At 56.5% G+C, this 141097-nt stretch overlaps 1 protein-coding gene and 5 long non-coding RNA genes across 7 annotated transcripts in view; 2 read left to right on the forward strand and 4 right to left on the reverse strand.

The window, feature by feature from the left end:
- Positions 1-1915: 1915 nt before the first annotated feature.
- LOC127040277 (uncharacterized) lies at positions 1916-3340 on the reverse strand. Its single transcript, XR_007771412.1, has 2 exons — positions 2984-3340; positions 1916-2686 (listed from the first exon to the last, which is right to left on the reverse strand). It is a non-coding gene; the product is annotated as an uncharacterized LOC127040277 (long non-coding RNA).
- Positions 3341-4219: 879 nt separating this feature from the next.
- SEMA6B (semaphorin 6B) lies at positions 4220-95452 on the reverse strand. Of its 2 annotated transcripts, XM_050934180.1 has the most exons (17): positions 94977-95452; positions 37800-37936; positions 37034-37163; positions 31249-31309; positions 30683-30745; positions 26609-26710; positions 24465-24555; positions 23518-23637; positions 23110-23198; positions 21629-21846; positions 18277-18408; positions 17229-17378; positions 13834-14028; positions 11130-11270; positions 9096-9173; positions 6846-6904; positions 4220-6577 (listed from the first exon to the last, which is right to left on the reverse strand). In XM_050934180.1, exons 2-17 carry the CDS (start codon positions 37903-37905, stop codon positions 5577-5579), a joined length of 2736 nt encoding a protein of 911 aa, XP_050790137.1. In that variant the 5' UTR covers positions 37906-37936; positions 94977-95452; the 3' UTR covers positions 4220-5576. The 2 variants fall into 2 exon arrangements, with proteins under 2 accessions (XP_050790137.1, XP_050790138.1); XM_050934181.1 differs by lacking the exons at positions 31249-31309; positions 37034-37163; positions 37800-37936; positions 94977-95452 and having other exon boundaries at positions 26609-26771.
- LOC127040280 (uncharacterized) lies at positions 18422-19625 on the forward strand. The gene is made up of 3 exons (XR_007771415.1): positions 18422-18912; positions 19067-19129; positions 19513-19625. It is a non-coding gene; the product is annotated as an uncharacterized LOC127040280 (long non-coding RNA).
- LOC127040279 (uncharacterized) lies at positions 25381-26602 on the reverse strand. Its single transcript, XR_007771414.1, has 2 exons — positions 25711-26602; positions 25381-25671 (listed from the first exon to the last, which is right to left on the reverse strand). It is a non-coding gene; the product is annotated as an uncharacterized LOC127040279 (long non-coding RNA).
- A 6237-nt stretch (positions 95453-101689) lies between the features above and the next one.
- Positions 101690-115441, forward strand: LOC127040281 (uncharacterized). Its single transcript, XR_007771416.1, has 3 exons — positions 101690-101843; positions 113268-113355; positions 114642-115441. It is a non-coding gene; the product is annotated as an uncharacterized LOC127040281 (long non-coding RNA).
- A 25570-nt stretch (positions 115442-141011) lies between these two features.
- The window catches only part of LOC127040278 (uncharacterized), a 7395-nt gene continuing 7309 nt past the window's right edge, over positions 141012-141097 (reverse strand). The window contains exon 2 of the long non-coding RNA XR_007771413.1: positions 141012-141097. This exon is cut by the window's right edge and continues 227 nt beyond it. This is a non-coding gene — a long non-coding RNA (uncharacterized LOC127040278).

Genomic DNA, 141097 nt, shown 5'->3' on the forward strand with positions numbered 1-141097 from the left:
GTCAATGGCAGGGTCAGGCACAGGTGACACGGCTCCCAGCCCGGTGCTCTCTCCACTAGACCTCACTACCTCCTAGAGGCACTGTGTAAGTGACTGCCCAGCCAGAGTGCATCACTGTGCTTATAACATGGGCCAGCTCTTTTTCATATTAAAGGTTTCACCTGGAAGGGCGAAATAATCAAGCCGCAGCCAGGCCCTATAAAAACGGGCTGTCCTGTCATTTGTGTGCAGGGCTTGCCTGAAAAATAGCAGCCCCTAACTCCACACTAGCCCTCTCCTCTACTGGAGCCTTTGCATTGGCAGACTCTTTGAAAAGGCTGGCTTACCTGAGCTGCTGGCATTGCCAAAACCACCCGGGTGTCACCAAAACAGCATTCTAACCAACCTGCCAAACGTGGTAGCTCTGGGCTGAACGCAGGGCTCACCAAGGAAGGGGCTCTGGCCTGTGCTATGCAGCAGGGCCGCCCAGAGGATTCAGGGGGCCTGGGGCAAAGCAATTTCGGGGCCTCCTTCCATAAAAAAAAGTTGCAATACTATAGAATACTATATTCTCGTGGGGGCCCCTGTGGAACCCGGGGCAAATTGCCCCACTTGCCCCCCCCCCCCCCCGGGCGGCCCTGCTGTGCAGGGGATCAGGTGGGACGCTCGTCATGGTCCCTCTGGGCCTAACCACACTGACAGTAGTTGGCAGACTTTGGTGCTTGCAGCCTTGGTTCCTTAGCCTTTGGCTTTACCTGCTGCACTTGTCTCCTGCCGCGCTTACCCACGGCACCAGGTGGGAGCACACGGGGTCTCTAGTCACACAGCACCATGAGCTGGGCTGGGCTCGTCCAGGCAGCCTGAGGGCGTTAGGCACCCGGCTCCCACTGAGCTCAGTAAAGCAGGAGTCTTTATGTCTGGAGACTGAGCACCCCTCAGGAGGCTGGTGAGCAGACCCACACAGAGCCTGGGGAACTCCATGGGGCTGGGAACATTGCAGCGAGCGAGGGTTGCAGGAGCTAGGCCTTTGTTTTCAAGCTGGCTCCGCTGGTGTGATCCAGGCCATTCTGCCCCTAGGGGAGATGATTATGGTCATTCCTGTCACTCAGCTCCGACCCAAACACTAGCCAGCCAGCCAGCGCCAAGCCCTTGCGAGAGTCTCTATCCCTCTTTCACAGGCTCAGGGCCGGGATGGCCCAGATTCCCAAAGGACTTTCGCTGCGTAACTTCCTTTGGAGTTCTGGGCAGAAGTGACTTGACCAAGGACCCACAGCTGGTATGTGGCAGAGGCAGGCCTGAAAGCCATATCCTTCCCCTGGGCTGTTTGCTGGTGAACCTATCTGGAGCCAGGGTTAAGTGCGCAGGGCTGGGTGTGGCACTTCAGGTTGCTGGCTTGCACCCCCTCTGGGCTAACAGCAAGCAACCAGCCATCCAATACTGGCGTCGCTCTGGGGCTCACAGGGACTGAGCCAGCTGCCCTGAGTCCAGCTGGTTGGGAGCCTGTCCACCAGCATGACTGGCTGCCCATTGAGAAGCGGAAGCGAGGGAGACACGCTGGCCCTAGTGAAGGTGGTAGGGGAAAGCTGGCCCTTGCTCTGTGGGTGGGATCTGCCATCTGGATGGGGCACCATGGGGCGGTGGGGTGAATCTTCCCCCGGCCCTTCGTTCAGTCCTTCAATTGCTGCTCTCAGCTACTGCGCTGCAAACTGCCTTTAAGTCACAGCAGATCTCAGCCCACTGGCCATGGCAGTCAAGCTGGCACTGGTGCCAGGGACTGGCACAGGCTGGGTGCCAGGGGCATTTCTCACCGGGTAAGTCCCAGAGCTGGATATGCCACAGCCTGGTTCTTTGTGGATTCCCATCCTCCCACCCTTGGGGACGCCCTGGGGCAAACGAAAGCGAGAAAAGACAGCAATGCTGGGAGGGGCGGGGGGTGTCCAGTCTTGTAAACAGAACTTTATTGGCAGGGGGAACTCCAGAGTTATACAGAGAAGGTTACTGCTGTAGCATGCATGGCCTGCACAGGTTAAGAGGAGGAAGGTCACAGGGGGGCACAGGTCACAAGAGAACTTGCATCGTACTGGCCCACTCGCTTTGCAGTGGGTCGGCTCCTTGAGGGCTGCATGCCTCGCACACCGTATTTACAGTGGTGGGGAGCGGGCGACCTGCAGGCCCGGCTCCCCCCGGGGGCAGTTAGAGACGCTCACCCCTTCCCACGGAGCCCATCACAGCTGTCCTGTCCCCCTCCACGTCACCACGGTCCCCTCCCCTCTTCCCCCAGGCCTGGCTCTGCTCCCTTGTCAAACTCCCCAAGGCGGGGACCTGGCCCCCCAGCCACCCTTGGGAAAGCAGGGGCCTGGCTGGCGGGGCCCAGGCTCCGCAGCGGACAGGGCAGGAGCCCTGCTGAGCAGTCACCATCTTCCCAGAGCTTTGGCTGCCATTTTAAGCTGGCCTGGGCAGCGCGTGGGCAGGATCCGTCCAAGTGCAGGCTAACCGGGCCAGCAGCCTGGGCATGGTATATGCTTCACCCACGGGGCCGCAGCCTGTGCGTGGTATATGCTTCACCCACAGGGCCATAGCCTGGGCGTGGTATATACTTCACCCACGGAGCTGCGGCCTGGGCGTGGTGTACGCTGCACCCACGGGACCGCGGCCTGGGCGTGGTATACGCCACCCCCATGGGACCGCGGCCTGGGCGTGGTATACGCTGCACCATGGGGCCGGCAGCCTGGGCGTGGTGTACATCACACCCATGGGGCTGTGGCCTGGGCGTGGTGTACGATGCACCATGCGGCCGGCAGCCTGGGTGTGGTGTACGCCACCCCCACGGGACCGCAGCCTGGGCGTGGTATACACTGCACCGTGGGGCCGGCAGCCTGGGCGTGGTGTACGTCACACCCATGGGGCTGTGGCCTGGGCGTGGTGTACGATGCACCATGGGGCCGGCAGCCTGGGTGTGGTGTACGCCACCCCCACGGGAGCGCAGCCTGGACATGGTATACACTGCACCGTGGGGCCGGCAGCCTGGGTGTGGTGTACGTCGCACCCACGGGGCCGCGGCCTGGGCGTGGTGTAGGCCACACCCATGGGGGTGCAGGCCTTGTTGGCCTGATTGTCACAAGAGCTCAGCTCCCATTCAGGCCCCTAACGGAAGTGGTTGGATTCACCCAGCCCTCAGCACCCCCCATTCACCTGGAGCTCCAGCGCCAAGCTGGTGCCAGGCGAGAGCTGTGCTGGGGGCAGGCTGCAGGCTAGCTCGAGGAAGGGGGACAGCTGCTTCCAGATTACCTCTCCCAGCCCAGCAAGCACATCCTGCTGCCTGCCTCCACTGTCCATCCAGCACCGAGGCGCTCCCACCCTCAGCCAGACCCTGTGGCCCCAAGGGGGTTGGGGACCTCGTTCCAGTGGCTTTTGTGCTTGTGGTGGGACGTGCCGAAATGCCGCAGGGGAAGCCGTCCCTGTCAGCTCTGTGGTCTGAGTGGAGTCCAGGGTACCTGGGGAGCAAGTGAATCCCTGCACCCCACTGGTGACTTTGCACCCTCAGCAAGACTGGGAGAAGCAGCTGAGCATTGGGGTGACCGTCTGAACCAGCCCCATCCCTTGCAATCTTCACTGGTCCCCACCACCCAGGGAGCTGCTCCACTGGCTTAGCCGCCACCAGGAGCAAGTGTAGACGAGAGCCAGCCCCAACACCTCGGGGAAGATGAGAGCTGGAGGCACCCCGGCAAATTGCAGCTCAGGCCCGGAAAGGCTGGCTGGGTGCCCGCAGGGAGCAGCGCCAGACGCGCACACAGACACGCCAACGCGTGCCCGTGTTATCGCGCGCTCCCTGTGCCCGGGATCGGTGCCAGCAGCTAGGCTCCAATCTGTGCTTTAGTGAGAGGGGGGCAGGAGCCAGACTTCCCAGAGAGCCCCTTCCCCGCCTGGCTGCGGGTGGGTAGAGGTGGGGGACCCTGGGCGGAGATCTGCTGGCAACACCCCACCCACTGCCCTGCCACAGCCGGAAACGCTCCTGACCCCTGGCCCGAGAGACGCCTCCGCGTTGGAGGGATTGTGCAATTCATGACAGAGGAAAGGAAAGAAAAAGAAAGGCCGCCCCGCCCCCCAATAAAATAAAAATACAAACAGGCCAAGATCCGATCCTGGAAGCCCCCAAGGAATCCGCACCTCCCCAGAGCAAGCTGCACACCCGGAGCCCCTTCCCGCCTCACGGGCGGTAAAAAATCAGCCCCCAAACAGGTTTAAAACAAGGACAAAAAGATTGTGCTTCCTATTGTTCCAGAGACAGACACCTTTGCTTCCTGTCTCCCCGGGAGAATCCACAGTCCCCAAGGCTATGGTTGTGCCAATCCTTTGCTCCCCCCTCCGCAGTCAGCTCCTGCTGGAATCGGGTGCCATGTGACCGACTGCATCAAGGCACGGGGGCAATGGAGCCGGCAGCGGCACCGCGCGGCTGTGGGGAGGCAGCTGGGAACCGTTTCACCAGCCAGTTCAGAGGCGCCTCCTTAGGGTTGCGGAGGGGCCGGTGGGGGGGGGGGGCAGTATCAGGAAATGCCGAAGGGAAGGAGGATGGGTGGTTTTGGGGAGCGTAGCGGCACCCTTGCTGCAGTGTCAGCCCAATGCCATCCGTTGGCATCTGCCCGGCAGGGGTGACGGGTAAAGTGCTGGTCTGTCTGCAGAGAGGCAACCGGACGGGCCATTGGGGAGCCGGGACAGATCGGCCCCAGCCAGGCAGGAAAAAAACACCCCAGTGGTCCTCCCCCCTCTTTGCTGGTCCACCAGTGGAGCGGCCACTGCCACCACGTCAAATCCTAGTGCTAGCCAAGCTGGCGGGGAGCCAACCGGCTGGATTCCCTGGAGGTCGCGGCCCGAAGCCCTGTCCTGGGATAGACAGAGGGGGTCTTGCCCCAACAGAGCAGGGCAGAAGGGGTGCTGCCCACCGCAAGTGGAGGAACGGGCCCAACCCTTGCCAGGGGTACCCAGGCCCTGTGCCCTCCCAGCAAGAGGCAGAAGGAGATTTTGGGCACTGGCTGTGTCAGGTGGGGGGAACAGAGGAGAGCTGTGGCTTTGGCCCCTCCCAAAGGAAAGAGAACTCTGAGATCCTAGGGAGGCTGCTCTGCACCGGGGGTGTCAAGGAGCAAGAAGACCTCAACACCCCCACCATTTACAGTACAAAAACGAGGAGGCGACAAGCCGGGCGGGGTGGGGGGCCCAGGTTCACCGGGGCCTTGTCCAGCCAGCTGCCCTCCACCCCCTCGCGCTGCTTTGTTATATCTATGGTGATGACGAAATCCTGCTTGGAGGGGCCCCAATCCTGCCTAGGTCCCACCAAAAAGAAGGCGCGAGTGGGGCAGGTTCATGGAGAAGAGTCCAGTGCGGAAGCACCAGCTGCCAGACGAAACGCAGAGACACTCCCCCCTCCCGCCCACAACCGGCTCCTCTCCGGCGCCCCCTACAGTCATTCGCTGGAGACACCTGGGTCTGGGGCGTGTCTCCCTGGACGGGAGTGAGGCTCCCTAGGCTCCGCCCCCTCTGCTGAAACCCCGCCCCAAAGAGGAGGCTATAAAACCAAACCACACCCCCTCCCCGGCCGGCTCCTATTTGACCGAGGGAGTCCGCTCGATGCCGTACTTGAGGAGCTGGCTGAGGTCCGTGAGGGTGTGCTGGCTGCCCAGCGTGGGGGCCTGCGGGGGCCCGGCATGCCGGCTGTACACCCCCGGGTTCTCCGCGCTGTTGAACGTGTGGTTCCTCTTGAGGTGGGCGGCTGCCTGCCTGGCGGCGTTGTTGCTGTTGAAATTCAGCTTGTCAGGGTTCCAGTGGCTGCTGTCCCCGGCCTCCCCGCTTGGCGCCGACACCACCCGGCGCCGGTCCGGGCTGTCGTGCGGCGTGACGGGGAACTCGCCGCAGGAGCTCCTGCCCAAGCCGGGCCGGTGGGAAGGGGGCGGCTGCTGCTGGCCCCTCGGCCCCTCGCCCCGCTCCCGCGCCCCGCTCACCGGCAGGTAGTGCATGTCCACGGAGGAGTCGCTCGCCTCGTCCTCCAGCTCTTGGTCCATGAGCATGGAGTGGCAGATGGGGATGACGCGCCCGGCCCGGAGGTGGTGGGGCATCTGGGCGTGGCTGGAGTGCAGCAGGATGACGGAGGAGCCCGCGCAGGGCGGCTCGCGGATGGAGGCGTTGATGAGATTGTGGCTCTGCTCCCAGCTGCAGTTCTTGAGGTTGCTGGGGCAGCGCTTCTGCTGGAGGGGGGTCTGCTCGGGGGTGGGCAGCACCCCCGAGTCCAGGTCGTGCTGGCTCACCTTGATGAGCCCCTTGGGCCAGCCGTTCTGCATCAGCGGGGCCAGGAGGTTCTCGGGCTGGCCCCCACGGGCGCGGCGCTCGCCCAGCCGGCTGACGCTCACCACCGACTCGCTGTGTGCCAGGATGTTCTCTTTGTCCTTGCGGCGCGCCAGCTCCTTGCGGTCCCGGTGCCCGATGAACCAGCACACGCTGAAGCCGGAGATCACCGCCCCGATGACGAAGGCAGCCACGGAGGAGATCACCAGCAGATTCACGGAGACCAGCCCGTCTGGCTCCTCCACGAAGCTCTCCGTCACCAGCCCTGGGGGAAAGGAGGAGCGGGTGAGCGCACGGGGAGCGGGCACAGCCACAGCCAGGCTGTCTGGCATGTTGGCACCGTGCGTTCACCCCGTGTGCCCGGCAATCAGAGAGTCCGAAGGGCAGAGCACGGCTCAGACCAGGACCACAGTGCCAGCTGGGATCTGGCAGCGTGAGCTTCCCCACAGCAGTGCCCTGCCCAGACCAGCTGCTTGTCCTACCCCGTGAGTCGTCCCCCTCCCCCAGCCGCCAGCGAGCATGGGAGCTCTTACCCTCACACTCCCCGAGGTGCGAGGTGCTGCCTCCGGCGATGTCCTGTTCGAACACAGCCCTGCGGGATGGCCACAAGGAAAGAAGAGATCAGTCAGAGGGAGGAAACGGGCCAAGCCTGTGGTGCTACCTAGGACTTGAGCATGGCTGCTGCCTGGAGGAGGGTGGGCGGGGGGATGCCAGCTCAGAGAGGCCAGCTGTCAGCTCATTGCTGGCTCTGTGCTTCCTGTGCCGGGAACCAAACAGAGCCCAGCTGGGTCAGCACCCGGGTGGGAGACAGTAAACCCAGAGCACTAAGGGACAGGCACTCTCCCATCTGAGCCAATGCAGGGCACAGTGTTGGGGGCTGGGAATGGGAGGGGGGCTGACTTCACCCCTGCAATCAGGGCAGACCCCAGTGTAGTGCTAGGGGGCGCTGTGCCGCAGGGGCCCCTGCAGTTGGTGGTGTTAGGGGCCCTGGGCTGGGCTGCTGGGGGGCCCCGTGGCAGCTGACACGTGGAACCGAGTCTGGTCATTACAGATCCCGGGATAGGAGACAGTCCCAGTGCCCTGGCCCGATTCCTGCAGAGGAGGGAATTCCATCCTCCACCCCCCCCCCCACCACCACCTGCCCCAGTGATGCCAAATGGAAATGACATGCCCCGGGGTGGGGGGGTGCTCAGCTCGGGCTGGGCCGGGAATGCAGCAGCAGAAGGTTGGATGGAAGCAAAGAGCTCAGTGCTCCCAGAGGATGAGAGATGCTCAGTGGATGGTCCCCCAGCAGTGCTCCGGGTCTCTGTATGTAGCAGTAGGATTTTATGTTCGTATTTTACATAATTTAGAATGAAGGCATGTATTCAATGTAGGGGTGTATGATTTGATCATAGCCTGCCAGCCAGCCTTTTTCAATCGCAGAACGGAATGGCCTAATGGGCCACAGAATTTGTGTCTGTGCTGATTTCAGGGCAGTGACAGACCTTTGAGGGTCATCCATTTGTTGTAGGTTTAGGCTGTAAAATAAGTCAAAGAACGCCATGCTTGGTTTCTTTTGCGTTGCAACCTGATGTTTCTGTTCCAAATGTTCTGCGTAAATTAATTGTTTTGCGTGTGAATAAAAAGTGTGTGTTAAAAGAGAAGTGTGAAGGCCATCGGTGAACCAGACCATCTGGGGAGGAACCAGAGACAGACGCAAGGGTGCCAAGATGCTGCAACACGCCCTATTGAAATGTCAGAGGAGGGCAGATTGACGACTCTAAAGATGAGACAGGCACCTATCAGTGGCTGTGCTAAAGAACGAGAAGGACAATTTAAGAAAACAAGCGCTCGTTAAACAAGAATTGAGGACAGCAGGAAGGTGCAAAACTCGTTGGTCCCAATGAAGGAAAATCACGATCTAAACAGGGCGCCTTGCCATGAAACTTTGGGTTCGTCCTGCCAAGATTTCCCCGGAGCAGCATGTCATGAATGAACTGGCGCGCGCGTGTGTGTGTGTGTGTGTGTGTGTGTGTGTGTGTGTGTGTGTGTGTGTGTGTGTGTGTGTGTGTGTGTACACATATGCTAATTGTTGTATCTTCAATGAACACGGCGTATTGCCTTTTCCCCTGAAAAAGATCCCGTGTGCTTCTTATAAGCATAACAAATACGCCCCACTGGCAAATCCCTCCCCTCTCCGTAATCTGGGGCTTGGTCCAGCCCTATGTCCGTGGAGCACCCCAGGATGGAGCTACTCCCCAGTACACCCCAAGGGGTTGCTGGCCTCTGAGCATCTCTCCTTTATCCCCAGATGCCTAGCAAGGGGCAGGGACATGGGGAAAGGGCTGAGATGCTGCATGAGAAAGAAGACCCCAGGATCCTTTCAGCAGCAGAATTCCGGGCAAAACCTCTTACCTGGGCACCGAATTCCTGCCCTGCCTGGTGGGGACCACACGCCGTTACCATCTGAGGGGGCTTGGGTTTGAGATGAGTTTGCTGGTTCTCAGCCCAGCTGTTAGTAGGGTCGCAGCATAAACCCCACCTGTGCAATCAGCGGTGCCCCAGGCTGGCTGGCTCAGCAGAGAGGCTGAAGACGCAGGGAGGTGGCCCCTCCAGATCAGGGTGGAGGCAGAGTATCAGGACAGAGAGGTGGAGGCTCATCCCACAGCCTGGGCTGCCCCAGCTCCACACAGTTCCCCGGGCTCTAAGGCTGTTCACCCAGCATCACCTGCAGCAGCCAACTCTCACCAAGGTGGCTCCCCATCCCCAGCCCTGGAGGGGTCCTCGCTGGCCAGCATTACCTGGTGCTGGTTTCCAGGAAGATGCAGGAGCCCTCGGGGGTCCAGCCGCAGTAGGGGTCCCGGCTCCCGAGGCAGTTCCTGAAACCCGGCAGGAAAGAGGGGCTGGTTAGAGAAGTCCGCGTCCTGGCATGGTGGATCGTGGGTGCCTGGTCCGCAGTCGAGGTGGGACAGTTCATAGGACGGGGGATTTCACACCTACTGGGCCAAATCTATCCCTGGTGTAGGCCCCTTGGAGGCAGCGAGGTCACATGGCAAAGATACTGGTTCACAGGCTCTTTGTAAACCTGGGTGTGACTCGTGAGAAGGCTGCATCCAGGGCGCTGACTATTAATAACGAAGGAATCCGGGCTGGCATGTATACAGGCAGCGTGGGCTGGCCAGGATCTCAGGACACCTGGGTTCTCGTCCCAGCTCTGCTATTGGGGGACGTGGGGCAAGTCACTTCCTCTGTTTCCCTTCCCACCGGTTGTGTTGTCCGTGAGCCCGTACGAGCAGGGACTGTCTCTCGCTCTGCGTGCAGCGCCTGGCACAGCGGGGCCCTGATCTCTGGTGAGGGCTCCAGATGCAGCCGCATACAAAGAATTACCTCCGAAAAGCTCCATTACACAGCCCAGGCCTCCCAAGGTAGAAGGCGGCAGCATTAATGCCCGTGTTACCTCAATCCAGGGTAGAGGAGGCTCTAGGCATTTCGCCGCCCCAAGCACGGCAGGCAGGCTGCGTTCGGTGGCTTGCCTGCGGGAGGTCCGCTGGTCCTGCGGCTTCGGTGGACCTCCCGCAGCCGTGCCTGTGGGAGGTCCAGAAGCCGCGGGACCAGCGGACCCTCCACAGGCAAGCCACCGAAGGCAGCCTGCCTGCCGCCCCCACGGAGCCGAAAGAGCGCACCCCATGGCCTGCCACCCCAAGCACGTGCTTGACGTGCTGGGGCCTGGAGCTGCCCCTGATCCAAAGCCCTAGTGCATCTGCTTTAGGGTCCCGTCTTTAAGGACCACACGCTATTTTTAACATGGAGTCCCCTGCTTCATTCAGCTCTTGGTCGACTGTCAGCTTCAGGGGATGGAGGCCACGTCTGCTCAGGTGGGCAGCTGGCCATCGACCGAGCTGGAGCTGATAGCAGGGAAGGAGCCCAGAATACCACGGAGGCCCCCTCTTGCCTACCCCATGCAGCAGAGCCCGGGAGCTGATGGACAAAGGCTGCAGCTGGAGGGCGGGAGAAATCCTCCCCCCACACATCTGGTTGATCCTTCAGTGGTGGTTGTCCTGGAAAAATCCCACACTGCCCTGGGCTCAGCCCCTTCCCGGCAGCCAGAGCTTTTACTTGCCAGGAGCTTCCCTAAGGGGGCAGGTATTAAGCCGAGACGTTCTGAATAATTGCATCTCGGGCTCTGATAATGAGGCAGGGGAATGTGGTGGGCGAGGACGCGGGCACTGGCCCTCGGGCCCCACCACGTGTGATGGGTGGCATTTCTTGGGGGGCAGCTTGGCTCCTACTCCCCCCCGAACCACAGTCCTGGGACAGCAGGGACCAGAGCTGGGGAAAAGGCTCTGGGGCAGAGCCAGGGTGATTCCACGTTGCGGGAGGGTGGGTTTGAACCCCTCCTGCCCCCGCTGTTATGTTCATGCCCCCACCCCAAAGAGAAGGGTATAGCCAGACTGAACCCCCGAACAAGTGATGTCGCCACCTTCTCAGGGCTTTCAATGCAAAACCAGGGAGAAGTTTGCTGTTGTGGGGGAGGTGTACTTGACAGAAACCCCGCCCACCCACAACCCAAACCCCGCCCACTCACAACCCCAAACCCCGCCCACTCACAACCCCAGACCCCACCCACAGCCCCAAACCCCACACACCCACAACCCCTAACCCCGCCCGCTCACAACCCCAAATCCCACCCGCTCACAACCCCTAACCCCACCCACTCACAACCCCAGACCCCACCCACAGCCCCAAACCCCACCCACTCACAACCCCTAACCCCGCCCGCTCACAACCCCATGCCACTGAACTGTGGTGACAAGAGCCGAGAACGAGAAACTCACTTCATGCAGCCCGAGTGCTGCTGGCATCGGGCAGTGGGCACCCTCACCACGCACGGGGGGAAGGCCAGCAGTAAGGACCCCGTAGCTTTGTCCAGCTCCATGCCCAAGAGCTTCCTTTCGTCCTCGTTGTCTCGGCCACACCTGCGGACAGACCCGGGGGAAATCTCAGTCACCCCACGTCCCGGAGAAGAGCCCGCCAGCCCTGGCCCTGGGCTGCCACTGTGGGGGGTGGCCAGCGTGCGACTGGGACAGGTCCCCAGGAGGGCACGGGGCGGAGGGACCTTTGGCATCCTTCCCAACGGACAGAGAACAGAACCAAAACCCCAGGCTCCTCCCCGCACCTGAGAAAGTGCCAAGTCAGGCAAGGAAACCGAGGTCCTTTTGTGCTGCAGGAGATGGGGGCCGGGATTCACTCTGCGTCGCTGTCAGGGAGGCTTGAGACCCGAGGACCAATCGCACCCTGCACTGGGTGGACATGGAGGGGAAGGGGCACGAAACGTGAACGTAGGGTGACCAGATGTCCCGATTTTATAGGGACAGTCCCAATTTCTGGGGCTCTGTCTTATACAGGCTCCGATTACCCGCCACCTCCTGTCCCTATTTTTCACACTTGCTGTCTGGTCACCCTAGGTGAACTCGGAGTGCATGTGGGAGCCACTAGGAATCGGACCCCCTCGGAATCCAGCTTCTGCACCAGGGCCTGAGAATGACGTGTGAGACCGTGACAGAGACCTGCCCAGGCAGATCTAGTACCAGCGTCGCACCTTCAGCTCACTCGTTCACCACAGGCGTGCGCGGTCTCTGCCGTAAGCTAAGAACTTGCCGCCCGTCGTGGTCAGGGTGAGATGTTGGGAGAGGATGTCGTGGGAGAGAGATGTAACAGGGAGGAGATTAGCTTTGAAGTGAAGCTTGTCTGACTGAATCAGCTGCCCTGAGTTTTGTGTCTCAGCTGCAGGCCTGAGGATTTACAAGGACTCAAGTACCCCAAGAAAAGTCTCGGACTCGGGGACCCCCCGGGGCAAGAGACAAGAGTCTGTAACTGCAGGAGAAGAGAAGGCACAAGGATGGGTAGCAGGTTTGTGGAAATTGTGGTGGTGCCCAGAACCCACCCCCTCAAACTCTGTCCCACACCTGCCTAAGGCTCTGAGAGGGAGTTTGGGTGGGGGGAGGAGGTCTGGGGTGCAGGCCCTGGGCTGGGGATTGGGGTGCAGGCTCTGGAATGGAGTTTGGGTGGGGGAGGGGGCCTGGGGTGTAGGCTCTGGGAGGGAGTTTGGGTGCTGGGTGCAGGCTCTGGGCTGGGGCAGGGGGTGGGGGTGCAGGAGAAGCTGAGGGGTACAGGCTCCAGGAGGGAGTTTGGGTGTAGGCTCTGGGCTGGGGGTGGGGGCATAGGAGGAGGTGAGGGGTACAGGCTCTGGGAGGGAGTATGGGGGTGGGAGGGGGTGCAGGCTCTGGGAGGGAGTTTGGGGGCAGGAGGGGGTGTGTGGGAAGGGGGAGTATGTGCATGCTCTGGGAGGGAGTTTGGGGGCAGGAGGGGTGCAGGGGCGAGGGCTGTGGGGCTGAGGATGAGGGGTTTGGGGTGTGGGAGGGGGCTCAGGGCTAGGGCAGAGGGTTGGGGTGTGGGGTGAGGGCTGTGGGGCTGGGGATGAGGGGTTCATGATGCAGGAGCGGGCTCAGGGCTGGGGCAGAGGATTAGGGTGCGGGGGAATGAGGGTTCTGGCTGGGGCTGGGGTTGAGGAGTTTGGGGTGTTGGAGAGGCTCAGGGCTAGGGTGGAAGGGCAGGGTAAGGGCAGCCTACCCTGCCAATAGTGGATGGGGGGCATGAGGACCCTGCAGCAGCAGACAGCAGTTGATGCCGGGAGCTGGCAGAGCAGAGTCAGCGTGAGCTGCAGGCTCCAGGGCCCAGGGGAGGTGAGCAGGGGCAGCAAGTGGGGCCGGGGGACACTGGAGGAGGCAGGTGGGGCCGGGGGAGAGACCCAGCCCCAAACATTGGTGGAGCCAAGCCCTCGGGCCCTGAATATTGCTGGAGCCCAGGCACCACGAGTGTATAAAACTCGCCGCCCATGGGCACAAGATTTTATCCATTTCTGGGCTGGACAAGTGCTGCACGGACTGACTGTTTGGGTGAGAAATACCCTGCTAGACAGGAAAGCTGCTTGTTACTAAGCATAGATTGTAGACTGGGATTTTTGGTTTTTCTTACATTTCCAAATCCTTGTACTTGCTGCTATTTGAGCCTATGTCACAAGCTCTGTGCAATACACTTCACTTTGGGATTGCTACAGACACGTCTACACGCCTTGCGCTGGGGAGAGGGCAGAACCAAGATGAAACCAGGACCCTGGGGTGTGCTGCGGGTGCCCAGACGCAAGGGACCGGGCGCTCAAGTGCACACGAGTAGGAGCTGGGGAGTGTAACACCAGGTAGTTGGGGAGAGTTTCCCCAGGTGGGCACAGACAAGACTCCCTGCTGCTGTGAGAATGCCATAGTGACTCACCTTAGCATCACAGGGACTCGGATCCATCTGTCCAGGTGCCTACCCCATGCCCATTCCCATGGGATTTCCCGCTCTCTGATTGGCACCTCTGGGTCCCCAAAGCCCACTGCATGTTCCCCAACCCCCTCCATCCTATGTCACTTCATTCCCAGCCCCTGGGTGCCACTGTTCCGAGAGCGCTCGCCGAGCCTAGGCAGTGTCCGTGCCTACCTGCCGGGGTGGTAGGTCTCGAACTCCTCCAGGAGCAGGCTCTGGCTCCCGGCGCTGACGGCTGCGGGGCTGGCACTGCTGTTGGGCTTGATCAGGAACTTGAGGACGGTGCCGGTGTTGGAGCCCAGGAAGACCACGGTGCAGTTGCCCCAGGGCCCCGCTGCACTGTCCACCACGATTTTACGGAGCTGATACCTGCAGAGCAGGGGGTGGAAGTGGGGTCGCTCGTTATTGTTCATGACGGCTGAGGTCCAGGAGAAGCCCCAGAGAAGTGGTGATGCCATCAGATGTGGGGGAGCAAGGCAGGGGAGATGGGATAGTGTCCTGGGGTTAACACACCTAGCGTGGATTGGACTCGCTGTACCTATTGGGTTTCTGGGAAACTGGGCAGGCAGAAGCCTGCCCACTGCTAAAGGATCCCCCCCAGCCTGAGGGGAGGATCTACAGGACCTCAACAACCCAACTGATTTCAGGGGACAACTAATAAAAGAACAGGGACAGGAGTGCGGTCAAAGGGTCATAATAAGGGAGCCTGACGGGGACACCGAGCAGAGAACCCCAGACAGCGCCCACTGCTCCTCGAAGGCGTCAAGGGAGCCAGTGGACGCTGCCCAGAGGAACTCTGCCCGGATGCGTGAACGGACAAACGATCGGAAACAAGCCCCACAGTCACAGGAGTCTCCACTGGCCAACCTCCTCTCCCTGGTTGTGTAGATAGCCGTTTTAGCCAGGGTGAGGAGGAGGTAGACCAGGAGGTTCTGCGACTTAAAAGACCTGCTGAGTTACCACTTACTGCCCTCCTGCTAGTGCGTATGGGAAATCTACATCCCCACCCAAACCCAACCCACATCACAACCAGAATCCACCCAGATCCTCATGAGACCCCAACCCAGATCCTCATGAGACCCCAACCCAGATCCTCATGAGAACACAACCAGATCCCAAACGGAACCTGAAGGAACGACAATCCAAGAAGGTGTACACACATCTACACGCCCACCCACACCTACACACACGCACACCCCAGGTATCCATGCACATGCCAGAAGCCCATGCACCACACACTCAGAGCAGAAATGCACCGATCCTACATGCATTCTGGACACAATCCCTCTCCACACACAGGGACATCCCTGCTTCCACACATTTACACACTTGCACATCAGGTGTGGGCACAGACACCCCTGCACCGCTCCAACGGCTTCCTTGCTATGCGACATACATCCACGCAGCTCCAGGCCCAGACAGACAGACCCCGGAGGCCGAGCTAAGGCCCGGCAGAGGAGAGGAAGAGATTTCGGTGGGTATCACAGCCTCTGCAGAAAGCTGCAGCTAAACAAGAGGCTCTTTGTTCCCCCCCCCCGCCCCAAGGGTCAATTAGAATAAGTTTTCTGTTGTCTCATTATAGCTGTAATTATCAGCACCAACGGGCTCTGGCTGCTTTGCATTTTCACAGCACTGGTACCATGGGGTGAGGATTGGGAAGAACTCTGCTCCCCACCCCCTCCTGCTCCCTCCTGTCGGCGCGCCATCGGGGCCTGGCTGGCGACCGCATACCCGCCGGCACGTGCACTCGTCCCCATCCCCCCCGCCGCCTGCATATGTACCCCCAGACGTGCGGTGCAAGCTCCCCACCACACCCCGCTGCACTTCCCCTTTCAACACCTCGAATCCCAGCGAGTGATGCATCTGCCCACCAGCACGAACCCGCAGAGCCTCTGGTTGGGAGCTTTTGGCTTGAGAGCCAGGGAGTGACGCTTGATTAATGCCACATAAAACAGCAATTAAGGCAGATTTAATTAGAATGAGGCAATCTCGGCAGCAAAGTTTAGAAGATTTATCAACCCTCCTGGTGCACTCAATCCTCACACACACACGCACACACACACACAATATCACACAATCACAAATGCACATTTACACACTGGTACATACATTTGCAAGAGCATGCATACACACACAAGTGCATGTGTACACCCATGGGCATACAAGTCCACAACTCCACGTGTCCACACACTCACGGCTGCACACACGTACATGAGTGGACATGTACACACATACACACACACAACGTGTGCATGTACACACACAAGTATAACTGTATGTGTGTACACACACTTAAATGCACATGTACACGCACAACTGTAGACATACACTCACAAGTGCACATGCACACACAGAAGTGTAGACACGCATTCACAAGTTCGTATGTATGCACATATGTCTACACTCACAAGTGCACACATACACAGGCATGCACCCACTCACAAGGCACATGTGTACATACAGAAGTGTACATGTACACACGTTCCCGTACACACTCAATTGCATGCATTCACACACATGTGCACACACCCTTCATATCATTTATCTCCCTCTAAGGGAAATCATAGAATCATAGACTAGCAGGGTTGGAAGGGATCTCAGGAGGTATCCAGTCCAACCCCCTGCTCAAAGCAGGACCAATCCCCAACTAAATCATCCCAGCCAGGGCTTTGTCAAGCCAGGCCTTAAAAACCTCTAAGGAAGGAGATTCCACCACCTCCCTAGGTAACCCATTCCATTGCTTCTCCATTCTCCTAGTGAAATAGTGTTTCCTAATATCCAACCTAGACCTCCCGCACTGCAACTTGAGACCATTGCTCCTTGTTCTGTCATCTGCCACCACTGAGAACAGCCGAGCGCCATCCTTTTTTGGAAGTCATGTGACCCAGCCCCCTAATCATTTTTGTTGCCCTGCGCTGGACAGTCTCCAATTGTCCACATCTCTTCTGTAGCGGAGGGCCCAAAACTGGATGCAATACTCCAGATGTGGCCTCACCAGTGCCGAATACAGGAGAATAATCACTTCCTTCGATCTGCTGGCAGTGCTCCTACTAAGGCAGCCCAATATGCCATTAGCCTTCTTGGTAACAAGGACACACTGCTGATTCATATCCAGCTTCTCGTCCACTGCAATCCCCAGGTCCTTTTCTGCAGAACTGCCGCTTAGCCAGTCGGTCCCCAGCCTGTAGCGGTGCCTGGGATTCTTCCGTCCGAAGGGCAGGACTCTGTACTTGTCCTTGTTGAACCTCATCAGATTTTTTTTGGCCCAATCCTCCAATTTGTCTAGGTCACTCTGGACCCTATCCCTACCCTCCAGCGTATCTACCTCTCCCCTCAGCTTAGCATCATCTGCGAACCTGCTGAGGGTACAACCCATCCCACCATCCAGATCATTAATGAAGATATTGAACACAACCGGCCCCAGGACCGACCCAGCCGCTCCAGGCAGCTGAGACAGGGGAACGAAGGGGGAATCCAGTCCCACCTAACACTCAATCCGCCCTCCCTAATCACCAGCCCAGCCATGCTTGTTGGCTTTCTGCTCTGGGCTGAGTGGGTGGGTTTCTCACCGAGTCATGCTGCGGATGATCCACGGGGCGTGGCCAAGGGAGGGCACTGACTCGTCCATCAGGGGATGCGTCTTCACGAAGTTGAGGATCTCGTCCGGGAAGGAGCTGGAGGAATTATAGCGCATGCCGGGGGCTGCGCAGCACCCGGGCCTGGGGGCAAAGGGGAAGGCAAGGGCTGAGTGGCACGTGTCTCCCCATCTCCCGCCCGCCAACCTCGACCCCTCCCACCCCTGTGTGTCCCTCTCGGAGGGTGCAGCTGCCAGCAGTGCCCCGGGGGAGCAGGAAGCAGGGGTAGGGAGGTGACCCCGCCTGAACAGGGGTGTGACCAACGGATCACGAACGGATCGTTCCCGCTGTCGCCCCCCTAAGCCCTGCGCAGGGGCAGGTCCCGAACCCTTGGCCTGACCGAATGGGCCACATGTGACTCTTGTGGAGTCAGAGCTGGAGGTGGGGGCGGTGGGGGGGAGGCCATGGGGGAGGGGGTGATACTCTAAGACACAGGGCCTCCGGTGGGGGATGGGGTGGTAAGCCAGAACTTGGGTGGGGAGGGGTGACATCTCAGGACCCAAGATGGACACCCCAGGACATGGGGACCAGGGTGGGGGAAGGACACTGCAGGAGAGAGGATGGGGAAGGGGAAGGACCCCCCAGGACACAGGGCCAGGGTGGGGGAGTGGAAGGACCCCCAAGACAGGAGAGGGACCCCCAAGGACACAGGGCCAGGGTGGGGGAGTGGAAGGACCCCCAGGGCCCGGAGTAGGGGAATGGAAGGACCCCCAGGACCCAGGGTAGGGGAGGGACCCCCCAGGACACAGGGCCAGGGTGGGGGAATGGAAGGACCCCCAGGACCCAGGGCAGGGACCCCCCAGAACACAGGGCCCAGGGTTGGGGAATGGAAGGACCCCCGGGACCCAGGCCCAGGCTGGGGGAGGATTGATAACTGGCCATTCTCTCTGTTCTGGCGGTGCTCCTGATCTAGCCCCCCCAAAGCTGCGGGGTCCTGGCGATACCCACGGGTCGTTGCCCAGGGCGCGTGCCGTACACTCACCGCGGCTTCGGCACCATCTCCTCCGGCACGGGAGTCCAGATGGACTCGGGGGATTTCTGCTCCCGGAAGCGCCCCTCAAAGACAGACGCCACCTGTGCCATGTCGAAGGCGCAGACCGCTGAGCCGGGGATGCTGCAGAGACACAGGGGCCATAAGAGCCATGTAGCTGGCCCAGCCTCCCAGCACCCACTCCTACCCTCCTCCCGCCCGGCCGGGACCCCCCGCGAAGGTCACAGAGGACATTATGGGCCTGGGCTGAGCAGCTCACTAAGGACTTGGGTGAATTTTTTTTAGTGTCCCAACGGTTCTTCTCTGGGTCCGGGGCTGAATTCTGCTTTGACTCTGCGCTGATCCTTTGTTGGGTTCTGTTTGGCATCTGGTACTGCGTGGGATCTGGTTTGGTGTCTAGGCCCAGCTCTGTTTGGGATCCATTTGGGGTGGGGATCTCTTTGGGATCTAGTTTGGTGTCTGGGCTTGATTCCGTTCAGATTTGGTTTGGTTTCTGAGTCTGGTTTTGCTTGAGATCTGATTAGGGATCTGAGCCAGGTTCTGTTTGGGAGCCAGTTTAGGTTGAGTTCTGGTTGGGATTTGTCTGGATATAGATTTGTTTGGAATCCTGTTTGGAAACTGGGCCGGGTTCTATCTGGGATCCAGTCTGGAGCCTGGGCCTGGTTCTGTCTGGAATCCAGCCTGGGCCAGGTCCTGTCTGGGATCCAGTCTGGAGCCTAGGTCTGGTTCTGTCTGGGATCCAGTCTGGGCCGGGTTCTGTGTGAGATCCAGCCTGGGCCAGGTCCTGTCTGGGATCCAATCTGGAGCCTGGGCCAGATTCTGTTTGGGATCCAGCCTGGGCCAGGTCCTGTCTGGGATCCAGTCTGGAGCCTGGGCTGGGTTCTGTCTTGGATCCAGTGGGGCCGGGTTCTGTCTGGGATCCAGTCTGGAGCCTGGGCTGGGTCCTGTCTGGGATCCAGTCTGGAGCCTGGGCCAGGTTCTGTTTGAGATCTAGCCTGGGCCAGGTTCTGTCTGGGATCCAGTTTGGAGCCTGGGCTGGGTTCTGTCTGGGATCCAGTCTGGAGTCTGGGCCTGGTTCTGCTTGGGATCCAGCCTGGGCCGGTCCTGTCTGGGATCCAGTCTGGAGCCTGGGCTGGGTTCTGTCCGGGATCCAGTCTGGGCTGGGTCCTGTCTGGGATCCAGTCTGGAGCCTGGGCTGGGTTCTGTTTGGGATCCAGCCTGGGCCAGGTTCTGTATGAGATCCAGTCTGAGCCTGGGCCGGGTCCTGTCTGGGATCCAGTTTGGAGCCTGGGCCGGGTTCTCTACACAGCTACTTAGCTGCTCCCAGTCACACAAAGCAGCATCCTGTCCCCATCCCTGGCTGGCACCTACACCAATGTGGCGGCAGGAGCTGGGGAGGTCTCTGCAGCCGGCATGGCTCAGGGCGCTAACGCACACAGCTGTGTTCCCATCTGAGCCCAGGGGGCTGACAGGCGGGGGCTGCGTGTATGCAGCTGCTTTCCCAGGTAGACGTGGCTGCTGGTGATCCAGGAAGCTGGATCCAGGTGCCCTGCAGTGACGTCACCGGCCCTGGGAAGGGAGGTGGGATGAGCAGTGACTGAAAGGGACAAGCCAGAGGTGCCCAAATCCTGGAGGGGGCCAAGCTGCCTGCCCCTCTTGGTGGCTACTGCTAAGGCTCGGGGGCGGGTGGGGCAGGGAGGGCTGGACTGCGTGGCTCAGACAGCAGGAGCAGGGGAGGGAAGCCTTCAGAGCAGCCAAAAGGCAGAGAAAAACCCATTTGCTGCCCACTGCCCACCCTGGGTGGCTCTTGCCATGGTAGATTTGTTACCAAAGTTACCGCCAGACCCGAAGAGCTGGGACCCCCCACTGCACAATCAGCCCTCGCCCCCTAGCCCTGGACTCAACGGGCAGTGAATACCAATCGCCCACAGCCGCCAGGGCTGTTCCCGGGCCTGTGACGGGAGATGCCCTGGCCTCCTCGGAGAAGGCGGGGGGCACGTCTGGATTTTTCTCCCTGCCGCCCCTGTGAGTTTGCACATAATCCCAGCCATGGAATTTATCCCCTGTGGGTGAAACTGATGTTCCTGTGGGTTCCCGTGGTGCCACGCAGCAGGAGACTCCCAGTGGGCTTGGCTAGGGAGTGGATAGGATTTCTATCCAGAGGTGGTAGCCAGAGGCGCTGACTCTGTGGGTGCTCCGGGGCTGGCACACCCATGGGGAAAAAATGGTGGGTGTCAAGCATCCACTGGCAGCTCCCAATCAGCTTCATCCCTGCCCCCCCAGCGCCTCCTGCCAGCCAGCGGGCCCTGCTGATCAACGCCTCCCCCTCCCTCCGCAATCAGCTGTTTCACCGTGCAGGAGGCTCTGGGTGGGAGCGGGGAGGAGCGAGGGTGGAGTGCACTGGGGGCAGGGGGTGGAATTGGGCAGGAAGAGGCAAGGTTGGGGTGGAGCGGGGGCGGGAAGAGGTGGAGGGGCCTTGGGGGAAGGGGTGGAGTGGGGGCGGAGCCTGGGACAGAGCCAGGAGTCGAGCACCCCCCCGGCACGTTGGAAAGTTTTGAACTGGGTCAGGAATTCAAGGGTGCAAGATCGGACCTGAGAGGAGCTTCAACCTCCCACCCGGCCTGGTGTGAAATATGCACGGTGACCCCCTAAATCACCTAAAGCCCATTGCACGGCTGGTGGATGGGAGGGACAGTCTGAGCCCAAGCCTGCCTGGGCTAGCGCCAGGAGCAACTCATGATGGGCCTGATCCAGTGGCCGTGCAAGGCAACGGGAGTCTTTGAGCTCTGGATCAGGCCCAAAGCCGGGTGCGCAGGCGTTTTCCCTGAGCCGCAGCGGCCTCTCAGCGAGGCTGCATGGAAAATCTGCCTCAGTGGGGGCGGTAGGGTGGTGGTGTTTGTTGCAGCCCTGATCCCAAGCCGAATGGAACGAAATGCAAAGATTCCCACTGACGTCAACGGCCTTGGATCTGGCCCTCAGGGCTTGTGCAGGGTGTGTGCACAAGTACACGTGCGAGGATGTGCACGTTGTGCACGTGAAGAGACTGCGAGTGGAATTCCAGAAGGGAGGACGAACTGATCTGTGCCCGATTTGGTCCAGACATCGGGGTTCTCTGCAGATGTCTCGTGGGAGCCACCGGCCCAGCGCTGAGCTCCACTAGCCTGTGGGAGCCTTGCCTGGGCAGACTGCAGGATCGGGTCCCCAAGCTGGCCGGGGCAGAGGCCTGCTCCTTTGGGAAGGCGGCGCTAACGTCAGCTGGGGGCAAAATGAGCAGCAGAGAGAGACTCCCAGCTGGACACGGTGCCCAGGGCCCCTCCCTTCCCCGTGGCTGAGGAGGACCGACCTGTTGGAGGGTGTGGAGAAGACAGCCAGCACCACGGGCCGCCCGTCCAGGTACAGGATGTCTGTCACCGACTGGATGACGTTGAAGTAGAAGTGCGAGTCTCCCGGCACGGAGCAGTTCAGCCGGGCCTTGAGGAAGGACGTCCACTGTTTCTCCAGCACGCGCTGCGAGCCGCCCTTGTCGTTCTTACACACCCGCGCCACCCGGGACACCACCACCTGCAGCCAGGATGGGGGTGTCACGGGGAGAAGGCACCTGCCCCCGCCGCCCTCCCAGCCCAGCCAATGAGCTGCCTTCCGTCCCCGCCTGCCCACGCCGGAGCTGCTCTGCCGCCTGCCCCCCGGCTAGTCAGTGGCCCAGGATCGTGGAGGGAGGAAGGGAGCAATTGAGCTTTGGGGGGCGGAGTGTGGCTAACTCCCATGCAGCGGTCTCTGTGCCCCACCCGTTACAGCCTGGCCTGAAGATGCTCCTGTGGGTGGATCTTCTGTCCGACCCACCCCCAAGTCCCAGGCCAGTCTTTAAGGCCTGGCACGGGGATGGCAGTTTCCCTTCTCTGGTAGCTCATGGATGCCAGCACCCAGGATCAGCAGAGTTGCGGGTAGACGGGGGAACTGCCCCTCCAGTCTGGCCTGCAAATGGGAAGCCAGAATGGTGCCAGCGCCCTTTCGCTTGTGGCTCAGGGTCCACAGCCCCCCTGACTCCAGCTCCAACAGACCCACTGGAGATCAGGGCCCTTGCCGGGTCTCCCCACACACCCGGCAGCCTCATTCCCTGAGGGCGCCCCGGACATTCCCTGCCTGGCTCTGCTTTGCTACAGGTCTCCCCACCTGTCTGGAACAGCCCCAGGGTGAACGCCCCACCCTCCCAGGTTGCGACCTCTCCTCCACATCTGTCCAGAACCTGCCTTTGCAGACATGCGCTGGGGCCCCGTTGGAGAGACAGCAGGGCGGAGCAGGGCACGGGACTGGGACTTAGGAGACTTGGGATCTATTCCCTGCTGTGCCACTGACCAGCTGGGTGATCGTGGGCAAGTCACTTCCCCTCTCTGTGCCTCTCCCTCCCCTGCCCTTGTCTGGCTTGCCTGCTTAGACAATATGTGCTTTGGGACAGGGACTGTCTCATGTGTGTCTGTGCAGCGCCTTGCTCAGCGGGGCCCTGATCTCAGCTGGGGCAGGGACTTTCTCTCCCTGTGTGTCTGTGCAGTGCCTTGCACAATAGGACCCTGAGCCCAGCTGCTGCCTCCGCGTGCTGCTTTGAAATGAAGGCAATCCTCCCAGTGCTTTGCCCTGTAAATTCATATCCACGGGTCAGAAGGATCCACTGCCCACAGAACCATCGGTCGTGCATGTGGTCCCCGAGGCCTGTGATTGCCATTCTTCACCCCAGCCTGTCCCCAAGGCTTCACTCAGGGAAGCGAAGAAGCAGAGCCCCTGGAAAGCGCTGGCTGCATCTGGGCCATGCAGCCCGGGAAGGCGCCTCACCTTTTCCAGGTAGTTAAACTCCATGGCGATCTCCCGGAAGAAGAAATAGACGTGACTCTTCCACTCCACAGCGTGGACAAAGTAGGGCTCTGGCGGGAGAAGGGCAAACGCAAGAGAGTCAGGGCCTAGCCATGGGAAGCGGGGAGGGGGACGGGGGGAATCCAATGAGAGTCAGCAGGGCATGTTCCCTGCGGGGCACCATCGCCCTGAGACAGGGCCTGGCGGGAGTGGCCCGGGAGCAGTGTAGGGGTAGCTGCCACAGGAGCCTCCAAGATGAGCAACTTTCTAAGGCAGCAGGTAACTCAGCCCCCACATCAGATCCAGCTTGGTCCCTAGGAGAGAACGTTCTCCCCCTCCCCCTACCCCACTAGGAATGGCCTCTGGGCCTCTGCGGGGATGGGAAACCACCTTTGAACCACTTGGAGTCATGCTTGACGGTGCGCAGAGTGGGGCCGTCCCCCAGGCTCCGGTAGATCACCGTGTCGATTGCCAGGAAATCCGTCACCGTGGCTGTGAACAGCATCCCGCCTGCCAAGGAGAGAGAGAAAATAGATAGATAGATAGATACTGGGGTGATAGATAGATATTGGGGTGTGTATGGAGACAGATAGATAGATAGATAGATAGATATTGGGGTATGCATGGGGATAGATAGATAGATATTGGGGAACGTATGGGGATAGATAGATATTGGGGTATGTATGAGGAGAGAGAGAGAGAGAGATATTGGGGTATGTATGGGAATAAATAGATATTGGGGTGTGTATGGAGATAGATATTGGGGTATGTATGGGGATAGATAGATAGACAGACAGATAGAGAGATAGATATTGGCGTATGTATGGGGAGAAAGAGAGAGAGAGAGAGAGATAATGAGAGAGAAAAGGTGGGCGACGTGATATCTTTTATTGGACCAACGTCTGTTGGTGCAAGAGAAGCTGCCGAGCGACAGCGAGCTGAAGACGAGCTCCGTGTAGCTCCAAAGCTCGTCTCTTTCACGAACAGACGTTGGTCCAGTAACAGATATGACCTCACCCACCTTGTCTCTCTCATATCCTGGGACCAACACGGCTACAACAACACTGCAAGACAGACAGATAAATGGGTATTTATTGGAGTTGATGGACAAAGTGACAAAAGGAAGGTAAGTAAAGCGAAACAAAACATGAACAAAAGAAAGAAAGAAGGAAGAAAATCAAAAAGACAACAAAGCTGCGAATTTGGCACGTTGTCCCGCAGGCCAGGCGGGCTCACTGCGGGGAGCTCAGCACTCAGTCCAAGCAGAGACGCTCCCCTCCGCCCCCCACCCGCCCCCCACCCGCCCAAGAGCAGGGAGCAGGCTGGGTGGTACTGACCTGTGAAGAGGGCGACATTGGCATGTTTGGGATCGTAGGGGCACCGGGCCATGCCGCTGATGCTGTCTCCAATGGGCTCCAAGGTGTCCATCTAAGGAGAGGGAGAGAGGTGGTAAGTTCGCACCGGGGCCTGACAGCTCCCAGCCTCCCCGCACTCGCCCATGAACAGCAAACTCAGCAGGTGACTAAAGCCAGGCCCCTAAATCCACAACCAGGCAACTCATAAAGTGACTGGCCTGTCGGGGTGCCGAATGCTGCCACTATGCTGGGTGCTGGGCACACACACAGACCCAGCCTCAAAGACCTTACAGTCTAAATGGGCAAAGAAGGGGAAACTGAGGCACGGCGAGGGGAAATGACTTGCCCACGGTCACACCCCAGAGATGGCCATAGAACCTGTCTCTCCTGAGCCCCAGGCTGGGCCAGGCTGCCTCTCATACAGCCTGCACCCCCATCCCCTCTTGGCTTCAGGGGGTTCTCCAGGCTCCTGCCCCATCAGCCCAGTGCCGTCAGATCCTTGCCTGAGCAGGGGCAACTCTCTAGTTTAGGTGCCACCCGCTTAGGAGTCCCACCACGGACACCTCCTTGGCTTCTCCCTGGAACATGCTGCTCCCTGGCGTGTCTTGTCCTGCTCTGCTGTGGCAGGGGACGACAGCAGCACGGGTCAGTGTCATCTGTTCCCATCAATATTGGATACACTGTGACTCTTTGCCTTGCTCCCTGCTTCACCGCTCCCTCCCGGGCTCTTCGTTGCCCGGCCTCCTTCGCGCTGGGTCGGGACCTTCCTGCAGCCCGGCCTCCTTCGCGCTAGGCCAGGGCCTTCCTGCAGCCCGGCCTCCTTCGCGCTAGGCCAGGGCCTTCCTGCAGCCCAGCCTTCTTTGCACTGGGCCGGGACCTTTGCCATAGTCTGGCCTCCTTCGCGCCAGGCCGGGCCCTTCGCCACAGCCCGGGCTCCTTCGCGCCGGGCCAGGCCCTTCACCGCAGCCCGGGCTCCTTCGCGCCGGGCCAGGCCCTTTGCCATAGCCTGGCCTCCTTCGCACCGGTTCGGGTCCTTCACCGCAGCCCGGCCTTCTTCGCGCCGGGCTGGGCCCTTTGCCATAGCCTGGCCTCCTTCGCACCGGGCCAGGCCCTTCACCACAGCCTGGCCTTCTTCGCGCCAGGCTGGGCCCTTTGCCATAGCCTGGCCTCCTTCGCGCCGGGCCGGGCCCTTCGCCACAGCCCGGACTCCTTCACGCCGGGCCGGTACCTTCACCGTAGCCCGGCCTCCTTCGCACTGGGCCAGGACCTTTGCAGAGCTGGTGCTTATCAGCTCTGCGCTCTGTCTGTCCTCAGGGGCCTGGCTCGGAGGTGACTGGGGTTCAGCATAGGGAGCAGGGACAGCCCCCGTGGGGAGATGCAGAGATCTGGGCCTGATGAGGGAATGTCCCCAGTGCACTGTGTTGCCCCATTGACACCCTCCCCACAGCTTTGCTCCATCCCACAAGCTTGCCCAAAGCACCACGGGCAGTTCCCCTGGGGCTGGACTGCTGCCACTGCTCTTTGCTCCCCAGGGCGAGGGGGATGCACTGGGTGCTCATGCCCTGCACTTTGCCCGACCCCACTGCCCGCAGTGAGGAGCATAAGGAAAGCAGCCCCAGGAGGAACAGGGCACCGTGTGCCCAGAGGGGAGAGTCCCCAGGCAGGGCAGGGGGGTCAGGGAAATACACTTGTACAGTCAGTGATTAAATGACACAGAGACCCACAAATGCTACACAGGGGCCTATGCTACACATGTGGGACCCTGCACATGCGAACATGCTATATATATATGTTACATGCCCAAACGATGCCTGCATGCTACACACGGACCCGCACGACATACACACCACACGTGCAGGACACACGCCACCCGCCGGAGCATGTACATGGGACACACACGCTCCACTCCACGCTAAACACATGAGCACGTGCCACATACACATGCTCGCGACACACATGGGACACCCCCCCCCACGTGCGTGAGTGCCGAACACGGGCAGATGCTGTGCACAGAGAGGTGCCCCCGGCCCCTTGCCCCTGACACACACAAGTGTGTCCCGCCCCGTGGGTAGACCCTCAAAGGCCGCGTTCTCCGTCCCTGGCTGGGTGGGGCGGGGGTGACTCACGCTGTAGTTGGCGCAGATGGGGTTGAAGGCATTGGTCCCACACACGAAGAGCGTGCTCTCGTTTCTCACCAGCAGTACCTTGATGAAGTTGCGGCACTCTGCCTGGAGAGGAGAGGGAAGGGGGGTCAGAGCCAGCGGCCCCGCCCAGCGTGCTGTGATTACGCTGCAGGGGAAGGAGTTGGGAAATGTTGCTTTGGGCCAACTTGAGAGGACGGGCCTGTTCCTGCTCATAGAACTCCTGGGCGTGGGGTGGGAGCCTGGTAACGGGGAGCAGAATTTGGCTTCATGCACCCAGTTGGCCAAACTGTGGGCTGGTCCGGCCACCTTGATGCCTGCTGGGCCCAGCACCGGGCCATGGGGTGAGGACTGCACTAGGCAGCCATCTCAGTACATCAGGGAAAGTGCAACCTTCAAAGGACATGGTCAGGGAGCCTTGCCCCACGTACGGTAAAGGTAAAGAAATACATCTCTCTCAGTCACCATGCACCCCCGTATACATCCATCCTATCTACCCAGCCACCCATCTAATCTATCCATCCATCCACCCCCATTCATCCCTACCCATCCACCCATCTAATCTATCCACCCATCACCATCCATCCCTACCGACCCACCCATCTATCCACCCCATGTATCTATCCATTCTATCTACCCAGCCACCCATCTAATCTATCCATCCATCCACCTCCATTCATTCCTACCCATCCACGCATCTATCCACCCCCTGTATCTACCCATCCTATCTATCCACCCACCCATCTAATCTATCCATCCATCCATCCCCATTCATCTCTATCCATCCACCCATCTATCCACTCCCTGTATTTACCCATCGTATCTACCCATCCAATCTATCCATCTATCCACCCCCATTCATCCCTACCCATCCACCCATCTATCCACCCCCTGTATCTACCCATCCTATCTATCCACCCACCTATCTAATCTATCCATCCATCCATCCTCATTCATCCCTATCCATCCACCCACCCACCCATCTAATCTATCCATCCATCCTTATCCATCCACCCATATATCCATCCCATGAATCCCCCTGTATCCATCTATCCTATCTACCCCGCCACTCACCTAATCTATTTATCCATCCACCCATGCCCATTCATCTCTATCCATCCACCCATATATCCACCCCATATATCCATCCATCCTATCTACTCAGCCACCCATCTAATCTATCTATCCATCCATCCCCATTCATCAGTAGCTATTTAGCCATCCACCCATCTATCCACCCCATGCATCCCCCTACATTCACCCCCATGCATTCCTACCTAGCTAGTTACCCATTTCGGTGGTATGGAATACCTCTATGAATCCTCTATCAATCTCTTTATCTATCTATCTCTCCCTTCATTTGCATCCCCATCTATCCATCTCCATGCACACCCTCTATAAACTCCATCTATCTCTAAGCAAACCCCTCTATCTATCTACTCATCTAGCTAGAAATGTCTCCCTGTTGCTTTTGTTTTTAAATGTAGGTTAGAACAGTTTTCTGTTTCTATTTAAAACACTCTGGAGGGTTTGCACTGAGAACACTGCAGCGTGACTGGGCTAGTGCCTGGGAACCCAGACATCCCACTAGTTAAAGGCTTCGCTTAGCTTCATTGTCCAATTGGAGGAAAATGCCAAAAGGGGAAAATATGCATGCACAGAGGCAACAAAGAGTTGTTAAAAATCCATCCAGCCTTAGTCATCTGTGATGCCGTTGGCTGCCCAGGTGAGGGAATGATTTTGCATGCCGGATTCGTAACCTGACAGTGGCCCTTTTAACCTTGCACAGAGGCATCACTGGCTAGATGCAGATGGGCTCCTCCCGCCAGCTCCAGGTGCCACTCCAGATGGCAGGGTGGACACTAACAGACGGGCGGCAAGTTTAGGGGCAGATGGCCACCTGCACCCCCCCCAGTTGGCCCTCGTGAACCAAAGCCCCAGGAATGAGGCCTTCAAAAATGTGCAGTGGGGAAAAAAAAAAAAGAATCCAACCAAGCACCTTAAAGCGCCATTTTTCCAGGCCTGCTAGGAAACCATGGAAACACGCATTCATGTGCTTTGATTGGGAAACAAAGAGAGGCCGAAAACCTGTGAAGCTGCCTGGGCAGAGAGACAAGACGTGAGCAAGGGCAGGGGTGGATGGAAACCGCTGAAAATGCTTCTGCGAAGCTCAGAGGTGCGGGAGAGGCTGGGGGGGCCGGGTGTGTGCACGTGCGAGGCTCAGGAACCTGCCAGGGGTTCCAGGTTGCTGTTGATGAGCGTTCCCGCATTTGCAAGGAATAAAAACTGGTCCTGGTTTGGGGATGGGGTGGGGGATGGGGAGGGCAACAGTCATTTAAACCCTCACTAGCGCCCCACGTCAGGCTCAAAAATTTAAAAAAACCTCAGATCAACAGAAAGGGGTAATTAACCAAAAAAACCTCCACCGGCAACTGTTAAAAAAATTAAGAAGTAAAAATTCCCCAGCAGCCTCAGAGCCCCAATCCCAGCCGCCTTGTAACCGGGACTGGAGAAGCTGAAAATGAAACTGACTAGGGAGAGCCGTGAAACTGACGAGCCTGTTTTCCTTCTTCCCAGGAGCCAGCCTGGTTGTTCAAACCCTCTGTGTGTGTTCGGAGCTGGGGTGTTATTTGTCACATGGAGAAGACGAGGAGGGAGTTTATCAAAGGCAGAAAGGGAAGGGAAGGTGCCCATCCCCCCCCGAAAGTCTAGGGGAGTTGGGTGCTTAGGTCCAATTTCTGCCTTTTGAAAAGCCTTCCCCCAAGACAGGCACAATGTCCACACCTGGGTGCCTATGGTTAGGCACTTGACGTTGGATTTTCAAACGGGACTGGGACCCTGAGATAACCATGTAAATAGCTGGATTCTCACATGCGCCCATTGGATTGAGTTAGGGAGGGAGGCTTGAGTGAAGGGTGATACAGAGACTGGGAAGAGGGTGTTGAAAGAGAACACACTGTAGGGAGAGGAGTGGGAAAGAACGGGAATGGGGGGGGGGTGTGCTGCTGATCAGCCAAAACTTCCACTGCACGGATGCTGCAGGTAGTCCGTATCACCGAAATTGAGGCCAGTTGTACTGAGGTGTCTAGGTATGGACTCGTGGCTACGGGCTAATGGAACTGGGAACTCAAATGCCACGAGAATTCAGTGGGAACCGGGTGCCCAATTCCATTAGGTTCTCTTGAAAATCCCACTCTCAGACACCAAAGTCTGAAAACGTTGACCTCCGATGTTTTAGGAAGATTGTGGGTCAGATTCTCCCATCCCTTACACTGGGTGTCGATCTGGAGCAATTCTTTGGGTGTGAATAGATTCACTCCCAGTTCAAACTGGTATAAGCAGGCTCAGAGTCTGGCCCTCAGATGTTTAACGAGATAGCGCCCCATTCAGCTAATGCTGATTTATTCCACTTCCTGGCTGTAATTGTGAGCCAGAGCTCCCGCTGGCCCAGGTTCGGATCCAGTGGGGCACCAGGCCGCCACTCCCTGGGGAGCCTGGTGCTCTGCCGTTTTCAGCCTGAGGAGGCATTAATGGAATCTGGAAATTGGATTTCTCACCGATTATGAGATGTGTCTGTTCTGATCACCAGACCAGAAATAATTAATTACAAAGCCAATTATACTAGCATCTAATAAATCACATTTGACACAAATGTTTGCAGAGAGTTAAAAGGCAGAGAGTATGACAAACACAGCTCACGGTGGGGCCCACGCCGACCACCTCACAGCGAGCGGAAAGACAAAGGGGGGAGCTGGCCAGAGAGCTGGAGCACCAAACAAGGCCAGTGTGCTCGGTGAATAGTTGTGGGAGTGGGCGTATTGGCAGCAGTGAGCTGGGGTGTGGATCCCGGCGCATGCCCACGATGGGAGCGTGAATCCTGGCACCAGTGTGCACAGCGTGGCGCCACTATTTTGAGTGATGGTGAGCAACTTGGAGTTCTAGCCTGAGAGGAGTGGGGGGCAGAGAGCTGGGGCAATGTGCAGGGGATACCTCACTTCCCCTCCAGCCCCCCCACCCTCCGCCCCTGCAGGCCAGGCAGGGGGCAGGCCGCATCCTTACCTCATGCTTCCCCTTCATCCGGCAGATGCTGATGTCGTGCGGGTTCGACCCCCACGTCAATTTCTGGGTATAAAAGCAACAAGGAACTCAGGTCAAACTCAGGTGAGCGAAAGGTCCAGATTTCCTCCAGCCGTAGCTGCAGCTGCTCCCCCTGCACCGAGTTAGCCTCACCCTGCCATAGCCATCAGCGAGATGAGTTGGCTGGGTCTCAGCTCCCTGCATTGGGCACATTGCTGGAAGCTGCCTGAGCATCTCTATGCACAGAGGGAAGAGACCAGCCCAGGCATGCTGCCCCCTGCATGCCAGTGGTGACCTCAGGGGCTGGGCTGACGTCTGTGCCTTGGACACCTGCTCAGGGCTTCTAATTGCTAGGAGCCCCCGGGGCTGTGTGACCTGCTCCTGGAACTGCCTGGAGAGATCCTGCGCTCAGGCTCCCACTCCAAGGCAGCGGCTTCGCTCTGAGCCCATGAATAAGTGAGGCCGGTCCCTGGCAGAGGCATGGGGGGCCAGCCCCCGGGGCCTGGGACAGACCTGCAGTGCTGCCAAAGCCAAGGCCCGGCACTTACCCGCTGGTAGCGCATCTCGCTGGCTGTGGCAGGCTCCAGGCTCACCCGGTACAGGTTATCTCTGGTGGAAGAGAAGGTGGGCAGGTGCCTGAGAGAGTGCTAGGCCATGGAGGTGAATGTTATACACAGCCCTACACAACCCACACGCACACAAAACACTCCCCAACCCACACTGCCAGCCCCCATCACACATCCTCCAAAACATCTCCAACCTCTCCCTACCAACCTACCCACTCATAACACACATCCCTGAGTCACCCCCCCAAAACCTCCCCCGTATGCACCCCAATTCATTCCCAACCCCCCCACAAACCTAACCACTCATAACACACAAACAAGTCACCAGCAGTCACCCACTCATAACCCACCTCTCAAACACCAATACCACCCCCCAACACATGACAATCTCTAGGATTGTCCTACCACACACACACACACACACACACACATTCCTAAACAACTCCAAGTCCCCAAACAAAAATGCTCCCCAAACACCACCCTTTCCTCCCCCATTCCATGGCACACCCCCACACTAGTGTAAGAGCCGGGCCTGGTGGGTGGGGCAGGCTGTTCCCTGGCCAGTTGAGGGCATTTTCCCAGTTTGACATGGGAAGCACTCCACTGGCCGCTCTGACTGTGGGGCACATGGTGTCCGTGACGGGAAAGGGGCAGCGGGATCTGGGGGAGCACAGGGCCCGTGCCGCCAGCCCCAGAAGGCCCTGTGTCCCAGACTCATCCCAGGGCAGCAGGCAGGGATGCCCACAGCTCCCAGGGCGGGCTGGCCATGTGCCCCACGCAGGCTCCAGGTGGTCGGCAGCAGAGCTGGGCACTAGCACAGGGCACTGTATGCCCAAGCAAAGCCGTGTCCCCACAGCTAGCGCTGTCCTTGCAGAGGGCACGGAGAGGCAGGGGGGACCCAAGGCTGGGCGCACGAGGCTGGGCACTGCCAGCAGCGGGTGAGAGGAAGGTTAGCAGAGCAGGGCGGAGGGATGGGTGCTAACTTCCGCGCTGCCAGAGCACCGGACGCCTGAGGCTCCCCTGCCTCCCCCGCCACCCGCCAGTGTGTTTGGACTGACACGCGTCTGCCATCGGCGTGGGAGACGCTACACCCATCCATCACCGTGACAATCCCGCCCCCCCCCAAACCCCTCTCCCACAGCCTGTTCTGCGCAGCTGGGGGGTGGCCAAAGCTCCTCTCCAGGGACAGGAGGGGGGATCCCCATGGGGAGCAGGGGTCTTCACCAGGGAAGGGGGAGGGGTCCCAGTGGGGTGGGGAGAGGGGGAGCCCTGCGCTCCAAGCCTCCTCCCTGGAGCTAAGGATCACATCCGAAGGCTATTTCAAAGAGATGCCTTCCTAGGACCTTTCCCCCCAGCTCCCTCCCCATTTCCACCACTGGCTACTATATACTTCCCAAATACCCCCACCCTGCCACTGGTCCCTGCCCCCTTTCCTGCCCTCTGGCCCCTTCCCAGCCCTGCATACCCACCCCTTCCAGCAACCAGCTGGTCCCTGTGCCCCTTCCACTCCTCCACATCCCCCCCACAGCTGGTTCACGGTGCCCCCCGCTTACCCCACCTGACTGGCTCCTGCATCAATTACAAATGATGGTGCATTAATGAACCTCCGGAAAACTTCCCCCTAATTGCTGTCTCCCGGGGCTCTGGCAAACGAGCAGAGCCGCATCCTCATTAGAGGTAGAGGCCTGCAAGCCGGGGGGGAGAAGAGATGCCCCCGGGTCACTCTTCTCAGCCCCATCAGGGATGTGGAGCTGCTGGCCGAAAATTCCTTCTCTAAGGAAGCTGCATCATCCCCTGCTCATCCAGCTGCTGCCGAACTGCCCCCCCCCCTCCCCCAGTGCCAGGCAAGGAGTTTGCGGAGAGAACAGGGGCGAGTCGCACACACCTGCTGGGGCCTCCTAGGAGATGGGGTCTGGGTGACAAATCAGGGCATGGCCATTTAATGGTGGGCTAGGGTGGGGGGTGATTATAGCACCTATTGAATCACTGGGGATGGGCAGAAGCCCGCCCACATCTAATAGCCCCGCCCCCACAGCCTAAGGGGAGGAGCCACCAGAACCAGTAATCAAATCATTCCAGGGGACATGACATGAAACATCAGGGCCGGGAGTGAAAGTGACAGGGACAGACGCAGGGATCCAGAGTGGGACACTAGTCAGAGAATCCCGGACAGCGCCCACTGCTCCTCAGGCAGCCAGGAGATACGGCCCAGAGGAACTCCACCCAGAGATGTGCCTTGAGGGGGGATCAGAAATAGGCTCTGCTGTCGCAGAATCCCCGCTCCCCCCAGTCCAACTTCCTCCTCCTGGTAGCGTGGATGGCCACCTTGAGCAGCGTCAGGAGGAGGCTGACGAGGCGGTCTCGCGACTTCGTGGGGACACGGACGGGGTGTGCATAAATCAGGAGTTGCAGGGAAAAGTGCAGCAGGACTGGAGGAGGAGGAGGTTCTGGAGGAGCCAGAAAAGGAGCTGCAACCTGGTGCACTCGATGTAAATGCCTGCCAGGGTCTCCCTCTTGCTGTGAAAGGGGCAGGTGTCGGGGGAGGTGGTACGCATCCGTGCTCACAGCTCTGCGAAGGAGCCACCAACTAACATCCCCAGCGGGCTGTGGGACCAGGGTGGAGCACGGGCTGGCCCACCGGGGCTCCCCACCCTACGTGGGGGGAAGTGGGTCCTGCCACTTGGTGTCAGGGTGGGACACAAGGGTGAAGAAATGAAGGGTGTGGAGTGACTTATGAGGAGAGGCTGAGAGAACTGGATTTAGTTTGCGGAAGAGACGAATGAGGGGGGATTTGATAGCTGCTTTCAGCTACCTGAAAGGGGGTTCCAAAGAGGATGGATCTAGGCTGTTCTCAGTGGTGGCAGGTGACAGAACAAGGAGCAATGGTCTCAAGTTGCAGTGAGGGAGGTTTAGGTTGGATATTAGGAAACACTATTTCACTAGGAGGGTGGTGAAGCACTGGAATGGGTTCCCTAGGGAGGTGGTGGAATCTCCTTCCTTACAGGGTTTTTAAGGCCCAGCTTGACAAAGCCCTGGCTGGGATGATTTAGTTGGGGATTGGTCCTGCTTTGAGCAGGGGGTTGGACTAGATACCTCCTGAGGTCCCTTCCAACCCTGAGATTCTATGATTCTATGATGGGATGAAGTGAATGATTCTTGGGCCCTGCATCCACAGTATCCCAAGCACATGGCAGCTCCATTGCTCCAGCCCTGCCTGACCCGGCTCTGGGGGAAATCACGCGGCTCTCGCTGGCAATTTGTTTCTCAATCTGGCTTTTTATGCTGATTTATGGGGCTGGTTTCCACCATAATCGGTGCAGTTAAGTGGCAGCCTTGGATGTGAAAAGTTCGCTGCCTAAGTGCTGCTGCTGGCGTGTAAGTGCTGAGGCAAAATTATGATTCATGGAGCCGATCTGGGAGTGGGTAATTTATGCTCTGAGTGGCCAGATCTGTTTTTATTCATCTCAATTAAACTGGGATGGCAAAAACCGATACATTTGGGCTAATGAATGGACAAGTTAAATACGCATTTATATTCATTTGTGTTCTAATGCTCATGGGCTGGCGTGCCCGGCACGAAGCCCCCAGACAACAGTGCCAGGAAAACGTTCCCTTCTCGGCACCCGCCAGCAGGGGGGCACAGACGTTGCCCAGCCAAGGGCTATGCTGGGAATACGCTGGGCAGGGGCCCAGGGCTGCCTGCTTTGGTGGAGCATGATGTACCCCTCCTTTTTTAACACTGATGCAGCCTACAGAAACTACAGTTCCCAGCATGCATTGCTCAAGCTGAGCAGAAAGCCACTCAGAGCTAGATGGAGCACTGCATGCTGGGACCTGTAGTCTTCTACAGCCCACATCCCCTCCACAAGGAGAGGCAGAGTATTGCATGCTGGGCCCTGTAGACTTTGGGGTTCACACCTCCTCTCAGGTCTAGGTGGAGCATTGCATGCTGGTATCCAGAGCAGGTGCAGCCTGGGCAACAGCAGGGCAAGAGTCCTCTCAACTAACTGCCTGGCCAATGTGCCACAACCCTGCCCTGGAGACATCAGCCTCCAGGGCCCAGTCAGTCCCAGACTCCACTGCCGACCAAGCTGACGGCTGCAGCGGCAGTTGTATGAGGCAGCCGATCAGGACTCAGACTGGGCTGGGCTAGAAATGACACTGGCCGCCATGGCTCTGCAAGGCTGAAGGTTGAGCCTGGCTAGCGAAGGCCAGCCTTGAAACCAAGGCGGTGGGTCAATGGCAGTCCGTGGAGATGATCTCTCTTCCAACAGTGGCCAATCCAGGTGCCCCAGAGGAAATTAACAGAACAGGGAATCACCAAGTGATCCATCCCCTGTCACCCATTCCCAGCTCCTGGCACACACAGGCTAGGGACACCATCCCTGCCCATAGCCATTGATGGACCTATCCTCCATGAACTTATCTAGTTCTTTTTTGAACCCTGTTATAGTCTTGGCCTTCACAACATCCTCTGGCAAAGAGTTCCACAGGTTGACTGTGCATTGGGTGATGAAATATTTCCTTTTGTTTGTTTTAAACCGGCTGCCTATTAATGTCATTTGGTGACCCCTCGTTCTTGTGTTATGAGAAGGAGTAAATAACACTTCCTTATCTACTTTCTCCGCACCCGTCATGATTTTATAGGCCTCTATCATATCCCGCTTTAGTCATGGTGAGGCATGATTTCCCTTTACAGAAACCATGTTGACTCTTCCCCAACAAATTGTGTTCATCTAGCCAACGCACAAAGCCCAGAATTGCAGATCTGCCGCTGTGTTTACAAATGATAGTTGCGTGTTTCATTAACCAGCCACTGAGATGGAAAGCCTAGTTCAAAGTCATATCAAGTTATACGCTCAGAACTGGCTTTCAGCCTTTACAAGGGAGGGGTCACAGAGCTGTGAGCCACGTATTGCGGTCCCCCTGTGAGGGGAGGAGTCACAGAGCTGTGAGACACATATGGGGTCCCCATGTGAAGGGCAGGGTCACAGATCTGTGAGACTCATAGGGAGGGCTCCATGTGAGGGGAGGGGAGTCACGTGGTGGGGTGTGTGAGATGCAGGTTTTGGGGTCCTCTCTGTGGGGGGAGAAGACAGAGGATAGCAGGTCAGAACCAACAATCGGGGCACCCGTTGTTGGAGGGCCAGACAGCAGAGGCCCATTAATGACTCACAGGGGGGCGCATTGGCATCAATGGAGCACTGAACCCCCATCTCCATTATCACATGGGGGGCTGGACCCCATCTCTGGGGGACCTCAGCCCGTCCTCCACTCTCACCAGCGTCCTCTCTCCCCCTCCCTCCCTGTAGGCTACAGGTTGCTATGGCGCACCTGGGCGCACCTCCCCAGGTTCTGCCTGTTTGGGATTCAGGCTGCGGAATGCACCCCCCACACACCTCTCCTGTCCCCTCCCCTGGCCTGGCCTCCTGGTCCTCTGGGTCTTCCCCTGCCCCTCCACCATGCCAGCCTGCAGGAAAGGAGGAAGAGGAAGCGGAAAGGACAGCTGGGAGCACTGAGATCTCCTGCCCACACTTCTCCCCCCCAGTCCCTGAATCCCCTCCTGCTCCCCTGACCCCCCCAATCCCCTTTCACCCCCCACACCCCAGATCCCTCTCCTCCTTCCCCCATTTCTTGCCCTGGCTCCCCGGGACTCTTCTCTTCTCTGCATTCCGTGTCTTGTATCTTGGGGAGGGGGCACCCAGAGATCTCTGGGGCATGGGGCCCCATTAGAGAGGGATGCCCAGCCCTGCGCATGGGGCGTTACCTGTCACCGATGTACAGAGTCCTGTTGACCTTCAACATGCGCTGGATGTTGAGTCTCTCTGCCCCGCTGCCGTCCAGGCTGGAGAAGTGGCTCAGCCCGCTGCCCACGAAGACCGAGTAGTGCTTCACATCTGCCAGGGGAGAGCAGCACCCGCTAGCTCCCGCTCTTCAACAGCACCCCTGCTCTGCCCTCCCCCAGCCCCCGGCCCCGCTGCTCTGGTCCCGCCCAGGCCACAGGCGAGCTGAGTTTTGCAGCCCCAGCTGAGCCGGGGGTTCTCGCCCATCAAATCGGTTTGATTGGTCAGGAGCGAGGCTCTGCCCCCGGCCTCAGTGATGCCCCTCAATCCTGACCTGTAGACACTCCCATCTTTGGCTTGGAAAAGCCTCCCACCGCCCCTAGCTCTGCCAATGTCCCACCCCTCCAGTACCAACCCAGCCTCCACACGTCAGGGCACCTGCTCAACCTGATGCATCCGGCCTGTCCTCCCTGCAGCCGCCCCCTGCGTCCCAAAGCAGCTGCCACCTGCACCCCGATGCAGCCCCCTGTTCTGTCAGCGTCCTGCCCCTGTGCTCCCCTGCCTCTGCCCCAAGATGGGACCCAATGTTCAACGTGAAACCGGTGTTGGGGGGATTGGCGAGCGAACGTCCCCCTTTCGTCCCCGCAGGAACCCGCACTGTAAAGTTGGCTGAGGGCCCCTCTGAGCCAGACTGTGCCCCCCCAGCTCTTCCTTGCCTGGCCCCCCTCACTTCCACAGTCCCTCACTTACAGTCTCCGGGGGCCACGCTAATGGGCCCGGGCTCTTCAGGGAACGCGGCGTCGGCCGCCCCCTCCAGCAGCAGCAGCAGGATGAGCAGAGCACAAGGCGGAGTCATGGTCTCCGGAAGGGACGGGCGCCCTTCACACCTGCGGGGGCACAGAGAGACAGGGGGTGCAGTGGTGGTCAGCAGCCAGCAGGGGGCAGGCAGAGAAAACCAGCCCCCCACCCCCTACACACACACACATACCCACACCCCTGCCCCCAAAAGGCGAGAAGGGGACGGAGAGGGAATGTCCGGCCGTTCCAGTTTCAAAGGCGCTAATGAAAGCAGCTGTTTGGCACCATCACGGCCCGCAATGGGGGGTGGGGAGGGGGCACGGCTCGGGTTTCCCCCTGCCCGGGGGGCCAGTGAGGAGGGGGCTAGGGGGAGTCAGACAGACGCTCCCCACCCCCACTCGGCTCCATTACTGTTGGAGGGCCCCTTCCGCACCGAGCTCTCGGCTCCTGCCTGTGTGGCCAGGATAGGGGAAGGCTGTGTGGGACTGGGGACCTGGGGTTTTAGCCCCAACTCTGGCAGGGGAATGATCCCGTGGTTAGAGCAAGGGGCTCTTGGGAGCCGGGGCTCTTGGGAGCCAGGACTCCCGGGTTCTGTTGCCGGTTCTGCCACTGACTCATGGTGCGACCCCAGGCAAGTCCCACCCCCTCTGTGCAATGCTGCTGTGCCAAACTGGTGGTGACTGGGAACTGTTGTCCCAGCGCTGAAACTGCCCATGGTTGTTCCCAGAGGCAGCAGGGAAAGAACCCGGACTCCTGTGTTCCCAAAGCACCGGCCCCGCCGCCGGGCACCCCTCTTGGCAGCAGCTGAGCAGCGTCCCATCCCTGCGGGAGCCCAGCGCTGCCTGAGGCCGGCTGCCAACCCTCCTCACAGAGGGTGGGACACAGGGAGGCCCTGCTGGGAAACTCACTGCTCTTTCCAGGGGCCCTTGATCCCAGACCAGGGCACAGGCTGCCTGGAACACCGCTTGGGTAGAGGGGGCTTGGGGCAGAGGCTACTGGGCGGGGGGCCAAGAGCTGCTGTCTTTTGCCTCTGGAGGAGGCCCTGGGTGGGAGGGGATTGTTTCTTTGAAAGGTGAAGAAAGTGGGTCATTCCCAGACGAAAGAATCCCAAATATGCTGGGAAAAGCTGTTTTTTCCACGTCCTGCTCAGCCCCCTCTGTCCATCCCCCATCTCTCGCTCTCCTTCCCTCTCCTCCACTTCCCCCTTCCCTCTCTCCCCCGCTCCTCTGTCATCCAACCCACTGCTCTGCCCCCAGCCCTCTCCTCCGGTCTCCCCAGCCCTCTCTCTCTGGCTCCAAGGAGGGCCATAGAAAGCAGGAGAATTTGATTTTGCAGAGACAGCATGGACCGGACTGCCCCGGGGGCCTTCCCTCCTGCCCCCCATATCCCTGATCATGAAGCACAGGCCGCTAGCTCCTCCAGGTCTGGGCTCTCAGCCCCGTGGCACATCAGTGCCTCCTCCCCTGGGCACCAGGCACCCCCATGGGCATGATGTGTCCCCCAGCCCCAAGGACTGGATCAGAACCGAGCACAAGGAGACTGGAGTGACGGGTCAGCCAGCACCAGGGAATGTAAAACCTGGGCAGGTGGCTCGAAAGAGCTGCCCCAGCCTCCTCCCTCCCTGTGCTCCCCAGTGTCGCGGGAGGGTCTCGCTGGGTTTGGGGGTTCAGGGAGCTGCTCTGGCTGGGTCCCCGTGTTTTCCCACCCCGGTACTGAGCAGGGGGCATTTTAGATTTTGCTCAACACTTCAGTGGCATAAAATTGACATGTAGGTGAGTGACAGAGATGGGGAGCTCACGGGGACAGCCACGCACCCCCCCGCCCCCACAACACAACCCTCGGCCCAGACCCCAGCACAATCCCTCCCACGACACAACCCTCGGCCCAGACCCCAGCACAACCCCTCCCATGACACAACCCTCGGCCCAGACCCCATCACAACCCCTCCCGTGACACAACCCTTGGCCCAGACCCCAGCACAACCCCCACCACACAACCCACTGCCCAGACCCCAGCATACACATCCCGGAAACAACCGACTGTTAGACCCCAGCACAACCCCTCCAACACAACCCACTGCCCAGACCCCAGCACAACCCCTCCCCCAACACAACCCTCTACCCAGACCCCAGCACAACCGCCCCTCGCCCCTGACACAACCCAGTTCTCAGATCCCAGCACAACCCCCCCGGAAACAACCCACTGTTAGACCCCAGCACAACACCCCCTAGACACAACCCATTGCACAGACCTCAGCACAACTACCCCCCCCCGATAAAACTCAGTGCTCAGACCCCAGCACAACCCACCTGACAACCCACTGCCTAGACCTCAGCACAACCCCCCCCCCCCCGACACAACCCACTGCCCAGACTCCAGGACAACACATCTGACAACCCACTGCTCAGACCCCAGCAAAACACAACCCACTGCAGAGAGCCCAGCACAACTCCCCTGGCACAACCCACTCTCCAGACCCCAGCACACACACCCCGGAAACAACTGACATTGAGACCTCAGCACAACACCCCTGACACAACCCACTGCCCAGACCCCAGCACAACCCCCCTGCCACGACCCACTGCCCAGACCCCAGCACAACTCCCCTGACACAACCCACTGCCCAGATCCCAGCACAACCCCCCCGACACAACCCACTGCCCTGACCCCAGGACAACACATCTGACAACCCACTGCTCAGACCCCAGCAAAACACAACCAACTGCATAGAGCCCAGCACAACCCCCCTGACACAACCCACTGCCCCAATCTCAGCACAACCCCCCTGCCACGACCCACTGCCAAGACCCCAGCACAACACCCTATACACAACCCACTGCCCAGACCCCAGCACAACCCTCCCGGACACAACCCACTGCCCAGACTCCAGCACAACACCCCCGACACAACCCACTGCCTAGACCCCAACACAACCCACTGCATAGAGCCCAGCACAACATGAACACTACACCACAGACACAACCCACTGCGGAGACACAACACCTTGCACCGCCAGCAGCACACACCACACAAGACACCCCAAACGCACAAAACACCTCCTGCTGTGTAGACACACAAGCCCTACCCCCATCTCCTTTCTCAGTCACTGTGGCCCAAGCTGCCATCCTGCCGGTCACTCAGGCCCGTAACCGGCGTGTCATCTTGGATCCAGTCCTCCCTCTAGGGCCTCCCACCCAGGCTGCTTGTCTTCAACTCCAAGGCTCTTCACCACCTGGCCCCACCGACCCGTCAGCCCTTATTCAGTGTTGAGATGTTGACTCCTGCCTCTGACTGGCCCACTCGTTCCATCTCCAGACAAGCCCCTTTGTGCTTTCGCCCCTGCCGCCCCTCACGCTGGGCAGACGCTCCCCGTAAACATCCACAACATCCTTTCAATCCCGCCACCAAACCTTCCTTTGCCCCGAGGCCTACACAAAACTAGACAGGGGTTCGGCAGCTGGGACACCCGTTCGTCTTGCTGACCCATATTGTATCATGTCCGTGCGTTTGCCCATCTGTCTGTCTGTCCCTGTTGTCTCTTGGCTGAGACTGGGGCAGGAGCTGTCTTTCAGTTGTGTGTCTGTACAGCGCTGAGCACCGTGGGAAAATACATAATAACTCGCAGCAGTCAAACGGAAGATAGAGATGCCCCCTCGTCACCCCCCAGCAGAAAGCGACAGGCATTGCACAGACAGAACAACACTCACCACCACCCCCACAAAGATACACACCGACACTGCCCCCCACAGCCACACCACCAACCCACAAGACAGGCACTGCATAAACACAACCCCTGCACGGTCCACTCCCGTACACACACAGCAGACCACAGACCAGATAGGTATGTAAGAGCACGCGTGTGCGCACACACGCACACACACTGCTACCACCAGGCAGATGCACTCCTCCACAGGGACATCTTAGTCTGGGGCCGCATCCTTGCTGAGCGTAACTCCCCAGAGCTGCCTAGCCCGGGCGGCATGCGGGTTACGGTACAGACGACGGCCCTGCCAAGGCACGGCCTAGTGTGGGCATCAGGAGCTCGGCTCTTGCTCCAGGGAGCCAGAGGAAAGGCGAGCAGCACAGGCAGACAGAGAGACAGAGGCAGCTGCAGAGGAAGAGGCTCTTGGGCATCCACGGGGCTGTGGATGGGATGGCGCCTGTCCCAGTGCTCTGACAACTACGGGGAGAGAAACCGGCTAGGTGCCAGACCTGACCTTGCAAAGACCAGGCCATGCCACTGGCTTCGCAGTCACCAGGCCTCCTGGGTCCCGCTGAGCGGGTGGCGCCCTGAGGGAGAGGTGGCAGTTCGAGTTGCTGCTTCCCCAGGAGTGCAGGGGATGGGAGGCTGAGAGATGAAGTGGGTGATGGAGGGAGAGGGAATGGAAGGGTCTGAGGGTCCCATCAGCGCAGCATCCAGGTGGTGAAGCAGAGCGTGGGTTTGCCCCATGGCACGTAAGTGGGGTGGGGTGGGGTGGTGGAAAAGTGAAATCTATACACCCACTCTGCCCCTACACCTGCCCTCACTGACACACATGCACCCCAGCCCCTCCATGTCCACACACATGGCCCACCACACACAAACATACACCCGGCCCACTGGCTACTCACACAGAGACACGTGCTCCTCTCTGCGACACGGACACCCCCCTTCCCACTCCTCACATGCTATCCGCTCCTTCTAGACACCCCCCCACGGCACACAGACACCCCCCTTCCCACTCCTCACACACTATCCGCTCCTTCTAGACACCCCCCCACGGCACACAGACACCCTCCTTCCCACTCCTCACACACTATCCACTCCTTCTAGACACCCCCCCACGGCACACAGACACCCCCCTTCCCACTCCTCACACGCTATCCACTCCTTCTAGACACCCCCCCACGGCACACAGACACCCCCCTTCCCACTCCTCACACACTATCCGCTCCTTCTAGACACCCCCCCACGGCACACAGACACCCCCCTTCCCACTCCTCAGACACTATCCGCTCCTTCTAGACACCCCCCCACGGCACACAGACACCCCCCTTCCCACTTCTCACACACTATCCACTCCTTCTAGACACCCCCCCACGGCACACAGACACCCCCCTTCCCACTCCTCACACACTATCCACTCCTTCTAGACACCCCCTCACTCTCTACACACCAACACACACGTGTGCCAGTCACATATACCGCCTCCTTTACACACATCGCTCTCTGCACCCTTTACACAGACATCATCATCTCAACACACACACACACACACACACACGCCTTCAAGTTTTGTACATTCTCAGCTTTCCCCACCAGCCTCCCGCAGAGACAATAAAACCCCATCCCTTGCAATCTGGGTGTGATATAACTTTGAGGGCCCCAAGCCGAAACCCTGCATCCCAACACGCTCGCAGCACAGCCGGGGACCCACACGTTACAAAACCCCTCTGGCCCCTCGGAAACACCGCCCCTGCTTGACCACCTGCTTCTGGCACTGATCGCCTGACCCGCTGGAATTGTTCCCTGTGTTCACCGCAGCAACCAGTTCCTTTGCTCACTCTTACGGCGTCATTTAGTAATTAATGCAACTCAGAAATTCAGAGGTAACGTAGAGGGTTAAGAAACATATTCATGGAGAGTTTAAAAAAGAAGGAGAGAAAAATACAGGGAGAGATGAAGAGAAAGAGAGAGACACACACAGCAGGTACAGAAGCAAGAATGAATCCCCCACCTCCCATCACTCCTGTGGCGGGGGAGAGGGGATATCCCTTGAACTGCCCCTCCCCTGAGGCTGGGTTGATTAGAGGGTCAGCCTGGCCCATGGAGGCTCTCAGCCTTGCTGGCTTCCACTCCCCTCTCCCCAGTTCATTCCAGCACAATCTTGGCGTTCCAGATGAATTGCCAGCTGGTTCTGAGCTGCAGCTTAATGCCCACTGCAGGCAAAACTCATGCTACTCAATTTAGACGGACAAGAGCCATTAGCCTTTATGTGGGGACCTCTGACTGCTTTCCACGGAGAGGGCTTGGGTCATGGTCATGTGGCCCCTGAACCAAGCATCCGATGGGTGGGGGGATGAGCACCCAACATAGCCCCCCTGAGTTCCTAAAGAGCCCAGCCCCAAATCTGCCCCAGTTGAGTGTCACAACTGAGAGTGCTATGGAGAATCCAGCCCTATGAAAAGGAGGCAGGAAGGGATAGAGAGGAGCCAAGCCGCGTGTAGCGAACAAGCAGCAGCTTGGATTTCCTGAATAAAACCTTCTATTAAACCTAGACGAAAAGTCTCAGGGTGGCAAAGATCAAAGCAGCGTCCAAAAGCCGCTCTCTCTTTTCTCACTCAAGGTGATTAAATACAGGTGCGGGCTACACTGCTGGTTGCAACACTGTGCTTATCATCTTTCACCTTTTCCACGGCCTTTTTAGCCAGTGGGAAGACAACCACTCACACAGGTACCGCACAACCGTGGTCCACGACTGGGCTTGCTGAAGAGGAAAGTTTAAAAACACTGAGTGTGTTTAGTCTTGAGAACAGAAGACCGAGGGACCTGAGAACAGTCTTCAAATACGTTAAGGGCTGTTTTAAAGAGGATGGTAATCAATTGTTCTCCATGTCCACCAAGGATGGACCAGAAGCAATGGGCTTAATCTGCAGCCAGGAGAGTTAAGGTGGATATTAGGGAAAAGTTTCTAACTCTCAGGGGAGTGAAGCTCTGGAGCAGGTTCGCAAGGGAGGGCATGGAAGCCCCGGCACTGGAGATTTTTAAGAGCAGGTTGGACAAACCCCTGTCAAAGCTGGTCAAGGTTTACTTGGTTCTGCCTCAGTGCAAGGGGCTGGGCTAGACGACTTCTGAAGGTCCTTCCAGACCCCATAGTTCTAAGAGTCTATGAATTAACTCGTCCCTTGCTGGTGCAATGGAAAACCTCAAATGTTCCTGATACATTTGGACAAACGTTGGCCGAGTTTCTCCACTGGGAATCTCCTGGAAGTTCCCCACAGCTCCATCTGATTTTTTTATCGAAGGGGACATATCCGGGCCCGTTACAGTAGCATCTGAGCGCCCCGCAATCTTTAATGCTTTTATCCTTATAACACCCCTGGCTCTTTGTTACGGATGGGGAACAGAAGCACAGAGAGGCTTTGCCCAAAGCCACAGAGGAAGTCTGTGGCAGAGAAGGGATGTGAAGCTGGGTCTCTAAATCCTAAGCTAGTGTGCCGACCACTGGATCATCTTTCCTTCCTCATCCAGCCGTCTTGCTGCCTTTCGGATCAGCGGGAGCAAGGAAGCCAGTGAGTGATATTTTCTCATTAGAACCCAAAGATAGCTCAGCGCTTTGCTGCTTTGCACTTGTTTCTTGTCTGAAATGCAATCAGATCGGGATGTACAGAGTGTTGGAAAATCAATTGAAATACTCTGGAGTCTGAAACAGACGGCTTAGCTCCCCCCCTGCCCTTCATTCCCCTCTGCAAGAGCCAAACCTCCTGGGGGCGAAAGGCTCCCTTGGTGTCCCGCCAGAGTCATTCAGCCAACTGGCTGCAGCTCTCTGGAAGCAAGAGCAATTTCACCAGGCAAGTCTGGGGGTGCCCCGAACTCAGGGTACGGGGCAAGCGGAAGGAACTGAACCCAGGACACTTGGCTGCTGTCCAGCTGCTGTAATTAACAAGTAAGCAACAATTTAATTGATTAGTCAATTTCATGTAACCAGCGAGCTGAGACTCCGGTTAAATCAAAACGCCTTCTCCCCCCCCGTGTCCTATGCAGAAGAAGCCATCAAGGGTGAAATTGCACAACAGCCCCTGAAATATCATGTTGTGACCCCCCCCACCCTTCACAGCCCTTCCCTGGGGGGAGAAGGAGGATGCAGGAGTGTGTGTGTGTGCGGGGCGCGGGCGGGGGGGGAGACGACTCACCTAAAAAGTATTTGCAGCTCAAGCTGCAATGGGGCATTGGGCAGAGAGATTTTAGGGGTGGACAGATGTCCATCCCCCCCTCTCCCCCGGCCTGTCTTTGGGACTCCTCTAACACAGCAGAAGGCACTTGCTTAGACACAGGCTGCATCCATACTGTGCACTTCCCACAGCGAGTCCGCCCAGGCACCCCAACTCCGCAGGCAGACGTGCACCCCAACTCCGCAGGCAGACGCAACTCTCAGCCAGCCGGTACAACAGAAGGGTTCTTGTGCGACAGAACAGAACTTGTTAGCACAGACATCAGTGACTTTCAGCCAAGTCCATCCTGGGGAGTCCGGGGCCAGGGCTGAGATCTGACAACTCCAGCGGGAGGAACAGGGTAGATTTTGATGGGGGAAACCAACATGACACAGAGACTAGGAGGAAAGGGAGCGGAAACCAGTTTCCCAGCCGGCCCCAAGCATTCCTATCAGTGATGAGAATCTCTGTCCGCTGGAGCCCATAGAACCAGCTTAGGCAGCCCAGGGGTGAGATCCTGCTGGGCTCGGTTAGGGAAGCGGCACGTTTCCCTGGCTGCGGCATGCAGACCAAGGGCCGTGCAGAGCAGGTCCGACCACAGGCAATGCTCCCTGCCCCAGATCCCGGAAAACGGAGACTACACTGCTTCACAACACCTGGGACGGGATCCTCCCGCGATGAGACACGATGGGTGCATCCCCCTTTGCTATATCCCAGACCTTGCAACCTCCAGCACCAGGGCTGGCTCCAGGCACCAGCTGAGCAAGCTTGTGCTTGGGGAGGCCGATTCTACGGGGCGGGCTTCCCTCAAATTCGCTTCGGCCGCCCCGCAGGATTTTTTCTTTTTGGTTCGCCGCTCCGGCCGCCCTGTAGGGGGCGACGGCACGGAGGAGGGGAGCACCCTGCTGGGAGCGGGCTGTGCCCTCCATCTGCCCCAGCTGGTGCCAGGTCTATAGGAAGCCCAGCAGGGCAGCCCGTGTCCTTCCCTCCCCGCCGACCGGAGCGGCGCGGAGCCCTCCCGCCAGGCAGTGCGACGGAAGCCCTGGCTGCCCCACTTCTCTCTCCCCCCGGCTCCCTCCCCCTCCTCCCCGCTGCTCGGGGCACATCTGCAGCGCCGGGAGTACCTCTGCACCCGCACTCCAGCCACCTTGCATGTTTTTTTTTGCTCTGCTGCTCCGGCCACCTAGCAGGTTTGCTGTTTTTTTTTTTTTTTTTTTTTTTTTTTTGCTTGGGGCAGCAAAAAAGCCAGAGCCGGCCCTGCCCAGCACCAAGAGCTAATTCTGGCACCTTTGTTACTGCCCAGCGCCAGCATCCTCCCTCCTGTGGAGATCCGCACGCAGGCCACATTGCGCTGCACCCTGTCACCCGAGCACCTCCTCTTCTGTTAACAGCCACCCTTCCCTTCACTCCCACCCTCCTGCCTTCCCGTCCCCCTTCAGTGTCTCCCCGACTGTACAACATGGCGCCCCGAGCCCTCCTCCCCTGCCACGCAGGGCCGTTAATGATCTGGGCGCCCATGACAGGCAGCGAGAAGGGACCGGCGTAATTAGAAATGAAAAGCCGCCTTTTCTCACAAAGGGGTCTCTAATACAGGACTCTGGGCAATCAGCCAACTGAACGCCGCGTCGATAGTTCATCCCCCTCGCGAGACGGGCGGCTTCCCAGCTAGGCAAAGCCAGACCTGGCCACTCACCTCCTGAAAAGGGCCTGCCAGCTCCTAACAAGCAGCAGGCGGGGGCTCCCAACCCCGCTGCCCCCAGGCACTAGGAATGAGCACTCAAAATCACTAGTCGCTTTTGAAAATCCTGAGCCCTTCTTTTTCCTTTCCTGTGCAATGGGGTTCCGAGCCCTTCCCTTGGGGAGATGAGCCTATAGCCTCCTTCAGTTCAGCATCAGGATGATTTCCCCTGTAATACTCACGGGAAGGGAAGGTGGTTCCAGGGAGTAGGGGAGCTCCCAGAACTAGGGAAACCCAGGTTCAAGCCCCTGCTCTGCCATAGAGACTGTCTCTGTGACTTTGGGCAAGTTGCTCACAGTATGCTGACTTGCTGTGGGGTTTTAAATGCCATCCCTGCCCATCCTCCTCTCTTGAAGCCCTTACGGCTGCATTGATTCAGAGCTGGCATGCCCCTATGGGTATGGGTCAGTATATGTTGGACAGTGACCTGTTTCCCCTACTCAGGGTGGAAGTAGCAAAGGCACTGGGGCCTGGCCTAAAGTTGATAGTCCCCCACCATGCCTCAGTTTCCCTTGTGTAACATGGGGATAACACTGCCCTATGTCACATGATGAATACATTGTGAGGTGCTCAGATACTAGTTGCAGGGGTCATCTGAGTCCATAACCACTCTAGAGGATCAGATTCATTTCCCTCAGGCTACTAGGCTTTCATTTCAAATTGCTGATCCTCTTTAATGTTTTATAAAGGGGGAATTACGAGCCTTCAGATGGAGGGTGACACGGTGTGGTATATTTTTAAAGACCATTTTGATGTACTCAGGGCTGTATAAGAAACTGAATTATTCTCCAAAGCGTCCAGGGTTGACTTTAAACATGTGAAAGAATCCCGGGTGGAATTCACAATGCAGCTCGCAGAGAAATAAAAAAAATGGCGCTTCATTTGCATGCCAATTATTTCCCCCTTTGTTATCATGACCGCATCTCAAAGTTTAAGTAACAACTTAAAAAGAGATTGCCTGGCACCAGGTCTGACCTGCCTTGTTTTCATCTTCTGTCTCTTTGCAAATTCCGTGCAATTCAGGATGTGATTTTTTTTCCCTCAAAGAAACAGCTTCAGCTGCTCTTTTTAAAAAAAAATTTCCATTAAAAAAAAATAACTGACAGGTGCCTGGACATCATAAGCAATTCTGCAATTACAAAGCAAAGCCCATCTGCTCTGTGCAGCCTGACAATGGTAAACTGGGACTCAGAACACAGATCTTCCAGGCAACAGGACGCAGAGTGCAGCTTTCGTTGAGCTATTCTAGAACAACAAACCAGAATGCAGGGCCCAGAATTTAGGAGCAACCCTACCATAACAATCCAGCAAAGTGGAAGAAGAAACAAAACGAGAATTGGGGAATATAAAGAGATTTCAGACAGATGTTTCCCAGGGCTTATTATTCTGATGATGATCAAAAAATGAGTGAAAACATGTAGTTTTTTAATAGTGCAAGATGCTCTGATGGCATCTGTAGAAATACAAAAGCTGCCCCAGAAATAACTCAGTGCCAAACCGTTGAGTCCTTGCCAGCTCACGAGTGTTTCCATGTGATGCTCAAATAGCAAACATCTGGAGCTGGGACAATTTCAGCTTTTTCCCACTGCTTTTGGGGGCTACGGAGCCTTTTGTCTTTGGGTCACCAGTTCAAACCCATCTTGGGCATGAATGCCAGTGGTACCTGGTGGCTGCCTGGAGTGTGTAGCTGTTCTCAGTCTGGTATCTAGCAGGCCCCATCCCCTTTTAATAGAATCATGGGACTGGAAGGGACCTCGAGTGGTCATCTAGTCTGGTCCCCTGCACTCAGGGCAGGACTATGTATTATCTAGACTATCCCTGCCGGGTGTTTGTCCAACCTGCTCTTAAAAATCTCCAATGACAGAGATTCCACAACCTCCCTAAGCAATTTGTTCCAGTGCTTAACCACTCTGACAGGAAGTTTTTCCTAATGTCCAACCTAAACCTCCCTTGCCACAATTTAAGCTCCCTGCTTCTTGTCCTGTCCTCAGAGGTTAAGAAGAACAATTTTTCTCCCTCTGCTTTGTAAAAACCTTTCACGTACTTGAAAACAGTTATCATGCCCCCTCTCAGTCTTCTCTTTTCCAGACTAAACACACCCAATTTTTTCAAATCTTCCCCCATAGGTCAAGTTTTCTAGACCTTTCATCATTTTTGTTGCTCTTCTCTGGACTTTCTCCAGTTTGTCCACATCTTTCCTGAAATGTGATGCCCCAAAGTGGACATAGTTGAGACCTAATCAGCATGAAGTAGAGCAGAAGAATTACTTCTCGTGTCTTGCTTACAACACTTCTGCTAATACAGCCCAGAACGATGGTTGCTTTTTCTGCACCAGGGTTTAGAACTCAGGACCGCCTGGCTCCCAGCCCTCTGCTCAGATCACTGCCCCACCTGCGTGTCTGGCTCTGCGCAGCCCGTGGGGCGTGAGCACTGAGGCTCCCTGATGGGGGATGCTTTGGGAGGCCAGGCGGCACCAGCGGCAGTCACAAAGACAGTGCTGAGCAAGTGGGAGCAACGCCCTGCCAAAGCACCAGTGGCAGGAGCTCAGGGACAGTCTCTGCAGGGGAAGGCACCTGCCAGCTCAGAGTGAGGTGGGGCAGAGCTGCTGCCTGTTGAAAAGATGCTCTTAATCATTAAAGCAGCTACTGAAGCAGCGCTGGTGTCAGCTGTCCTGGGTGGGGAGCTGCAGATGTGTGAGTCCCAAGGAGCTGCCAGCTGTGCTGCTGTGAGTGCAGGCGGGCTCGCACACACGCTCACACTTATGCATATAGGCGCACACACACACACGTGCACATTCACATGCATGCACATAAACTCTCGCTCAGACACATTTGCATCCCTCCACAGGCATATTCTCTCACACACTCACCCACGTATGTTCATGCACAAGCAGTTTCTCTCACACACACATTTGCACAAATGCACACACTGTCAGATGCGTACACACCCACGTTCACCTACAATTATGCGCATTTCACAACTGCGTGCACACACCTACATGCCCCCCCATGCTTACGTTCACGTGCACAAACTCATGCATTCTCATGCACACGCACACCCGCTCCCAGGTGCACTCCTGCTCACATTTGAACATGGATCCCTCCCCCCCCCGCACACATACTGTGTCTCAGACAGTCCAGGGAAAGATGCTCTGCAAAACTGCGCGGTCCCTTTGAGCAGCCAAAGGGGGCAGGGAGGTCCAGGAAAGCGCTGGGTCTCTGCACTAATGGCTGGCGGCATCTCTTCCCCGAGTCTTTACCAGACTCCTCTCCCTGCCCTTTGAAATTGGCTTGGCAAACAGGCTGCGCGGCTCATTAGTGGCTGTGGTTCGGGAGGGAGGGAAGCAGATGGGTTTCGAAGCACTCGGAGAAGAAAGGAGCTGAGGAGAAGAAGGGAGCGTTGGCCCCGGGGCCCTGATCCTGTGTTCTCCCTGTGCGATGGGGGAGGGGGCTTGGATCAGGCACAGTCAGCTGGCCGAGCACCTGCACTGGGGAGATGGGGTCACGCACACCCAGAGGTGCATCAGCACCCAGAGAGGGGTCTCGCCGGGGCAAACAGCCTTCTAGCGAACAACCCCCCCCATCAACACACACAATGCAACACTCATTCCCTACCCACTTCAGCTCAACATATACACCCCACAACACCCCACCCGAGTACACACAACCTCCCCACCCCCAGCCCAACATACACACAACCCCCTTCCACAACCCCTATACACACAGCCCCCTATAATCCCACCCTGGCCCAATATACACAACCCCCACTCCAGCCCAATACCAACTCAACCCTCACAACCCAATATACACAACCCTCCCACAACACATCCCACTCGATACACCCACAAAAACATAACACAACGTCCGTGCCTCACACGCCACACACACACACTCCATCCAAAACAACACAAACACCCACATATGACTTAATTCCTCCCATAACACAACACCCATGCCTCATTTAGCCTCATGCAACACACGCACAATTCAAATGGACACAAACACCCTTCATGCCTCACATACCACATCACACGCAAAACACCCCACACCTTCCACGCAGCCCCCGCTGCCTCCTTACATAATGCAACCCACTAGCAATGACTCACTCCATCTCCAGTTCCATCTTCCCTTTCAAGTCTGATCCACTCCCTTTAGTACCTGACAGGTAGTGCTATCCTTTACACACACACACACACACACACACACACACACACACACACACACACACACACACACACACACACACACACACACACACACACACACACACACACACACACACACACAGTACAACCTGCTCAAATTCCAGACTAGAGGGTGCCTGGGTGGGTGTGAAATTGACATTGCAATGGAAGGCTCCTTCAATGGAGGGAGGCCCTTGGAAAGCCAGGCACAGAGAGGGGGCAGATTCCTGTCCAAAGCTGCTCTCCCCAGGGGGTACACAGGTGGATCTCTCTCCACTGGGGCAATTGCTCTCAGCTCACCACGGCTTGGCCATTCCCAGAGGCCCAGGGCCTGATTTGCCCAGGCAAGGCACTGCTAAGGTGCAGGGGGCAGGATGACTCTGGGTCATGGTGAGGCAACTTTGCGCTGCTACATCACTGGTCCCAGCCCAGCCCCAGGGGAACTCTGCTCCCCTCTGATGGCTGTTGGGTGACCCGTGGAAATGGAGCTGTGCAGCTCTTAGCTGGCCTCCAGTAGCCATGTCACACAAAGTGCCGGGCAGAGGGATTTCAAGACACCCTGCTGCCAGCTTTCCCCGGGCACGTGAGCAACGCAGGTTGCGTGTGCGAGACGCCCACCCTGCTTAGAGCCGCCTCTCGTCTCCTCCGCCATGGGATCCGGACTGGCACTCCCACGGCATCTCCCCTCGCCCCAGATGTTGCCGTGTGTGGGGTGGAGTGGGGGGCTATGGTTGCTCCAACAGCCCCTAGCCAAGATCAGGGCCCCACTGCCGCCTGCTGTGCACACACACATGGAAAGAGAAGAGCTCAGAGTCTGAGCAGACAAAGGAAGGATGGCTGAGCCCATGTTACAGATGGGAACTGAGGTACGAGGGGGTTAAGTGACTTGCCCAGGGTGACCTAGCAAATGGGTGGATGAGCTAGGAATCAAGCCCAGGTCTCCTTAACCCCAACCTCCTCCTTCCTCCCTAGAGAGGCGCTCAGAGATCAGAGCTGTAACCACGTGGGAAGGTGCGACTGCGTGCGAGTGCAGATGTGTACGTGCACATGTGTGTGAGTGTGAGAGAGAGAGACTGAATGACATGAGGCATGTCCTCACTAGGGACTGGAGATTTACTGCCCAATGACTCCGCCCACTCCGTGCAGCACAGCGCCCCCTAGCACTGCACTAGAGCATTGGGGTCAGCACTGACTCACAGGGCAGAGCGCCCCCTACTGAGCCAGCCACAGCACTGTCTGCAGCACGGTGCCCTCCCTAGCACTGAGCTCAGCACAGACTCCCAGACCCAAAGCCAGACGCCATCGCCACCCTGCTTAGCACATGAGATCCAGCCAGAAGAGAGCCAGGCTTGGCACATGCCCCGCTGAGCGACGCCGGGAGGCGTGGAGCCAGGGAGGGTAAACACAGGTAGGTGTGTGAATAAACAGAACGAGCTCGGAGCTGGGGGCTTGCAATTGCAAGGCGCCAGGGGAAGAATATAGCCATGACCATGAAGGGCTGGGGGGACAGAGCCGCCTCGAAATAGATGCCTTGGCTTGAAAGTCACCCAAGCATCGGTCTCTTAGCTCACCACCCCCTCCGCTTTTGGAAAGCCCGACAGGAACACCACACTCAGCTGCGTGCCAAATCAGGGACTGGCAGCTCGATTAATTTCTAAATCAGAGGGACGGGGGATCTAAGAGGTGGAGGAAAGGCAGGGGTGCATGTGGGGGGTGGTGGGGGTTCTGTTGACAGGGAAATCAGCCTTTAATTAATGAGCTTGTTAGAAGGGTCTGAGATGGCAGACAGATACCTCGCTGCTGTTCAGCGATCTGTCAGGGAGTCCCATCAGACATGAGGCAGCCAGTTCCTCCTCCGGCTGATTAGATCTGGGGAGTGGAGGAGAAACTCTCTAACCATCCTTATCAGGGGCAGGAGGAGATGGATGAAAGAGACTGCCTGGGTCTGCAGCATCGATCCCCCCAAGCTTAGCTGACCAGCTGCTGAGAACAGGCCATGCCGGACACAGATCTGACTACACTCAGGGATTCTGATCTCACAGTAGCTGAAAACTAGAATAACCTAGAAGTCATTAACTGAGGGCTCGTCTACACGGATCATTATTGTGTGGCAAGGCAGGGTATGAATATACAGCACGCTAGCTTGCCATGAACAAACGCCCCGTGTGGACACTGCTCCAGCGCACCGAAAGGCCCAGCGTGCACTTTGGTTAATGCTACATGTCAAATACTGTGAGTTACTCCGGATTTACACCAGTATAACTGAGATCGGCCGACCCACACGGCCTTGCGGTTTGTCTTTGCATGTGTGGCCTGTGATTTGTGGTGCTGGTGGTCATTTACACATACATACGCTCTTTAAGTGTGCAAGAGGTGGGTGTCCTGATGCATTTGTGCACACTCAAATGTTGGGGGGGGCACATGAGTGCGTTCTGTGGGTGCAGCTTAAAAACACCAAGTGCACACTCGGGGAACGTGTGGGTCTGCTCAATGAACGCTTGTGAGCTCAGGTCGTATATTTGGGTTTTGGATGCACACTCATCTACTGTGTCTGTTTAATATCCTGTGCATGCTTGTGCACTCTGTGCATGTGTTTTGTGCACACACCACGTGTGGGTGTATTCTCGACGGTGGATGCACACAGTCTGTGGCTGTATTGTGGGTACAACTTGTGCATTTTGTGGGCGTCTTGTGTGAGCAGGCATGCGATTTACATGAACAGTCTGTGCACAGGTGCACTTCATCGACCTTTCCCACACACTAAAGTATTTCAGTGGTATCTGGCAGGTGCACTGGGTGCACTCCGGTGTGCTTTGGTGGATGTACTCCAGGCACGGGTGCGTATATTGGTGGTGGATGGTGAGTGAATTCCACGCGCACATGCACATTTGGAAGGGCAATGGCAGGTGGACTCTCCCCGCACGTATCCATTTCTGTGGGCGTTGTGTAAGTCATGTCCCGTTCCATCACCTGGCCAAGTTGTTCCCATCCCTAGTGATTTCCATGAGCACCGGAACCACGTCTGGGTAATGACCCAGCAAAGGAGAGGAACAGACAAGGCCGGGTTAACCCAGCATCGAGCCCGAGGCAAACACACACTTTGGGCCCCGGCCTTCTAATACGGAGGAGGAGAGATTGAAGGAAAGAAACCAAAAGAAGGGAAAAAATACCCGTCAGTAACGTTCCCTCCCCGACACGTCCCTGCAGTAAAATCCCATCCCAGGCAGCAGGAACTGATCTGCCCACGATGGAGAAAAATTCACCCACTGAGCGAGTGGCCTCGTGAGCCCGTGCGCCAGGTCGCAAGGCTGCTCAAATCGGGCCCGGCCACCCCTCCGTCACGACAGGGGTGGACAGGGGCCGAGAAACCCCGTTCGCCCATCCATCCACTGCCCTCCCTCCCGTTTTCACGGGCGTTCTCGGACTGCCTGGCGCACGATTCGCAGGGCACCCGCAGAGACCGGGGCAAGAGGGAGCCGCCCCCTCCACCAGTTCAGAGTGGGGCCCAGCAGTCTGGGAAAGACGCCAAACCTTTCGGAGCTGATAGAGACACGGCAACAGTAGGTGAGCAGAGCTTAAATGTCTCTTCCGCACCCAGCTACTTGCAGCCCCTGCCCTGCCCTCCTCTCTCTCACCCCCGCCAACACACACGTGTGTGCGTAATCAAAACAACCACACACATCCATTCTCTCATACACGCACCCCACACCTTTCTACACACATGCATTCACACACACAACAGGCACAAACCTCTCTCACACTCAGATCCCTTTATATGCAACGCCCTCACACGGACAACCTGGCCATTCTCAAATCAGCCATGCATCAGCTACATCTTTCCACCCGCACAGCCAGTGGTGGCGTGACCTGTCTTACTGTCACAGTGCGGGGCCCTGCCCAAACTCAGGGTGCTGCACAGATGCCCAGCAAGAATCACCACCAAGCTCATGTCTAGCTCAGCTGGGCCGAAAGGAAGGGTTCTTAGCCACACTGCAGCGGGGAATAGAGGCTAAGTGATGTGACCAAGGTCACTCAGGGAGCTGGGAACTGAGCCCAGGTCTCCTGACTCCTAACCCAGGGCCGTAGCCACAAGGCGACCCTTCGCTGTTAGATGGCCAATGCAGAGTGGGGTTAGGGCCATGCACCACCCAAGCCCCACTCCCGTGACCATGTCGCTGGCTTGTTACCCCCTGCAGGGAACCTGTCTGTCCCTCTCTCCTGACTTGCTGGCTGCCGGGTGGCTTCTCTGGCTGCCCCCTGCTTGGCGAGTCGCTCCTGGAACCCAGCCAGGCCATGGGAGCGGCCGCGGGTGGGAAAGGCTGGTTCCCCGCAGCTGCTGTGGCGAGCTGCTCCGCCATGTCCGAGCTGGACAGCCACCTGCTCCCCCAGCCCTGAGACCAGGTCTTTACCTGGGCCATTTTTTAAAAAAGCCATTATCAACTTAATTGCAATAATTAAAGGCTCGGAGTTTCCCCCCAGGGCAGCCATTCCCGGCTTTTGCCACCTGTGCTGAATTATTGGTCTCTCTCAGTGGGCACCCCAGAAGAAATTTCAGCCGTCTTTTCATTTACCTGCAGCCTTTTACTAGCTGCCTGAGACTCCTCGTTACCCAAACGAGAGTTCCTGCTCGGAATTAGTGCGCACTTACATCTCCTCCTCTCTCGCCTCCCCCCTCCTTCCTTCCCAGCATCACTTCTCCCCCCATCCTTCCTTCGTCTCTGGCCCCATTCTTCCGCTATTCTTCATTTCCTGCCTGGCTTAAGGCTGCCAAAGGTGCCGGGGGAGTTTTTTGCACACGGAAAGGGCCGAGCCACACGTGTATAGGAATGAGCGCACAACTGACTTGCACCATACCTGCAAAACACAGGACACACCCGCAAAGGGGGACCAGCGGGCACTGCGCATCTCCCCTGCGCACGCAGCAGGCACCAGCTAAGCGGACACGTGCGCACAGGGGGCACCTCACAGAGCACTGCCCAAATGCACAAGAGCACAGAGAGCCCGGGTGCATGCCGAGCGCACACAAGATTTGCACGAGCATGCGTGCATGCGCGACACACTCACACTGCCCCAACCAGACACGCAGGAATGGGGAGGACAGGCCAGAAGAACTCCCCAACGTGCACGGAGCGCAGGTTGTGCGCTGAACACACTGGCCAAGCAGGAGGGTGCACACTTGGTAGCTGGTGCTGAATCAGCTGCCCCCCTTCGTCCTGGGAGGCTCCCTGGGGGTACGCAGGGTTGGCAGGCACCTCGCTCCCATGCGCCCTTAACGTGAGGACGTCTTGTCCATGCCTGCTGTGGATCATGCCCCTCACTCCACCCGCCTCTGGCGACACGCACATGGCCTCCCAGGCCTGCCTCTCTCTGTCCAGCCGCACTCCAATCCCCAAGCCCTCCGACTGTCCTGCCCTGCTCCACCGGACGCTCACAGAGCCCTTACATCCACTGCTCCCAAAGAACAGGACACGCCAGTGGACCCGGGATCACCACTCCGCTTCACAGCCAGCCCGCAGATCTATTTAGAGTGAAAACAAGCATCCGTTTCTTATCAGCCACCAGGGATTCCAAGGGGGAAAAGTCGCAATAGTGGGAACAAATGGTTCCATAGAAAACAAAACAACAACAGGCTTCTCAGAGCCTACATTTAACTCACAAGCCCTTCTCTGGCCTCCTACAGGATAGCTCCCCACGTCCTTCTCCCAGCGTTTTCAGCCGGGAGAGCTAAGATCCCCCTGTGATAAGATCAAGCCCCCGGGCAGCCTGTCTTCACAGATGGAAGGATGCAGGGGCGGCAGGGGGTCATATGCACCCTAGATATACCAGATCTCTACCTGAAAACCAAGGGTCCCCCTCACCACAGCTCTGCCACCTCTTCCTATTAATTTCCTTCCTTAGCCTCATCGCTTAAAGCACTAGTTAATGCTGCCTTTTGAAGCACAGAAGCCTCCACACTGGCTCAGCCCATGGGTCCAGCATCCCACCTTCAGCACTAGCACTTGCTGATGCTTCAGAGGGAGATAGGCTCTTTCCTCCTCCCCATATAGCCCCATGGCAATGCTGCCTGGGCAGACGGGACCGCAGATTCCTTCCTGACCACTCCCCCACAGCGGCCTGACCGAGCTCTGAAGCATGCGGTTTGACTACGCTTTATCAGTACCTTGGCTCACACCGCCACAAAATGTTATTAATGGTCATAAAAATTACTCAGCTGGGTTTTAAAGCCCAACCGCCCGTCACCTCCCTCCTTCCTGCTGCAGCTCCCAATGGCTGGTCAACCCCCACCCCACCGCCTCCTCCTCCATGTTCTAGGCAGATCTTTATCCACTCACATGCCTCCCACCCTCCTGCACTGCAGCGATCCGGTGACCTTGCAAATAAGCCTTTTGTGTGCGTCTGTGTCGGTAGCGTTCTCCAGTCCGGGTAAATCATGTCTCCCTCCAACAACCCAGCGCGTGCACAGTGCTCCACGGGCTCGGTTTAATTAGATTGCTCCTATCCACCCCGTCAGAGCCGCCAGCCCAGCAAACCCCTGGGATTTCCCCCTAGCCCTTTATTAACTGGGGAACCGCGATGTCTAGGAGACTCAGTATCAGCCCTAACACGATTTCTTTTGATCTGGCTGTGAAGTCTGTGCAGGTTTTTTCTGTTTTTTTGCTTCTCTCTTCCAGCAAGCACAACCCCAAACCATGGCATGTCGCCACCAGCAAAATGCTGCAAATCAAAAGACAACCCCACCGTATTCACAGAGCAGCCTGCAGGGGCTAGCCCTTAGGAACAACCTTACCATAACAAACCAACGTGGGGGTCCCCCCCTACCCCACGTAACCCTGTATCCTCAATCAGGATGCAGAGCAAAGCTCTCCTGAGCAACTCAACTCGTAACAGGCTGGCGTGGGGTGCCCTGCCCTGCTGAGCAAACCCATAACAATAGCTCTGGTTGCAAGGCAAAGATCTTACTCACGGTGCGCACAGCTTTACCCTCCCAGGGAATCCTACAGTGTCAGACCAGACCGGACCTGGCTGCAGAGGCCTCCATGGGAGCTGCCCAGCCCTCATCATACTTATCTCAGGAGAACCACGGGAACCTGCAACCCACCAGGGAGCCTTAAACCGCCGTCTCGTCTAGCGCCCCCTAGCTGTGCTCTGGGGAGGGAACCAGGGGGAGTTCAGCGAGGACGTCTGGTCTCATGTCCATCCCCAGGAGCCACTGCAAATTTCAGGCAGAACAACAGCCCAGAGCCTGGCAGGAGGGGCGGTAACGTCATCTGGGCCCGGAAAGGCCCCCACGGTCCCCCAGGGGGTGTTCTGTAAAGCTCCTGCAATGGCTGGGCTGGGAATAAGGGCCCCGCTTTACTGCAGGAGAACGGGACGGAGAGGGGTAACGTGAGCCTTGAGCGACGACGTTAATGCCTCGGATTGTCTAGGCGAAGAAAGGAGAGAATGTGAAAAGGGGCCAGAGGGGAAGGGAAGGGAGAAGAGAAAGAGAGAGAGAGAAAGAAGAGCTGAGAAAAAACAGCCTGTGAAAGGCCGAACCCAGCTAGAAAGAGAGACCTATTCCTGGCTTGGCTGGGTCCCAAAGATAACTGGGGGGAGATGGGCCAGAATGGCAAGCCAATACAAGGAGCCCTGCCTGCTCCTCGGGGGAGCATTCTGCAGGTCGTCCCAAGCGCGAGGGAGGTAGGCAGGGAACGGACAACCTCCTCTAGCCCCCTCCATCCGAGGATCTGAAAGCACCTGGCAGGCAGTCACTAGTGAAGGGCCTGGATCCCACAAGGATAACAGGAGTGGGGGGTGCACAGCACCCCACGGGATTGGCTTGAGGAGTGTCACGATCCCCCACACAAGGCAGGCAAATATCATTAGCCTCATGGTAGACATAGGTAAACTGAGGCACAGCCTGGGGAAATGACTTATCCAAAGTCAGTCAGTGAGTCAGCGACAGAGCTGGGAGCAATGCTCTCTCCGCTAGACCACACTGTCTCTGCAGCCACCACAAGCCTCTCTAGGAAGGAACAACAGAGGGTTGGTGTTCCCTGGAGGGGCAACGTATAGGGGGGGAAAGCCTGCCTTGGAAAGAGCATGGGACGTCAGATACAGCCCCACTGACTCCTATGGCGATCCCATGGGAAGGATCTAGCCTGGAGTCTCAACTCCTGTCACATCACCTGTTCCTCCAGGGCAGGCCCAGCCTCTGTCCATCTAGGTCTCCTCCCACATCCCCGTCAGAGCTGAGAGCCCACCAGTGAGTGCTGTGCAAAGACAATATGTGCTGCAGGACAGTGTGGTCTAGTGGACAGAGCACCAGGTGGAGACCTGGGTTCTATCCTCAGCTCTGCCACCGACTGGGGGGGACCTTGGGCAAAACACTTCCTTGCTGTGTGCCTCAGTTTCCCCTTCCTGCCCTTTGGCTGTTTAGGTAGCTGTTCGGTGCAGGGACTGTCTCACACTGTGTCCAGGCAGTGCTAACACAATGGGCCCGGATCTTAGCTGGGGCCTCTGCCTGCTTCCAGTGAATTCCTTTCTAGCTGGTGAGGGATGGTGCTTCTGGGCCGGGCCTGGACCCCACTGGGAGAGCTTGGCACGGAATGGCCTGGGAGGGGAAAAGCCAAAGGAAGGAGAGTTTCCAGCCCAGCCCTTCTGTCTCCTGTGTGGAGCCAGGGTTGCTTTACGGAGCTCTTCCCAGCATTGCACTATCTGGTCTCCCCATTCAAACGCGGAAACCCGAGACCGGGCCACACAGCTGCCCTGAGCCCCAGCTCCAGCATGTTTGCTCTGAGTCCAGCCCAGCCAGGGGCACGTCGGAACCCACCACGCGGGACCAACGGAGCAGGTCCTGGACCGAGCCAGTGAATCGACACCGCGAAGGAGCCGTTACCAAGGCAATTTGCAAAGCTGGCTAGAAATAATGGAACTTACCAGGCTAATTCCCTAGGTGACTTTGAAAATCGGTGTGTGTGTGTGTGCTTGTGTCTACAGCTGTGTGTGTGTCTCTCTCTCTCTAGCTGTGTGTGTCTAGCTGTGAGTGTGTCTCTCTCTAGCTGTGTGTGTGTGTCTAGCTTTGTCTCTCTCTAGCTGTGTGTGTCTAGCTGTGTGTGTGTGTCTCTCTAGCTATGTGTGTCTAGCTGTGTCTCTCTCTAGCTGTGTGTGTGTGTAGCTGTGTGTCTCTCTCTCTAGCTGTGAGTGTGTCTCTCTCTAGCTGTGTGTGTGTCTAGCTGTGTGTGTGTCTCTCTCTCTAGCTGTGTGTGTGTGTACGCCGTGTGCTTGGAGTACTTTTGAGGGAGATTTGCCATCTAAGCAGGCGCTGCATAAACTGGCCCAGTTACCCCTTATGGCTGCTCCCTTCCGCTCCTGCCATTTTCTGGCTGCCCAGCAAGAGATCTGGGGCCTGACGCTGCCAAGGAGTCGGCCCCCAAAGCTGGGGGTGACGTCGGCAGGGCCGCCCCGGCCCCTTTCAGGTGTCTCTGGTCAGGCGCCCGACAACCAAAGCCCCCCAGGTGAGTGGCCACTTGTGGCAAACGTTGCACCCCCCACACAAACACACCTCACTAAGGTCTCCACCACTGGGGAGACATCGGTATCCACATTTCAGCAGCTCCAATTCTGCCCCGCCAAGGTTGCTGTGGCACACACACCAGCAGGGGGGCAACCTGGGGGGGCGGGGCAGAGACCCCCAGCCCCCCATCAGCCCTGCTCAGCGCCGTGATCCGCCCCCAGCTGGAGCGGAAGGGGCTCTTTGCTGAGGTTAGCTAGGCCGGCGCCAAGTATCAATTAGCTGACACGGTGTTTAGCAGTGACACTAATTAACTGTGGGGTGTTTAACGGGGCCTGCTTGGCTCGCCCGCTCCTTATTGAGTTCCCATTGAATTCCGATTGGGAGCTGTGCTGCTTCTCCCCGTCAGCTGGCCACGGGCAGAGAGCGCTGGCGGCCTCGTTACCGCAAGCCCCCCGTGCACGCCCCTCCACGGGCCCTAGCAGGGAAGCATGGGGAGAGGAGGAAGTGGGGAGGGACGGGGACAGGTGAGAGGGGGTGAGCAACTGGGTCATGGGGCTGGCCCCAAAGCAGAGGGACCCGTCATTCTGCCCCATAGGCCACCTTTGCCTCGCTGTAACTGGAGCCCAGCACACCCGGTCTAAATGGGTCAATGACAGGAGCCCTCGGCGCCTGGCCGCCTCTCTTGGCAAACCCCCTCGCGAGGCGGGACGGCGGCTGTGCTGAGATCCCGGCTTGGGGCTGAGTCCCAGGGAACTGCCTCCAGCCCTGGCCTCTGTCACTCTAGTGTGCAGCTCCTGATCCCAACAGGAGCCAGAGACATGATACTACCAGCTCTGGAGCGATTCCAGGACAAACATCTCCTCACCCTGGAAATGCACTTTTCACCCACCAGGACCCCGAAATGCCTTACAAACAGTGTGATGCGAAGAAATCACCTCACCGCCATCCGTGGAATGCAGCCACCTCTGGGGTGGAATATGGCAACTGCTTAACAGTGGCACAACAGTGTGCAGCAGGGCTAATTCTCCCAACTATATACCCGGGGCCTGGGCCAGGCTCATTCTACCACTGTCCTCACCTGCGCTACCTGGATTCACACTAACTTGGGTAGGCTAGTCTGTGCATAGCTCTTGCTGCACAGACATAGCCCCACTCAACACGCAACCTTGGGCAAGTCACTGCCCTATTCTGTGCCTCAGTTTCCCCATCTGTGAAATGGGGATGGGAACTGTTCCTTGTCACGGGGTAGACCCGGAAGCCTTCGTCCATCCCTGTCCGTAAAGTGCTTTGAGACCAGTTCCTCACACAGAGAAGGGAGTATTATTCCTTGTTTGTACAAGGCCTTGCACAATGGATCTGGGTCTAGGATTAGGGCCCCAGGCACTACTGGAAACTTTCTGGGCCAGATCCTTGGGTGGTGTAAATCAGTGCCAGCACTATGCTAATTGGCATCATCTGAGGATCTGGCCCTGCTTCCAAACCTGCTGTAACACCCGTGTGCTATGACGAAATAAAAACAGAGTAAATTGAATGTCCAGAATTGGGTCTATTTAGTGCCATTTATCAGAGGATTCCCTCCCCCTACCCATCCCGCATTTATTTTTAATTGTTGCCTTTCACACGGGGAGCTGCCCAAGTCCCTCCTTCATCCTTAAGCCATTAGCAGCCAGAGTCCCTCTCCCTGGCCCGGGTGATGTTCCATCTCTGTCAAAACCTATTGAAAATCGATACCGAAGAAATCACCCCCTTCCAGTTCAGCGCCATGTCATCAGCGCTGCTGGCTCTGTGCATGTGTCAGAGGGTGCGGCGGCGGCCAGCCCAGCACACAGGGTATGGACTTGGGCTCCAGAAGCAAGGCCTGCTCCTGGCTCTGACACTAACTCGGTGCTTGCCCTTGGTCAAGTCATTTTCCCTCCCCCTGTGTCTCAATTTCTCCGTTTGTCATGTAGGGGATAATGATCTTTACGTCCTTTGTAAAGCACTTGGAGATAGCAAGAGGAAAGGAGCTAGGGGTTATTGATGGGGGGACTATGAGCTGAGCAGGCCCTGCTTTTAGGAGGTACCCAGGCCAGCATATGATGCAGGGGCAATGCCCCCTCCCCACCCGGGTGTCGTGTCCAGGGGGCAGGCACTTCCATTAAGAGGCTGATTCACACTTGGAAATTTCTTTGTTGCCTGAGTCAAATGCGCTGGCTCCTTTAGCAACTAGCCCCTCCTTTACCCCGTCAACCGGCCGGTTGGGTACAGCGCAGACACTACCCACGTTGACGGGAGGGGGGTCTCCCCTCGCTGGACTTAATCCACCTGCCCGAGAGGAAGATGGAAGAATTCGTCTATTGACCCAGGGCTGCCTATCCGGGGACTCGAGTTGGCCTAACTATGTCGCTCAGGGGGGTGGATTTTGCAATGTCACTTGGCCGATCTAATCTTCTCGTGTAGACCAGCCCCGAGTCATCATTTCTCAAGAATGGTGAAAGGCCTAGAGAACATGCCCTACGAAGGAAGGCTGAAAGAATTGGGTTTGTTTAGTTTGGAAAAGAGAAGACTGAGAGGGGACATGATTGCAGTTTTCAGGTCTCTAAAAGGGTGTCATAAGGAGGAGGGAGAAAATTTGCTCATCTTAGCCTCTAAGGATAGAAGAAACAATGGGCTTAAACTGCAGCAAGGGAGGTTTAGGTTGGACATTAGGAAAAAGTTCCTAACTGTCAGGGTGGTTAAGCACTGGAATAAATTGTCTAGGGAGGTTGTGGAATCTCCGTCTCTGGAGATATTTAAGAGCAGGTTAGATCAATGTCTATCCAGGATGGTCAGTATTTGGTCCTGCCATGAGGGCAGGGGACTGGACTCAACGACCTCTCGAAGTCCCTTCCAGCCCTACAATTTATGAATCTATAAGGGCGTGTTGAAATGTCACATGCCAGCTAGGGCCACTGTCACCTCTGGGCAAGGGCAGGGGCACTGGCCAGCCCAGACCATGGCTAGCTGGACGCTGGACAAGGAGAGGGACAGTGGCCAGCCCAGATCATGGCTAGCTGGAAGCTGGACAAGGAGCAGGGACAGTGGCCAGCCCAGACCATGGCTAGCTGGACGCTGGACAAAGGGCAGGGGCAGTGGCCAGCCCAGACCATGGCTAGCTGGATGCTGGACAAGGAGCAGGGGCAGTGGCCAGCCCAGACCATGGCTAGCTGGATGCTGGACAAGGGGCAGGGGCAGTGGCCAGCCCAGACCATGGCTAGCTGGAAGCTGGACAAAGGGCAGGGGCAGTGGCCAGCCCAGACCATGGCTAGCTGGACGCTGGACAAGGAGCAGGGGCAGTGGCCAGCCCAGACCATGGCTAGCTGGATGCTGGACAAGGGGCAGGGGCAGTGGCCAGCCCAGACCATGGCTAGCTGGACACTGGACAAGGGGCAGGGCACAGACCAATCCAGAACCTGATGATCATGCAGAACCCTCCCCTCCCCTCTAGACACAGGGGCACTCACACTCCACCCCAGACACAGGCGCAGCAGGGTTTCTCCTAGCTCTGGACAGGTGTCCTCAGCCTTTCTCAGAAGCTAGGCCATGGGGCTCCCAAGTCTCCCGGCTGGCCAGCCGACCAGCCCAACCCCAGCAGCTTCCAACAGCCCTGCCGCATGCCACTGAGCCTGTCTAGACCAGGTAATGTGGTTAGATTTAATATCAGGGCTAAGGGAGCGCCAGCCAGGGGACTTGATTCACGACTCCTTAAATCAACAAGGCAGCGAGCTGCTCTCCCCACCTGAGTTCAGCGGGCTGCTCACGAGCGCCGTGTGGGCTGACTTTATTGGGAAAGTTATTACTCTTCCCTGCTGCAATGCCAGCCCTGGGAGGGGAGTTGGAGCTGGAGTCAGGACTCCTGGGTTCTATTCTTTGGATGTAAGAGGGGAGTGGGGTCTAGTGGCTAAGAGATGGGGGAGGGGGGAAGAGTCAGGACTCCTGGGTTCTATTCTTCGGAAGCAGGAGGAGTGTGGCCTTGCGGGTAGAGCAGGAGGTGGCAACGTCCTGGATTTCACTGGAAGCGCTGCAGGGCAGCGGTGGGAGGGGCATGTTGTTGAATGGTTAGAGCAAGGAGGATGGGTATCAGAACTCCTGGGTCCCATTCTCAGGCCTGGGGCAAAGGGTAGTGTCATCTAGTGGTTAGAGCAGGAGGGGGCGAAGGAGCCAGGTGAGGTGCCCTCCTGCCTCCTAGTATGCCTCCCCGCCATTCTTATTCCCCTCCCAAGGGCTCAGAGGAGGCGGTTCTTTCCCATGAAAGGCCAAGCTGTTTGCATGTCCAGAGAGCAGGCATGGGCTGCCTGGGGGGGGAGACCCCTGGGGGAGGCCCTAGCTGATCAGCTGTCACTCGGCTCCTGCTGGAAAGGGAGCCAGGAGATGCGCCCGGGCCCCTCGCACCACGGCAGGTGGCAAGGTAGCGCTGATGTCACCGCGTAACCGGACCCGGCGCTCATGGCAGCTGTCAGCATTGCACAGAAATGGGTTTGATTTTTATTCCTGCGGTGACGTCGGAGGAATTTTGCCTTCCACTGAGGAATAGGGTTACCGTGGATCCCGTCCCACAGAGTCCCCTGGCCTGGGAGAGTCTAACAATGGGGGATCGAGAAAGCCGCCCCCTTCTAACAGGGCCTCTAGACAGGGACGGTCCCTGGGGGCAGGTGACAGCAGGGAGCAAGCAGAAAATTACATCCACCCCTACACACGCTTGGCATGAGCTCCCTCATTAAAAAAATATGATGTTATGGGAGTGACCCCAGATCCCTGGGCTAGTGGATAGACCAGAGACTCTGAATCAGGACTCCTGGTGTCTATTCCCAGTTCTGGGTGGAAAGTAAGGCCTAGTGGTTAGAGCGGCAGAGTGGTGGGAGCTGGGAATTAGGACTCCTGAGTTCTACGCCTAGCTCTGGATAGGGGATGATGCCTAGTGGTTGGGGGGAGGGGGCAGGGCTGAGAGTCAGGACTCCTGGGTTCTATTCCTAGCTCTGGATAGGGGATGATGCCCTAGTGGTTACAGGGGGCAGGGTTGGGAGTCAGGACTCTTGGGTTCTCTTCCCAGCTCTGGTTGGGGAGTGGTGTCTAGTGGTTAGAGTCAGAACGTCTGAGTTCTATTCTGGTCCTTGGATGCTCTCCCTTCTAAAGCTCCACCCCCCCCACCGCCCTTCCTTATCACCACTGCAACAGTAAAATCTCCCCTTCTGCGCCCATCCCAGGTCAAAATGTCCTCGCATAGAGCAGCCTGCCGGCCACTCATTTCAAATAGCTGAAATCCCCATGGCACTGCCAGCCACATGTAAAACCCTGCACGGCCACAACTGCTGCTGCCTGGTTCTCCGTCTCCAACGCAGGCAGCAGCGAGGAAGCCCTCGATATTATAGACGTGTGCTCCGCCAACCTCTTCTCGCTCCTTTTAGAAGCTAAGATGCCCCCAGGGGATTGCTCAGGAGAAATGGGACCACGGCCCAGGAGGGTAAACGATCCGGAGGGAGATGGGAGCAGCTCCAGTGCGGAGCCGGAGATTTAAACGACAATATGACCCACAGGCCAATGTGCAGCTGAGAGTGGATTTTAAAAGCTTGGCTTTGCCTATAACAGCTCATCACCCGTAACCTTTTTTAGCCATAGGGGCGGTGCGACCAGCAGTAACTTACTGTTGCTATTCGGTGGAGAACCAGCCGATGTGTCTATTTCCCTCCTGAGCTACAGCCGGGCACAAAGATGACTAAACCTTGGCTAATTTTCTATCAGTGCAAGGGAGCTGACATTTTTATCCAATCCGCCTCAAAATAGAAAAACCATGAAAAAAAAAGGAGAGAAAACGCAGGCCCGCACGCACGTACACCCAAGCCGGAAAAGCTCCTTAAAACCCAACCTGCTTTGGAATAACGTGAAAAGACGCACCAAGAACAGACTTCAAAGCAATCCGCGAAAGAGAAACCGATTCGTTAGGAGCCATCTGATGGCAGACACACTATTCAAAAACATATACAGGGGCTTTGGCATATTATCTAAATATCTAAATGACTTGTCTTTTAATACGGATTTGATTGGAGGCTTAGGGTCATTTGCGTGTTGGCATTAGTTACCTGGTAAAGGAATCAGCACAAATCACTACAGAGAGGCAGCAATTATGTATGCAGATGAGTCCCTTATAAGCACCAAAAGTAAATGTTCACAGAATGAGTGCACGCTTGCGGGAGCTGAAAGAGACACCGTACAGAAAAAGCACGCAAGAGAGTGGGTAGGCACACAGCCAGCTAGGTTTCTGACAATAACGTAACTTCTGTGGCGTTGCTGTGCTCTGTTCAACAGCTGCTTCGTTTCACCCCAGCAGTGGCTGCATTTCCACAGCGGTGGAATGATTTCTACACAATACAATCCGGAAATCACGCAGAGATCTTCCAGAATGATAAGCCCTTTGCAGCGCATGCCTCGGAGATTATTTATCGCACGTGTAAAGATTCAGGCACGTTACCACAAATTTGCCAGGCAAAGCTCAGCGAGCGTGTAGCCTGCAAAGTCGTTTCTGGGTTGCAAAGGTGGCTGGGTGGTCTGATGAGGGGGAGAGACAGGATGCCTGGATTCTAGTCCTTTCTGTGCCACTGTTTCATTCCGTGACCTTGGGCAAGTCCAGTTAGTCTCCTGGTTTCCCAATTTGCATAACAAGACTAATGACAGACTAAGGCTTAATTAAATAATGGCCATGCGGTGCTTTGAGATCCTTGGATGAAGGGGGCTAGACATGAGCAATGGAGGGTATGCTACTATAACCACCCCTCAGGAGATAATGGTTTGTTTAGGGATGGTGGCGGGGTGGTCCATTAGCCCCCAATTTCCCTCAAGGGGGTAAATCTACCCAGGGAAGAACCTGGGGGATTCTCTATGAAAGGAGCCTCACGGAGTCTCTGTCATGGAGGCTTTCCGGTGGGGAGGGGGCAACCAGCCCCCCTACTTAGACAAGGGAGCTGGCCCTTGGGCCCCCCCACCCTGGCGATCCTGCCAGCCCCCCACAAGGGGAGCCTGGAGCCCAGCTGCCGCTGTCACACACTGGGCAGCACGGGAACTAGGTGCCCAGTTCAAGGCTCCGGCAGCAAAGGGAGGGAGGGTCGGGCTCAGAGGTTTCCGTTTCGCCCGGACTCGGCCGCGCCGTCAAGGGACGGGTCAGATGGCAGGGCCAGGAAGCAGCTGCTCTCATGCCGGGAGGGTGGGAATGTCACCCCAGCCAGCTGGCAGGGTGAGCCATCCGACCTACCCTCCAACCAAGCCTTTCTGCTTCCCCCCAGCGGAGAGCTGCAAACACCAGGACGGCAGGCAGGCCAGGGCCTTACCGGATGCAGAGTGCCCTGATGCCGAGCAGCCCGGGGCCTTACCGGATGCAGAGTGCCCCCATGCCGAGCAGCCCAGGGCCTTACTGGATGCAGAGTCCCCCGACGCTGGGCAGGCCGGGGACTTACCAGACGCAGAGCGCCTCGACGCCGGGCAGGATGGGGCCTTACCGGACGCAGAGCGCCCCGATGCCGGGCAGGATGAGGCCTTGCTGGACGCAGAGCGCCCCAAAGCCGGGCAGGCCGGGGCCTTGCCGGATGCAGAGCGCCCCGATGCCGGGCAGGCTGGGCATGCCCCTTCCCTAAACTGAGGGGGTCATGGTGGGCTCTGGGATCAGGACACATTCAGCCTGGAGTGACGCTGCTCAGTGGCTGAGAGAAGTGTCCCCCCAAAAGCAGGAAGACGGGGGGGCCCCTGGATTAGCTGCTCCGTGACTCAGAGAGCAGGGTCACCCCACTCAGGCAGGGGGCTGGGCTTCCGCCTCCCACCCGTGGCGGCCCATGGCACGGGCAGCTCATTAAAGCCAGGGGCTGTGTCCAAAAGGGGGCTGGCTCGCACGGAGGGCCTGCAAAAGCCAGTTCTCCTCTCACACTTCCCGGTCGGACTGAATGACCCGGCTCCCAGGCAGACAGCTCCAGGAGTCAGGGACCCACGCATCCAATTACAGGATCCGCTTACCGCTGCTGTTTATAGGACACCCCTCTCCAGTCCCCCCTACACTTGTCAGGCCTGGTATAAAACATTAATCACATCCCGCTGCCTGCCTTCCTCCATCAGGAACGAAGCTGGGATGGGGGGAGGGAGGGAACCCAGGTGTCCTCTCCAGCTCAGGTGATTCCCTTCCAGGCTCCCTTTGCCATGGTGGTAATTGGATATAGCTTCCTTCCTCACTTTCTGCCCTTGCCTGGTGCCCTCCTCTGCCAGGCGCCACCCCAGAAGTGGCTGCATTACAGTGGTAGGTGCACACCCCCACCTCCTCCAAGCTCAGGGAAAGCCAAGGTCCCAGTCCCACCTCCGCAACTGGCACCTCTCACCCAACTACAACCCACCGCCCTTGAGGATGCTGTCTGGGGATTCAGGTCAGGGGTTACTAGCGTTCCTCCACAGGGAACCAATGGGTTTGAAATGGCTTCCGGATGGTCTCTGGAATAGGGGGGCAAGGTTCCCTGCCCCTTTCCAACAGACTCCCACCCTCCGATTTCACCCCCATTACTTAATACTAGAGTACTAGACAGTAACAGCCCCACACGCTGCAGTAACTTTGCAACTAGGGTATAGGTGGCATGAACACAGAGGGGCCCCCTGATATGCCAATCTGCTGCCCAGAGACCCCTGTAGCCCAGGGTTATTCCCCCGGGGCTGGATCAGCCCCCTTAGACCCTCAGAGGGGCAGAAAGGAGCCAGGGCCTACCCCAGGCCAGGGGCCAGGGTTCCTGGTTACTAAGCAGGAGGCTGGCATAGCCGTTGGTTCACTCTCTGTGTCAGGGGCTGCCCAGTCCTTGCGGTGCAGAGGGAGGCCTTGGCAGCTAGCCAGATCCGCATGCCAATTTGCATATTAAACACACATCAATCTGCATACTAAGGATCAATTTGCATGGAGGAAGCATCTTGAACTTGCACCGAAGCTAAACACGAAGCGGCTGCACGAGAGGCCCGTTCCCAGGCGGGTCTTTACGGGTCCATGACTGGGGGCAGGGGTTGGATCTCCGGCACCGGGGCACTGCCTGCATGGTGGCCCTGCCACAGAACAAAGCACTGTGGGAAGTGGAGTCCCCTGCCCCACCAGGCCATGCTGCAGGGGATCCTGGCCCACAGCTGGTCCTGAGGAGGAGGTGGGGCCAGGGGGGCTCCCCACTGCACCCACTCTTCGCTATCAGCCCAGCAGAAAGATGGACATCCCAGGTACTGCCCCTGCCCCTAGCCTGGTGCTCCTGCGCGCTAGTGCCAGGCTGACCCTCAGAGGACTGGCCGCTCATCACACTGATGATGCCATGTGTATCTCCTGGTCAGGAACAGGAGGGGCTGGGCTGCAAACCTCCCGCCCCAAGCCTGGGACATACCACTCCCCCGCCCCATGGGCACCCCGCCCCCCTCAGTCCCGGTGCTGCCACGCTTGGCAGTGTATAATTCCTGAGACCAAGGCTGCAGTTCAAGCCCAGGCAGCAACAGGTCCTCAATAGGCTCCATGGCAGGGCCCGTAAATAATTTAGGAGGCCACTCAATCTCCTCGCCTAGCAGCTCGCTGGCTGCAGCCGGCTCCGCGGCTAATTAATTTTAATTACCGTCTTTCACTGTTTGGAAATTGGGCAGGTTTGCGGGGGGAGTGTGTGTGCAGGGAGAGGGGGGAATCCAATCCCGGTGAGTTGCAATTAAGGGGAACAAAAAATCCTTGCTGCGCTCAGCGAATGATTTCAAGGAAATTAAAGTGTCATTTAAACCGAGCGTAGAATTACCAGGGCTGAGCGGGGGAAGGGGGCTCGGGGAGGTGGGGGGAGCGGATGGCTTATAAATGCAGCCTCACACGTGAGTGACAGAGACACCGGTAATGATGGGCTCAGCTGTCCACTTCTCCCAGGGAGAATATTCTAGGCCTACTGGTTAGAGCAGAATTCCCATGGCTCTGGGAGGGGAATGTGAGCTAGTGGTTAGAGCAAAGGACTGGGAGCCAGGACTCCTGGGTTCTATTTCTAGCTCTGTTGCAACAGGCATGAGCACGTTGCTCCACTTCTCCCTGGCTTCAATTTCCCCCTCTGTAAAAGCACTGGCCCAGATTCCTTGCCACCATACACTTTGTGGAGTCATCGCCCCCAGGCACTGGGGCCCGGACACTCCCAGGATGCTGTGGGAGCATTTCACACCCTCGGTGGACTGGCACCTCTACCTGCCCAGCTAGAACACCCGGTGTCACTCACAGCTTGGCCGCCCACTCCCTGGTGACATCACTCCATTCCTCAGTGCCTCAGTCTCCCCTTCCCTGAAATGGGGAGGATGGTTCTGACTCACTTCCTGGGGTGGGAGGCTGAGCTGGGGAGTGTCTGTAACACAGCCCACAGTCCTGGCACCTGGCCCTTCCTCACCCCACCCCTTCCTGGGGGGATCAGTTCTGAGGATTAACCGTGGTTCGGTCTGGATCTTATTCCCCCCCATCCTATGGGGCTGGCGAAGGCCAGAGCTGGCACAGGAAGCAGAGTGCCGGGCTCCGAAGAGGAGCTGGCCACTGAACACTGAATTAACAGGTCCCCACGGAGGGGAGGAGAACAAGGCGGCTGCTGCGGAGAAGGCGAGTGCACCGGGAAAGGGCCCAGGTAACGGGGTCGGGTTCCCCTCCCCAGTGGGGAGCTGCTCCAGGAGTTCTGCCACCCAGCATCTTCCCCGCTTCAAATCCCCAGGCCATACTCCCACTTGGGAGCAGAACCCAGGCGTCCGGACTCCCTAGCCGCATCAGGCTACGCTCCTCTGCTGAGGCTGGGAAGAAGATCCAGGAGTCCTGATCCCCAGCCTCCCTGCTCTGACCACTAGACTATGCTCCTCCGCTAGGGACAGAACTAGAACCCAGGAGTCCTGATTCCCAGCCCCCCTGCTCTAATCACTAGGCGATGCAGCTCCTCCTCTGAGGCCGGGGACGGAACCCAGGGCTGGGCTGCATCCCCCAATATTTCTCTCCCTTAAGTACTCATCTGGCTCCTCTGCATTTCTGTGTCTCAGGCCTCGGGCCAATCTGGCCTATGTGTTAATAAAAATCCTGCATGGCAAGGAATTCCATTCGAATTCCTGCAGCCCCAGCCCCTCCTTTGTGCAATTTCAACCCCAGTTCCTTCTGGATCCTACATTTTCCATTAGACAAGTGGGAGCGAGTGACCGGGAAAGCCACAGATGGAGGGGTGGAGGGGAAGGTGGGTCCGTATGAGAACTCACCTCCAATTTATTTCCCTGTCATCCCCTGAGAAACCCTATAATAACAGAACAACGAGGGACGTCGTGCTCCCAAACAATTCCACTCCAGAACCCCGCTCCTAGGGAACCCTACGATAACAAACCAGCGGACGCAGCCCCAGCACTCAGCAACAAGGACAGCCCCAGTGCTGACGACCGACCCTACAATAACAAAACCGTGCTCACAGCCCCAAGCGCTCAGTGGCAACCCTACAATAACAAACAAGTGTCCGCTAACACAGAGCTAACAGGAAACTCTACAAGAGCAAACGAGCAACCAGAAACTTTAAGAACCAACCCAAGGATGAGAAGGGGGATGGGGTGGGGAGCAGGCCGGGAGAGAGATCCAGAGACAATATGCTGCTCATCATCCTTCTCACTATCTGAAGCCCTAATAACATTTATTTTGCTGTTGTTTTTAATTCCTTTTTAATCTTCCCTGCACCAGGTCCTGCCTGGCTGCCGGGCTCTGGGTAGGAAAACGTTCCCTTTAATTTGACACTTCCAACAACTTATTTGTAGTGCAGTAAGATGAAGGCTCCACCGGAGCTCTTGAAAAGACCCCGGGGGCTGGGTGCAAGGATGGAGACTCAAATGAGGGGGGTCAAGGGGGAAGCGAGGACAAAGCTACTGTCGGCGGCTGTGCTGGAGGAGCTCTAGAGAATCGCCCATCACCTGTGCCAGGCCCCGAGCGCCGAGTCGCCCGATCCAGCACCTCGATCGAGCAGCTGCGAGAACATTCAACAGCAGCAAAGCCCCCAGTGCAGCTCCTGCTTGGCGGGACGAGAGAGGTGGCTGGATCAGGGCACACAGGGTTAAGGAGGGAGGCAAACAGCTTTGTGCTGGCACCGGCAGGGCACTGTCCATCTATGGCCCCATCACTGCACATCTGGGCGCCTCAGTCCTCACTGGATTCCCCTTCGGGAGCTGGACAGGGCTATTCTACCCATTATACAGGTGGGGGAAACGAGGCACAGATAGACCAAGGCGCGCCTGCGCTGCAAGCCACAGGTGGAAATGCTAGCTCAAGGGGACATACTCATGCTTGTTTGCATCGCGTCACCGTGCCGAAAATAACTGTGTCGCCGCGGTGGCTGGCTGCCTGATTCGTCTTCTGCATGAGGCCCCAGGCATGGACTCAGGGTGCTTAGCACAGTGTGTGTATGCATGCATGCGCACACGCGTGTGCAAACCTGTCCCTAGCATGAAGCAGGCAGCATTTGGCACACAGCAGTGGCCCCTGCCCCAAGGCCATCATTCTAAACTGACTGGAAACAACGCAGATAACCAAGCAACTCACCAACCAAGCCAAGTGACTGGAACTGCCCTACCAGGGCCCCCCCTCATCCCATCCCCCTCCCCAGCTTTGTCCCAAACTGGCATCAAGAGACGGGGACGTACCTGGCACCAGGGCACAATCAGCCGAGCACTTGTCTACCAAATCCCAGCTCCGAGCGCTGCTGCACTTTGGCTCCAGGCTGCCCCAGCTCAGCCCCATCGCTAGTGGGTTCGGGTGACCAGGAAGCAGCACGCAAGTGGTCACAGGAAAAGCGACAGCTTAATGCTAGGTTGGTAGGTGACCACTGACTTCATCAGCCCAGCTCCTCTCTGAGCTACAAAGACCCCATGGCAATAGCAGCAGCCTTGCCCAAAGCACTGTCCACTGTGGGCCGCCCGGCAGCTCCCGCCTCACACCCGAGATGGTTGCAGTCCAGCAGCGTCATCCTTGCATGCATCAAATTGCAAAACACGGCTATTAATCTGCTGAAAAGGTAGATGCAACTGTAAGACATGCTCATTAACTAGGTCGGGAGGTGGTGGTTGTTATTACGATTAGCCAATGTGTATTATTAACGAGGAGTTCTCCACAACGTCATGCACCGCCAGCCCTTCCCACGCTGCAGCCCCACCAGGCCAGGCCAGCCTCCTCCGGGAGCCAATGCTCGGAGGTCTCCATTCCGGGGCACACCACAGATCTAGAGCTGTATTTCGCAGCCGCCACTTCAAAGGCTTTGAACTTGGCGTCTGCCCCGTGAGCTGTCAGATCCCGTTCCATTACTGACTGGGGGAGCTCACGACAGGGGCTGCAGGGAAATCAAAGCCCCAGACGGGGACATCAGCCAGCGAGGCACGCGGCGCCCGGCTTTGTAATAACTGTGAACGACACTGAGACGAAGGAATCTCATGAGCAAAGGTGGGAAGGGGGAACCTGCAAATGATCTCCTGCGTCTCGGAGGCAATGGACCCCAGAGTCTCGCTCCTTACCCATGGCAAGTCCCGTGCCGCGCCGCCGGACCAGGAGAGCAGCTGGTGTTAATAAATATTATCTTAAGGATCCTGAAGTGCTTGCAGAATTCTGCCCACAGTAATGTAATGACCCGGCTACTGTACCACCCTCCAGTAGGATCTAGCACACTGCCCTCTGCTGGGTGCAATCTGAACTGCTCCACCGTGTGTCATACACCCTATATGGAGAATCTTCCTGAGTTCAAGTGGTCTAATCCCGGCTGTGTGACAGATGGTGAAGATCTCAAAGCAGCTGTGGATGTTCGAGGACACCCAGAAATCATGTCGTCCGTCACTGCAATGCAGCCATCTCTAGGGTATAAAAATGAAAGGAAGGGACAAAAGAAATGGGGACAATCCCCCTAACCATGCCAGGGGCTCCTCAGCTCTGCACAGGGAACAAGCCTGGACAAGGAGATTTTCAAAGGAACAAATAAAATCGGAGCGAGGAACTGGACTGCGCTCTGAAAATCTCCCACTTGGCTTTTGGAGTCTTCTCTGAAAATCACCTATGCAGGGAACTGCCTCTAATCCAATGCATCGACCCAGGGGATGACACTGACCCTGCCAGGCCTTGAACCTGCCGCCTCAGGCGAATAGGTATTTCCAACCGGATGCGAGAAGGCGGAGGTGCTCAGATGGCACAGATAGCTCTGAAACAGGCCAGGTTGCTGGCTGCTAATGCTGCCTGGGAACAAAGGAATATTGTTCTAGGAGTCCAACTGCACAAAGCTGCCTCCCGCCTCCAGCTTTGCTCCTGTGCTGGAAGGTGAGCTGTTTCCTGGCAGGCCTAGAAATAGCTCGTTGCTCTCTGCTAGGAGCCGGAAATCCAGGCTGGAAGGAGCCCTGAGCTGTCACTGATGGCAGTCATTCCTCAGCCCTGCTTGTGCAGACCCCAACTGTGGCTTTCATTAACGACTTCCCATTAGGAATGCCAGGCAACAGAGATGCAGGGACCGAACCTGGGACATTCCACACCAAAAGCCACCAGCCTTGACCTCCTAAGATAAAGGCACAGCTCAACCAGTGGGGAGTAAATAGGGGGCTGTTGCAATGGCTGGGGCCAATGACTACAGGAGACATGGTCACACTCACTAAGCTGGCGTGCAAAGCTTTGCCAAGGTGCATTGCAGAGAGGTGCACCAATGCCAGGTGAGGGTCACGTTGCAGCAGATGCTGCAGCCCCTGTCTGTGCTGCTTTGCACGACTGTTCGTGCCACTGAGTCACATGCTCGAGGTTTCCCAAAAGCACGTGCCTACTCCTTCAATCAGAGAACAAAACTAATACCGTGTGACTCATCCAACCAATCCCATCACTCAATCCCTTGTTTGACCAATCCCCAATATCTCAAATCTGAATATCAAGCCACGGTGTGGAAGAGAGATCTCAGTCCAATACATGTAAAACTATAAGACTCAGGGAAATCACACTCTCTGAAAGGCTAAATCAAGATGGAAATGGTAGAATTATCAATAATGAGGCAAAAAAGGCAGTGGAGTTGGATAAATATTGCTGTTCTCTATTTGGGGGAAAAATACATGATACAGTCTCATCCTGTGGTGAGGATAACACTCTTTCCATTCCACTAGTATCTCCAGGGGATGTTAAACAGAATCTACTAAACTCAGATACTTTTAAATCAGCAGGTCCAAATAACTCCCATCCAAGAGTTATGAAGGAGCTGGCCGAGGAGGTCACTGGCCCATTAAGGCTGATTTTCAATAAGTCCTGGAGCACTTGGGAAGTTCCAGAAGACTGGAAGAAAGCTAAAGTTGGGCCAGTTTTTTTTAAAAAAGGGTAAAAGGGGGGGCCGGGGTAATTATAGGCCTTTCAGCCTGGCATTGATCCCAGGCAAGATAACGGAGTGCTAATCCAAGACTTGATTAATACCAAATTAAAGAAGGGTAGTGTGAGTAAGGTAAATCAACATGGGTTTCCGGAAAATAGATCCCATCAAACTAACTTGTTATCTTTTTTGGATGACATTACAAGTTTAGTTAATAAAGGTAATAGTGTGGTGGTAACACATTTAGACTTCTCTCATGCGCTTGATTTGGTACCTCATGACATTTTGATAGAGTGAAAGAAAATTAACAGGGCACGCATTAAATGGATTAAAAACTGGCTAAATGATAGGTCTCAGAATGTAATTATAAACGGGGAAATGTCACTGAGTGGGCGTGTTTCCAGCGGGGTCCTGCAGGGATTGGTTCTTGGCCTGATGCGATTTAACATTTGTATCAATGAGCTGGAAGAAACCATAAGATTGTCACTGATAAAGTTTGTGGATGATGCAAAAATTGGGTGAGTGGTAAATACTGAAGAGGACCGGTCACTGATCCAGAGTGGTCTGGATCACTTGGCAAACTCAGCACAAGCAAACAGTAAGGGCATTAATACTGCTAAATGTAAACATATACATCCAGGAACAAAGAACGCAGACCACACTTACACGACCGGGGACTCCATCCCGGGGAAGCAGCAACTCTGAAACAGATTTGGGGGTCGTGGTGGAGAATCAGCTGAACATGAGTTCCCAGGGTGACGCTGTGGCCAAAAGAGCTAACGTGATCCTGGAATGCATAAACAGGGGAATCTCGAGTAGGAGCAGAGAGGTGATTTTAGCTTTGTATTTGGCACTGGTGTGACAGCTGCTGGAATCCTGCGTCCAGTCCTGGCGCCCACAATTCAAGAAGGCTGCTGATAAATTGGCGATGGGTCAGAGAAGAGCCACGAGAATGATTAAAGGACTAGAAAACCTGCTTTCTAGTGACAGACTCAAAGAGCTGAAGCTAGCTTAACAAAGAGAAGGTTACGGGGGGAATTGATCACAGTCTATGAGCAACTTCACAGGGAACAAATATTTAACCATGAGCTCTTCAGTTTAGCAGAGAAAGGTCTAACACCATCAATTGGCTGGATGTTGAAACTAGACCAAGTCAGACTGGAAACAACGTGTACATTTTTAATGGTGGGAATAATTAACCATGGGGAACAAGCACCCAGGGTCATGGTGGATTCTCCACCACTGACCATTTTTAAATCAAGGCCGGATGATTCTTCCAAAAGATCTGCTCTGGGAAATCTCACTTCTCTGGCCTGTGTTCTACAGGTCAGACTAGACCAGGGGACTCAAACTCAAATGGCCATGAGGTCCACATAATGACAAGTAGATTGCCCCCAGCTCCGCCCCACCCCACCCCTTCCATGAGGCCCTGCCCCTGCCCTGCCTCTTCCCCGCCCCCATTCCAATCCCTTCCCCAAAGTCCCTACCCCAACTCCGCCCCCTCCCTGCCCCTATTCCAACCCCTTCTCCAAATCCCCGCCCCCACCCCACCTCTTCTCCGCCTCCTCCCTTGAACACGGCTCCCTGCTCCTTCCCCCTCCCTCCTGGGAAGCACTGAGCGCTGCCAAACAGCTGATTGGCGGCGGGAAACGCCTGGAGGTAGGCAGAGAAGTGGGATGCAGCAAGATGGGGGCGGTGGTGCAGGAGGGGAGCTTGGGGGCCGCAGGAAATAACTTGGGGGGGCGGGCCGGGCCGTGGGGAGCTTGGCGGGTCACAGCAAATAACTCCACGGGCCACGTGTTTGAGACCCCTGGACTAGATGATCACCATGCAATCTATGAAATCCTTTCCCAGAAATGATCCATCGGAATTTGCTCAGCCCTCTGGCAGCTAATCCCTTCCCATCCGTACAGTGTCCTGCGAACAGAAACCACTGCCCGCGGGTGCTCAGGCATTGCTGCAGAAGGGGAAGCAGACGCACCCAGTGGAGAGGTGACTTGCCCAAGGTCACGCACTGAGTCAGTGGCAGAGTTTGAGAATCGAACCCAGGAGTCCTGGCTTCCACCCTCTGGCTCTAACAACTCCTCTCTGCTGCCCCCCCCATCATAATTTTTGCGGGGGAGCAATTCTTGTTTTAATTAACCCTTTGAACTCTCTTTAGCACGCTGGCTTTGAAACAGCAGTAGGTTGGGGATGGGCATCAAGCCCCTGGGCCGGGAGGGCTGGGCATGAATTTGGGATGAGGTGGAGGGGAGTTAGGGAGGGTGAAAGGCAGTGGGGGGAGATGTCTACAAAGGGCCCGTGGCTGCCCTGGGAATTAACCCTTTAGTGCCCCGGGAACCAAGTGCTATTGTGTGCTGAGAGAGAGGCCTCCTGGGATGTTTCCTCTGCTCCAAGTGCCTCTTCTGCTTTTATCTGAGCTCCAGTCGTAAGTGGGGTACAGTGGGGGGGCACTGGAGGGACATCCGTGAGCTCCCCACTCTTCCCAGCACACAGGGTAAGGGACAGCAGGGCCGGCGAGACCTCAAAGGAACCCAGCCGGGGGCAGGCTGGGAGGTTGCAAATCAATTATAGCATCACCCCACCCCATACACACAGACGCACAAACCCCAGCCTCCCTTTGCACGCTGATTTCCCACCCACCCCTGCTCCCTTTTCAGCTGCATGGACCATTCCCTGCGAACACTTCAGTGGCAGAGAGAGATCACTGATGCTAAGCTACCAGGTTAAAAAAACATTCAGAGGCTTCAAAGCCTCACCTCTCTTGCCACTTGCCCCACAATATGCTCTTATCTCTGCAGCGGGGGTCTCTCCTCGCTGCCCCAGCTCAGCCTGGCCTTGCGGAGGGCGGGGTGGCGAAGCAGAGGTGCAGTGCTGGCCAAGTGTGTTGATCCAGGCCCAAGTAACAAGGGCAACAAAAAAAATATATATATTGATTCAGGCTTCCGGGGGGAGGAACGGTTCAAAGCGAGCGGACCTTTGAGGAGGATTTCAAAGGGATTGGGAAAGCACAGAGCGGAGATCTGTGCGTGTGCACACGTGTGCTTCACTATCTGTGTGCATGCACGGATCCAGAAATCTTTGTGGGTCTGCAGTGTGAGCGTGTGCGATCTGCAGAGGGGTGCAAGTGTGTACATGCCTTGTTTTGTTATTTAGGTGTGGATGCATATACCTGGGAGTCTTTGTGGGAGTGTGGTCTGCCGGGGGGGTTGTGCACACAAATATATATGTTTCGCATGCGCTCGTCTGTGTATCATTGTGTGTGTATTTGTGTGACTTGCAAGGATATGTATCTGTGTCCTGCATGCGCCTGTGTATCGGTGTCCCTGTGCGTGCTTAGCCATGGGGCTTTGAGGATGGATTGCATGTATGTCTGTGATTTACAGGGGTGTGGAGCATCCCTGTGTATGCTGTAGTCAGCAGCTGCACGGATTGCACACGGATGCATGTGGGAGCAGTGGGTCATTCAGAATCAAGGCTTTATTCAATGAGTTTCACCTCCGGTTCTGCCTGCAAACTGATCACCACGGTCCCAAATTTATTTGTCAGTCAAAATTCACCACACACTCATTCTGGGGCTGCAGGGCAGCGACTTTGCTGATCTGATCTCTTCACTGACCCGACAGGCAGGTCGCATGGCATCGCCTTGCTGCCCCCGACTGGATGAACAAAGCGCCTTGAATTCGGAAGCAGGTGCAAACCTCTCGTGATCTGCCAACGACGACCTGCCTGCTAATAAAAGATGCTCGCTCCACACCGGCTCCTGCACATTGCTAGAAAGCGAAAGCAGGGCTTTGGGGGCAGGGGAGAGGGAGTTTGTTACAAAATTCAGATGACCGGTCAGGCCCAATTTCACTTGGCTGCTGTGTGCGATGCGTGTGTGGCGGTGTGCGTTGTGTGGCTGTGCGGTGTACGCGAGTGTGTCTCTGGGTGCGTAGGGGGACCTGTACTGAATTAAGCGGGAGTCCGGTGAGTGGTGCATGCCGTGGCCTCACCGTGTGTAGTATCCATGTGTTTGTGGTGTTGTGCCGGGCGTGTCTGCAGGAGCACGGCTGTGGGTGTGCAGGTGCATGCGTGCATATGATGTGCACATGTCTCTGTGTGTGTGGGGGGGGGATGTGTGCAGTTTGAGGGCATGTGTCTCTCTCTGGGGGCAGGTGGGTGGACAAACACGGCAGAAAAATGAGCCCAATACTGCAAACTAGAAGTGAGGGGTGGGAGACAGCCAGGGGAGCAGAGCATTCTGGGACAGCTCCTCCTCTCCATGTACAGGGATTAACGTGCAGCTCCCAGCGCATGGAGATGAGAATATACCCCCGGGCTAGGCAGGCCTTGGAGGATCTGTCTGTCACAGTCGGGAATGGGAATGCTGGGGATTGGGGTGCTGGGGGACGGGGAGATGGATAGACAGATGAAGGGGGCTGGTTTGACTGGGGGGGAGCGGACAGCAATGGGGGGGGTGAGAGGGCAGATGGGGGGGCTGGTTTGACTAGGGGGGAGCGGACAGTGATGGAGGGTGAGAGGGCAGATGTAGAGCTGGTTTGACTGGGGGGAGCGGACAGTGATGGGGGTGAGAGGGCAGATGTAGAGCTGGTTTGACTGAGGGGAGCGGACAGTGATGGGGGGTGAGAGGGCAGATGCGGGGGCTGGTTTGACGGGGGAGCGGACAGTGATGGGGGGTGAGAGGGCAGATGCAGGGGCTGGTTTGACAGGGGAGCGGACAGTGATGGGGGTTAGAGGGCAGATGCGGGGGCTGGTTTGATGGGGGAGCGGACAGTGATGGGGGGTGAGAGGGCAGATGAGGGCTGGTTTGACTGGGGGGAGCGGAGAGTGATGGGGGTGAGAGGGCAGATGTAGGGCTGGTTTGACTAGGGGGAGCAGACAGTGATGCGGGGTGAGACGGCAGATGGGGGACTGGTTTGACTAGGGGGGAGTGGACAGTGATGGGGGGTGAGGGCAGATGTAGAGCTGGTTTGACTGGGGGGAGCAGACAGTGATGGGAGTGATAGGGCAGACAGGGGGCTGGTTTGACTGGGGGGCAGTGGACAGTGATGGGGGTGAGAGGGCAGGTGGGGGGCTGGTTTGACTGGGGGGGAGCGGACAGTGATGGGGGTGAGAGGGCAGGTGGGGGCTGGTTTGACTAGGGGGGAGTGGACAGTGATGGGGGTGAGAGGGCAGATGAGGGCTGGTTTGACTGGGGGGAGCGGAGAGTGATGGGGGTGAGAGGGCAGATGTAGGGCTGGTTTGACTAGGGGGAGCAGACAGTGATGCGGGGTGAGACGGCAGATGGGGGACTGGTTTGACTAGGGGGGAGTGGACAGTGATGGGGGGTGAGGGCAGATGTAGAGCTGGTTTGACTGGGGGGAGCAGACAGTGATGGGAGTGATAGGGCAGACAGGGGGCTGGTTTGACTGGGGGGCAGTGGACAGTGATGGGGGTGAGAGGGCAGGTGGGGGGCTGGTTTGCCTGGGGGGCAGCGGACAGTGATGGGGGTGAGAGGGCAGGTGGGGGCTGGTTTGCCGTGGGGGGCAGCGGATAGCGTTGGAGGGTTGGCTGGCTTTGATGTTCAGGCACATGCAAGTGGGTGGATGGTGGTTTGAGGGAGTGGACGGACGGGGCTGGTTTAGGGGGTGAGCTCTGGAGGGGGATCTGGGGAGCCGAGGGGACTGAGGACCGTGCTGCTTTTGGGCTTACATTTGCCAGGCCGGTTCCCTCTGGCCTGGACGCGGGGGCTGCTCCCCTGGCAGGCTGGGCCCTGGGCGGTCACGGGTCTATTCGCAGGACTGACCTCATCCTTCCAAGTCAGAGCATTCCCCTTGGAGGTGACCCGAAGGATATTACACAGCGCTGCAGCAGGCACTCCCATGCGGCAGGACGGGGGCCAGCCGGCCTGCCCAGTTCGGAGCTCCTCCCTTCTGACCCACACTTATTAACCTGCTGCCTCTTCAGCCCTACCCCCACCCTCGCCGGCCTCTGGGTGCAGTTGGGCTGATCTGCACCAGTTGGGGATCTGGCCCCGGAACAAAAAACAATCAGAAGAGCTGGACCTCTGGGGCAGAGGTGTTTGCAACAAATAGACTCCCGGGTCTGAGCACAGAGGGGGGCGTGGTGCCCATGGAAGGGGGTCTCACGGAGTCAGTTCCACCTGTCGAGACTCCCCTCTGAATTTGGCCCGTGGAGCAAAGCGTCTGGTATCCAGATCTGATGACCCCACTTGGACCAAATTCAAGGGTCGGGGCAGCTCTTTCCAGCATTGGCCACAGAGCACGCTGGGGGCCTGGCGTTAGCAGCCCTAGACTCAGCCTTGGGCGGTGAGCTCCCGTACCAGAGTGGTGCCCGCTCCATCGAAGCGCCGGAGAACGCCCTGGAGGGAGGAATCCTGCCCTGGTAGGGAGATCCTGCAGGGCTCCCCTATCACTGATTCCAGCTCCCAACTTCCCACTCCAATCTACCAGGAAGAGAGACAAACCCATTCACAACCACTCGTCTTCTCCATCAATGAGCCTCAGTCGTGGCCCGCAGCGAGCGCCCTGGCAGAGAGAGGCGAGTTTGCCCGCTCGCTTCTCGGCCTCGCCGCTATTGCCAAGGTGGCTTTGGTGTGTCACTGACACACATCCCCCAGGAACTGAACCGGGTCCTCCAGCCTCCTGTCCCATGGGTTGCTCCGGCCAACGAGTGCACCGGTTACCCAACAGTAACCATCCCTGAGAACTACCGGCTTAGAACGCAGCCTCTGCCGGGCCAACAGCTCAAGATCAGGGGTGCATGCACGTGTGTGCAGGCTTTATGGTGCATCATGGGAAATGTAGTCTTTTTTTAGGTCACGCCTACTCCCTGAAGTGGAGAGGATCCCATTGTGCCTCATGGCACCATCTTCCGCCCTAAGGCAACCAGCATGGGACATCAAACACCTGTTTGGGATGGTCTATAAGACTTAGTACTGCCTTGAGTGCAGGGGACTGGAGTAGACGACCTCTCGAGGTCCCTTACAGTCCTGATGCTACAATCAGTGCTGGGCGGACCCCTCCTGCCTACAAGAACAAAGAGTTCCAGGCCTGGTAGCGGCTACCAAAGGCACAGGCAGCGCCGCGGCGTGGGAGCTGGGAACTGGGACCTAGTGGCTATTCCTGAGGGTGGGAGGTGTTTTCGTGGCTTGCTGGCCACGGGCTGGCCTGGCATGTCCTTGTTCCCAGGACAGAAGAAAGATTTCTAATCACCCCAGGCTCACAGCCTCCCAAATCGTCTTCTTAACACTTTCTAATTTACCGGCACTTTATCTCGACGTCCCCCGGCAGAGAGATGATGAATGGGGCTGATCATAAAAAAGAGTTATGTTCCCACCGCTTGAAACTGGAGTGGGATTTGCTGCTTCCTCCGACGGAGCCAGGCTGCTGGGGCTACACCGCCAATCCCCTTCCCCTGGAGGGCATGTCCTGCCTCCCTGGCCTCCGACGGTACCCACCTCATCCTCACCTGCCCTGCTGAAGAAGAGCCAGCCAGATGTTCCCTGGCCAAATGCAAAGGTGCATTGGATCCCTCCCTCCAATCCCAGCGTGGGATTCTCCTGCTGCCCATAAGCCAAGGACACGTCACCCCGTCCTCAGAAGGAGAGGACCGGGGGATGGGAAATGCTCATGGCCAGCGGAGACCTGACACGGAGATTTTAATGGAACTTTCCAAAACAATTTCCCCTCCCTATCCTCCCCCCCCATCCTCAATTTCAGCATCATCTTCTGGTCAGGGCAGGAGAGCGGGTGTCAAGAGACCCGGGTTCTATTCCCAGCTCTGCTCCTGAGTGATCTTGGGCCACGTGGTTTTGCCGTTCCGTGCCTCAGTTTCCCCATCTGTCACATAGAGGTAATGAGACTGGCTCGCCTTTGTAACATGCTCTGATGACGCCTGATCATGTCCCACTCAGTCTCTGTTTCCAGACTAAAGAGACTGAGCTCATTCAAACACAGCCATCTGAGCCAGGTCAAGTTTGGCCACTGCTTATTGTACTAAGGCGAGCGTTAGGCGCCCAATTCCCTTTGGAAAATCAGTGGGATTTGGGCACTTAACTCCTTTGCATCCTTGTAAAATCCTAGTCCAAGTCCCCTAGAGATGGGGCCCCGCTATCCAACCCCCAGATGCAAATGCTGCTGAATAGAGGCAGAGAGGGAGCAATGTTTGGAGGACACATTCGAATTCTTTGGAGACCACCTCTAGTTCCCTGCCAGGCTAGCGTGTCTGGGCAGGGTTGAGTAAATCCCCTTCCTCGGTTCCCAGGAGTCAGGGGAGGAGGCCTGGATACAAACCCGCCCTCAGTCCCATCACCCAAAACGAGTTCCCCCCCTCCCCAAAGGCAAAAATTATTTTCCAGCAGAGTTATAAACCCAGTGAAAGGACAAAGGAGGGAAATAGACATCAAAGCCCGACAAGATCCGAGTTCCTCAGGAGCCTGGCCACGGAACAGCAGCCCACGGATTGCCACGCACCTGGCCTGCCAGGGCGAGCAATCCTCCCTGCTGGTGGCTAGGAGCCCCCCTCCACCCCCCTGATTGCACAGCTCTGCCAGGTGACACCTATCCTGGGCACCTGCCCAGGACGCAACTCAAGGAAACATCCATGGTGCGGCCCAGCCGAGGTCACCAGTGGGGCCGTCTGGCCTGAGATTATCCATGTCGGTGCATTACAAACGGCAGAAGCACCAGATCAGCCGTGGTGCATCAAAACGCCAGCCCTGCTGCCTCCATCTATGCCCAGAGCTCAAGAGCAAACATGACTCATCCACGAGGGCTCCCAGGCACCCTGGCTGGAATGCCCTCCTGACCCGGGTCACCCAGGCACATGTCTGCCCTCTGAGAGCAAGGCCAGAGCCGGACGGGACTCGAGGAGCCGCTCGGGCGGCAGGCAGCCAGCAGGACAGACGAGGCAGAGCTGAAGCTGCACTCGGGCTGTCCTGCCAAAGAAGCGGCTAAACCTGTCTGGCGGCAGCACCGCGGAGACGCTAGCGCAGCCGCCGGGGAGAGAAACGCCAGACCCGGGGCTGTGGAGCCTGTGTGGGAGAAGGAGGCAGGATGCAGTTGGGAAACACTTCGCACTCACAGGCCCAAGAAAACACCCTGAAAGCTGAGAGCGGCTGAGATGCTCCAGGGGAGATGGAGCGGCTGGAGGAGTGATAGTACGATGGGCATCTCTTTGCCGCTCACACCCCCTATCTTGGCCCCAACCTGCGTCTACTCCTTAAGAGACATCTGATCTGCCACAGCAACCAAGTTCCTCCCTCCCTGCTCCCCTGCAAAAAGCCTGCCCAGCCTCCTTGGGCTTCTAGGACATGCAGCCTGGGAGCTGCGCTCCACCAGGAACCCATGCCAGCTCCCATCTCTGCCACCAGCTCTCCAGGAAATGGGGGGCTCTCGTCAGCATCCACTTCCCTTCAGCGGGAGAAGGCTCCGCCAGGCTCCCACAGGCCGGCAGAGACATGCAGAAAGAGACAAGGGGGGGTTATTTTGCTTTTTTAATTTTACAAAATTGTAATTAAATAGAGAGTGAAATCCTGTTAGCTCAATCAAGCCCCGCTGGGAGTTCACTCTACTTCAGACAAGCTTCTTTCTCCCCCTCCCTTTACTAAGAGAATCAAAATTGTATTATCAATTGGCTCTGGTGCCGGCACACGCAGCATCTGCAAAGTTAGGGCTTGCTCCAAAGCCCACAGAAGTCATTAGCCGAAGCAGCGTGGCCTAGTGGAATGAGTGCAGAGCTAACCCTCTAGAGACCTGGATTCTATTATCCCTGGCTCTGCAGGGTGACACGGCCAAGTCATTTCCCCTCTCTGTGCCTCAGTTTCCCCCGCTCACTTTGGGGGCAAGGACTGGCTCTTGCTGTGTGTGTACAGAGCCTGGCACATTGGGGCCCGGACCTCAGCTGGACCACCTTGACACTACATACTATAATTAAGTCAATGGAAAGATTCTCAGGCAGGACTGGGATCAGTCTCTGTGGCAGAACGCACACAAGCAGTGGGGCAGGGTGAGCCGGGAGGTGCCACTGACTGATCCGATCCCTGGGACGCGGCTTCCCCGTGCTGGGCCTCTGGGTCCCCATCTGAGGAATGAAGATAACAATACTCAAAAGCACCTGGAGCTGTAGATCACCCACCTATTAGCATTAATTCATGCCAACGAGTGTTTCAGAAGCGATATCAGGCGTCAGGGTTTAAGCTGATCTCTAGCTATTGGGGATCAAGATGGGATCTAATGTGTGTGTGTGTGTGGCAGGGGGGAATGTCGGGTTATCTCACTTCCACTCCTCGGGGGGTTCGTACACTTTCCTCTGAAGCATCAGCTGCTGGCCGCTGCCAGAGACCGGATAATGGGCTGGACGGATCTGGGGCATTGGCAGACTGGATCAGGCCTAGGAATGAGAAGCTCCACCCCCACCCAAATAGCACCCAGCTCCACAAAAAGACCCACCAAGATCTATCAGGTGATAGGGGAAGTAAGGTGCTCCTCCCTGCGAGGAAGGCTGGGAAAAATCTATTAAACACAATGGCCAGATTCTGCCCCCTCATTCATGCCCAGTGGCACCTGATTTCAGTGGCACTGCTTCTGGCGTAAGTTACCACTACTTTCGTCTAGCCCTCTCTCTGTCACGTCCTACACTTCTTCCTTCCCTGCCTCTGTTTCTTTAAAAAACAAACAAACAAAAACCCACTAGGGAAATTAAATTACAAAAACTCCGTCAAATGCTCTCCAGGCAGGAAATGAATGAGTTAAACATCCTCGCTCAGCAATGCAGTGCATCTGTAGTCTTTTTGATTCCTGCGTTTCTTTACTAGTGTTTATGTTGATGAACGCATGCCGTATGCTATGGAAGAGGCAGGAGACGCAGTGACTAAGCTGAGACTCCCAGGAGGAGAGTTACTTTTGCCTTGCCAGACTCCAGAGAGTTGTCATTATTAGCAGCACGTGTAGAGCTCAGGGTCCCGCTGTGCAAGGTGCTGCACGTGCCCGGAGCGAGAGCCAGCCCCTGCCCCGAAAAGCTAACCATCTAAACAGATAACACAGAGGGTGGGCGAAAGGAAGTCGGGGGTAAAATTCACATTGCCTTTAATAAGTACAGAACTCCACCTTCAGTGACTTGCCTGACGTCACGCACAGGGGGCTGCGACTGAACTGGGAACCAGATCCCAGTCTCCTGAGTACAGCCTAGTGCCTCATCCGTTAGCCCAGCCTTCCTCTGTCAGCAGTAATTTCATGAGCATAAGTCCCCCCCCCGACCCATGCTCCTTTAAAAACATAAGCCTACAACTTGAGAGGTATTTAGGCTCCTAACTCTTACAGGAACTGGGCCTTAAGATACGTTTTCGGCCTGGTTTCTAACCTCGGTAACATGCACGTGATGGTCCTGGATGCACAGCTGTTCCATTGGGTTGCACAGATACCCACTGGGGAGCACAGTCTCGTGTTCGTGCAGATACCAGTGTGCGTAAAGTGCACGTGCAAACAGCAGAGGTTGGTTTCAAAATTTGCCTCTTAAACTGGACTCATCAAAATGACTCGAAGATACGCTGTGTTGGAAAAATCCTGCCCTGGCATGGAGGAGGCACAAGCGACCTCGTTCTGTCCCTATCCACTGCCTAGATATACGCATCTGTATCCAGCGATTGCTACATCAAATTTTATATACGCCAGTATCATTAATTACACAAACCACAAGGCCAGCTGATAACATTAAGCCAAGGAACATCAGAGAATTTAGCACTAAGGCAGCAATTCTTTATTCACTCTTCGGCAGCCTAGGCAAAGCTGGCTCCCCCCGAAACCAGAGCTCCCACAAGTCTCCGAGGGGCAGAACCTCGGCCGGCGTAAATGGACATAATGACATTAACCTCAACGAGGCCTCATTGATCGGGAGTTTTCTTTCAGGCTCTGAGTCAGGGCAGCACTTAAGCAGGAGTGTAACTTTTGGGGTGCGGCAGATTCTCTTTCGCTTGCAGCCTTTCGATCCAGCCCTTCCTGGGTTTCCAAAAGACAAGCTCTCGCTCTGCCCGAAGTTATGGGCTTTGACTGACGCAGGAATCGTTCTCTGGCCTGCATGAATGCAGGAGGCTCGGGCTAGATCCACATTATGGTACCTTTTGGCCTGAAAAAAATCTATGCTCTCCCATGGATTTCAATCCCTCAGGAATGCGTAGAGGCTGTCCTGAACAGAGGCCTTAGATTGTGCATGACACCCCCCCCCCTCCAAGGTGGGGATTGTCTCTTCTGTGTCTGTACAGCCCCTTGCACAATTGGGGAATTTGGTCGTGCCCATCAGATAAAAACTTTCACAACTAGTAATAAACTTGCCCCTCACCACCTTAAACTGGACTGCAGTGGGAGCAGCCTTCCCCACCACCCCGGCCAGGAAAGCATTCGTCTGCCATCGCTAGGGGTTATGCACAGATCCTGCCCCAAGAGAAAAGCACCAGGCACCCCTGTCCTTGCATTACAGCGGAGCACACGAGCGTGGAGTCCTTCAGCCCTGCTTCTGAATTGCTCGGGGTTTGAATTCGTTAATTTCCCATTGTTTATCTGAACGGCAGGGCGGAAGGAAGACGTATTTACAAGCGGCTCCCTGGTTGACATGGGAGCTGGGCTCCAGGCAGCGTGGGTGGAGGAGAAAAGACCAGTCCTCTCTCCAGCGTCTGTGGGCTCAGGGCAAGGCATCCCGACCCATGGCAGCTCCCGCCCGGATCCCAAGCCGGAGGAGCTGCAGCACGAGGGCAATAAACTGCTTCTTGGAGTTTAACAGGCAGGCCTTGAAAATACCTGGAGCAAATGGGAGCCTCATCCTGCGAGGCCTGGCTCGTGGGAGCAGCCCTTCCTCCCCCGAATTGCTCCAGTTGCTTCAATGAGGCCCTGGCTTGTGGGATCAGGCCCTGTGACCCAGCAGGACTCCCACGGGCACTTGGGAGGCGCACAATGAGCAACCAATCCAGCTGGCCTTTTGAAAACAGATTCCCCTTGGTTCTCCACTCACCCCCCTAAGCGAAGAGGGGTGAAGCTTGGGCCTCTCCAGGCCAGTGAGTGCCAGGGGGCAGCATCAGCAGGTCTCCCCACTTTGTGCTCCCCAGCACGTGCGGCTAGATTAGAGGACATCCTGAGCAGGTGCCCTGGGGACAAAGGGGATCTATGCTCCCCCTTTGCCTCTCAAGGAGATGTGATCGTTGCTGTGGTAGCTGAATGCTGTCTCCCAGCTCCAGCTCATCCATGCCAGCCCGAGCGGGCAATCAACAGAAGAGACAGACACATGCTAGATTAGCCCGAGGGGCAGGTACGGGGATGCAAGAGTGACAGAGTCAGAGGGGTATGTGGGGGAGGACAGAGACAGACCAGAGGGGCACGTGCCTGGAGGGTGGACGTGTGCACCCAAATTCAACAGCGTCCGACCGGGAACGCTGGGAAGTTTCTCGGGTTTCTCGGCAGCCCCCCTTCTTTGGGAGGAAAGCCTCAGCGCCAGATCCCCAAGCTCCCTTTCCAAGTAGATCGCGTTTGGCCCAGACGCCAGCCAACTCTTGCAACGCTGCATATTAATGAGCCTCCCCTCCCCCAGCCCCCATTCTGCGCATCACTCACACAACGGCCAGAGCCACGGAAGGAAGAAAGTGGCCAAATAACAGCAAGGTGGGCAGAGACCTTCGCTATTTCATTCGTAAAAATATTCCCCATGCTAGCTGCAGGGGACGGCCCCTCCAAGCAAGATCCTGCTCATTTTCAGTGACCTCAACTCCCACAGCCCCCAGGGCGATCCTGGATTGTCCGAACCGCCTCTAGAGGGTGACAGAGTCTTACTGGATGTTTGCTTGTGGCAGCAGGTGTCACAGTCAGTAATAAGGGGTCCTGTGCTGCCCAGGTACCAGGTCCCTCTCCCTGTGCCCTCCCGTCCCCAGCTTCCCAAAGGACCGACAGCCGCAGGGTGAAGGTGGAAGCAGGAGGCATGCGTTGATCACTAGTGACCCACGGGCGCTGCCGATGGCCGGCCAGGGAGTCCAATCCTCCTGCCCGACCGTAGGAAACTGAGTTTGAGACCGACTCAGGTCAGCAGCCTGCTCAGAGGTGGAAGTCCCCAGTTAGTTTGGCTCTGAAGCAGCAGGGCCGCCCAGAGGATTCAGGGAGTCTGGGGTCTTTGGTGGCTGGTGGCCCCTGTCGCCGAATTGCTGCCGAAGACCTGGCACTTCGGTGGCGGGTCCTGGGGCAGAAGAACCCCCCACCGTGGGTCTTTGGGGCACTTCGGCGGTGGGTCCCAGAGCAGAAAGACCCCCTGCCGCCGAATTGCTACCAAAGACCCGGAGTGGAAGAAGCTCTGGAGGCCCCGTGAGAGTTTTCCGGGGCCCCTGGAGTGAGTGAAGGACCTCACTCCAGGGCCCGGGGCAAATTGCCCCTTTTGCCCCCCACTCTGGATGGCCCTGCGAAGCAGTGTCCATAAGCCAGCGGGGTTGGAATAGCGCACTCAAGGCTGGGTTCCCGCAAAGCAGCCAGCTTCTTTATGGCCGGAGTGTGCCTGAAAGTGCCATAAAAAACACACACATATGGTGACCTTTCCAAACGGCCGGGAAAACTGCAGGGCCAAGACAACTCGTGCAGCCGGTTTGCAAACATTGCCATTAAGGTCGGCCCAAACAGCAGCAGGCTATAAACCCTGCGACAGCCAGCTCTCCAAAAGCCATTGACCCCGAACCCGGGTGAGATCCTGCTCACAGAACTGCACAAAGCCAAGCAGCTCTGTCCAAGGCGGGTTCCATGGTGCCTGTGGTCACAGCATCCAAGTCTGAACTCATCTGCGAGCTGGTACCTGCAGCGCTCTGAGCCAGGGCAAAGTTTCCCAGCTGCCTTCAGTAAAGTGCTGCCTTTGCAGGGATGGGGCAGGGAAGGGGAGTCCATCCCCCCATATTTTCCCAGCCTCGAACCTCTATAAACACCGCCAATTCTCCCCCTCTCCATAGCAACCCAATGAATACCGCCCCCTATCTCAAGATGCCCCCTGAAATACTCTATTTTCTCCGTTCCATAATCTCCCACCCCCCATCTTCTCTGTTACGAGGCAGCCTTCCCTGCAGCATTGCTACCCCACGGCACAGCCCTCCGGCACATGACTCGCCTCTGCCCAGACACCACCCGCACGCTGCAAAAGAATCCGGATCGGCAGCTAAGACAACTTGGGAGCCCCCTGGTTCTGACCCTTTGATCCATCAATCACTGGCAGATGGTGATGACAGAGCCCTAAGTTTGGTTATTCCAGGGGGACGGCATCCCACCAATCAGAATGGGGCGAAATTTGGGGGCAAGCTGTGGGCCAGCATCTCGGACAACTGCATGTTATATCCACACGGCTCTGCATCACTCAGCCAAGGGGCAGCCTGCCTCCCCCACACCCCGCACAGTACCTTCTCCATCGGAAGGGCCCGATCCGGCAGGCAACTGAGCACCCTCGCCCACTTCAGTGGGGACTGGCAGGACTGGGCCCCTCATTCACAAGCACGACCCGATTTCAAATTAAAAGCACAAAGAAAAAACAAAAACGACCCAATGTCCTCAAGACCCCCCTCCTCCCAACTGCACAGGCTGCAGGTGAAGGGCCCGTGTTTATAATTTAAAGGGATAGCGCCATCATCATGGCAGCTACTGGGTGCTAAGCGGTTGAAAATCCGCCCTCTAGCGTCATGTCGCCCATGTCCTAAATTTAGGTTCAAAATACTAGGCGACGGGGCTGAGGGGTGTGTGAAGGAGATTTAGATGGCAACTATTTTATTAGCATTAACAATATTTATTCCTATGGTCATTCCAATGAAAACTGGGTCTTGGAGTCCTGCATTCCCCTTATGCCATAGGATAGGAACCAGAGGTGAAATGGACAATGGGTTAAAATTCTTCATAATTATTCACAGGGCAGGCTACAGCACGAGCTCTCCACAGCCAGCGGAGAGCCTCTGTAGCTCCATCTCCAGCAGCCGAAGGGCCTGGCCCAGAAAGTGAAACTAAGCGAACACCTTGGAGAGGGGGAAAGCCCAGCACAAAAAGCCCGGCCTGCCTTTGTCTGTCTGATATCCTCTCCCGAGGTCTCTGCGGAACTCTTACTGGTGACGCAGATCAGAAAAGTTTTGTTCTGATGGAATTTTCACCCGGACAGTGTCCTTGCCCAGCGTCGGTATTCATCATCCGTTAATAACACTTGGCTAGACGAAAAGCGCCTCTGGAAGAGCACTCTCAAGGGGCTCTGGTCTCGTTAGCAGCTGGGTAAAGCGGGGCAGTGTGAGCGAGTGGACAGCCCATGGCGAGTTGGCTCAGGAGACCTGGGCTCTCGGCTGTGTGACCTTGGGCAGGTCGCCCTGTGCCTCAGTTTCCCCTCCTGCCCTTGTCCATTTAGACTGTAAACTCACAGGTTGACGGACTGTATCTGAACAGAACCAAGCACAAGAAAGGCCTGATCTCAGCAGAGACCCCTAGGCGCTACCGCTATACCAACAGCCCCATTCTACAGACAAGCAGACTGAGGTGCAGAGAAGGGCCGTGAAGTGGCCACGGTCACGCAGAGAGAACAATGACAGATCTGAGAACAGAACCTAGGTCCCCCCGCTTCCCCATCCGGAGCACTCCACTGACCCACTGGGCCACACTGCCTGCCAGGATGTTCAGGGCAGTACAGGACTCTGGAGACCTTAAGTGCTTAATGAAACTGCAGAGAGATGAGCAATCACCTCCTTGCTCCAGGCCAGGCTCCGCGTCCCGCTGCTACAACGCTGCTTCTGCGGGCTCCGGGCACGGCCCTCTGACTGCCCCACTTCCCCATCCCCAAGCCAACCGCTCCTGCTCCCTGGGAGCCGGGAGAACCTGGTCTGCAAGGCAGAGCCGGCGTGCTCTGTGCGAGCCCCACATGGGAGCACTAACAGGCCCTGCCGCTCCGATGTCATGAGTGGCTCCAGATCCCACGGCTGCCTCTCTATTGATTCCCCCATTACGTGGAGAGGGGCGGGGGTACTGCCCCAGCTGCTTAGCCCTGTCCTCAGCCACATGCCAGGCGGCACTCAGGTCCCTGCCCCTGTCCCCCACCCCTGACTGTGACTGTCCTCAAAGCTGCCCCTGACAGCAGTAAGCAGGAGGGGCTCAACATTAGCACAGATGTCAGGCCAATGGAAAACCAGCCAGGAGGACCTCTGCGGGCCCGATCCTGCGCTGAGTGCCTTTGTTTCTCAGAGCCCTTATCCAGCACCCTGCAGGATGGGCCCCCTCACGAGGAGCAGGAACGCAGGTGGGCTATCTTTAGCATACCAGCATCAGGGAGTTCACAGGACCGGGCGAAGGCAGCTGATGCCCAGCACCGAACCATGAATGCCTGGTGGACTGACATCTAGTGGGGCTCCCCCTGCCGAACCCCCACCCGCTCCAGTAAATCGAAGGGCCCAGCCCCCTGTGTTTAAAAGCATTCAACTCCCCTGCTGTTGGCTCCTTTCATGCCAATAATCCTAATCCTCAACAGGAATGTCATAAAGCAGGACCCACAGCCAGGCAGACACCTTCCCTGCAGCTGCAGGGTCCGGAGGCCACCCAGCACCCGGAGGCAGAGGTAACCCGCATGGCTGGGGAACGGAGCCTTCCCCCCACCTCGCCCCTCATCGAGGGCAGGGCCAACCTTTCCGGTGGTGGCAAATCTCAGATCCGGACAGAGCGGGAGCTCCCTTCGCATGGCTCCCTGGGGTGGGGGCACTGTCACCCTTTCTGCCCCACCCCGTCTCTATGGCGGGGCCCCCGGCAGCCCTCCCCAGCTCACCCATGTGCTGGATTCTGGGTCAGTGCCCTGTGCCCGGTTCCAGCCCAGGCAGGTTCTGCCCGACAGCCTGGGGGCTGCACCCCAAGTGAAGGGCAGGTCCCCCCTCAACTCCAGCCGGTTACCAAGGGGCTTGTGGCAGCACAAAACAAACCCAGGCAGCACTGCCTGGTACCTCGTCCACCTCGCCCCCATCCAGCCCCCTGCAGAACAGTTCCAGCTGGGGGGGGTCCTCACCGCTTCTGCCCCTCCCCCTTTGTAACAGCCCCCCCCCGTACCCACCAGCTGCTGGGAAATGCCAGCCCCCCGGCGGGGGGGCAGAGCCAGTGACCCTTCAAGGTTCCCCTCTGCATTGGAGCCCGTAACAAAAGCTCGCTGCAGGCTCTCCCCCTCCCGCCCCCCAGCTCTGATGGGGAAGGCAGGGGCTGCTCGCTGACTACAAAAAGGCATGTTGCTGCCGGGGCAGAGGATAACCCCCCCCCCAGAATAAAATCGCCCCCCACCCCGCCGGCACCACCACCACGCGCCCCCTGCCCTGGGCTGCCCCCCCACAAACGGACCCGGGAGGCGGCGATCGCCGGCCGAGAGCCGCAAAGTTTGCAGGGCTCCCGGGGGAAAAGCCCCTCCATCAAGGCAATGCCCCCCCCCAGCAGCGCCCGGCGCCTTTACCTACCGTGCCGGCGGCTCCCGGGAGCCAGGCTGGAGCTGTCTGCAGCGTGCAACTCGGAGCGGCTCTTTCCTTTAAGGGGCGGCGCTCCTCCTGCTCCCCCTCACACCTGTCCCTGCCTCGCACCCGCCTGGCATCCTGGCCACGCATCCAGCAGCGCCCGGGAGCCCGGGCGCAGAGACCCACACCAGGCGGGGGGGGGGTCCCCCGACAAATCCCCCCCGTGCAATGCAGCTCCCCGCCAGCTGTGCGCATGCAAACCCCGGCACCCCCCTCCCCTGGGCCAGGAGGGGGGCTGGGAACAGCTGCAGCCAGGGGCTCCTGCCGGCGGGGGGGGAGGAGAGCTCCTGCTACCCCCCCACCCCTCCCTGCTGCCTTTGTCAGCCTGCGGGGGGGGAGGGCTAGCGGGGGGCGGAGAGCGGGTCTCTTCCCCCCTCTCCCCCGGCGCTGTCTGTATCTGCTGGCTCCGGCCCCTGCGTTATCTGGAGCGCGCACATTGCAGGCTGCATCTACCCCTGCGCCGCAGCTCCAGCCCGCACCCAGCCCGGCGGGCTCCAGGCAAGAGCAGGGCTGGATTCCGGCGCTCCTGCCCGGAGCTGGAGCGTGAGGGGGACCCGCTTGGCGTGGGGGGGGGGGGGAGGGGGCAGAGAGGCTCCGAGCGGGCGGGGGAAGATTTGAAGGCCGGGTGGGGCTCGTTCCTTGCCAGCCCAGCAAAGGGTGTGGGGTGGGGGGTTGGTTTTAGGCCAGAGTAGGCGAGGACTCCAGTTCCCAAATCGCTGCCCCGCTGCGTGCCTCAGTTTCCCCCATCCGCAGCATCAGGAGAACTCTTTCTTTGCCTGCCCTGTCCCCAAGGACTGGAAGCTCTTCGGGGCGGGGGCCGTCTCTGACTCTGTACCCACAACGGGGACACAATCGCAGCCCTCGGTATTTCTCCTAGGCCTTTGTAGTATCCGGAGCACGGGCACTGTGTCTACACTGGAGCTAGTTAGGAGACGGTAGTCTTTGATTTATGATTGGAACTGGAGCAGCACCCAGAGGTCCTGACCAAGGCAGCGCTAGGTGCTGTACAGACACACAGTGCAAGCCATTTCTTGCCCCAAATCTCAGACAAGACAGACAAAGCTGCTGGCCCCGTAATTAGGGGCTGGGCCATGATGTTTAGGGAGGGTTCTGAGGATGCCAGGTGCCCAGGGCCCCAGACCGCCTTCAGACAGCCCTGCTCACCCGGCACAGCTGGGAACTAACCCCAGGCTGGCAATCCGGGTATTATTATGGTTTGTTTTGCCACAGGGCCGAGCAGCGCCCGTCATACACCAGGCCCCTGTTGTGCTAGGCTTATGATTCTCAAACTTTTGCACTGGTGACCCCGTTCACATAGCAAGCCACGGAGTGCGACACGCCCCCCCTTATAAATCAAAAACACTTTTTGAGATATGTCACACTATTAGAAATGCTGGAGGCAAAGCAGGATTTGGGGTGGAGGTTGACAGCTTGTGACCCCCTCATGTAATACCCTCACGACCCCCTCAGGGGTCCCGCCCCCCTGTTTGACAGCCCCTGTGCTAGGTGCTGCACAAACACAGAACTGACGATCCCTCATGGCCTATCTTCATTATTTAATGTGCATGGCTATTACATACAGCAAACCTCATGCAAAGAATGTTAAGGTTGCAAAATCAAGCACTCAGATATTAGGAAGTGCCAGAATGAAGGTAGCTTTTGCATCCTTAATTCAGCTGTCTGGGGCATATGCATTGTGATCTAGTCTTTAATTATACCCACTATTTTTTTCCCCCCAGACCCTGCTTTGTTCAGTGCTCAGGATGGACGGTGCTCACTGATGGGTATCTCTCCAATATTCCTTTTTATCCTCATGCTTCAGTGCGTGGCCCCAGGCATTATTCACTGCCCAGCGCCAAGCCCTGCACTGAATACAGAATTATTCATTCCCCTGTGGACTTTTCCATGCTGCTCTCATTGGAGGATCTTAGCCTGTTACAGACATGAATGAATTTATCGTTGTGACACCCCGGGGTGGTGAGGGCATATTATCATCCCATTTTACACCTGGGAAACGGAGACGTTAAAGCCCAAACTACCAAGGAATTTTGGAGGCCTAGTTTGACACGTGTAGGATTTTTTGTAAAACATTTGGCAGCTCTTCATTATTCAGAGCACAGTGCCCTGTTGACCTCAGCGGCAGTTGTGAGTGCTCAACACTTTTGCAAGTCAGACCCAAGGCGTCTCAGGTTAGGTCCCCAGAAAATGAGGAACGCACAGTGGCCACTGTGAAAAGTTTGCTCTAAATGACTTGCCCAGCACCATCCGGGAACTCTGTGGCAGAGGTAGGGATGGAACCCAGTTGTCCAGGACAGCATTCCACTGCCTCCGTAGCGAGGAATCCTTTCCCTTCCTGCCGTCCCCTGCCTCATTCACTGCACAACTTCCAACTTCTGCAAAAACGACTCGGGGCGCCAAGAGGCAGCTTCAGTACACAGCCCTGAGTCATCCCCAGAGCAGGTCCAGCCCGTGCACTGACTGAGGCAGGGGGCCTGTGGAAAAAATCGCTTGTGATCATGTAATTAAAGAGTGTGTCATTACAGCCCAGCATATGCACAAGAGGGCTGAATTAAGGTTGCACGGACAACCCGAATGCCAGTATTTCCTAACTTTGGAGGGCTCGGTTCTGCACAGAGAGAGAGATGAGACACGCTTTGCTGGGGGGTTTCACCGCTATTTGCTGACAGCCGAGGAATGTTGCCACTCAGGATTCCTGAGTTCATTCCATGTTCTATAGAGGAGGGTGCTTTAGCGCTTACAGACCCTTCTGTCCTATTTCCTCCAAATTTCCTTCTGCTCCTATCCACCCCTTCCCCCACCCCTATCCCCTCCTGCTGCTATTCCTCCCCCCGACACCTGCCTGCCGCCTTTTCTGTTCGCTCCTCGATTCACGCCCTTCTCCCATCATGACTATCCCTAGCCATTTCTTGTGCCTATTTCCACTTTGGGTCTTCTGTTCCCCTCTGCTTCTGCTTCCGCCCCGTCCCTCTGCCCTGCATCTCTTCCCCAGCCCCCAGTTCTTCACCCCTTTGAGTCAGGCAGATTCCTCCTCTCCTCCCCCAGCCACAGCTTAGGTTCCACGTGCCAGCAAGGGGCTGGGCCACTGAGCGCACTGGAGAGATGGCGTCCCCACTGGCCGTGCCTGAATGCGATGCCTCGGCATCCTCTGGAAGTCAGACGGGGCTATTGCAGGAAGAGTCCAGCTCAGCTCCTGCCACCCTGAGGATGGAGCACAGTCAGCCACTCTGCAGGGAAGCCACACGCCTGGAGGAGCTGGATGGGGACGGAGCATGCTCATTGTAGACGGATTCTTCGGAGAATTTAGCTGCCTGACGCTAACTCTCTGAGCATGTGCAAAGAGAGAGTTTTCTAACTGGGCCAGATCTGGGTGGATTTTCATGGGGATGGCAAAAAGGTGAGCTCCCTGCCAAATTTCACATCCGTGCTCCAAAGCACAGAGGTGCTAAAGTGCCTCATGAAATAATTGGAAGATTTTTTTTTTGAATATGGGAAAAACAAGGTATTTCCCCCCTACCTTTAGAAATAGTTGGCCTGCTTTAGCTGAAGCTTTCCAAAAATCAATCAATCCGTCAGCCCAAGGCTGACATTTGCCATGGAAAATTTCAGCCTGAACAGTCAAAGCTTAGCAAAGCTGTAAGCAACTGAAAACAGGATCATATCGTGGCAAATGCTGGGCAACCTTAACTAGAGGTGTCATTACCTGCACTGCCTATGATACTACCTATTGGGCCTGGATCTAGTCCATCTATTTATTCATCTGCTTGCAGACCCTGTGCATGGAGCTGGAAGCATACGGCCAAATGTAAACGTTGCTGCTGCTTTGCCAACTCAGAAACAGTTTGCACGGACGTCAGCCAGTGACTGGTAGGTGAGTCACGGCCAATTCCAGGGGGAGCTCCGGGCTTCCCCACAGTCTGTAGGAGGCCTGGACTAACCAGAGCGGAACAACAGCTACTCAATGGGGCCCAGTTCACCCAGCCAATGAGATTTGACCCCATAAATTTAAGGATACCTAAACGCCATGAAGTCTTGTCCGATAGCTCATCAAATGGTTGATGCTAATGCTTCCCAGCCCCAGGGGTGTTGGGTGGATTAATTAGTTAATATCTGCACAGTGCTTTGAACACAGAACGCATTAGATGAATGCTAAGTATTATTAGTAGCTAGCAGTCTAATCTGTCTCCAACTGGTGGCCAACGGATTGAACTCCCTGCCCCTGCAGAAGACAAGGGGGGAAGCTTTAGTCGCGTGGCCACCCCCAATCTTTGGAGGTGGGATTTCTCCGCAAGGACTGTCCGTCAGGGCCAAACCGCTAGAGGAACTCCAGCCCTCGCTCCTGTGCCAAATTGCCTCACACTTTAGAGGGGGTGCTGCCCGGGGTCAGGACAGGCGAGCAGCACAGGAATCTTAGTGAGGCAGAATGGCTGCCTTTGGCTCAGACCCCCAGGGCTACCCACCCTGACTCTCATGGAAAGAGCCCTGGGATTCCCAGTGGCCAGCGGTGGGCCGCAGGGCTACCCAGAGGATTCAGGGTGCCTGGGACAAAGCAATTTCGGGGGTCTCTTCCATAAAGAAAAAGTTGCAATACTATATTCTCGTGAGGGCCCCTGTGGGGCAAATTGCCCCACTTGCCCCCCTCGGGCAGCCCTGGTGGGCCGGACCTGGGTTTCACAGCTGGCTTTGGAAATGGCACTTCTGGCAGCACAGCGCCCCCTGGCACTGCTTTGGGGCATCAGATCAGCACAGACTCGGAGAGGGTATTTCTGGAAGGCCTCCCACGCCCGCATGGCTTAGCGCGAGGGGTCATATATCACTCACATTCGGGCCATTGAACGTGAGGCTCTAGCCCTGTCAGACTCCACCAGTGTCAAACCCCTAAAAACCACTCGGCAGAAAATTAATTTTTATATTATCTGTTTCAAGAATGACCTTTAATATTCCCCCCCCGGCCGAGCCACCTTGAGCCACTTGCATCAGCGCAGCCACCCCTACCACGCAGGGAGATGTTAAAAGGATCCTGTCACTTACTCACTTTATAGCTCATCTCATTTTCTTCTCCCCCCAGGCACGGCACTGTGCTGGGACTTGGGAGACCTAGGTTCTATTCCCAGCTCTGCCACTGACCTGCCAGATGACCTTGGGCAAGTCACTTCCCTGCTCTGCCTCAGTTTCCCTTCACACCCTTTGCCTGGCCTGTCCATTTAGACTGCAAGCTCTTCAGGGCAGAGCCTGCCTCTCTCTATGTGGATGCATGCAATGGGGCCATGATCTCGGTGGGTGGTACTGCTGTGGTACGGGGGTGCCTTTAAGGGCTGAGCTTCCCAGACACAGCATCTGGGCAGAGCACTATAAAGCTCATATAATGCAGAGCCAATTGAAATGGAAGATGGAATAAATCAGGTCTTTAGCAAACAGCTCAAGTGCTAAGTGATCACTGAATGCCACAACTGCAATATAAATAGATACAGCTGCGCTCTCTGCTGCTCTTAAATCCCCCTCTGGTGCCTGAAAATAAAACATATTCCCACCCCGTCTCCTGGCTAACACTGATTCTCCTCTGCCTCCCTCTCCTGTATCTGTAAGAGCAGAGACACCAACACGGACACGGCTCCTGGCTGCTCACTTCTGTCTATGCCCTGAGCGCGACCAGGTCTCGGCAGGCAGGGAGGATGCATGGCAGGGGAATGCTGCACCCCAGCAGGGAGTGCTCACGCACACTCTCTTTGGTGTCTCTCTCCCCCAAACCATGACCTTCTTGCTTCTTCCATGTCCCAGCAACAGAGAGGGGCTTTCCCTGCCGGGCAATGCTGGGAGACCTCCCAAAACTGAGCAGCGGGGAAATGGGCAATGTCTGTCTGAGGGTGCAAACCACTCCTGGGCAGAGGGCCAGCTCCAGGGGCAGATTTCACTCTCAGTCAGCAATAAGCCAATGCCCCAGCATGATGCTAGGGGGCGCTTGGCTGCTGGAAGTGCCATAGCTGGGATCAGCCCCCGAAAGTCCTAGGGGCTCCTTATCTGGCCTGCCGTCTGGGCTGAATTCCCACTCAGGTGGTGCCATCCTGCCTCCCCCAGATCCCTGTCTCAATGACAGCTGGCTAGGAGTGTTCTGCACTGCCTGGTCCTTAAGCATCACCGTGTGGCAGGTGGACAGCTGTCGCCCTCTGGCCCAGAGGTGGCTGCATCGCAGTGGTGTGCTAAGTCATGCGGTAGCAGGGCTGTGGTGAGGCCGGGCTAACGAACGCTGGCAAAGCCCGTCACAGTTTGTGGCTGGAAGGGGTGCTAGAAACACAGAGCATTCACATGAAACAGGGAGCTCTGAAGGAAACCATGAGCTATGCAGGAGCCGTTTTTATGGTCCGTTGCTTATCTACTTTCCAGGCAAACAGCTCGGCTGGGTCTCTCTCAGGCAGCCAGGCGAGGCACAAAGCCGACTCCGGTTAGGAACGGCCTCACGGTCTTTACAAAGCTGTATTTCCACCCCGCGGCTTCCAGGCGCGCTGTACTCAAAATAGGGCCCTGCGGAAAATGCCCACTCATCCCCTTCCTGCCATCCCCTTCCTTCCGCCGTTTCCTCTCCGTCCTTGGTGGCTTGTGAAACTGGCTGGAACAGCCCCGTCCCACTGGGTTTGCTCAGCCCCTCGGTCGTGGATTGTGGAGGCCCCAGCAGGCCAGGGGCCGTCTCACACCAGGGGCCAGCTCCACTCCCCACAACTGAGACCCCAGGGGGCATTGGGAAGGTGACCCCCATCCAGACCTTGCAGGGAGCAGGACGGGGCTGTGGAAGGGATTCAGGTAGGAGATTCCCACTGCCTCCTCCTCTGGTTGGTTTCCTTTGCAGTCCTGGGTTTGGGTCTTATCCTCCCCAGCCTGGGCCCCACCTGCATCTCCTCTCAGACTTAAGGGAGCAGAGTGAGGCCTCCAGCTGAGGAGGAAGAAAGCTATCAGCTCCCCCCTTGCTCTACCCGAGCCGGGAAGTTGGATGAGTCCAGGGCTGCCCAGAGGATTCAGGGGGCCTGGGACAAAGCAATTTCAGGGGCCCGTTCCATTAAAAAAAAAGTTGCAATACTATAAAATACTATATTCTCGTGGGGGCCCCTGTGGGGCCCAAGGCAAATTGCCCCACTTGCCCCCCGCCCCCCAGGCGGCCCTGGATGAGTCTCCACCTTAATGCCGATTACGGTGCTGGGGCATGATAGTTGGAACACGCACGGCTCCCCCTATGGGCCATGGGCTGGCACTGCTGCCTGGTGGAAGTCTCCACAGCCCGCTAGGGACCAGCCTCCCCGTCTCTCTCAGCCCTGAAGAAATTAACTCTTTGGAAACTGTGAGCATATCTGTCAGCACAAGGGGAGGCCCTGCCAGTGGTTGGAGGGCTAGGCCTGGTCAGGGCTTGAATGGGAGATGGCCAAGGAGACCCCGGCTTCAGTAGGGAACTGTGTTGGTGACTCCGTGTGCTGAGCTCGTCTCAGTGTGGTGCCAGAGGGCACTACAGAGCCCACTGCACTTTTCTGCATGGGTGGGGTTGTTCATATCAGTGTCCTGGCCCAGTTCCAGTCAGGTTAATTACATTCCACTGACCTAAATTCCCCATTATTTCAACTGAATGAACTGTTCTTTGCTCCCTATCCTAAAACTGCGGCACATTGCTGCTAGGCGGCTGTTAAATGTGTTCCACCCCAGAGGTGGCTGCATTAACAGTGGGTGAGTGGTCCCTATGCAGAACTGCTTGGTGGCTGTTAAGCAGCTGCCATGTTGCACCCCAGAGGTGGCTGCATTAACCATGGGTGAGTGGCCCTATGCAGAACTGCTTGGTGGCTGTTAAGCAGCTGCCATTTTCCACCCCAGAGGTGGCTGCATTAACCGTGGGTGAGTGGTCCCTATGCAGAACTGCTTGGTGGCTGTTAAGCAGCTGCCATGTTGCATCCCAGAGGTGGCTGTGTTTCAGTACTGAGGCCAGGTCTACACTACACACTTACTTTGGCATAACTACATTGCTCAAGGGTGGGAAATCCATCCTCCTGAGTAGTTATACTGACCGTAACCCCCAGCGAATGTCGGCGGGAGATAGGTACCACCTCTCACGGAGTAACTAAGCTGACGGGAGCACTCTCTCCCATTGGCTGAAAGCGTCTTCGCCAGAAGCACGACAGCGGCTTAGCTGCATACAGCTGATGCAAGTCTGTAGCGTAGACCTGTCCTGAGTGAGCGACGCTTATGCTGCGTTGCCATGTGGCTTTCAAACAGCAGCTGGGCCCTTCCCCAGAAGCGGCTGCATTTCTTGGCTGAACAACTCCTCTAAGACGCAGCAGGATGGCTGTTTAACAGCATCTGTGTTCTGCCCCAGAAGTGGCCGCAGTCCAGCGGAGGGTGAGATAGATGGTTACAAGCTGCCTCCTGCCTGGAGAGCCTTGGCCGAAAGGTGTTATATAAAAATGCGAAGTGGAATTGTGATGGTTATATAAACCCGCCCAAGTCTGAGTTTGGCTGGCAGTCTGGAAACTGCAGCATCGGGAGGGCTATAATTGTACACAGCCTGCACGGAGAGATTTATTCATGGCCTGTGGATTTTATTTGACCTTTTGGAAATATATATAGTGGGAAAGGAACTAATTGGCTTGCTCTAAAATCTCCCTGGGTGGCAGGGTAAACGGGCCTGAACTCCCAGCCTCTTCCAATGACCGGTGCCTCCGGCAGTGACAGCTCCTCCTCTGCAGGCCTGGCCTGGTCCCTGCTGTGCTTGAGCTCTCAGCGTTAGCTCTGCTTGGAGGCCTGATGCATGAATCCCACCGCTGGGACCTCACAGCTCCTACCCCACCACTGAGGACACCCCAGAAAGGGAAACTTGCCAGTCAAGATCTTCCAAAGCTTCCAGTCCAGGGGATGTTTGGCTGTGTCCGTCGGGAGTGCTTTGCATATGTTGGTTGGCCGCTGGCTGGTTTGAGCAAGGCAAGGGCGGGATGCTTAGAGAAGGGAGTGTGAGCTAATGGGTGGAACGCTGGAGGGCAAGGGAGGAAGCTGCAGGTTGGAATCAAGGGGCACCAGCAGAGCAGGGGTGGGGGGAGCCCCTAACTGAAATGGCAGCCGAGCGGTGAGTTGGGAAAGATGGGCATTTGCAGCTGTGCGAGCCCTGGACTGAAATAGCAGATAGCGCTACGGGTTGGGATGGAGGGACACTAGCAGGGGGGACCCTGGATTGATATACCAGGAAAACTGGGGTCAGGATGGAGGAGCATCTGTAAAAGCTGTATGTGTGGAGGGGGGCAAGGACTGGGATAGCAGGGCTGCAGGCCGGGATTGAGGAGCACTGGCAGCAGGGGTGGCTCTTGCTTTTTTGCCGCCCCAAGCACGGCAATCAGGCGGCTTTCGGCGGCTTGCCTGCAGGAGATCTGCTGGCCCCGCAGCTTTGGCGTAGCCGCCGCCGAATTGCTGCCGAATCCACGGGACCAGCGGACCTTCCGCAGGCAGCCTGACTGCCGCCCTCGCAGAGACTGGCAGGGCGCCCCCCCTCGTGGCTTCCCGCCCCCAGCACGCACTTGGAGCACTGGTGCCTGGAGCCACCGCTGACTGACAGAACACTAGTGGCACGGGTAGCACCAGACTCAGACAGCAGGGGATTCAGAGATTGATGTTGATGGACCAGGCTGGGGGAGTTTGCACAGAAGGAGGCTGGTCAGCAGCTCCTGTTGCATGGGGGCGACGGGCTTTGTCTGGGCAGCAACTCGGTCGGTGCTGTCCTTGCGGATTGATTGCCCTGTTTACAATTAAAGCCGGCACGGGAGGGGGGCGCATGCTCCTCTCTGCCTTTACGAGGCAGTCGTTATTTATGAGGCAAACAGAAACAGAGGTGTAAAAATGGAAATTATATTTCAAAGCTGTAATAAGAGGCATTCATCAGGCACCCTGGAACCCACCTCACCCCCTGCTGCTATCTCAGCTGCCTGGCTTAACTTTCCTTCGGCTGGCCTGTAAACTGAGGGACAGATGATCTGAATGGGAGGCCCATGAACTAGCAATGGGGTCGGTTCGGTGTCGGGGAGGAAAATCCCCTCTTGCTGAGCTGGGAGTGCCCAGATCACTGCTATTCTCATTATGGGGGTGCCCGGGGCATGCTGAAGGCCTCGAAGCAGAGTCCTGCACTTAGGACGGAAGAATCCCATGCACTGTTACAGACTAGGGACCGAATGGCTAGGCAGCAGTTCTGCAGAAAAGGACCTAGGGGTTACAGTGGATGAGAAGCTGGATATGAGTCAGCAGTTTGCCCTTGTTGCCAAGAAGATTAACAGCATTTTAGGCTGTCTAAGTAGGGGCATTGCCAGCAGACTGAGGGAATTGATCATTCCCCTCTATTCGGCATTGGTGAGGCCTCATCTGGAGTTCTGTGTCCAGTTTTGGGTCCCACACTACAAGAAGGATGTGGAAAAACTGGAAAGAGTCCAGCGGAGGGCAACAAAAATGATTAGGGGGCTGGAGCACATGGCCTACGAGGAGAGCCTGAGGGAACTGGGATTGTTTCTTCTGCAGAAGAGAAGAATGAGGGGGGATTTGATAGCTGCTTTCAACTATCTGAAAGAGGGTTCCAAAGAGGATGGATCTAGACTGTTCTCAGTGGTGGCAGATGACAGAACAAGGAGCAATGTTCTCAAGTTGCAATGGGGGAGGTTTAGGTTGGATATTAGGAAAAACTATTTCACTAGGAGGGTGGTGAAGCACTGGAATGGGTTCCCTAGGGAGGTGGTGGAATCTCCTTCCTTAGAGGTTTTTAAGGTCAGGCTTGACAAAGCCCTGGCTGGGATGATTTAGTTGGGGGTTGGTCCTGCTTTGAACAGGGGGTTGGACTAGATACCTCCTGAGATCCCTTCCAACCCTGAGATTCTATGATTAAGCCCATGGGCGCATTGGCATTCTGGGGTGAACCTCCCCGCACTGCCTCGTATCTTTGCTATGGGCTTGTTTGGCTGCTCAGAACAGGGAAGGGGCGGCCTGCAGGCAAAGGCAGGAAGTGGCTTATTAGGAATTGGAGGCCATTGGAGCAGGGTAGCGGCCGGTACCACCAGTGCTAGGCTGTACGCCCTGACTGGAGTGGCACAGACAGGGCCATGACCCTGCCTGTGGGGTTAAGAAACACTCTAGTCCCTTTGCTCCTGTCAATTTCCTCCAGCTGGGAACTTGCCAACAATTTTCAAATGGCTTTAGGGAGACCAGGGCGCTTTGCTAGCAGAAAGGCAGCAAAGGGCGACTGGGAGTCAGGGGGGTCATCCAAGGGGGTGCGTGGCAGAACCGGGAACTGTACCCAGAGCCCCCGAGGCCAGTGCCGGTGCCTGACCCTCAAGGCAGCCAGGAGGACCGCGGGTGAGGAGGAGGGTGTGACCGGTGCGTTTAACACTCACAAAGCCCTTCAGGAAAGGAACCCTATGATTCTTCATGGGTTGGGTGAATGGGGCAGCCTGGGGCCGCCTGTTTGATGGTGTTATGGATACGTGTGGATTGTTATCCCCTTTGACCTGAGCAGCTAGACAAAAATCCAGGATCCTGTGAATGGTTCCGGATGGAAGAAATCGAGGCTGGAGTCAGGTGCCTTTGAGGCAAACTGTTTATCTCCCAAGCCTGTGCCAAGTTCTGTTTCCCTGAACACGGGGGGGACCAAACAACGGGAGATGGTTTCTGTGCTCACAGCCCAAAAAAGCCTCTTCCAGCCAGCACACTGGGTGCATCTGCACCTTCCTTCTCTGGGTCTGTCTGCTTCTCTCCTGCATCTGTCCCTGCCTCCAGTGCGTCTGCTGAGTCGCTTCCTGGTTGTGCAGCCCCTACGCACACTCTTTTACCCAGACCAATACCCAGCCAAGCCCTCTACCCCTGTAGTTCCAATTCTTGGGCTGACTCACACAGGCCTTAGTTTTAGGTTGGGGCTGCTAGAAAGCTTAATTGTTTTTACAGCTGTTTTGAATGAAGGGCAGTGATTAAACCCCACAGCTCCAAGGAAGTGGAACCAAATCTGTAACGGGCTATTCACTAAGCAAAGAGCTTAGCAGAGCCTGCGGCAGTGTGGGCTAGAGGGTGGTGCACTGGGTGGGGATTCAGGAGACTTAGAAGCTAGTCCTAGCCCTAACCTGGGGGGTGACGTTAGGGAGGTCACTTCCCCTCCCACCCTTGTTTGCTTTGTCTGTTGAACCTGCATTCTCTTTGAGGCAGGGACTCTCTTGCTGTGCAGCGCCTGGCACAACAGGGCCTCTCTTGGGTACCATAATATTAACGCCAGCAGCCCACACTGTTGAGATCCTGTGCATGCGCTTCATCTTTCCATTTTTAAGCTTGCATCTGAGAAAATAAACTACACACAATTGCCAGCTAGGATTATAGGCAGCAGATGAGCCCATTGACTCATAAATTACCTTGTAAATTACCTCATTTCTGTGCTTTTCCCATTACAGGCGAGACAGACGGGGAGCAGAGAGAGAGGAGATGGTGACAGAGCAGAACTGACCAGCCCCAGGGACCTGGGCTCTGCAAACCCAGGGAGGGGGAATGGATGACAGGGGCATGTGTGGGGAGGGAACCTTTGGTCTCAGTGTTAGAAGAAAGGCGAGTTAACCCCTTCACCAGCGATAGTCCCAATTCATTTCTTTCTGGTCAAGGGCCCGGATGAAAGGCAGGTACAGAGTGGGTCTGGGGAGGGAGCACAGAGAGCAAAAGGAAATCAACAGATCCAAGCAAGGCAGGAAAGGTGGCTGAAGGACAAATAAGTGCTGTCGAGTGGGCGATAACATGGCAGCTGTGCGTGTCGCCCCTAAGCCACGGGTGGGATGACAGGATGGGAATCCCCCAGCGCAGGTGGAAGATGTGCTGTGCTGTGCTGTGCGTTTCAAAGGTCGGGCCTTATCTGCAGGCTAATATCTGGTGACCTGCAGCCAATAAAGAGCCACTGAAGATTGAAAAGAAAAGAGTTCCCGATCTCTAACTGCAAAAGGATCAGGCTGTGACTCACAGGGAGGGATTGGTCCTGTGAATAAAACATGGTGAGGAGTTATCCCTGGGAGAGCAGCGCTGGCCAGGACTGTTCAGACACTTGCTGGTATTTCCTGGGGCCTGTCCCCAGACAGTGCTCCATCCCCACATTCCTTTCACCCTGGCCTTCCCGGGGCTCCAGCAATGAACCCCTGAACCAGCCCGCCAGGGATCCCTGACCCCCACTGCCTTTGGCTATTACCTGATCTGCAGATGCTCCACTCTCCCGGGCCATTCGGGACTGATGAAATGAAATCCAAGCTGTGCAAATGGCAGCCGTACGCCCATGCCAAATCCACCTCTGCCTAGCTCAGCCGATCTCTGGGCCAGGCTGAAAAGCAGGACTGGGCTATATAGGACCCCATTTGAGAAGGGTGCAGCACCCGGCAAGTCCCACTGAGAACGGTGGAGAATCCCCAGCCTCCAACAGCCCCACAGAGAACAACAAAGATCCCTTCTCACCCCATGTGGCAAATGAGGGCCAACCCCCCCCAGCACTGAGATGGGTGGCAGCTGCTGGGTGCTGACAATCTGGTCTCATGCTCTCCCCCCCGCCACCCCCCCCAAACCCCAGCAGTGACTCTCTGCCTGGCTCAGCCCTGGGACCCGCACATCCCCAGGGGAGGGGATGCAAAGACAGAGCCTGCAAGAGGCAACTGCCTGGATGCAGCATGGGACGCCCACCAGCCCCCTCCGCTGCCAGCGACCCACCAAGGGGAACTCGGTCAGAGCCTGCTCAGGTGGATTCCAGGGGGTTCCTGCTGCCCCCAGCTGGCCACTAGGTTTTGAAGCAGAGCAAGAGGCCAACCGGTTTGCAGGGTGACTGGTCTGCCAGCGGAGGGGCTCTGATGGAATCTCCCTGTGGGTAACAGAGGCAAGGAGTCTGTGCAGGTATTGCTCAGCCGCTGGGTTGGGCTCTCCGTAGGGACCGACTCGCACTGGATTTCCATGAGGACCTGGGGATCTAACGCCCATCTTCCCCTTAGGCAAGCCCAGCCTGGCATCCCAGCTCTGCAGGGCGGCATTGTGTTATCAGCTGTGCCTCCAACTTGCCCAGGCCACTTGAAACTTGGGGGCACAGGAGGTGTCCTCCCCCCCCATCACCCTTTGGGGGGTGCCCTGCTGGGCCCGCTGTAATGTCCCTTGCCCCCAAGAGCACACCCATGCCCAGCAGAGGTGGGGCAGCCCTTCTTGGGGCTGCTCTCACAAGTGACCATGCTGCATGGATGCTAGAAGCAGGGAGAGCAGCTGGCACGGTGCCCTTGCCCCTTGCAGACACAGAGGGTCAAATTAGAGAATCCTGCCCCCCAATTCAGGAGGGGAGCTGAATCCTGAACCCGCTGGGTCTGCAAAGCTGCTCTGGCAGTGCCAGGGGGGGACTCAGGAAGCACAGGGGCCCTGGTGCAGGACTGCAGTCTGTCCCAGCCGGTCCCTGGCAGAATGGGTGGGGCAGGTTCTCCCCAGCTCCCAGTGCAGTGGGGTGGCTCAGGCCAGCGTGCGGGCACTGCACAGCTGCTCCCGGCTGGGACGGGAGGCAGCAGTGAGGTAGTTTTGAGGAAGGGAATCAATAGCATTGATCGGCAATCTGCATGCAGTAATGGGAGAGGGACGGAGCAGGGCCTGGAGCAGTCGCCTGGGGAGCCTGGATGGCTCTTGGGTCACCAACACGCAGCAGCTTTTGCTGTGCATAAGCTCCCATTCCTATCGGCATGCCTTATCCTGCATGCGCATGCAACCAGCTCCATACCCGGGTCCCTACACACACACTACACGCATCAAATTACACGTACATTCACGTGTGACCTACTTGGCACACTTACATCCCCACACATGCTACATGGGGGAAGACCCTTCCTGTGTGCATATCCACACAGCATGTGCAATGATGTGTTACATGCTTCGCACACCTACATCCCCAGGTAACATGCATAGATTCACCCCTGCATGTATGAACACACACACACTACCTGCAATGTACATCCCCCAGATGTGACACACACATAGTCATAACAACATCACCTGTTTTGCATGTATTCTAACACAGGCCTCACTGCACAGTCCATGGCCATACACCCACATGTATGGAGAAGCATGTAAAGCCCATGTTCTTTTTTATCTACTGCTCATTATCCCATGGGAACACACCTCCCTGCTCACCCCTGCTATTCCTGCACCAGACAGGACCCGGCCCATGGCTTGACTCAAAGGAGCTCCAGTTCTGCTTTGGGGGGAGGGAGCAAAGTCACTTGGGCCAGTCTCAGATGAGGCAGCAGCATGACCCAGTGGGTAGGGGATTGGACAAGGACACGTGGCATCTGGGGTGAAATTCTAGCACCATTAACATCAATGGGGCCAGGATCTCAGCCTTGGGTTCAGCCAGAGGCCGGGGAGGGGGGGGGGAAGAGGAGGGGCAGAAGAAGGGGCTGGGCTGGGAATTAAGGCCTGATTCAACTGGGAAGATTTGCATCAGCAAAGAGCTTTGGCGTGTGCTTACGGCTCCTCCAGGTCCATGGCAGAGCCCTCAGTTCACCCTTTGCTGAGCCTATGCCCCCTGCGCTCCCTGTCTGCCTCTGCCCCAGCTGTGCACTTACCACCCTGCTAGAGAACAACATTCCACCCTCCCCATGCTAATTGCTTCCTTCCTAAGTAGCTGCTGATGGCTCCCTCCCTGCACTCCCTGGGAGCAGATGTCTGCCAGTGGATCCTGCACATCCAATTAAGCATCGGCTGGTGAGGGCTGAGCCAGCTTTTGCTGGGGATGTCACCAGGGCCGCCCCCTGGCCCCCTCCCAGCACCTCCTGCTGTCCGTCCCCACCCAGCCAGGGGCCAGTGATGGTGGACGCCCTCTCAAGGGGCGAGTCGCTTCTCTAGGGAGGCATTTTTACCTCTTTTCTGCAGCAGTTGCTCCTGCCCCACTCCCTACAGCGCCTCCTGCTGGGAGAGGCCAGGAGTGGAGTAGCCAGGAACTGGCCCCCCACATCCAGTGCTCCTGCCCCGCTCCCTACAGCGCCCCTTGGTGCAACAGGCTGGGGCTTGCATAGCCAACAGCTGCCCCTGCAGCACACCCTGCGTGGGAAAACTAGAACTGGAGTAGCCAGGACCTCCTCCCCCAGCAAGCACTGCTGCCCTGCTCCTGACAAGCGCCCCCTGCTGGCATTGGCTAGGACTCCAGCAGCCAGGGGCTCCCACACAGCTGGCTCTCCCACACCGTTCCCGGCAGCGTCCCCTTTCAATGCCTCCACCCACTCCATGGGTAGGGGAGGTGGGTTTGCACTGGGAAATGGAGACGCTGTTTGTTGGCCAGGTGAGTGGTGCAGATGCATTTCCTTGGGAGCTGGCGCCTTCCCACGAAGGGCCCTGAGGTGCTTGAGGGTCTGAGAGGGAAGGGGAATAAACAGACCCGAGTGAAAATAGGAGAGAGAGAGCTGGAAAAATCAAGATAATTCCAACCAAGTTGTTCCATTCTCCAGCCCCCTCCCAGGGGAGTGGGGAGGCAGAGGCTGCAGCTAATTAGGCTCTGATCCCAGCCAGGATCTCCGAACGCTGCCTGTCACTCCCTTTGCGTTTGTAACTCAGAGCAGCAGCTGGACAGTGAGCTCGGGAGCAGGGCAGGGATTCCGCGAGCCCAGAGAGGGGCCTGGGCCCAGCCGCAGCTCTGTTAACGCTCCACGTGGAAAACGCAGCGGCATCACTTCCATCTTCCAGCCCGGCAGGACGAAGAACAGACCATGCACCCAGCCATGACCCAGGCACGGGGGCCGGGGCACCCCCGTCCGGTTAATTGTACTATAGTTGTGCTCCCTGCCTCAAACCTAAATAGCCAAGGAAGGCTAAAGGTGGAGGAAGGAAGGATTATTAGCCCTGTTTTGTAGGTGGGGAAACTGAGGCACAGAGCAACCACATGGCTTTCTCAAGGGCACATGGCAAGTCTGTGGATGAGATCTCTTGGGTCCCTCATCGACAAGGCCAGCCTTGCTCTGGACTCCTTGTCCTGCTGGATAAAGCCATCATGTCTCCCAGCACTGGACACCAGCAGCACGGTCCCTCCCATATGGACTAGCCTGTGATAGCTGAGCCTGGACTTAGTGACCCAGCAAGTCCCCTCCAGTCCTGTCTGTAGTGTGAATGGGATGCTGCCAGGGCACCATATCGTGTCCCGGGGAGATGCTGTCATATGCCATTACATCCCTCTGCATCGTCACCCTACTGCATCTTGACACGACGCAGCATCACCACGTGTCATCACACCATCACCGTGACACGGCATCTCTGACTTCACCCTGTCACAACACTGACGCCTCACCAGGTCGCCCTGAGTGGGCACCGGGGGGGCCCCCCAATACTGTCACTTGGTGGCACGTTGCCAGACACCATGGAGATGCCATGCGGTCCTTGGGGGTTTGTGTCTTGCGGGCTCCCCTGGAGAAAGGTGGATTGCCCCAGAGAACGAGGACATGGAAGTGCATGTACACAGCAGATACAGATTTGCGGGAGTGACTGTCCTTGTGTTGCAGATTTGTACAGTGCCTAGCACAATGGGGTCCTGGCCTGGGACTACCTCATTAGCTCTTGGCTGGCTACCTGGGGCAGAGGCGGCTTCCTCTGCTGGCCAGGAGGCCTTTTCTGGTTAGGGATGCTGGATGCTTCAGCCAAAGGCTCGAAGGGACTGGCCCAAGCTGCTTCTCCCTCCCCCCACGTGGGGCACTGTACATCAGACTGCCTACCCCCTATGGGCCTAATCCTGCAGAATTCCAGGTGTCCCCAGCACAGTGCTGAGCTCCCTTGACTCCTACTGGTTGGTCTCCTTCCATCCAGGCAGAGGCAGAAGAGAAACCCAGGTTTAGTCTGGCCCAGTCAGGCTCTGCAGTTCTTGGCTTCACCTGTTGGGGCCCCCTAGGGACATCTGGGGCTCCCCTTCTCCCTGATGCTAGATGCACACTGAGGACTCCCCTCGCTACCTGGCCTATATTTCACAGGGCCCAATGCTCTGAACTTGGCCCACGGGGAGCTGCTGGTAGCGTCTCCATCTGTGCTCCTGACCGCCTTGCTCAGGGAAAACCAACGTCCGAAATGGAGACGGTTTGGACTGATGCAAAACAAGAGTCCTGGTGGCCGGCAGCGGGGAGCCCAGGGGCCATGGTGAGGGGCCTGCTGAAGGCACCTGGTAGATGGTGTCCCCGAAAAAGCCCTCTGCTTCCTCCTCTCCCACTGCAGGAGCTGAGGACAACTGAGGTCTCTCTACCAGACAGATGCAGCGTCCTCCTGGCCCCTGAAGTTCAGCCGCTGGGGCCCCGTCTCAGAGGTGGGTAATGCTCAGACTTGTATCCCTTTGCCTTTCCCCCTGGCAGTGCACGCTCCCGTCCTCCCCCTCAGGTCCTGTGAACACTACAGGACTCCTTTCCATACCCCTGTCCCCAGCCAGGCTCACAGACCTGGCAGGAGCCTGTGTCAATCCCCCAAGCCTCCCGCAGGGCCCTGCCCAGGACTCCTCTCCGCTGTAATGCAGCCAGCAAACGAGGCTGGCGGGCCGTGCCTGTTCCTGCTGATTGGCAGGGCAATAAACTCTCCCAGTCCGGGGCTTACGCCAGCCCTAGCGAGTGTGGGCCAGGAGGCTGCTCTCTGGAGGCGGTTCGCCCCCCAGCTTCTCCCTGCCCCGAGGAGTTACAATCTACACCCACCTCGGGGAGACTTGCCCAAGGTCGCCCAGCAGGTCAGTGGCCGATCTAGGGATAGGACCCACAGCTGCAGCATCCCAGTGCACGCGCCTGGATGGACCACAGCACCGATTTAGGGAGACCTAGATTAGATGTTAGGACAAATTTTTAAACTCTCAGGGTTGTTAAGCTCTGGAACAGGCTCCCATGGAGGTGGTGGGATCCCCGTCACTGCAGTTTTTAAGGTCAGGCTGGACAAACCCGTCAGGGATGGTCTACTCTAGGTTTACTTGGTCCTGTCTCTGTGCACCCCAATCCTGACCCACAACCTCCTTGCTATCCCAGCCCTGGGCTCCCCACACATCCCTCCCAGGGCACCCCAATCCTGACCCACAACCTCCCTGCTATCCCAGCTCTGGGCTCCCCACACATCCTTGGCAGTGCACCCCAATCCTGACCCACAACCTCCCTGCTATCCCAGCCCTAGGCTCCCCACACATCCCTGCCAGGGCACCTCAATCCTGACCCACAACCTCCCTACTATCCCAGCCCTAGGCTCCCCACACATCCCTGCCAGGGCACCTCAATCCTAACCCACAACATCCCTGCTGTCTCAGCCCTGGGCTCCCCACACATCCCAGCCAGTGCACCCCAATGCTGACTCACAACCTCCCTGCTGTCCCAGCCCTGGGCTCCCCACACAGCTCTGCTGATGCATCCCAGCCTGACCTGCAGCAGCCCCTGCTGGATCTGTCCTGCCCCAGCTCAGCCCCTCGGCTCCCCGCTGCTGTTCATTGTGCACTGAGCGATACTCCAAGGACGTGGGCAGGTCCCCGCTCGTAGTGTCGGTACAGCGCCCTTCCCGCTCGTGAACTAAGTCAAGCCTTCGGGGATTCCAGCCTAGTGCACTAAGAACGGTTCCTTCCATCTACAGCTCTCAGCACTGGGAAGCCACCAGATCTCCGGATGGGGGATATGCAACCTACAGAGCCGAATCCCGAGGTGCTAGGGACCCGCTCAGCACCTACAACTCTCACTGAGCTCCAGCTGGTGGGGCCCACCAACTCGCATAGGAATTGCTGCACCAGTGGGGATCTGGTCCTGGATCAGGCCCAAGAACTGGCTTGATCCCCTAGGAAAAGGTCCCTGCAGTACTGCGACCTGCCAACCACCTTTGGCTGAGAAGAGAGACACCTTCCATGGAAGAGAAGGCACAGAGTCAGCCCACCGCCCCCCGGCTCCAGCCGGTCAGTCAAGGCATCTTTCCCCATCCTTCCAGCCAGCCTCAGGGCGGTAAGCCCCTAGCCAGGACACAGACCTGCAGGGAGCAGCAGATACCAGAGCTGTGCTAGGCAGAGATAACTCCAGCAACAGGGATAGTGGCCTCCCCCTCTGCCGCCATGCTGACTGCTCTGACACCCCTTGCTGGGTCAGTGCCCTGCCCTACCGTGGTGGCTCCCGTTAGCATCCCTCTGCTCGAGGCCCCATTCCCAGGCCTTGATTAGGCCAGACACGACCATCATGATCAATAGTCTGACCTGCACGTCGCAGGCCATAGACCCTCCCTGCTCCTGCAACACACCCCTAGCTTCCAGCTGAGTTACTGAGGTCCTCAAAATAGATCAGGTTACAGAGGATCCCGTGTCATTACATGCATTCCCCAATGAGGCCTGAGGGTCAGGACCAGCCTTAGAGGAGCTCCCCAGCTAAGCAGCATCAGGCCTGGTTGAGCCTGACAGGGAAAAGTGGTGCCCCCTTCTGAGCCAGTACTGAGGCCCCATGCGGTCCTAGGGGGCACGGTGCTGCCATTCTTCCCATAAGGGACTCAGGGTCAGTAAAGATCCCATCACACTTCCTGTAAGACAGGAAGGCCGAGATCCTGAGTTTCAGCTTTGGGGGCGCAGGGAGGAGTGGCCTGCAGGTGTCCAAGCTGTTCCGGGGAGTGAGGGGTGATATGGGACAGGGATGGGGAGTGAATCCTGCGAGGCATCACACCTCATGTCCTGGGCACATTCTGATTGTGTTAACTCCACTCTGCCTCCCCTGGGGTGTTATCAGGACAAAGCATTCCCTGCAGATGGTCTGGTGATGGTTAGACAGAGAAGTACATGTGGGGATGGACAGAGAAAGTCCTCTGGAGCTACTGCTCTCCAGTAGGATATCAGCATATTTATTCTATTCCATGGCTGCTGGATTGTAGCCCATTCTCCTCTGCCTGCCTGACATTTTTTGGTGCATCCTTCCAAAGAAGCCCAACATGCATAGCTTCTGCTGAGGTCCAGATTTCTCTCCACCTCCTCCCTGTTTGCAAGGGCGGGAGGGCTAATGTCCCGTGTTGCGCTATGGGGGGACAGCAGCCAGGCACTGGCCGCGAGGCATACGCGCTGGCTTGGCTTTCAGTCGTGCTGTGAGGCAAAGCTGGTGCTGAGAACAGCCAGGAGGCAGAACCTCTCTAACCAAGTAGCCTCCAAGTCCCAGTCTCCAGGGCTGGAGAGGGAGCACCTGCCTGCCATCCGCAGCTCCCTATCCTCCAGCTTCTTAAAGATCTCCTGCTGGAAGTCCTTCCCGCTGCAGGTGCCATCCACTCTGGTTGTTATTAGCACTAGGATTTATACTTCAATAGCCCCAAGGTGTTACACAGCCATGTGGTGAGAGACAGCCCTAGCCCCTCAAAAACTTGGAGTCTAAGCAGACAAAGGGGTGGGGCAGAGGCACAGCAAAGGGGGAAAGGACTTGCCCAAAGTCACCCAGGAGGCCAATGGCAGATTTGGGACAGGCTCAGTCCCGCAAAGGGATCTCAGCACCTAACTCCCCTGGATGTCACTGGGAGGCCACAGCAGAGCACAGCAGTAGGCGGCCCAAACAAACCTGCAGGTGGGCCCCAGTGCAGAGGGGTTTAGGCAAAAAAACCACAAATAACTGACAAACAAAAGAACAACAAAGGATATTGTTCCATAATCTGACATCACTCCATTCACTCATCCACCATGCTCCAGCTGCCTCCAGCAGGTCCCACCAACCTGCCTCACCAACCTCACAACTCCAGCTCCCTAACTGAGCCCCAAGCCAGGGATTTTATAGACAGCTTCCCTACCCAGAAGCCTTTGCAGAGAAAGGAAGTCCCACCCTTGTCTTGCTGGATGATTGACAGTTTGTCTAGCCAATCAGCTCTTTTTCAGTCACTGCCGGTTCCATAACGGCTTTGCCCCATTGACACGGATCTGGGCCAGATGCTGGGGTTCACTTGGGTGCCCACGTCCCATTGATCTCACTGGGAGTTAGGAGCCTATGTACCTCTGAGGATCTCAGCCTCCTGAGCCCCAACCCAATGCCCTGTCCTAGGAGCCACACAGTGTTGCGCCATATACATGAAAGCCCAGGCCTGGTCCGTCAGTCGACTGAGGACCATGGGCTGCTCCGGTGGAGCGAGGGGCAGCTGGAGTGGGCTTTGTGTTTGGACAAAGGAAGAGTGGCCCTGTGAGGGTTTTGTGAACCCTTGCCAATTCTTGTTTGTGTTCACAAAGCCAAGGCGAATTCATCAGCCTTTCCTCTGTGATCGCCATTCCCTGCCCCCTGCACAGGGCAAAGCGGGTGCCAAACCCGAATGGCACAGATAGCAGGGCTGGGATGCAAGCTACAGGCGAGGGCAGAGTGTGGGGCAGCCACTCTAGGGCGGAAGTTCTATGGGGCAGGGACCATCATGTCCTGTTTGTACAGCACCTAGCACGAAGGGGTCCTGGTCCATTGCTGGGACTCCTAGGCTCTACCGCAATACAAATAATACATGCCCATGATAACACAGGGCAAAGGCTGGGATACAGCAGCAGTGCCGGGATTTCCGGGGCTGGTAGAAGAGGACGCAGGGAAGGAGAGTCGTCTAGTGATTAGAGCCGGTAGCGAGCCATTTCAGGTCCTGTGACTCACTCTCCTCCCTGCTCTGTTGCCTTAATTTCCACCCCCCCCAGGGAAAAGAAGGATAATGACGCTTCCCTGTTGCCAGGTCACCACATTCATGGCTGCTTATGAAGTGCTTTGAGATCCATGGCGGGCAGGGGCTATAGGAGGGCGAAGAACCCACCTGTGGGGCCGGGCTGGGGGCTGGGCCACCGGCCCATTAGCTGGGATTTCTTGTGGCTCATCCCCGCTATGTCTCTGTGCTGATTAATTTTCACACTGAGCATCCCTCGCCTCCCCAGAGACTGCCAGAGCTGCTCTCCTTTCTAGTCCCCCATCTCCAAAGCCCGGCTGTCAGGAAAGCCTCCCTAATGAAATGGCAGAGCATGGCTCAGTTGAGGAGAGAAGCGGCTACCTTTAATCTCCATGGTGAAGCGCAGCAGGGTGACAGGGTCTGTAAAGGAGCGTGGGGTGGAGGAAGAGGGGGCGCCGCTAATCTCAGTGGTTGCTGTCGCAGCTGGGAACAGAGAAGAGAAGCTGGGAAAAAGCGACGTCCCCTGGCACCGTCGTGGGAAATGCAGCTTGGCCCTGGCACGCAGCCGCTTTGCCCGTCACTGGTGGCACTCCGCTGCCTGCATCCAAGGCAAATCAGCCAGAGGAGGCCGGGCTGGCATCTGCGAGTGTGAATTTCTGTGTGTGAGAGTCAGGCCTGCCTTTCATCTCAGCCTCCCCGGTGCCTTTCATCTCGTGGGGCCTGCCGCACCAGAGCCACCCACCTGGGGCTCGGAACTGGGCAGGGAACCAGCCCGCTCACTTCAAACGCCCAGGCAGGCCAGGCGGTACAAAGGGTCCCTGCTGGCACACATGGCACCCTGGGGCTGCTCTGGAGTGGGGCGGGGCAGTGAATGGCATTAGGGTGACCAAATGTCCCGATTTTATAGGGACGGTCCCGATTTTTGGGTCTTTTTCTTATATAGGTTCCTATTACCCCTCACTCCCATCCTGATTTTAAACATTTGCTATCTGGTCACCCTAAATGGCATATGTATGCAGAAGGCATGTGCATGTTGGGGAGTGCATATGTATGTGTGTGTGTGTGCACCTGGGAGTGTGCATGTGCACTTGGGGGTGCATGTGTGTGTATGTGCCTGGGAATGCATGTGTGGGGTGGAGTGTGTGCATGTGTGTTCACCTGAAAGTGTGTGCAGGTGCATGTGGGAATTGTGTGTGCATGTGAGGGGTGGAGTGTGTGTGTGTGCACGCCTGGGAGTGTATGGAGTGTGTGTGTGTGCGCATGTGTGTACACCTGAAAGTGTGTGTGTGTGGGGGGGAATTGTGTGTGCGTATGCCGGATGGAGTGTGTTTGTGTGTGTGTGTGTGTGTGTGTGTGTGTGCGCGCGCATATGCCTGGGAGTGTCTGTATGCCCTTGGGAGTGCATGTGTGTACATGTGCAGGGTGGAGTGTGTGTGTGTGTGCATGCTTAGGAGTGTGTGCATGTGCACATGGGAGTGCATGTGTGTGCAGGGTGGAGTGTGTGTGTGTGCACGTCGGAGCGCATGTGTGTGCATGTGCAGAGTGGAATGTGTGCATGCCTGCGTGCTTGGGAGTGCACGTGTGCACATGGGTGTGCCTATGTACATCCATTTGGGGTTGTGTACATGTGCACATGTTTTCCGCTCTGCTGCCATTAAAAGTGGAGGGAATGTGGGCTAGTGGCCAGAGCATGGGAGCAGCAATCAGGACTCCTGGGTTCCATCCCCAGCACTAGTAGGGAGTGTGGTCTAGTAATCAGAGCATGGAGCTAGGAGTCAGGACTCTTGAGTTCTGTCCCCAACTCTGCCACTGAGTCTCTGTAGACCCTCGATCGTTGCCTTGCTCTGTGCCTCAGTTTCCCCATCTGTAAAATGGGGATCATAATAAGAGTGACCCACCACGCCAAGACCTGAGTCTTCAGAAGTCTTCTTACCCTTAATACCAATGCTCAGAGAGGCTGGACAAATCCAGCCTTCAAATCTCTTCCCCTTTCTGCGTCTGAAATGTGGGGAACAGCTTTGGAAGGAGCTGGGCCATCTCCAGAGCATGAGGTGTCATCATCCGCCCTCCGAGAGCATCTCCCTCTCTGTCCCCCCTTCTCCTCCTGAGCTGGCCCCAGGCTCTGCGGCAGCCTAGACTCTATTCACCCCTGCTCCTCTTCTACCTGGAAATGACACAGTGCAAGGTGCAGCTTCCTCTCCAGAGCACCTGACCCTGCCAGGTACCTCCACCCCCATGTTCCCCTTGGAGCCTGGACATAGCTGGTGGCAAAGGCTCATGGGAGGCACCTGTGTCTGGGAGAGGGGGAAGGGCGAGAGAGAGAATTTTAAATGCCGTGGCGAATTTCTTCTCTGGGGCCTGATCCTTGGTCACCCCGGCCCTGCACTTGCATTGGGGACAGGGATGCAAGGAGGTGCTCGAAGGCAGCTCCCCGTATCCTGGGGCAGCACAGGGGCTATCCAGCTCCTGCTGCACAAACTGCCTCTCTGGTGCCCGTGGTCCCCCATGGACCCTGAGGATGTAACAAACAGCCACGGTACAGTGCAATCGGGACACCCCCTGTCATGCTAACAACACTGGGGCTGGGAGCAGGGGCAGAGGAGACCCTTGCGTCAGCTAGGGAAGTTCAGGGATTCTCAGAGAGAGTTCCCACTACTGCCAGAGCTCAGCATAGCTGGATTGCATTGCAGCTGCTCGCTACCCTACACTATGGGGCTAGTTCCTGCCCCAATCCACTTTTCTTCTCCCCAGCCATCATGCACTGGTCCTCCCAGGAGCTGCAGTACAGATTCTCCCTCTCACCCGCCAAACACACAGGCCCTACACAGCTGAGGTGTAGGAGAATCACCATCCTGGCTTAGCGGTACAGGGGCTGAGACACATGCTCCTTGGGTTCCTGTTCCATGCAGCAGAGGGTACGCTAGCTGTTTGTTGCAATGGGTTAATAACATAAAAGGCAGCACCTGCCAGCTAGAGATGCCGTGGGGAGCCCCTTTCCATAGCTGTGCCTTGGAGGGCTGGGAGAAATGGCGGCAATTAAGTTAATTTGCACATGCAAATCAAGCTCAGTTTGAATCTGTTAATTTTTTAATTGGCTGTTTAATGTACATATCTGCTGTGTTTTCCTAGACATCAGGCCTATGGTTTCCGGGCAGTAATGAATGAGAAAGGAATTCAGGGACGTATGCAAAGGACCCGGCATTTGCATAGACACACGCACTTCATTTGCACCGAATGATTAACAGATTAATAGGCCACTAATAAACAGTGCCGTTCCTCTACAGCTGTTACCCGGTGCAGCCATCAGGCAAAGGAATCTGCCCAGGCAAACTGCAACCCCAAAGTCAGTCCCTCCTGCAATTCCCAAGCAGCTGGATTCAAAGCTGCCCTCTCTACAATTGTGGGTTCTGGATTAGAGCTGGTAGGAGGTCTGTTTTCCTGAGCCAGGCAACAAGATATACGAGGCTGCGCAATATACGAACTGCCAGTAGATTGCTAGAGAGATAGACAGAATGATAGATATCCCGGTACGTACGGGGATAGGTCGGTAGATAACATAAACCTCTCGAGCTTGTGAGAACAGAAGTTCTCCTGTGATTTTGCCTCAAAATGTTTCACTGTGGAAGGTTTTCAGGATGATTATTCCTTGGTGGAAATCAGGTTGTGCCAGGTGCTGAGCACATCCATGGGAACCCTCCCTGAAAAATGATTTGCTATATTGGTGGCTCCCACAATGGGCTAGGCGCTGCCCATGTGCACAGGGAGACACAGCAGTCTTGCAAGAGCTTGCCCATATGAACCATTAGGCCCAGCTGAGCCTCTGTCATTCGGTGTCTTATGCCCATCATTGTGGTTTTTGAACCTAACTGGGGTCTGGCAGTGCCCGTGGCATAGCCCTAGATTCCTGGCCCAGCAGGCAGGGCAGGTCCGACGGCCCCTATCTGCAGGGAGGAAAGGCGCTGGGCTGTGCGGCAGTCTATGCAAACGAGCCTCATTTGCAAAAGTAGATGTAAAAAGATTAATCCTCCAAGATAAAAGGAGACTCAGGTTTTGATGTTGGGCCTGGCTCTGAGGAGCCGCCTCCCTGAGCCAGGCGGCGATGGTATTTTTAACTTTCAAAGATCTTTGCAGCAGGAACAGTCCCCTGCTAATTATGCTCATCATTAGGCCTTGGTAAATATTGTAAATAGGTTCCAAGGTGGTTGGGTTTGGGGCTCCCCAAGGCAGAAGGTAGGTCAGGACTTGGGAGCCAAACCCGCTGGGGAATCTAGACATGCAGCCCCCACACAGCCCTGGGCTTCCCATGGGCCTACAGGATCCGATTCAGCCAAAGCGCTTGCCACATGCTGAAGTCCCACTGACTTCAATGGAGTTTAAGCCGGCGCTTGGTGCTTCACTGAAGCCATCTCCTCCTGCTCCCTTTATTCTGGCCAGTGGGCAAGGATGCCAGACTCAGATCCTCAAAGGTATTTAGGAGCCTAAGTCCCACAGGCCCTGGGCTTAAGTGACTTAAGCAGCTCCAGGATTCTTCTCCATTGCGTCGCTTGCCTGCTGCTATGTTCTAATGTTTAGCGCATGGGGGCTGGGAGTCAGGGCTGTGTCCCAGCTCCTTGGGGGGTCTTTCATTCACCATCCACAGGCGAAACCCCAGGGCCAACTGCTGTAAACCAGCTAAACAGAGGGGGTGTCATATCCATTTATAACAGTGGAGAATCTAGCCCCTGAAATCCTGCTCCATCCTGCACTGGTCTCTGTGTAAAGCAATGTGTGCGAAGACTGCGGAACTCACTGCCACTGGACATCACGGAGGCCACGAATTTGGCAAGGTCCAAAGCGGGATGCTTAACAGGGAGTGCTCAGAGTGCTGGAAGGGTGAGTCAATTTCGTACTTCAGGGTTTAAGATGAACTCGACTTATCAGAGATTTGGATAAACTCTGAGTGTGTGTGTGGGGGGGTGTAGATTATTCTACATCTGCAGGGTTCTTTACATCTGCCTCTGAAGCAACTGGTGCTAACCACTGCTGGGAGGGATGTGCTCAGTTCCTGTGTTCTTGGTTGGTCCGAAATCCTAGCCAAGCACATGGACAGGGTCACGCCTGGCAGGACTCCTGGGTTCTGTCCTCAGCTCTACCGCCAGCTTGCTGCCTGAAGTGAGTCATTTAGCTTGGCAGTTCACCGCTATGTGAAATTGGGTGAGTTAACACTTAGCTGCCTCCCTGGGTGGCTGGGCTAATCTGTGTGGAAAGTGCTTGGGGATCCTTTGATGGAGAGCAATTATCATTATCTCTGCAGCGAAAGACAGCGGGTGAGAGGGCGCAGCAGGGAGGTGAGGACTCGCCAAGGCCCAGGCGCGGGACTCCAGCCTGGAATAGCTGCGACATCAGCCTCCTGTGATGGACAAGGTGGGGTGGGGAGCTTGAAGGGGCAAGGTCCAGTCTGCAGCAGGGGGAAGGGGTGTTGCCACTCAGCAGAATTAAAAGGACACGATGCACCTGGAACCGGCCCCCCTTCTAGGGTGACAGCAAATGTGAAAAATCAGAACCGGGAGTGGGGGGTCATAGGTGCCTATATAAGAAAAAGACCCCAAAATTGGGACATCCCCTATAAAATTGGGACATCTGATCACCCTACCCCCTTCCCTCCCTGCGCTCCAGACAGATCTACTCTCCAAAGAGACTCTCCTGGCCCCGCGGTGACATAAATGATGCTTGCCACAAAATGCCTCTCAGCAACAACAGCAACCAAAGGCATGAGGGACCTGGGTGGAGGCCTTGTCAGGCAGCCCGAGGACAGTGAAGTGCTCAGATGGGCTGTGTGCAGTAGCTTGTCGGGACCAGTGAACCCCAGAACGCACCCGGCTCGTCGGGCCAGCCCTGTAACAAACCGGGAGAGGATAACGAAGCATGCCATACAGCACGAGCTCAGAGCAACTCAGCAACGAACCTCGTTACTAGAGGTAGGGTAAACCTAACGGTCCCAGCTGAGCTCATGGGTCTCTTAGGGTTAGGCACACTCTCCCTGCCCTGGCAAGCTTACAGTCTACGCTGACAGGACAGATGGGGGTAGGTTTATCATTTCCAATTTACTGATGGGAAACTCATAGACTCATAGTCTCTAGGACTGGAAGGGACCTCAAGAGGTCATCGAGTCCAGTCCCCTGCCCTCATGGCAGGACCAAATACTGTCTAGACCATCCCTAATAGACATTTATCTAACCTACTCTTAAATATCTCCAGAGATGGAACTGAGGCATGGGAGGTGACGTGCCTCCCCTGAGGTCTCCCAGGGAGTCTGGGGCAGAACCAGGATTTGAAGCCAGGTCTCCTGAGTCCCCAGGGACCTCCACCGTGCTCTGGGTGAAGATGGTGGGAGATGGCAGATAGGTATGATGGGATCTCACCAGATAGCCCAAAAGCCACTGAGTGGCCCAGTGCGACGATGAGAGGCGTATGCGATGGGGCTAAGAGCTGAGTGGGCTTGGGATGCTTTGGGAGCCTTGGATTTCTGGGTCTGAAATAAATTGTCTGATGGGATTGGGGGGGGGCTAGGCCCCCTTGGAGACGTCTGCTCTCTGCAGCAGCAGAAAGCAGTCCCTTTGCGGCATGCGTCACCACAGCCAGGCAGTGTATTAAGGCAGTGCTGCAAACCTACAATTTGAGGGTTTTTTAATATTTACAAATCACTACCTGTCTGCGGGCTGATTTCTGCGGGGAAGCGCATGAGGAATGTGACAAGCCTCGGGGAACGGCTGCTTCTGGCCGCCTGGGGCTCAGCGAGGCAGCTCCAGAAGCACCGGGCGGGTGCATGTATGCTGCCAGTGTAACCTGACGGACCCACCCCTCCACTCATGACCCACGGCCTGCCCAGCCTTGGCCCCTCTGCTGAGATCTAGCCCCAGCTATAGAGTGCAGTTTGGCACACGGATGCCTGTTCACTAGAACTGAGCTGAGACTTGCCAACTCATCTCACATATGCCCCCGACCAAGCAGCAGTCAGAAAGGATCGGGTATCAGTCCCTGCCAGTCTGGGCCAGATTTGAACAGTGACCTAGCGGTGCATGGGCCTGTTTCCCATTCCCTGTCCCTTCTGAAAGCTTTTGGGGTCGGATTCCACCCGGCACCACTGGGCAGCCCTTTTCACCAGCATGTAAAATGCTACTGCTCTGATATTGCACACTCCCTTGGCACTAGTGTAAATGACTGCACCAGGATCAGGCAGCTTCTCGTGCTCGTGCAAAGGGAACCCGAGCCCATGTGGGAGCCCCTTTGGGCCCTAGTCTCATTAGAGAGCCAGGCCCTGTGCAACCGCAGTCATTGTTACCATGGCACCGGGAAGGAGAGGTGGCCATTTTGCTGAATTTCTCACCCTTGCCATGTCAAGTACCTTGATGTTTCTAATGACCCCACATGGCAGCGGACCTTGACAGCTCTCAAAGGGTTTGTTAATTAGCGAAGCCTCAAAATCCAGTCGTTATACCCAAGGTAGGCTGGGAAACGATTTATCTATGGTCACACAGCTGATCAGTGAGAGACGCGGGACTAGAACCTAGTCTGCTAAACCTAGTCAAGTCCCCTTCCCACTGAGCTACACTGCCTCTCAGCCAGGTTCCCCCAAGCTTCCTTTAAGGTGATGGGGCTTGCCCTTAACATAAGAACATACGAACAGTCCTACTGGGTCAGACCAAAGGTCCATCTAGCCCAATGTCCTGTCTTCTGACAGTGGCCAATGCCAGGTGCCCCAGAGGAACTGAACAGAACCGAGAATCACCCAGTGATCCATCCCCTCTCGCCCATTCTCAGCTTCTGGCAAACAGAGGCTAGGACACATCCTGGCTAAAAGCCATTGATGAACCTATCCTCCTTGTATTTATATAGGGGTTTTTTTTTAACCCTGTTATAGTCCTGGCCTTCACAGCATCCTCTGGCAAGGAGTTCCACAGGTTGACTGTGTGGTGTGTGAAAAAATACTTCCTTTTGTTCGTTTTAAACCTGTTGCCTATTAATTCCATTTGGTGACCCCTAATTCCTGTGTTTTGTGGAGTACATAACACTTCTTTGTTTACTTTCTCCAGATTTTATAGACCTCCATCATATCCCCTCTTAGTCATCTCGTTTCCAAGCTGAAAAGTCCCAGTCTTATTAATCTCTCCTCTTAGGCCAGCCATTCCATACCCCTAATCATTTTCCTTGCCCTTTTCTGAACCTTTTCCAATTCCAATAATCTTTTTTGAGATGGGGCAACCACATCTGCACGGTGTATTCAAGATGTGGACGTACCAGGGATTTATACAGAGGCACAGTGATATTTTCTGTCTTATTATCTCTCCCTTTCTTAATGACTCCCAACACATCCTCTTGCCCACGCCATTCACACCCCAGCCCTCCCGGCTGCTTGCCAGGCCCTCTCACTGAAGCCACTGAAGATAGCCCAGCTGGCAATTAGGATAACGTAGCGTTTCCTCGTGGCGAGTTGCTTTGAAGAGCTAGGACAAACTGCGTCAATACAGATCTATAGGCTCGGAAGGTGGGAAGCACTTAGGGTGAACCAAACAACCGACATCTCCCTATTTATTATTATTATTTTGGGCATATGCCATGTTCATAGATTCTCTTTGAAGTTCTGGCTGCTGCTGGCCCCTGGGCTCTGGCTCTGCGGAGATAAGTTGTTTCTCTGCAGCCATTTTCTTGGGAAGGGAGAGAGATATACACATATATTTGTCTCCCTATATAGGATGCAGACTTATCCCCTTCGAGCTCGATAGCGGGGATGGGGGGGAATGCAGCCTTCCACTCCATCGCCGTGCAAACTAATTTGTAGTGCTTTGGCCAAGACCAGATCATATGCTTCGAGCCTCCCGCTCCCCGCCTCATCCCCAATTTATCCCTGCCCCGATGCTTAATGGGAAGAGACAGATCCCAGGCGGGCGTTTCGCTGGGGTAAATCGCACATTTGCAGCAGAGGATTAGAGGGAGTGAGAGGCAGCTGCAAAGGCAGCGGCTCTCCCTTGCACTCCCGCATTTCTTTAAATCATCTGCTGAGAGGGGGAAGGAATGGAAAGAAAGGCAGGCGGGTCCTGTGCCAGTGTAAACCAGGTGTCAGCGGAGGAGCCGAGCAGAAGATCATGCTCAGGCATTCGGCCTCCTGCATTAGCTGCTGAGCGAGGTGCACAGGAGAGGAGGGAAGAGGGGGCTGCAGCTCAGCTTGTCAAAGCACCAGGGAATATCCAGGACGGACAGAGAAGGACGAGCCAAAACCTGACAAGTCCTCAGTGAGCGAGCCCACCTGGCCCCAGTTTGGCGGCATATGGCAGCCTAGAAAATTGTGCGGCTGATGTTGGAAGCTAGAGGTGGAGACGTCCCATTAGATCGTAGCGTTCCCCCCAGCTCTGCTGGGGCAAGGGGTACAGCGAACAGGCTGGGCTGGAGGAGCTGGAACTAGGGGTGCTGCTGAAGTGGTTTCCATCACAGACAGGGTTTACAGATTGGTTCAATGACTCTCAGGCCCCCTACTATACAAATTGTCCCAGCCACCTCAGGCTGGGCTGTAGATGGTTCGCTGGCTGGAGTCAGAGATTGGTGGAACTGATCAGTAATCGATTGATACATGTTGCGCAGCCAAGCCCCAGATCCAGCACGTAGGTGGATGCTGAGCTCTTATGGCCTAGTGCAAAGGTATTTGGAGACAGCGGACAGGTTCCCCTCTAGGGAGGGCTGTTTCTCCTCATTGAAGCACACCAGTCACACTCCCCACTGAGGTGGCTTTTGTCACCCGGTTCTATCTGTTTTTTGGGGGGTAGGAGCCAGGGGTCACTATCCAAGACTGGTTGGGTTCTGGGGGAATGGCAGAGATGTCACAGGCAGGCCTGCAGCTCCCTGCTTTGGGCAGCAGAGGTAGACTCGTTCTGCCCCTCACCTGTCTCAGGTGCTCATGTCTCAGTGACCCAAGGCTGTTAGGCCTTCAGGCCATACGGTCTGCAACAGCCCCCGAGGGTATGTTCACACTGCAGCTGGAGGGGGCCTGCCAGTGACAGACTCATGCTAATGGGGCTGGGCACTAAAAATAATGGGGGGGGGGGGATTGCGCTTTGGGCTCTGAAGCCCCCCTGACCTCCTAGGCTTAAGACTCTGAGCGCCAACCCACGACACAACTTCACCGCGGCTATATATACAGCACTAGCTCGAGCCCTGCTGGTATGAGTCCGTCTACACGGGCTGTCAGGGCTGAGTCCCCACTCTGGCACTCCGAATGCAGAAGATTGGGGCCCACAAGTATTCTGAAAATAATACTGGCCACTCCAGGCTTGTATTAAACCCCCAAGGTTACAGCTTTTCTCTGACCTTGGCTTGGTAAACACTGCCACCGCCCAAGTGAAAAACTGCCTCTTGCAAATCCTGGAAAACTCACTTGCAAAGTTTTCCCTGAGGCCCCCTTGGCTTTTCCACCCCTCCCTCGGGAAGCCGAGAAAGAAAACAAGAGGGAAACCCAGCTGTTGCCACTAGCTAATTGAAAAACATATGCACAGACTTTTTAAGATACAAAGCCCATCCGGCTCTTTAAAAAAGGTAAATTTTATTAAAAACAAAAAGAAAGAAAATACATTGGCAAATTAGGCTTTTGCTAGATTTTAAAAGAGCGATTCTAAAAATTAAGCCCCCAAACTAGCTTTCTTGGAGGTTCAGCTCAAAGGTTACAAGCAAATGAAAGCAGCTGGGGTTAGCACAAAGGAGTCTGTAAGCCTTACCGAAAATAAAAGAAATAAACCTGATCGCGTCTATCTAAACATTCCCTGTCCCCGTGAATCCTTCTAGGGATGGATGATGATTTTTCATACCTGGTCCAAACTTTACAGAGTGTCCAGCTGCCCCACCTCTCTTCAGCCCAGAGAGAACAACAGAGAGACAAAGGGAAAGCTTTTTTCCCCCATTTTAAAAAAGTTCTAGCCTTCCCATTGGCTCTTTTGGTCAGGTGCCCCCTCCCTTTTCTTTACCTGGGGGACTTTTTAACCCTTTACAGGTAAAGCAAGAAGCCACCAAGAAGGACTTTATAGCTAACTGGCTGGCTGGGTGTCCATAAAAGGGAGCTCCCCCCATTCATTTATCACACGGGCTGTGGGGCTCCCTCCCAGCCACACTGTAGACAGACCCTAAGTGACTTAGGAGCCTAAAGAAGGTACTGTTAGAAGACACCGATGTCATATAGGCACCTAACTCCTATTGGAATTTAGTAGGGGTTAGGTGTTGACATGCTATTTGTGACTTTGAAAATCTCCCCCTAAGCCTCATTGTAAATCAATGGGAGTTAGGCTCCTAAGTCACTGAGACCCTTTTGAAAGTGATCCCCTGCCTGTGTCTGGTGGCTCGGCTGCTTGTGCTCTATTCCCTCCGCTGCTCAGCTGCCGACTGTTAGAGGAACTTTGGCCATGGTAGCGGAACCAGCGTCACTTTCCACTGCCACCGCCAGGGCATGTTCCTGCTCCGGTCTAGTTCCTGTCCCCCTCCCCTAGCCCTGTCTGCCCCAACTTGGTCACCTGGTCGCTGGCAAAACTCATCCTCTGTCAGCAGCGAAGGGGGAGCACTCAACGAGAAGTAAACGAGCAGGGAGAGGTAACGGCGCCGTTCTAATGAAAACTAATTGTGAATAATTCACTCTCATTGTTTACTCAGGAATGAGTTAAGCACATTTCAGGGTAGACTGAGCATTTGAACATTTCTAATGTATTTTTCTTTCTGCTTTAATGATCTCGTTTCTGTCGCCCAGGCCCTGACTCCCTGCTCTGCGCGAGAAAGCAGGGGAGAGGAATGTTAACTTAATAGAGTTCATCCATAAAGACGAAAATCTATGTGATTGCTTTGGAGATTGCAAAGGAGGAAACGAGCCCCTTAAAAGCTGCTATCGCTCTTTAGGAGCCTTCTCAGAGGCATCTATATATATAGTGGGCCCCACCAGGAGCCAAACATGGGGCTTGCAAGTCCGTACGCTTTCGATCAGGCTGATGGGCAGCCGAGAAGGGGACCCTACGCAATGCTGCTCTGCTGTCAGCACCACTAGGGCATCCGCTGCTTGGTTTGTGCTGCTGGTCGGGAGCCAACGGGGCAGGGAGTCCAGCCAGAACTCACATTCCTGCTGTAAGAAGCCAAGGGATGACTTATCGACATGCTCCGGAACAGCTGCTGAACGGGGAGGAGAGGGTGCTAAAAAGGGCTCTGACAGCACTGGCTCCATAAAAATGACATCACAGCAGAACGCTGACAGCACTGGCTCCACAGAGTTGACATCACAGCAGAACGCGGACAGCTCTGGCTCAATAGAGATGACATCACAGCAGAATGCTGATCTATTGGCTCAATAGAGATGACATCACATCAGAAAGCTGACAACAGTGGCTTCATAGAGATGACATCACAGCAGAACGCGGACAGCTCTGGCTCAATAGAGATGACATCACAGCAGAATGCTGATCTATTGGCTCAATAGAGATGACATCACAGCAGAACACTGACAGCACTGGCTCCACAGAGATGACATCACAGTAGAATGCTGATCAATTGGCTCAATAGAGATGACATCACAGCAGAATGCTGACAGCACTGGCTCCACAGAGATGACATCACAGCAGAATGCTGATCTATCGACTCAGCAGAGATGACATCACAGTAGAATGCTGATCAATTGGCTCAATAGAGATGACATCACAGCAGAATGCTGACAGCACTGGCTCCACAGAGATGACATCACAGCAGAATGCTGATCTATCGACTCAGCAGAGATGACATCACAGCAGAATGCTGACGCACAGGCTCCGCAGTAAGCAGCGTGTTTGGGTTTGATCTTGTTCTCTCACATTAGGACTGTTGCAGAGTGGCGACCTTCTGCTGGCACCCTGTGCCCCTATAGCACCCTGCCTCCCAAATCCAGAGCATGGGGCACATTGAACCTCACCATGAAATCACTCCCACCCAACCCTGGGCCACTCAACCAAGCCCAGCTGGGCTAATGATCTCATGCGCAGGGCCCTGCATGGCCATCCCTGACACCTCAGCCTGTTTCCTACTCCCCATCCCAAGAATCCTACAAAGCTGGTGAGCAGAGGCCGTGGGCCAGGGAGGGACTCCATGCATCATTTGCCCCCCACAAAAGCTAGGTTCTTGTGCTCAGGATTAGCAGAGGGGCTACTTCTTCTGTGCATCTTCCAGTGGAGATGGGGAAGGGTGAGGTGCAGGCTTCAGCCTGGCCCATAGCGAAGGGAACAGGCTGCACCATGCAATGGGACAGTGATGCCAGGGAAGCATTGTGCCCCCAGAGATGCCAGCCCTCCTGGAGCTCCGTGCTCCCCCAGGGGCCAGGCATCTCTGTGCCACCCCATGCTCAGGGCTGGGGCTGCCGGGCCCAGTCTAGCTATGCACATGCATTGCAGAAGCCGGGGTGATTTAGTTTCCTTGCTGCAGGCACTTCTCAGCTGCTGAGATTTCTCCTGCTCCCTGCGATGAAAGGGAGCAGCCAGGAGAGCGAGATGTACAGAGTGAGCGCGAGTGCTGTGTGAAGCCAGCACCACGCAATGCTTGTGCCTGAGCAGGCTGCTGAGGCTGGTAGAATCCAGGCCATTGACTGCTGCTGCTGGCGCTGCTCTTTCATATCAGACAAAGGAGTGTTTTCTGCCCAGGGTCCATTCATTGTGTGCTGATGCAGCCAAGCTCCAGCAAGAGGGACACAACAACTGCTCCTGCGCACACCATCTATCTATCTATCTATCTCCATACATACCCCAATATCTATCTATTTATTCCCATACACACCCCAATATCTATCTATCTATCTCCATACACACCCCAATATCTATCTATTTATTCCCATACATACCCCAATATCTATCTATCTATCTATCTATCTATCCCCATACATACCCCAATATCTATGTATTCCCATACACACCCCAATATCTATCTATCTATCTCCATACATACCCCAATATCTATTTATTCCCATACACACCCCAATATCTATCTCCATACACACCCCAATATCTATCTATTTATTCCCATACACACCCCAATATCTATCTATCTATCTATCTATCTATCTATCTATCTATCTCCATACATACCCCAATATCTATTTATTCCCATACACACCCCAATATCTATCTATCTCCATACACACCCCAATATCTATCTATTTATTCCCATACACACCTCAATATCTATCTATCTATCCCCATACATACCCCAATATCTATCTATCTATCTATCTATCTATCTATCTATCCCCATATACCCCCTGTATCTATCTATCTATCCCCATACATACCCCAATATCTATCTATCTATCTATCTATCTATCTCCATACATACCCCAATATCTATTTATTCCCATACACACTCCAATATCTATCTATTTATCTCCATACACACCCCAATATCTATTTATTCCCATACACACCCCAATATCTATCTATCTATCTATCTATCCCATACATACCCCAATATCTATCTATCTATCCCCATATACCACCTGTATCTATCTATCTATCTATCTATCTATCTATCTATCTACATAAATGTCCCTCTCATCTGCTTTCTTTCTCTCATTCAGTCCTTTCTTCTGCCCAGCCCTCATCTCCCTGCCTTCCCTCTCGCTCTTCTTCCAGTTTAAAACAGCCTCTCCATGGAGCTGAAAACTCTTTTCTCTCCCAGCTGGGAAGCAGTTACCCTGGAACGCTCCCTGCCCCTCTCCCACTGCCGAGGTGGGGCTCTCCCCCCACCTCGGCCCTGCTTCTTTTCTCTTTTAATTTCTCTCTCGCTCTCTTTCTCTCTCTGCTAAGAGCTGCCCCGTGGTAGGGAGATGAAAATTGCTGCTGCTCTCGCCATCGATTGCCATGTGACACTCAATTCAATCAAGGTGCCGGCTGGAGCAGAGCTCGCCGCTGTTAATTTCTGACACCAGCGTCAAAACTGCTTTACTAAAATGGCTGATTAAGTCTCCCAAGGCACGATCCTGAGACATGAAAAGAAAATGGGATGCTGGGTGCATCTGGGAGGGAGGGGGAGATCCTGTGAGAGGTTGTCTTGCCTTTCAGGGCCTGCAGGATTTCGGGAGCAGGAGAGAATTTGGGGGGTGACGGAAAGAGCTCTGGGGAACTGGGACATGAGGATTGAATCCCATCCAGGGTGGGATAAGATATCTTGAGTGGAGGGGAATCATAGAATACTAGGGTTGGAAGGGACCTCAGGAGGTCCAACCCCCAGCTCAAAGCAGGACCAATCCCCAACTAAATCATCCCAGCCAGGGCTTCGTCAAGCCTGACCTTAAAAACCTCTAAGGAAGGACATTCCACCACCTCTCTAGGTAACCCAGTCCAGCGCTTCACCACCCTCCTAGTGAAATAATGTTTCCTAATATCCAACGTAGACCTCCCCCACTGCAACTTGAGACCATTGCTCCTTGTTCTGTCATCTGGTACCACTGAGAACGGCCGAGCTCCATCCTCTTTGGAACCCCCTTCAGGTAATTGAAGGCTGATATCAAATCCCCCCTCACTCTTCTCTTCTGCAGACTAAACAAGCCCAGTTCCCTCAGCCTCTCCTCGTAAGTCATGTTCCCCAGCCCCCTGATCATTTTCACTGCCCTCCGCTGGACTCTCTCCAATTTGTCCACATCCGTTCTGTAGTTGGGGGTCCCAAAACTGGAAGGTGCTGACCCATTGAGACGCACAAGCTTAATGGCCTCTTTGCTGTCCCCAGGCTGGAAGGAACCAGGGCCTTGTGCAGAGCTGAGACTTTTCCCAGCAGGAGGCTGAAAACTCAACACATGGAAACGGGTCCCCCGTTTGGTGGCGGGGGGATTTCTTGTTGCTTTTTGCAGCACTCAGCAACTCCCGATCTTGTACAGAGAAATAATAAGGAATGTCCCTTGTAATAAGGGACTGCTGACAATTCTACCCCAGAGCCCGCCTCTCTGTATCCCATCGCCTGCTCCCTTTCCAGCCCCGGGGCTCCTACTTTCCTGGGGGAGATGGGGGGAACCTACACAGTGTGGGGGAGGCTATGTGTGGATCTAGACTCCCCACAGCTTGGACAGTAGAGCTGAAGGGGGGAGGGGGATGAGAGTTTCTAGATTTGAGGGGAGGGGATGAGAGTTTCTAGATTTTGGGGGAAGGGGAATGAGAGTTTCTAGATTTGAGGGGGGATGAGAGTTTCTGGATTTTGGAGGGGGGATGAGAGTTTCTAGATTTTGGGGACAGGGGATTAGAGTTTCTAGATTTTGGAGGGTGGGGGAGAGGAATTTCCAAGTCTGAGGGAGCAAGGGCTTGGCTCAGTCCTTTATGAAATTCTGGGCCATTTGCAAACCGGGGTTCCAACCCCTCCTAATATCCAGGGCATTTGGCTCCCAGCGCCCGATTTTCCCCTCTCTGGTATTTTCACGGGGGCAAGGGGAGTATAAAACACGGATGGACTCGGCTGGTACTGTCTGACCCCTCATGCTGCCAGCAGGTAAACGCCTGCCCTGGGTGCTGGGCCATGTGGTGCCGGGTTCAAAGGGGGAGCCCCAGCTTCCTGGATGTGAGTGAGTCCCTCACATGGTACGTGGACGGGCTCTCCTCGCTGGGGAGAACCAGTGCCCCCGCTGGGCACCTCTGGTTTAGATCAGTGGCCAAAGCCGCATTCTGCGTCTCTGTGCTGGGACAGATGGCTCCAGTCCCATTAAAGCCCAGAGCAGCCTTGAAAGAGTTCACTCGGGCCAGCCGCCCTGGAGAAGGTTCCATTACTCAGAGGTGCAGAATGCAGGCAGCCCTGGAAGGGGGGCTAATCTCACCCCACCCCCTCCCAGTGCCCTTCCCCCACCTGACTGAGTCATTCTATTCTGAATGAAGGCAGGTGACTGGCAGCGTGGGAGGGAGAGCGTGGCGCGTGGGGGGCTGGCTCAGAGCTGCAGGGAGCCACAGCCCCCTCGACGGGCACGTGTTAGGGTGAGGGATTGATACAGCTTTGAGCTAAGCTCAGGCATTGCTGTATAGGAGGGAGATGTGGGCCGGGGTACAAGGATCGCTTTCAGAGATCCGGTGGGAATCAACCCCCCACCCCCCCAGCAGAGCAGGTCGCCTGCATGTTACACCTGGGCAAGATGCTAGCAGAGCAGAATCCTATCACCAGGTGCAATTCTTGGCTGCGTCGTACCTAAGACCTTCCTCCGTGCAACACACCTGGAGCACTGAATGGCACAGCAGCTGCATCTCCTTAGGACACTCCTGGACCTGACTGTAACACAGCAGGTACATTTCACCCGGCTGCACCTGGAGTGTTCAGAGGGAGAGTGATTGTTTCTGGAGTGAAGGATAGAATTATGGTTAAGCACCTGTCTTGGGAATCAGGACTCCTGGGTCCAATTCCCGGCTCTTTCCCCGACTCAATCTGCAACCTCAAGCCAGTCACTTTGCAGCCCAGTGCCTCAGTTTCCCCATTGTGGGGATAACACACTTTCCCTGCCTTCATATGATGGTTTGAGATCTTGGGGTGAAAATCTCCACCAGACACACAGAGTGTGACCACTTTATTTTGTGTTATAAAGTCAGTCTCTCCTGGCCCTGCTGCCCAGAGCACGCCAGAGCTGTCCCCAATTCCAGTGGCTGATTGAGAGTTGCAGCACACCCAGCGCTGATGGAAAGCTGCAATCATTGCTAGTCTCTGATCGATTGTGCAGCATGGACCTTGTTCTCTCCTTGTTTGACAGTTCCCCTTTCCCTGGGGATCCCAGCAGGCTGGCACCTCAGCTCCGGGAGCCAGGGGAGGGGATGGGTCATTAGCAGCCTCCTGCTTTCTCTTCCCTTGCCGCAGGTAGAGATCTGAGAAGCTGGAGAACAGGGCCCAGATTCAAGCCGGAGACATGGGCTGCATTAAACAAGACCCAGGGTTATAATCTTACAGGGGCTGGGATTTGCACTCCTGCTTCCCCAGGGGGAAGGCTGAAGACAGCGGCTCGCATTTAATCACCAAAGCAAAGCTGATTTCATGTTCTTTTGCCAGCATTTGGTGATGGAGGCTAAAGGAGGGAGGCAGGGTGCTGCTGCCAAGGGTTGATAATACATGAGCCCTTTAGTCTGCGAGGATCTAGCTACGGTCTTAAGTGAAATGAGGTAAGTGTCTCTGTCTAGCTACCAGAGGCTGATAGATCCAGCATCATTGCTTGGCACAGCTGGCAGGCTGAGGAGAGGCCCGGGGCAGGGATGTCAGGGGGCACTGTAGGAGCTGGCGGTGCCAGATGGAAAAGGTTTGTGAAGACTTTTAGCCAGGACTGGAAGAGTGGGGTGGGCAGTGCGGGATCTGCAGGATAGGGTGGAAGGGCATTGGCAGGGGAGGGGACACTGTGGTTGAGTTGGGTATGAAGGGGTCCCTGGAAAAGTGCAGGGGGCCGCAGGTCGGGACCGAGGTGCGCTGGCAGAGCTGTGTGTAGATGGCACTGGGTGAATACTGCAACAGGCCTTTCTCCACCTGTTCACTCGAGTCCTAACACTGAATTCTCTCTGGCTGCATTCGTGCCTCGTTTGGGGTCGTGTTCCTGGAACCCGTCAGCGCCCAAGTTCCCAGGAAGGACTATTCATCGTGAACATGCGTTCTCACCGGCTTCCAAGAGTTACAATCATCCAATCAGAGGAGAGGAGAAAGAAACCACGTGACATATGCAGTCAATCAGAAACTAGCCAACACAGCTGGCACTCCGAGCGCCAAACAGGTCGGGAAGGATTATCCCCATTGTATAGCCTTGGCGGCTCAGAGATGTCATTGAGGATGGATGCAAAACAGCTCCAGGCCCGACTTCCAAGGGCCCAGCGCCCATGGCCTGGAGGGGCTTTTCCAAAGGGATCCAGTTCCTGAAGAGGGCCAGGCTCTGCAATGAGCTCAGAACCATTCGGGCCACCAGGGCACTTCCTGCAGTGCGCAAATGGGAACTGAAGCCGTTGGAAAAGCCCGGTTCAAATGATTTCCCCAAGGCCGCACACAGAGACCGTGCTCAAATCTCCTGGGTCCCCCCACTTCCATTAGAAAAACTAGAGTTTCTTCTAACACTCCCTGCACAGCTCTATCTGCACCACCCAGAGGCAGAATCAGGTGTTTCAAGGTTCCGGTGACAAAGGGCTGGAGAGTTAGGTGTTGAAATGCTGCTGAGGTTCTGGGGTATTGCCCATAGCCCCAGGGTGCTACCAGATCGTTGGCTTTCAGGGGGTGCCTATGATCTCCATAGTGGCGGCTCTGGGGAGTCTGTGACTCTCCGGGGGGAACTATGTGCAGCATGGCGTGGAGCCATCTCACTCCCAGCCATTTGTAATGTCACTGGCCCGCCTAGCAGCTTGGTTCCGTGGGGAAAAACAGCACTGGAGGGCGATGGCGAATCAGGCGAGTCTGAATTTCCCAACACTGAAAGCTTTTAGTTCTGTCCAGATTGTCTCCCTATGTCCCTAGGCTGGAAGGGATCCCCATCCAGCTGTTTTCACCATGTTCCGTGGGTAGGGGGGATCCCTGTCCAGCTGTTCTCGCCAAGTTCTGTGGGTAGGGGGGATCCGCATCCAGCTGTTCTCACCTTGTTCCATGGATAGGGGGGATCCTGGTCCAGCTGTTCTCGCCATGTTCTGTGGGTAGGGGGGATCCTCGTCCTGCTGTTCTCGCCATATTGTGTGTGTAGAGGGATCCCTGTCCAGCTGTTCTCGCCCTGTTCTGTGGGTAGGGGGGATCCCCATCCAGCTGTTCTCGCCATGTCTGGGCATGTCATGTCTCCAGTGGACTGTCCCAGCCTCGTCCTTGTCTCCCCATCTCCACAGTGCCTGGCCAGTGCATCTGATTCTCCTCTCCCTGACACGGGTGTAACTCCACTGCCATCACTCAAGCTACTCCTGGTTTACAGTGGTGCGAGCGAGGGGAGAATCAGGCCTCATCTCCAAAGGAACAGCCCAGCTCCCACCTTCTCCCCATCACCAGAGGGACCATCTCAGCTCCCATTTTCTCCCCAACCCCCGAGGGTCCATCCCAGCTTCCACCTGCTCCCCAGCCCTCGAGGGTCCATCCCAGGTCCCACCTTCTCCCCAACCCCCTAGGGTCCATCCCAGCACACCCCTGTTCTCCCTCTCCCCAGTCCAGCTTTCCTGGCTTGGGCCCATCTGTCTAATACCAGCCAAGGCTATATTTACTCTCATGGACCATTTCCTGCCCTCTGCCCTTCCATGCAAAATTTGAGACTTTAGAGATTTTTTTTTTTTTCCTGGAGACTTTCTTTTCTCCTGTTCCTCTGGCTTCTCTGTGCGATGAAAGGATGCCGAGGGCTCTGTGATGCCGTCCTGTGAAGGAGGTGAACGTTTAGCCAGGTGCCCGCTGGCATGGTTGCTACAGTTACCTTTCCTTGGACGTCTTTATGTCCCCCTTCTCTCATCCGCATGGCGATGGCCTTTCCCCTTCTTTGCAGGAGGACGGAAAGTCCTTCAGGTTTATTTATACTGCAAAGGAACACGAATCCCTGCCTGGAGGGCTTTAGATCCTCTTTAAGATTGAGCACTACAGGTCAAATAGGCCAGGTGGCCAAGCCAGAGCCATGGTGACCCTTTTCTGTTGCGTTAGAAACCCATGCTGGGCCGAAGGAGCCTGGCCTGCAGCCCCTATCTTCCTGCTCCCTTGTTTTCAGCAGCTAAAGTCTCACAGATCAATCATTTCCGACTGAAAATCTTGGTGATTGCAGTGAGACCGGAGGAGCTAGAATCTTGGCCAGGAACGCTGAGTGATTCCTCTCCAAAGGCGGTGGCACCCGAGCTTTGGCATGGGGGGAAAGGGAGACGGCTGGAGAGGGAGAGGATCAAGGGGATTTGGAGAGAATGGAGAGTAAGCAAACACCGGCCGGCATTTCTGTCTGTGCTCGGGATCCCCAGCGGGAGCTGCCCATTTTAAACATCTTCCTTTAGCAGAGTAATAAATCACCACAATGTCTGGCATAAATCATGCACATTCAGGGGATTAGAGACCAGAACCCTGCTTCTGCAGCTGAGGAGGGACCAGTCACTTCTTGCTAGTACCAGTTGTAGGGCAGTTACCCTGTCTGTTGGATTGGGGTTCCTGTTGGACTCCATCAGCACCCCCCTTTCATTAGCAAACAGGGTTGCTATTGTGTGATACAAGTGATTGCTCCCCAACTCCATGTGTCACCTGCACCTCAGAGCTCCCACCCTCTGCTGGCCTCCATGGGGGTGTGTGGGGAGGAGAAACTATGGAAGCAACACAGTCAAGTGAATTGGGCCCCAGTCTTGGTGTCAGGAGATCTTCCCTCTGTTCCTGCCATGGACTAGCATGGGAGAGTCATGTTGCCGCCCCGTGCCTCAGTTTTCCCAAAGAGATAATGCGACTGGCCATCCTCTGTGCAGTGATTTGAGAACTGCATGAGCCCAGCTGCTTGTTATTATGGGGCCTCGACCAGATTCTCCCCTGGGGTGACCAAGTTTACGCCAGTGAGCAAATTTAGCCCACTGAATTTTGCACACTGATCTCTGGTCCAACCGGCAGGGTACTACCCCGAGGCAGCATGGTCTCTGTTCCTGTTTGTCACCCTCAGACATGGCGCAGTTTCCTTAGAAAGAGCCTCCGATTCCCAGGCCCTGAGCAACGTGTGCCCACGAGTCAGGGCGGAGGCCCTGTGAGCCTGCCCGCGACGGGAACATCGTTTGTCGTTTTCTCGTCAAGCGTGGCTAACGCCCGAGGTTTAGTGGAAAGCGGAGCAGGGAGAGCGCATTTTTCCCCCGACGTAGCTCGGGCAACACCGGCCAGAGGGAAAAGATTGTCCAGGGCTTCCAAGCTGGCAGAGAGCGTGCTGCTCTCCAACCAGCGGGGGCGATGGGGACCTACCTCTCTACTGATGGTTTAGGGAACGGGCCACAGGGGCTTTGTTCGGTGGAGGGGAAAACAGCAGAGTCACTAATGAGAAGAGGGCAAGCACTGAGATGGGGGGTGGGGAGAGAAATGAATGTGATGCTCCCTGTGGGTTGTGGGGGGCTGGGCATGAAGGGGGGGGCTACGCTAGGTGGGGAGAGGGGGTTGCTGGGAATTGGGGCGCCATGTCCATGGGGAAAGAAAGAGATCTGCCAAAAGCCAGGCAGGGCTAAGTCCCCCGCTGCTGATGGGCAGGACGGTGGCTTAGGTCTTCAAAAGTATTTAGGCACCTAACTCCCCTGGGGAAGCCCCTTCCCCCAGCATAGCCCGGTTACTAAGCTGGGCAAAGTGTCCAGCCCTCTGTAGTTTCACATGGGAGAGCAGCCTAGAGTGCAGGCCCCTCACCGGCTGAGCTGACATAGGTGGGGTGGGGACCCCTTTCTCACATGGTGGGGCGTTTCGCTCTTTTTCCATGCAATGGGGTGCCAGGCTGGGAGCCCTAGAGGTCAAGGACCCCTGCCAACCCGCAGAACAGCCAGCGCCTGCTCCCCACACATCCAGCCGGGGGAGAAGGGGAGGTTAGCCTCTGGTGCCCATTCAGATCTTGGCACCTGTGCTGGGATAGAGGCATCTGCCCATCAGGGACTGGCCAGAGACCCGCCTGCCCCCGGCAGCCCAGGACAGCCCCAGCCAGCAGCTCTGTGGCCCATCCCCAAGCCCTGGGGTATCAGCTTGCCCTGTGGTGGGCTCTCCCGAGGGCCATTCTCTGTCATGAGTTGGGAAAGTTTCCTTGGCTTTAGCGGCTGATATAGCTGCAGCTGGACTTCTTGCAAGTCCTTTGCGGGGCAATAAGCCCGACCTCACGCCTGTCACTAACCACACTGGACCCCGTATCCATGGGGTGTGTACATGCGCACAGCTGCCCGCTGCTAGATGGACGCAGCTCTGTTCCCCCTGCGTGTCATAGGACCTATACCGCTAGCAGCGGATGGAGATTCTCCACTAGTTCAAATGGCAGATGGTCGGTACTTCTGGAGCAAGAGGATCTGAATTCTAGTCTTATCAGGTGGTTCCAAGTGGCCCTGGTGCAGAGCCTAGCAATATCTGTGAAGTTTCTCCGTACAGTAACATCACTCAATTTGCTTTCCATAGACAAAGCCCCCAGTGCCATTTCTGCTAGTGTGTTCCTGTTCCAAGGCAGCATGAACCTCTAAACTGGGACTCGGGAGCCCTGGGTTCTATTCCTGGCTGCGCTTGGGTAAGTCCCATCACTGCTCTATGCCTCAGTTTCCCCTCCTATCCTTTGTCTATTTCCTTTACAAGCCCTTTGGGCCAGGAGCTGGCTCTGTGTGCCTGGCACAGTGGGGGAGCTACGATAATATAACTGATAATAACGAATGCTGTCATTGTGGGGCTTGAGCGTTCGCATCGCCAACAGGAGGTTGGGGATTAGTCCCTGAGGGATGCTAACGAGCCAGCCAGTGACAACGAACAGGCTTGTTTTTATTATTTGCACCCATCCTAGCGGCCCACGTTCCCACCTCCCATCAGGGCTGGAGGCAGCCCAG

Source organism: Gopherus flavomarginatus, chromosome 24, assembly GCF_025201925.1.
Source record: "Gopherus flavomarginatus isolate rGopFla2 chromosome 24, rGopFla2.mat.asm, whole genome shotgun sequence".
In the NCBI taxonomy this organism is placed as follows: domain Eukaryota; kingdom Metazoa; phylum Chordata; order Testudines; family Testudinidae; genus Gopherus; species Gopherus flavomarginatus.

Coding starts and splice junctions, on each gene's coding strand:
- SEMA6B (XM_050934180.1), bottom strand. CDS start 37,905: ATGACTCCGCCTTGTGCTCTGCTCATCCTGCTGCTGCTGCTGGAGGGG. Junction 21,847..23,109: donor AGTTTAACTACCTGGAAAAG/GTGAGGCGCCTT, acceptor TCCTGGCTGCAG/GTGGTGGTGTCCCGGGTGGC. Junction 11,271..13,833: donor GAGACCTACCACCCCGGCAG/GTAGGCACGGAC, acceptor GTCTGTCCGCAG/GTGTGGCCGAGACAACGAGG.